The sequence below is a fragment of the Aptenodytes patagonicus genome, chromosome Z (genome assembly GCF_965638725.1).
Source record: "Aptenodytes patagonicus chromosome Z, bAptPat1.pri.cur, whole genome shotgun sequence".
NCBI classification, from domain to species: domain Eukaryota; kingdom Metazoa; phylum Chordata; class Aves; order Sphenisciformes; family Spheniscidae; genus Aptenodytes; species Aptenodytes patagonicus.
Window position 1 is genome coordinate 84635998 of NC_134982.1, and position 144179 is coordinate 84780176.

The 144179-nt window shown below is 39.9% G+C and overlaps 2 protein-coding genes across 3 annotated transcripts; one reads left to right on the plus strand and one right to left on the minus strand.

The window, feature by feature from the left end:
* The first annotated feature begins 37374 nt into the window (after positions 1-37374).
* Positions 37375-106393, plus strand: RASA1 (RAS p21 protein activator 1). Its single transcript, XM_076363054.1, has 25 exons — positions 37375-37826; positions 54314-54463; positions 57817-57952; positions 58808-58878; positions 61540-61657; positions 62656-62687; positions 64335-64387; positions 65088-65238; positions 74641-74719; positions 77674-77794; positions 80067-80223; positions 82591-82678; positions 85350-85427; positions 86688-86845; positions 87142-87218; positions 92069-92241; positions 92446-92605; positions 92801-92943; positions 93704-93819; positions 95078-95164; positions 98011-98078; positions 100956-101044; positions 103295-103372; positions 104668-104802; positions 105523-106393. Exons 1-25 carry the CDS (start codon positions 37375-37377, stop codon positions 105604-105606), a joined length of 3054 nt encoding a protein of 1017 aa, XP_076219169.1. The 3' UTR covers positions 105607-106393.
* Positions 106394-108066: 1673 nt separating this feature from the next.
* CCNH (cyclin H) lies at positions 108067-119206 on the minus strand. 2 transcript variants are annotated; one of them, XM_076363056.1, is made up of 9 exons: positions 119057-119206; positions 118753-118875; positions 117327-117400; positions 116847-117057; positions 116378-116541; positions 114023-114093; positions 112057-112168; positions 111403-111463; positions 108067-108260 (listed from the first exon to the last, which is right to left on the minus strand). In XM_076363056.1, the coding sequence occupies exons 1-9, from the start codon at positions 119171-119173 to the stop codon at positions 108222-108224; spliced, it is 972 nt and encodes a 323-aa protein (XP_076219171.1). In that variant the 5' UTR covers positions 119174-119206; the 3' UTR covers positions 108067-108221. The 2 variants fall into 2 exon arrangements, with proteins under 2 accessions (XP_076219171.1, XP_076219172.1); XM_076363057.1 differs by lacking the exon at positions 108067-108260 and adding an exon at positions 110254-111094.
* Between the last annotated feature and the right edge of the window lie 24973 nt (positions 119207-144179).

The window sequence follows — 144179 nt, forward strand, 5'->3', positions numbered from 1 at the left end:
GGGAAAGGAGTCGGGGTGAATTAATGACTGTTCTTGACTTGACTTCACTTGGCTTTGTCAAGCAGCAGCTCAAACACAGAAAAAGATCTGTCGTTGCACCATTATACTATATAAATTTCCCAGGCCACTGCATTAAATGCAATGACACTTCCACAGGGAAGCCATGGGGAAGCAGTGGGAAGTTCTTTTCAAGACAGTTTATCCTGAAGAAGTATTGAAAAGTCACCTGCAATGGTAGAAGCCTTGGAGCCAAAGCCCCAGGAAAGAAAGGGCAGCCCGTTGCCATTATTTCTATAGAGAATATTTAAAGTAAAAGGAATTTGGATACCAGTAGGTGTGAAGCTGAGAGAATATGAGAGAATATGAGATAATATAGTCTATAAAAATATAGAATAAACCTCCCTTTTGCTTCTGGGAGGTTTAGGGCAGAACCTAAGTGAGAACATCACTTAGTGTAATTCTCAGCGTACATTTTGAAGAGACATCTTCAAAGGCTTGAAAATAATTTCCCATTCAGGAATTTTAAGAGATTTTTTTTTTCTGAAATGAGTTATATAACCTGAAGGATGTATATAAAGCTTTGGCTGGTAATGTATGTAACCCTTCAACCCCATGCTGCACTGATGTAAAATTGGTGCCCATTCAAACTTACAAACTACTTTTAATTTAAATATTATAATTTATCATTCTGTGACCTTCTGTTGCTTTCATGTATGCCCAAATCCAGTTTAGATACACATTCTTTGGGGAAAAAAAAAAAAGAAGTTGTTATTTCAGGCACATTTCCAATGACCACAGTCTGCAGATAAACATTTAAGGGCACCCCAAGCCTCCACCACAATCATCCTAACAAATGATATGCCCACATCAGAATGGCTAGCTATGAACCAAAACCACGCTAACTTTAACAGCTTTTGAATCTTAATGCAAGGGCAGTTGTGCTAACTCCTTATGTAAGTCCAAGACCATCTGCCTCCTCAAATGAAAGTCTGCAAATTGTTACTGCCATCTGATATCTGTATACTAGATGTCCTTCTCCTCGAATATCATGTGTACAGCAGGTGCATTACAGTTGGTGGTGGAATGCACCATACCAGGCACATCAGGTTTGCATTCTTCTAAATCTGAACACTGTGAACACAGAAATTCCCAAAGCAACCTCCAACAATCTGTTCTGAAACATAAGCCACTGAGCCATAAATATTGCAATGTCCCACTAGAGAGTATGTGATATTTAATATAATTAAACAGACAACAACATTGACTTTTACTATCATCAAGGTAAGAGGCTGCTCTGTAATCGTTTCCACCTTTAAATAAGGTCACTGGAAAGAAGGAAGATGGCTACAGGCTAGTTTTAAAACTGCTCCACTTGATGTGTTACAAAGGATCATAGAATCACAGAACAGCCTGGTCTGGGAGGGACCTCAAAGGATCATCTCGTCCAACCTTTCATGGGAAAGGGAGCTTAGATGAGATTATTCAGCACCTTCTCCAATCACACCTTGAAAACCTGCAGGGATGGAGACTCTACCACGTCCCTGGGGAGGTTGTTCCAATGAATGATTGTTCTCGCTGTAAAAAACTGCTTTCTTATGCCGAGATGAAACCTCTCCTGGTGCAACTTGAACCGTTGCCCATTGTCTTCTCCACGTGGCTTTGTGTGAAGAGAGCGCGTCCATCTTCTTTGTAGCCACCCTTTAAGTACTGGAATACTGTGATGAGGTCCCCCCAAACCTTCTCTTCTCCAATGAGAAGAGAGCAAACGCCTTCAGTCTTTCATCATGGAGTAGGTTCTCTAGCACTTTGATACACCATAGCTTCGTTTGTATGCACGAAGAAGTACAGTAACGGCAAGCTTAGCATAATCAGGGTGGATGATCTGCTAGCAACGCAAATGTCATCACTGGATGCAAACCTGGGCATTAAGGTGTCTGTCATCATAGATGTTGCATCAACTGAGATACAAATCTTTGAAAATTAAATGTAAGTAAACTGCTATCTTTCATTGCCTGTAAAATTACTGAGACAAGATGTGTGTACAGCTTCAAAGTTTTTGCTTTTCTCCTAAAAATATGTTTCCAGAATTGTTACCGCATGTCTCTAGGGATTCTATTCAGCGTATGGATGTTCACAGGCTGCAAATCTTCAGTGCAAATTTGTTGAGCAGTAACTTTTAGCAATGTAGGCACATGCTACCTACCAACTGGTAGAGGTTTTAGAACAGCACAAGGGAAAATGAAAGAATGCTGTGTGCAGAAGATAGAACATTCACATCCCATTTTTATAAAACTAAGCAGATATTTGTGCATTCCTTGCAGATTGTTTTGTTAATCCAGCTCTTATCACATGGGTGGATTCAATATTTAGGCTAGTATTGCTGTGTTTGCATAACTTTGAAAGTAAGTCCTACTGCACAGTTGAATTGTAACACTCAATTTAGCACCAGAAACCACATTATTTCCACATCTTATGTAAAGACCAGACCAGAACGAACTCTTTTTCTTTTTTTTTTTTGCATCCTGTGAGGGAATTTGAATTCAAATGTTTCCAAAAAGACTCTGAGTTGTCTATATTGAATTTAGATTTCAATTCTTCATCCCTCTTAAAGACAGCTTTATAGATTGGTATAAGATAAGCTATTTCTGCCCATATGTTTTAAAAAAACCTATTTCTTTCTCAGTGATTGCAATTTGTTGTAACAGCAAGAAATGAGGTTCTGAATATTTACATATACATGTGAATGTATATAACTTGAAAATTCCATGTTATTTGCAATCTACTAGCAGAGCAAACAGCTGTGCTCTTACTGGGGTAACAAACATGGATATACAATGCTGTAATAATCTTTCATAGATGATAGCTTTGTCAGTTCTCAGAGTAAATAAAAAGCAGCTATAACTTCCCTTCTTTTAAAGGCCATATTGACTTCATCCTCAGTATCAGCAAAAAGTAGGATGACAAAAACACGAGGACAGAAAAATCTCTCATTTTTTTCCTGAGGTTTTCACAGGGCTCCAGATAGAAAAAAAGGTTGAGAAATACTACAAATTTAGAACATCCAGCCTCTTCAAGCAAAGAAAACGGTAGGTTCAGATTTGAAAATCTACGGGTTGAATTAATAGTAATTAACAGTATCTGCTGTTTGAGCAGCACTGTTCTGTGGTAATTTGTTCAGATTATTCCACATTAGTATTTCCTCTTCCTGCCTTGAAAATATGTTCAAGATCAACTCTTGTATTCACATAGATTTTTCCCATTAGTATCCTATATGCTTATTTTTCGTCCAACATTCGTGCCAATGGGAAAAGCAAACCCATTTTAGAAAACAGATACTTTCAGGATTTTCTTATGAGATCCATCTATATTAAACTAATGCTGGCATATGAAATACCACATTGTACATGGGGGTTTGAAGTGGCTTTCAGTTCTTAGACCTACGTTTTTCTTTATTCTCTGTCGCCTCGAATCCAATTCTTCAAATCTCTTACGTTCAGCACTCAAATGCGCTTACCTTCTGCTGAGCAGCCATAGTACCGCATGTTCCTTGGGGTACAATCATTTACACCTGCTTCCTACAGTGCTCCTCCTCGGTATCCTAGCTGTGTTAGTTACATGTCTGATGAACAAAGACTGATGCATTCCCTCCAAACCACCCTGGTACTCAGCTCCCAGACAGAAGCAGATCTGGTACAAGCTGTTCAATAAACTTGAGCTCTGCACTTGAACTTCCTACTGATCTTTCACCATCAGTTTCTGTAATTACTAGCTGGAATACACTTAAGTGTGTATATTACATTAGTAAAGCCAAATCAGATGGGTTTTAACAAAAAAATTTGTTATAAATTCTCCCTAGGTCAGCAATCAGGATGTTGTTGCTATAACTTCCTCCAACTCTGACTTCAGCCATGTGCTGACCTTGCACAAAATTTAAATCTGATTACATCATAAAGCTGTGATTTAATGTTACACTGAATAAATTAGACCTTAACCTAAACTTTTCCCCTCTATGCTATTTGTATAGTGCTTGGGATGCATTTTTCTTTAGAGCTGTTCTCTTTAAAAGAATACATTGCTTCTAGCTCACCTTGAATCTATCTAAGACAAGTAATTTTGCAAGTAGCCTCCTGCAAGATTAATGAACTTGCTTTGCAATTTATTTCCACTCAAACAATATTAAAAAAATGACTTCATATTTGAAGAAGTATAGATTTGCTGAGAACATCTTCCACAAAGAAATATTGCTGGCTGTTGCCCAACACAAATTCACTTGATTGAAACATTTTGGTTATTAAAAAAAAAAATCAAATTTTTAAATTGCACATCGCTAAAAAAGGCATTGTATGGCTCTACATAGGCTTTTCTCTTCTCCCCTCATCACAAGTGATTTTTCAGTTATTACTGATTGGACTGGGTCTGGCTGGGGTGGAGATCATTACCTCCACAGCAGCCCGTAAGGTGCTGTGTTTTGGATCTGTGGCTAAAACAGTGCTGATAGCAGACCAGTGTTTTCAGCCGTGCCTGCAGAGCACACAGGCTTTCTCTGTTTCCCACTCTGCCCCCACAGCAAGCGGGCTAGGATGGGACATGGCCAGAACAGCTGACCCAAGCTGACCAGGGATAGCCCCTGCCATATGACATCATGACAGCATTAGAAACTGAGCAAAGGGGGGTTTTGGGGAGGGAGCCATTGCTCGGACACTGTCTGGGCATCAGTCTGCTTGTGGGAGGTGGTGAGTGATTGCCTTTGCGCCACCTGTTTTGCCAGGCTTTTTTCATCTTCTTTCCTTCACTTATTAAACTGTTTGAACTCATGAGTTTTCTTGCTTTTGCTCTCGTATTCTCTCTCCCACCCTGCGTGGGGTGCAGTGAGCAACTGGCTGTGTGGTGCTTAGCTGCTGGCCCACCACACTGATTTAACACACAAGTGGTTTTAGCGCTTGACATGAACTATTGTCATTAGAAGTAATGACAAATTTAATTTCTGATACCATAAGAACAGACAGCAGGCCTTGAATACTGCAACAGATACTTGCATTTTTAGTTCAATTCTGAGCACGAGACATTGAAAAGTGTGGGTGGGATGGACTATTCCAATTGAAAGTTTCAAATCACTACATGTTATAACAGCAGATTCCTCTAATGGGTGCCTCTGGGTACTTTCCAACTAAGCAGCGGCAATATAACAGCTACAGTGCAATAAATTACACTGACATTTTGCTTAGATAAAGGTTTGTGTTGGTTCTGATAATTCATTTCTTTTTCACCTTCACAACAAAATTCTATCTGTGGTTAGTAGAAAAGCTGCTGTAAAACAAAGGTCAATAGATTTTACTTGGGAAAGAAATAATACTTTGTAAGGTGGCTGCATCTCTGAAAAGACTAATGACCAATCCCAACGATCAGTTAGTCCTACTGAATCCCTTGAAGCAAACAGACAGAGGGTTAACAGACATTAGGATCTACCAATTCATTATTCCATTTATTTGTTTTTCTTAATATTCTCATGACTATACTATAAGGAAGAAATATAAAAGGAAGGAAGCTAAAGAAAGACAGGGCTATTACACTGAAAAGTATTAAGATGTGGGGGAAAATGTGCATCAGTCAGCATTGTAGGTTTCTTATTAAGAAGAAGAACACCATGTTAGCTGCAAGAATTCATTTTTAGCTGGTGGCTGTTTGATACCCTCAGGAATGTTTTCAGTGGCATCCCTAGAGGACAAGTGTCACATCAGAGAAACCACTATCAGAGCCAGATATTACCTGAGATTAATAAATAAACAGTTGAAGCCAAAGCCCGAGAGAAAATGATAGCTGAAATATTGAGGAAAGAGAAGAGTGCCTAAAGAAAGAACACTTCATCTCAATAGCTGCTAAATAACACTTAATCTCAACAGTGAAGAAAATGCCCAAAAGGTCAGCCACCGTTGATGAGCTTGTGGAATTTTTTTCCTACCTGATTACAGCAGATAATTCCAGAGGTACGTGTCTTTGAAAGCAAAAAGTATGATATGATAAATCCGTGACTTGTTTTGGCATAGCTGCACTCAGGCAGGGAATTTAAATGCCAAGATGCTACTCGCTGCCAGTCCTTGAAAACCAATGGTATTGTAAATCAATGTCAGGGTCTTGCCTCTACCCTCTGTCTCTTCCTCTTACTGCTTCATTGAACAAGGTGGAAAAATGAAGGCTTGCTGCACAGCTGACAGGAACTAAAGAATATACAGCCACATGAATGTCCATTACATTCCAACTCAAGCCTGCATATATCGTTTTGAAGGCAGAACCCAAACAACAGAAATGTGAGGAGCAATGAGAGCTGCGACTTCCAGCTAACTCCAGCAGCACTGCTGTAATAAGCCCAAAGGGCAACCTCTGCCATAGAAACAGCGGATCAACTGCCACAAAAACAAAGGTCAGGATCTAAACCAACTGCCCCACAGTCCTTAGCCAGATAAATGCCTTTAAAAATTCAGAGTTTGGTTGACAAGCAGGTGGTAAGTGATTGATAAATGAATTTTAGAAGAATAGCATCACAAAGGAGAAAGAAGTTGGGTTTTTTCATTACCACTGTTCTAATAGAGCTGGTCTAGAAAATATTCCTGGTACTTCTACAGAAAACAAAAATAACACCAGGTTTACAGGATTGGCAGATAATTATGAATCAGAAGAGTTATAAGTAACACATGTATTAGGCTAGTATCTGGTTCACCCAGGATGAAGAAGGAAAAGGGTAAACAAGTTAAAGGCATTGTGTATATATGTTACAAACATGCAAGGAACCAAAGTCGGACTCCCAGTAAGTATAAAATAAAAAGAAGTAAAAAGAGCAGATCACAACTCTGCATTGTAGAAGACACTGAATAGGAGAGATGGAAGCTAACAGTATTACTAAAAGTTACCTAAGTCTGCACGTCATTCTTCAGGCAAAGAGAAATACTTCAATTTTAGAAGAAGATTAAACAAATCTGAAGAAAATAGACTGCATTCCCATGGGGATGTTAGCTCCTGCTTCTTGGCTTTGGTTCTCTTTCAAATATAATTATTTCTGCTATCTTTACAGAAACAAATGGGGGAAGGATGACCTGCTTTACATTTACTACTGGTTTCTTTTCTAAATGCGAAGAGCTGACTGTACTGCACCCAGACAGCTCCTCAGTGACTAACACAGACACATGAGTTGATTCACCCTCACCCACAGGAATTTTTTCTCGTTTGTTGGAATATGACTTTCTAATGTTCAAGCAAGCTCACAATCCCCAAAACATAAAGTCTCAAAGACAAGTGGTCTTATGAAATGAAGCTTTCTCCAATCTTATAGAGTGAGAGAATACTAGCACTCTTATAGAGTGCGCTAGTACTTGACACTGGCAATAAATCTATCTAGGTGGTAAGCTATCTCTTGCTAACATCTGAAGGCAAGATCCAAAGCCTACTAAAGTCAATGAACAGCTTTTCAGTAATTTCAACAAGATCTGCATCAGGTTCAGGACGGCTACAGTTGATGTGTGGAGATGACCTATACTGCTTCAACAAACGTTATTTACAAGTCGTGTCAAAACCAGAAGATTTAAATTCAACTACCCAGCTTGGATTATGGCAGAAAACATGTACCTTGAAGCAAAATCTGAAATGCAGATCCTTAATGAGAAGATGAATGTAATACTGATGCCACTTTCTGTGCAGACTAACCACTTTGTTGGCTAAGTTTCACTTACACTAGTATTGCTTCGTGCCCTGCGTTTTGTTGCAGCTATAAAATCCTAATTCATACTTTGTTAAAAAAAAAAAAGTTGCTTTCTCTCTTTTCCTATCATCAAAACATCATGCCAATAGACAGTTCAGTGCCTCTAGAAGAAAAGAAATACAGTTCTTATTAGATCAAATGACAGATTTTATTTTTAACATCACTTCCATGTGGTCTTCAGGGAATGAGATAAAACACGTTTGTCACTACATCAGTGAAAGGGCAATTCTAACATGTAGCTCTATCAGCTGAAAATCTGATTTCTACCAGCATGGTGAGTCTGAATGTGTCAAAAATAACTATGATCTCTCTTAGGAGATTTTGTAAAGCTGGTGCAAATGACACGTCAATTCTAATGTCTCACTATTAGGTACAGGCCCAAAACTTTATCATTAAAATGTATCACAATCTGAGGAAAAACAAGGTAGTTTTTAAACTTACTAAGAAATAGCTAGCACCTCTTGACTAAAAACCTATACTGTATCAGCCAGCTGAAACCCGCTCTCAAGTTTTAGATGCACTTCTTTCTCCATTTAACTGGATTTTGTTCCTTTACCGTGAACTCTGTCTCCTCTGATAATATCCAGGAGGGGGATTCAAGTGTGGCAATCACTGTGGCCATACCCACGTGTCAGGCAACTTCTTCTTCCTTCTGATACAGAAACAGCCCACCCCAACCCTCACGTGAACGCGGGCAAACACCCAGGCACGCTTCCCCAGACTTTCAGCAAAAGCCAAACACATCTTCCTGTATTTGCCACAGAGTGCTGGGTTGTTACCACAGATCTGTGTGGGTGGCAAATAAGGCTACCAGCTGTCACCCCCGTGACCCGACAGCCAGGTTTTACTGCTGTGGGCAGTGGAGCAGCAGCCGTTGTCGGGAGCCACCATCCCCAGACTTCGGCAGCCAGTCTTGCTGGTCATGACAGATAAATAATCCAAAGAGGGGTTTCCAGGATGTTGCTGTAAAATGAAAAACGTGCTGGGTGTTTAAACGTGAGAATATAAACTAGGAAGATTATGGTAACACTGTATTTTTTGGTTGTGGCACTGGTATAGTGCGTGGTATGAAAAAAAGGGGAACTCAAAGAAAAGTCATGGGGCTAATTACAGGACTATAACCCACTTAATTTATCCAAGTGAGACTTTCACCATAATCTGTTGATCTGAACCAAAATTTGGTGGGGGAGACATCTTCCACATAGCACACAATGGTATAACAAGACTCCATGGCTGGAAATTGAAGGCAGAGCCACGGGAAAAAAACATGTATTTTTTTAACAGTGAAGACAGCCTAGCTGGAACTGGGGGGACAGTAGGTGAGAATCACATCACCCCGTTTTAGCTAGCCAGAAGTTGAATGTTTAGTTTAAATTAGGGTGGGTGCCCTGTACTGTCAACAGTTATCCTCCAAAGGGTGATTCACCCCCTGTTTAACATCTATCTCATGACACACTGGAGGTCCTTATGTGCCTCCATTGATTATAAAGAGGTCAGTCAACTGCAGTGGACAGGATACCTATGATAAACAGCTACAGCTAAATAAGATGAATCCTACTCTCTGTGTGTGTATATACATTATATATACATACATTATATATACAAGAATACATACAAGTATACTTACATATATCATGATATATCATCGAGCCCAACCATGTCTAACAGACCTCAAAGGGATGTCCTTTTGTTTGAATCTAGTAATCTATTTTAGCAGCTTTCAGCAATGCAGTTCTTCCTATGGCAGAGCTTGTGTTTCGGTTTCTTGCAGACACATGCAACCTTCAAGCTGGTATCCCATTCAGCTTCTGATTTCCCATACATCAGCCAGTTCAGACAGTCCTAACGGAAGGATGATCTCTGTCCTCACCTGCCTCCAGAGGCATTACTGGGAGACCAGATATGCTGACAGACTCCTTAGATTTGTGCCATTTTCAGCAAAAAGACTGCATTAATTTCTTTGTGTTGCTTCTTCCTATTCATTATGGTGTTAGCACTCACAGATATTTTCTGTGAATAACAGCAACCGGTTACAAGCATGACCATGTATTCATCTGAAATGAGCTTGTTATGATCCACCCGTCTATCACTCATGAATTAAGAAGATGAATTTCTGAGTAAATCGGGTGGTATTATACCAATGCAAGAAAATATGATCAAATGCTTTTGGGAAGAAAATATCTGAAGTCTGAAGCAATATGTGCATGATGTCACTTCCCTTTATTATGAGAATGAGGTAACTTTTCTAGACCATTCATGATTTCTTCTCTTCAAAACCGGGATCATCCTCTTTTAGTTCCCAACTGAATAAACTTTAGTGGAAAGGTGCAGCAGTGCTATGTGACTTTTACTTTTAAGCCGCTATTTAATTCATGACTTTGTTATTACTCTTGTTTACTTGCATTTGTTCAAAGCAATCCATTTCATTAATAATAGAAAAATCCATGTCCTTAGTATACTTCATTTTTATACAGCACAGTTCTCATGGTTGATATTTCTCTGATGTCCTTTATACAGCTGTTTCTATTTCCATATTTTAAGTCACTGAAGCCCAAATGTACAGTGTATGCTGAAGGATTTAAAAGTGTATCATCAGTTTAAAACTTGCAAGAAGACATGCAGAATTATTTGCTTCACAGTTGCCAGAGTAACATTCCCATAAACCACTTGTGGTCAGTGTCCAGCTTTTGTTCATCCCATATGCTACACCAGAATACCCACCTTTCATGCATACCTTACTTCTATAATTTTTGTACAGAGGTATGCTCTCTGAAGCAAAGAGCAAATATTATCATCATATAAATCTAGAAAATGTTAGACTACAGGTACTACTGTAATTGGATGAGAGATAAGAGAAGACTGTTACAAAGTAGAAAAGGTTCAACAACGATAAACAGAGTTTGATTGCAGTTGCCATATCCGTGCCTAACAATGAAGGATGCTTGCACAGCAAACAATTCTCCACAAGGATGAATCACCTTCAAATGACAGAGAAAGTGGCACTATTTTAATCTTGCGTTGTGACAGAACCGAGGTTGATCTGCATTGTGTGAGATATTGCACAAGGACAGCAAGAGGGGCAGTGTCACCCAGAAGAAATTCAGTCCAGATAATCAAGAGATGGAAGGAGTATCAGAGCCTTGAAGAGTTCAAAGAGTCCCAGCAGATGAAGGGACTGAATGAAGGCTACAAAGCAGATAAGCAAGAACACACTCAGGTCTCCTTCCCATCTACAGAGTTAATGCCTTTTTGCTGAGCACGTGACTTCATTTGACTTCAAATGACAGTGCTGTATTGTACTCCTTTTACATTGATTTCTACATAAAAGACAGCAAGAGGGAAAGGAAGACATCGAAGAAATACACCTTTAGGTACAATGCACTGCAGATGCTGTAAGAGCAGTGAAAAAGCAAGTAAACAAACAAAATACAGTGCAGCAGCTCTGATATTCCAGGGAAAAAAAACCTTCTTGGTCCTTTTTTTAGTAGAATCTCTTCAAATAAAACAGTATTTTTAAGTACAGGACTGTCCCAGTCTTTATTCTCTTACAGCCAATATTCTTAGTTATGAATATCCATTTCTCTCAGATCCACCCTGATCCTTACATAGCAATTAAACTCTGGGTACTATTGAGCCATGTATCTAATGGTCTGTGACAGGGTTAATTTCTTACCTTGATTATTAGGCTTAGATAAGAACGCACACATCTTTTTCCACATGGGTGCACTTGCTTGTTTTCCTCTACTCAATTCTGAGTAGCTTTTAGACGACCTAAAAATGAAACGGACAAGTAATATTAATAAGAACTGGGATCTATGTCCTTGGTGCACTTTTAAATAATAACCTGTGCTGCTAGCCTCTTTATGTATATCAGCCTTTCTAGAGCACTGCTGTATCTGAATGCACTACTGATGCAAAACACTATGTCTGTAAATAGGAGAATAATAAAAGCACCTGTTACTGTATTTTTCTCATGTAGCCTGGGGACATATCTAATTACTGTTTTCAGCTATGGACTCAAAACACATGGACTATTGCCCAGGAGATGCTAATGCTTACTGATGTCATGCATTATAAAAGCTTGAAGCTTTGAGTTACTAAAATATTTGTGTTCCATGCGTCAAACCTGAACTGAAGCTCCAAATGAGCTGAGAATAGTTGGTAAAGAGCTCAAGGCATCTGATGGAATCTCAGGTGGTTGCTCAGCTCACTAGGATTTGAATAAAAGCAGCAAAACTTCCTTTTATCTGGGACAAAGAGAGAGCTACCATCACTAAAGTACATGAGAAAAAAGATGGGGTCATGTTAAGCTATGTGACACTACATAGCAGCCCCGGAATAACTAAATACAAAAAGAGCAGAACTTCTAGATTATTTAATACAAAGGAAAAGGGTAAACAATAACTTTGTTTCAGCACAACTGGCAGGAAGAACTTTATTTTCTTTGTTCTTCCTTTATCTTTTCTCAGCTTCAGAAATGCTGATGAAACTGAGATATAGTTCTTCAGGCTTTAAGCTCTAACTCACCAGTTGCAACAAAAAATCTCAGATCAATGGATAATTAAAAAAAAAAAATTAAATACAACAAGGTGCATGTTACTTTTACAAATCTTGACCTGACAGTGGCAAGAAGAGGAACAATTAAACAAACTAAAGAAAAAAGTCTACACAAGAATTATTTTTTCTTTGTGTAGTATATTTGGTCCCATTAATAAAGTAGCTTTGTAGGGAAGGCTAAATATGGATGCCTTAACTTATATTGATATAAAATTTCAGGCTTCCCATTGCACCAATCACTAATTTTGTATTTACTAAAATGTAAAAATAATGTTCCTTTGGCTCAAAAAAAAAAGTACTCCATTAATTTCAGGGAGTTACTGCAGAGATTAATTTTACCCAATGTAATTAAATTCTATGCAAGCTATTTTTTTTCTTCTCTCTGAATGCCATGCATAGAGATTCAAATATGCTTTCATTGTGCAGCAGCTGTATCAGCTCTTTGTCTGTGTTTTCACGGCTTCTTTTGGTCTACTGTTTCTATGCTTGAGGCTTGTAAGTAAAAGCATAACTGAAGAAGTAAACAGAGTTCAATGTTCATAAATGAGTTTCACTCACAAAGAAAGGAGCTGCTCTATTTAACTCTTCTGGATTCTTCCTGGGATCTATTCTGGGGGACATACACCCCTGAAAACTGCTTCCACGGCTTTTCAGCAGAGGGACCATGTCATTTTTAAGTGGTTTAATGATACCTTCAGTGATCCAAACAGTCTTCAGCTGCAAGAAAATAGCAGTGAGATTAACAGTGAAATAAATAGCAGACTGAAAAGAAAAGCTGGTAGGAAATATCCAGTCCTTCCCTTTCACAATTCTGCAGATTTTGAGGCAAGTAAAAAACACACAGACTGTAAGCTTAACTCCTTGCGTTAAGGGATGCGGTACTACGTGTGGAGAAAGTGAGATGAGAAGCAGTGAATGCACCTTCATTGATTGATGAGGCTTTCCCCTGAATGGAGATCTAATACCTTGTTTGTTTCACAATAAAATTACCATTTCGGTGTTTAATGTGTTGTACCACAGGGTGCATTGCCTTCAGAAGTCTTGTAAAAGACAGTTACTTCGGAAACTGGATGTTGCCTCCACTTTTTTTCTCCCTCCTTTGAGTTCAGTTACCAAGGAGCAGATGCATGGTCAGGTAGAATATTTATTTCCATCTGCCAGAAAAAGCTTTTTTGTATGTAAAAAGAAGTTACAAGATTACAGTACAACTATTCCTAAGAACTATGGACTTGAAAACCCCAGAAATCTGGAAAATTATTTTCACATCTAAAAAACTGTATCAGTCCACCTTCTAGATCCTGGCTCAAGTTTCTAGGCTTAGCTGCAGAATACCTGTCCCAAATCTGTAAGCTGAGTGCATGCTCATGGGATAATTACCTCAATGACAGCTGAGTCTCTATTCATACTTCTTATACCTGTAGACTACAACGTTTAAAATAATACTATAATGACCTGCCTTTTTATGCTTTCAAAAATCTCCTCTTATAATGTTATCTTGCACAGAAACTATGGCAATATAATTACATCTACACGAACTCTGAAATAACAAAGGGAAAGGAAGTAACTTTAACACCTTTTGACTGGAAGATGAGCAAATGTTTAAGTAAAAGACAAGATAAGGATCAGAGGTTAAGCAGTTGAGGTAGGTAAGAAAGCGTTAAACACTTTCCTAGAAGAGGAAATTATATATCTAAATGGAAGGTTGGACGGAAGTTATACAAAGACACGATTCAAAGGCTGCATTACTTGTTTGTTTAATTGTATTGGGTCTTTGATATAAAAAGACAGCTAAGACACTGAAAACACTGTAAGAGAAGGGGGAGACAGGACACTGGAGGGAATGAAGTTCGGTACTACTATCACTCCTGTCATTCTCAGTTTCTTTTGCTATTATTATTATTATTAATAGTAGCAGTATTAGTAGTAAAGAAGTTTAACTAGTAGTGCTAGTTAAATCTATTCAACCTGAAATTACCCTACCTGATTTACTCAACCGGTTTCTTGGCTTCTTTAAGATTACTTTTATTATTGCTACAGGCAACAGCCAACCCCTGTCAAACCATTGGACAGAAAGTGCCAATTCCATCACTGACGTAACTCCAGTAAGTCAGGTAACAATACTGGGGGGGGAAAAAGAGAAGAAAAATCTACAATAATTCATAAAATATCACATTTTGCTTCAAAATTTTATCTTTTTTTTTTTTCCCCAGAGATGGCAAGCGCATGAATCGGAAGCAGAAAAAAAGGCTGATGTAGATAACTCACATGGTAAGCAAACCACAAAAACAGCAACATGATGGAAATCACATTCTGAGACAGACCCTTAATGACTCAGATATTCTGAATTACTTTTCAAAAGGAAGTGGTTATTTCTGTATGGGGGGAAAGGGTATCAACTGTCACATGACACTTCACTCTATTTGCACTCAGGCTCTACTGAAGTCACCCGTTATCGTCAAAAAAAATGCACTAGGTACTTTACACATTTCTCACAATTGCCATCGCAGGAGTGGGAGAACAGACCCTACACTTGTACCGCGCAGGCAGAATCTGGTTTTCAGTATTTCCTTTTGGCAATGGGACTACCAGAGTATTGATGGACAAAAGACAGAGCTGCCCAAGGATGAGAATGGAAGTGAGATGCACACTGCCAATAGACATGAACCGTTGTATTCAACCTAAGTCAAGATACACTGGTAACCAGTTTGGTTGTCCAGCATTTAGTGTCTTTGTTAACCCTCAGCAGTTGCATCAACCGGGAATTTGACACAACTGAGGATGTTTCTTTCTTATTCCTACCCAAATCCTCCTAATCCTAAACCCAACCCTAATCTTAGTTCTCCTGCAACAAAAAGTTAGATCTTCCCTTCTTTGTCTGGCATTAGCCCTTAAAGTGAGAAAGTTCGACTAAAGGGGAAGTGCCAGGCTCTTATGATGAGAGATGATTCTTCCTTCTAACTATTCATTTATTTAAAAAGAAACTGGATCAATGGAAAAAGCAATGGGACAGAGTTTACCTTCTTTAGTGGAACCTCCAGCCTTGTGGCTTTCAAGTGTTAGAGCTCATAGCTTTGATATGGATGGAGGACTTGCTGAATTCTCTCTTGCATACAGATTTGGAGAAGGAAAGTCATGCATTCATTCCCCATCATTTAGAGATGCACTGGACTCTGAAGGAAGACCATAGTAAGCTAACATTATTGTAGAATTTTGTACAATACAAACATCTTGCTTTAACCTCAAAGTCAAATGTCAAACCAGCCATTTATTATTGGTCCTGTGAGATTGCATTTTTATACCTGACTTTTTATAAGAACAGGTAATAACTCATTAACTCAGTGCTTGTCCACTCTCAAGTCACATGAATGGAGTTAACATCTTCATAAATGATCTGGATGGTGGTTTGCTGATGGTATCATCATCAGTTTGCTGATGATACCGAACTGGGAGGAGTGGCTGATACTGGGAGGAGTGGCTGATATGCCAGAGGGTTGTGCTGCCATCCAGAGGGAACCTCAACAGGCTGGAGAAATGGGCTGACGGGAAGATCATGCAGTTCAGCAAGTGCAAAGTCCTGCACCTGGGAACAATGACCTGAGGCACCAGCATATGCTGGGGGCCACCCGGCTGGTAAGCAGCTCTTCAGTAAAGGACCTAGGGGTCATGGTGGACTAGAAGTTGAACATCAGCCAGGAACGTGCCCTTGCAGCAAAGAAGGTGAATGGTATCGTGGGCTGCATCAGGAGGAGTGTTGCCAGCAGGTCAAGGGAGGTGATCCTTCCCCCCTCCACTGGTGATGCCACACCTAGAGTCTTTTGTCCAGTTCCGGGCTCCTAAATACAAGAGAGACGTGGACATACTGGAGACAGTCCAGCAAAGGGCCTCTAAGATGGTTAAGGGACTGGAGCATCTCTCCTGAGGAAAGGCTGAGAGCTGGGATGGTTTAGCCTGGAGAAGAGAAGGCGGGGGGGCAGATCTTATCAATGTGTACAAATACCTGTAGGGAGGGTGCAAAGAGGACAGAGCCAGGCTCTTTTCAGCAGTGCCCAGTGACAGGACCAGAGGCAATGGGCACAAACTGAAACACAGGAGGCTCCAACTGGGCATGAGGAAACACTTTTTCACAGTAAGGGTGACTGAGCATTGGCAGAGGTTGCCCAGAGAGGTTGTGGAGTCTCCATCCTTGGAGATATTCAAAAGTCGTCTGGACACGGTCCTGGGCAACTGGGTCTGGGTGGCGCTGCTTGAGCACAGGGCTTGGACAAGATGACCTCCAGAGGTCCCTTCCTCCTTCAGCCATTCTGGATTCCGTGAATGCACGTGACAAAGGACTCTAACACTCTGGATATGCTAATGAAGGATTATGCATGAGATATTTGCACACTGGTGTAGATGAAAAACACCAAAAAATAATTACTGCTGTTCATCTCTTTGTATCACATATGAAACATACAGCAAGAGGACAGTAAGGCAGTTAAAGTAAGCACTCAAGAGTCAAAAAACAGCAGAATTAAGATTAATTCTCCAATTTTTTTTTTTTTTTTTGTGCATATATATTATCAGGCTGGTTATTAAATGACATTATATAGTTTCTTCCTCGCTCCTTCTGGGACTTTATATATGAAAATTACATTGGAGTATTTTGCTTCAACTTGTAAAATCTGCTGGAAAATTTGGAACAAGGAAATGTTTTCAATGAACAATTATAAATACATAGCTTGGAATACAAGAAATTGTAGAATTGGTCTTATAAACAGAATAAATATAACCTCCTTAAATGCTATAGCACTTGTTCATTTTTTATTACCTTGTCAGTTTTTGCCCTTTCAGATTCATTTTCCAAAATAGCCAGAGAAGTGGGTTCTCTCTGTTTTCCACTAGAAACATTAGGTTTTCCCTTACCTTTGTTAAAATCTGGGCATAGTTCACTCTCTGAATGGCTAGACTTGCTCTTCTGTGAAGGAACTGATATTTCAAACTGAAATTATAAAATAAAACCCAAGTTTAAAACACATACTTGGGAAAATAAATGTTATCCACATCATAAAGAACGGAAAGAGGGAAGAGGGGACACTTTCTTCTCCTTCCTTTTTGATTTCCCTTTAAAGAGCAACAAGCTAAACCAAACCAAACCCGTTAAACACAAAGAGTGGAAAGAAAAATCACTATCTTGTTTGATTAGCAATCAAATAATTATTTTAAGAAAGATGTGTCTGAACAAACCTCTCCCTTTTCTATAGTAAAAGATGTTATTGGACGAATGGAACAGTAAGTAATGACAACAATCCAGTACTGTAGTAAACGTGAAGTATAAACAAATGAAAGTGTAAAAGCTACAGTCTTTCACCCTGAAATGTAAAACCTTTACAGTTACCTTTAAAACTGTGTGAATAATACCACATCTGAGCATGAGTGGGAGAGAAAACTTTTAGCATGCCCTGAATACAAAGAACACTAATTCTCTCATCAGCGAGACACAGTGGCATTCTTCTGGAAGATAAGCATAACAAAAAAAGAAATTACTGAGGTTTTCAATGAAAAATGACGCTTTTGTTCAATGGCATAATAGCTGATAAATGAAGGCTATGTATAACATCATCAAGGCTTTGCATTTTTACTGAGAATTACAAAGCTGATTTAAGAGCATTCCCAAATAAAGGAATGAGCTAATACAGTAGCTTCAGCGACAGCTTCCTCTAAAACCACAGATGGACAGCACGGGATAAGGTTCGCCAGCCAAATGTCAGAAGGTCAGAAGAAAAAAAAATATCTTAAAACAAATGCCTTTACACAGGTCTCAGCCGTCTTTTAGTATCAGAGAACCCACCTAAACAAGAAAGCTTCACATGCCTCAGCCATTTTATTCCTGATCCAGTCTCTCTCGGTAAGGTTATACATACTGGGACAGAGGTAGGATCGCGCTAAGTAGACACCAGGATTTGAGCTTGCATTTTCGGACAGCACCTTCTGTACCACAGAAGCAGAAGCAGATTGTTCAGAACTAACTCAGGTTTCTCTGTGTGGCACCTCTGTTTTGCATGGGAGCTAGTTTCCTCAGCAGGGTTTCACTCTAGTAAAAATACAAATACTCTGCAGCCAATGGGGCAGCTATATTGAAACCTGCTCATAGTATAGCCAAGATCTAAAGAGAAACAGATGCAGAATGTTGCTCTTCCTTTGGTGTAGTGCAATTTTTCCTGCGTGAGCATGCTTAAAAATACATGTCAGGTGTCTGTTATAACATATATTAAATAATTTCAGCAACATTTATTAGTTTAAAAAATAATTCCCACTTTTCACAGTGATTAAACATGAAATATTGTTTCTTTTATAAAATCAGAATTAAGGTTTAACTACCAAAACAGAAAATTATTTTGACATTAGTCAGCCAAGATATATAAAATCAAAAATTTTTGTGCTAACAGTAGCATACAGATTTAAAGCAGTTTATCCGGTCTCCTCTTTCTCCCCCTCAGTTATCTCCTTTTTATATACTTTCTCATCCCCTGTGCGCAAAATGTACTCATTGCTTATTCTTGCCAAATTTCTCTCAGCTCACCTGGAATCCCAAAATATTGAATACTTTATTTTTGTAGGCTACTGTTAGAACTCCTGGCATCATTATAAGAAATACTTCATGAATGGATGTTTACTTCTTTTCTTCTGAACTGGATAGTAAGATTCAAAAGGATCTGAATATTCTTCAAAGTAGTTTCTCCAAAACTCCAGGACACTTGGGTTTCTTTCTTTTTCTGATACATCTAAACCCATCATTACTCAAGTCTTCTCACATAATATTAGGGAAACTAACCTGCCCTTAGATGCACATTTGCATAGACTTTAGTGTTATGTTTCACTGCACAGGATTTGAGTGTTTTCACACAAGTTGTTTTGGGTTTTTTTTGTAATTCAGCTATACCTCTATCGAATAAGTGACTACAGATGTATAGGTGTTTTCATGCAAAGAATTCAGTTTTTTGAAGGAAAGACTGTGATATGGTAGTTCAGATAGAACATTTGTACACTCTTTCTTTCAGGCAGTATTTTGGGTTGTTTCAATCCCTGCTCTTACAACCTTCTCTTCTTTTGTTTCTATGTAAATGTCAGCCAATTTGACATGTGTGAAGAAATATTCATGGCTTATTACCAAGCAGTTTGTATTCTTTGAACGAGACACACACTGATCTTCATTTTCAAAAAAAACAACTGCAAAATTATGGATTCAGAGGGCATTAGCAATTGTGTAACACACATTTTCTGTAACAATGAGCCAACTTATATGTGGTTTTCACTATAGCAGACAGAAAAGCATGTAGTGGATCAGACCCCATTTGAACACACAATTTTGAAACCAGCTTGTGCAAGGGTGAGCCTATAATACTATTTTTATCTATATTGAGTGGAAATCTGCAAAGGTTGGAAATGTTTCCTAAAATACATAGAGGCTTTGACATTTGCTTCACTCTAAGTCAGAATGAAAACCTGGCTTTTTCAAATTCTCTGAGAAAGAAAATTCAAGAACAAGTTTGGGACTGATCAAACCCTTTTGTTCTGATAACATATTGTATTTGCTATGCAATATGAAAATCAAAACAGAACCAAACTATTCCAAATGAATACAAACATTTCCCTCCAAAAGCAACAGAATCTTGAGCAGTCAAATCCAGGATGAGTCAGTATCCATTCTCGGTTACAAAGCATAAAGATGGGAAAGTGGTCCCAGAAGCTTTTAAAATGGTTCAGTATTGACCATTTTGCTTAACTGTGGTGTCCACTGAAATGATTCTTAAATTGAATGTCTCTGTACTGGAACACTCTTAGCAGACTTTCTTCCTTGTCTTACCTAAATAGGTGTTAAGGAACGACACATCCCACCTGTATCTCTTAGACAGTCACCCTCATCTTCAATTCCTATGAGTGGAGTGAAACACACAGTTCTAGAAAGAGATTCTAAAAAAGATTGCTTAAAATAGGTCAAAAGAAATAACATCTTAAAATGCTGAGACAGTCTAGAAACTTGTTTAAATGGAAACATCTATGGTTTAATCCCACATGAAGTGTATGATTAGGGTGAGCTGTTTTCTCATAGCTGATTTGGCATTACCCCATATGAGTTTCTTGTACACATTACCATTAATTTTATCTTTTATCTTTGACACTGAATGGCATATATACAAAATGTGGTGACATTTAAAACTGACAGAACTGGGTAAGGCAACCCTGTATACTCTTTACTGGTTTGTATATGTGTAAATAAAGTATTGGTTATATCAGTGAAAAAATAAATAGTATTTTAAATGTAAGACTTGAAAAGTGCAAGTAGCTTTTAAAAGTGATTATTATGCTTATATCATTTTGTATTAGTTCATGTTTAGAATTCACATATTCCAGTTTGCTGTGTATTAACATCTGAAAAATATTATATACAGTATTATAAGAATTATCTTTTGATCATTAAGTAATTTATACACTAAATTCTAAATTAGAGGAACCAAATTATTCTAACTCTAAGAATTGCACTATAGTTCTTTAACAGTGATTGCTTCTCCTGTTGCGGTAGGAGTTATGTGGAATTACATATGACCCAAGAAGATAACTGAAGATTGTTTTTTGTACGTTTTCTGTACTTCTGAGAACTTGGTGAAACAGTTTAGGCTTGTGGTCTGTGCATTATTTGAATCAGTTCCTTTGCACACTGAAAGAGCTTTATTGAATGCATTGTGCGTAAACCTGAAGCATTGCACTGATTTTTAAGCAATTGTGTGAATTCTGCCTACATGTTCAGCATTATACCAGGTAATCCAGGGTGAAGAAATCCCAATAGTCTATGCAACTGCATTACAGGCTGAGTGAAATTACTCTAATTGTCTGTTTTTCTATCTGACAATTGGAGAGAGATTACAGATATATATCAGATAGGTCGTTATAGTCAATTACACTATTAACTGAAGCAAAACTTTTATAGCATTCCTATGCAGTAAAAACTTCGATCTTTTTTTTTCCTTCTCTCTTTTTCTCTCCATTGTTTCTTCAACTGATGGTTTTACCATACTTGGAGGAGTATCTAAAAATGTGGTTATTAACGTCAGCATTTAATCCTAGCTGGCCCAGTCCAAGGAAACGGCTGCTAAGAGTCATTGCTTCCACATGCAGGGTTTTTCCCCTGAAGTACACGTAAATGTCATGAGTGGGTATCTCATGATGATTGCTTCTACTACATGTGTGGGAATCTCTAGCACAATCTAGCCAGCAGTCTATTTATTCTATAACTGCATGTCAAAATCTAAAAACATTATAAAAAGCATCTTCCTCATAAATGTGAGTCCTTTATTGATTCAAAAGTATTAGTGCTCAGTCCCTGATCACTGCTGCTACCCAGTAGGTACTAACCAATTTGACATGGACAGATCTACTTCTGTGACTGTTGTAGTAGAGTTGTGTGCAGCCACTAAAGAGGTAGTTTTCTGTTGTGAGGCTTTTAACAACTTCTATTTGTCAACAATAATTTGCAAATATACAGTCATCCAGTCACATTCATGCAATTAACAGAACCCACACTCTATTTGTAATCTATCCAAATCCTCATATATACTAAGGTGTATTTATTTAGGAGTTTATATAGGAGCTCTTCTATACTAAGGTGCATCTCTTCAATGTCTTCTGAAGTCTGACCACTTTTATAAGTCCTATTAGCATTATTGCAGGTTAGCTTAAAGAAATGGTAATCTGAAACTTCCAGGCATTCTCACCTGTTCATTGTAATGGAAAAAGACTGGCTTGTTAGAGAAAGTTATGCTTTGGAAGTGAATGGTGTTGGCATCCCTCCACTGTTCCATGAGACTTTTGCCTCTCCTCTAGCAGTACGGCTGATGAAACCTTTTATCAGATTTAGAAAAGAATTAACTGTCACAAAGGGGGATGCAGGATGATAGAGGGGTATGCTCTTGGGAAACTGATGGGTAAACAGCAAGTGTAATCAGGAGTCTGGAGGCAGCAAGCAATACCTGCCTAGAATTACAAGCACATGCTCAGTCCCACACGACATCTGAAAAGCAAAGGAGAAAATTTTGCAGAGCTGAGAAGATACATTATATGGCAGTTCTCTCTTGGCCTGCCAGGGGCATGTCTGTGTACCTGCTTTGACAAACGAGCATGTTGTTTCATATGTTTTCACAGAGTTGCACTGTGATGGGCATTTACAACATTTATTTTCTATGAAGTTTTTCCGTAGTTAGCATGCCTAACAGGCTGCTGTGACCAAAGCAGGGTTCCAGTGAGGAAAATGGTGGAAAGTGACCATACGGACCATAAGCACCAATAACTGCATTTCCCTGCTGTGACCGGTACCCCCTGCTCCCGACCCCGGTAATGTGGTTGGCATAACTAACGCCATTTTATGAGGCAGGCAGCCGTTCTCGGTGGCTGAGAGGGTCACGTATTCACTCCCTTCCCCTCATTATCAGGCCCTGAAGGTCCCGTGCACCAAGTAGACAAACCAAACAGATTTCTTCTTCCCCTCCCTGCCAGCCCCAAGGTTCCTGGGCGCCAGGCTGGTTACTCCCTTCCTCACCGGCCTTGAAGGTCCCAGGCACCCGGCCAGCCCGGTGGTGGTGATGGCCCCGGCACAGGAGCGGGGAGCGTAACGGCACAGAGCACTGTCCGTACAATCAGTTTTATTATAAACTCTGTATTACGCCACTTATAAGTTGTGCTACCTTGATTCTGCCTGTAGAAATCCTGTGCCATTCTAATCATAAATTCTGTGCTATACTAATCATAATATTCTGTTAAGAAAATAAAGCTTTAATTGTAACTACCATTTCATGCCGTCATCATTCTGCCAAGGATCCCTACAAGAACCCGTCTGTCCCCTCACTGTTGGGTGACACCTGCTCAATATCTCCATTGACTGCCTCTGTGTCTGATTTTCTTGGCTACGAGGCTCCATTTTGTCACTCTAAATGACATCCCTGCCAGCACTGTGGCCACTGAGTTGCTTTCCTTCACTGTCTTTCTGTGCATTTCTTTCTCCTTTTGCTCTATTCCTTCTCTTACTTCAGAAATGTATTGAATTGCTGAGCCAACTTCTCACATTCTTGTAAGTTTTCAGTAAGTTCTATTAGCCATTTATCTTATGCTGTTGCCTTTTTAAAACAAAGTAAGACAGTGAGCAGCAGTTAAAATCAGTGCTTTTCAGGATCTGGACACTAAGGTGTTAGTCTGCAATATTAGATTTCCATAGCAATAACGACTTAGGAGAATGTTAGTACAAATTCTGTCTTCCCAGAACCTCTTCTGGGTTGTTTGGTTTTATTGGTTGGTTAGTTGGTTGGGTTTTTTTTTTAAACATTGGATGCACATCCCTTCCTACCTCTCTTTCTGTATACTTTAAAAACATGCTGTGGAACCACTTATCTCAGAGAGATTGCCATTAGCAGGGTACAGCCTGTCTGCAGTATAGGACACATTTGATTACAGAAGTGCTGTTCGTCATTTCAAATAAGGAAAACACGAAGATGGCACAGGTCATGGGGGCTACCTTTGAATCAAAAAATAATTAGAGCGTGGCATAGAGTTAAGGGTATTTTTTCTTTTGAGGCCGGTTTAATTCATCATTCTACAGGATTGAGTGGTTAAACACTGGAACAGGCTGCCCAGGGAAGTGGTTGAGTCCCCATCCCTGGAGGTATTTAAAAGATGTGTAGATGAGGCACTGAGGGACATGGTTTAGTGGGCATGGTGGTGTTGGGTTGACGGTTGGACTCGATGATCTTAGAGGTCTTTTCCAACCTTAATGATTCTATGATTCTGTGATTCTATGATTCTTACTGTTGAAAGGTATTTTGCTAATCCATGCAATAAACCAGCAAAGGTTTACTTGGCCCTTCACACGAATTGCTGTCACCCAACAGAACGCTGATATTCTGGGACGCTGGAAGGCATACTCACATATTTAGGAAAGGGAGATGGAGATAGGCAGTTCCTACAGCTCTAATACGGCAATTTTTGCATCTAAAATACGATTTCTTGTATTTTGTGGCTGGCTTAAAGTTTATGTTACCATGATTGCTGCTTTTCAATGAGTTTCAGCAATTTAGGAGCTTAAGCAGTTGGTAACTTGTAAAATACTCCATGTGACACAACACCAACATGAAGTTTTCATATTGCTGCAATAGTTTTTTAGTAAGCTGAAGAAACACAGATGGGAATTTCTGTTGATTAAAATAGCCTAAATTTGATGTTAACAAAAAGTAACTAAGATTTTACTGATTGATAAAATTTTTTTGATAAGTTACGGCAATGAACTGAAGTAATTCCTTCCATGATTAAAAACATGCATGTACTGCATCAGCGAATAATAGTATCTATAGCCTTTGATAAACATAATTTCTAAGGCAATCTTTTTTAGCCTTGCTTTCTAAGAATATGTGATCATGCTGTATGTGTGTGTGAAAATGTCTGACTCCTCCAATAGCTTTTGAACCTAATGGCCCAACGTTGACCCAGTCTTTACCAGGACTCAGAAGTAATTACTCTTCCACAAGTTCTAGGAAAATTAAGGTAAGGTGAAAAGACTCCCAAAAGACCCCTCTCCTCCCCACCGCCCCCGAGAGAAAGGGCTCAAGTCTGCATGTGGCTTTCAATCAAATAATCCATAAGTGGTTCAGAACCAGTTACATCTTACGCTTTCTCTTCCTCAGGCAGTATTTAGAGAAGAAAAGAAGACATGGTGATGATGTGGGAAGATGCAGGAGGCACAGATGCATAGAAATGTACAGCACAGATTCATAAGAAATTGCTGCTTATGGAATCGCTTGGTTGTTTTTAACTTTCTTGCCGGCACCCTGCTTTCACTATAGCACTGCGTAGCAATTCATCTGAGACCTTGCTTCTCCACTGTCACGGTACTACTTTCAAATATGGCATATTTTCTGTACCTGATAAATAGGATTTGTTTTAATTTCTTCCTAGACTCTGATATGATCCATGATCTTAGCTTAGGTGAAGAGGTATAGTAAAGGTCTAACTAAAATAGTGTATTTTCTAGCTATACTGATATCAAAACTGTGGGATAGAAAAAGGCAGAATACGGCCAAAGCCTGGCATTCAGACAAGGAGGTCATGTCAGGCATTCATGTTGCCCAGGTATTCTGTTCCCTGGGAAATAGAGGTGATGCCAATAGGTGGATTGGCTGGTTAGGACGGTAAAGTGGTTGGAAGGGTGAGAAAGCAGAGCAGGAAGGCAAATGCAGAATTGCTAGAAAGTTTGGCACAGATGCAACTAAACAAATTTATGTCAATGCAAATTACTTTTCATTCCCACAAGAATAAATTCTCCAGAGGAAATTCGAGTTACAGAAATGTGAGTTGTACTTAAGTTGTAGGCTGGAACAGTATCATGTACACTGCTGTAAATCTCTCACATACACAAGGCCACAACTTTTTTAATTAGCATCTGCTTTAACTTGAGGCATGGAATCGCCAGAGGTTTAAAGGCAAGACAATTAAAGGTAGGAGGTAACCATAGGAGGTGGTCTGTCCATCCACAATTCCCCTACTCATGAAGCACAAATGTTAAGAAGTACCCTTCGTCAGTGAGAAGGGACACTTTGTTTGCTTGTGCAGACATATCATGAGCTAATTTGTCGCTAAAGAGAGATTTCTTCCTACAGGGAAAAACAGATTTTAAATGATGGAGCAGTAGGCTCAAAATCCTACACAGATATGCACCAGTGAAGACCCACTCCCACTGCCGGCTCTAATTCCATTACAAAGGTAGCTTTAGCCTTGTCTGAAATCTGCCAATCTGACTTTATTCCTCTTGGAATTGCTGACCATCATCTTGCATGAATTTAGCCAGAAGTCATAACCCTTTGTTCCCTAGAGAGAAAACAGCTTCTGATTTACCGCAGCTCTGTTGAAAATAGGCTGGAGCTTGTCTCACAAGTGCCAGAGGAAAACCTCCCATCCCTAACGTTCCGTATCAGAGAGATGGTGAGTGACCACTGCATGCTTTACTGTCCCTCCACTAACCATCAAATGCAGAGGCAGGTACCTTTGGCTCACAGCACTCTTTCAGCTGCAAGCTGCTTTTCTGAGAAAGCAAAGCTTCTCAGAAAAAACAACTGGACTATATCAAGATCTTCTGCTTCCTCTTCTTTCTGAAGTACTGTTGAACTGCTTTCTTGCTTAGTGTTTTTGACAGTGGAACATTCCATCATGTCGCCTCTATGCTCTCCTGGTGCAGGGACCAGACGTGCTTATTCCTTGTGTATGTCAAGGCAGCTCCTTGTTTCACAAACTTCTCACCATTTACACTGCAACTTCTCATCACTTAGAAGGATACTAGTGTTTAGCCTTCCCTAATTTCCTATTTACTGTGCTAGATCCTGTTCCTGTTATAAATTTATGCATATACTGCTGTTTACACGGTAAAATTTTCAGAATAGAGCCAAAGCATTGTGTATCTCTGGTTGACGTACTTCTCTAACAGTGGCACCTTTCACCGTTCTACACATATACAAAACAGAAAAATCAATGTGTAATTGCTGATTATGAGGAAATGGATATCCTTGCAAATTGCACTATGTCAATGAAGGTTGCAAAGATATTCACGGGAGCTGCAAAAGCAGCAAATGAACTAATTATATACCAGCACATCTTGGAAAATCTTAGATTAAATATAAACAGTGTGTAGAAGTTATCATTTAAATGTCAAGTGTAACTAATATTATTTATAACTAACTGCTAGCTGCTGCTACAATAATTGTCCTGTCGCAGATGCCATACATCACATGCACGTTGTGATCAAGAATGCCATGTTGAAGCATATATATCAGACTTCTATACCTTTTAAAAGTAATTAGATTCAGCAGTGATTTCACTATCACCATTAGGTCCTCAGGTATCTCTGACTTAAAATCAAACAGAATAGTGGGATGACAGCTAGTAATTTCTTGTTTAATATCTCTTAGCATTTGATCCACAATTAGTCAAAATCCAGTAGAATAATCACTGTGTGATTACGTTTAGGCTACTCTGGCATGAGTTATACCACACATTAAATCTACGGACTACTTACGTTTCTATTCTTTGTTTTCTTACTGTGGAACTGGTTTCAAAGTCAACAACAGAAATACAACTAGCTTAAACAAATTACTTTCATACAAGTAAACACTATCATAAGCAATAAATAGAATAGTAATGGAAAGAATAGTAAGTGGACTATTTGAAAAACATACATAGAATCATAGAATCATAGAATCATTAAGGTTGGAAAAGACCTCTAAGACCATCGAGTCCAACCGTCGACCCAACACCACCATGCCCACTAAACCATGTCCCTAAGCGCCTCATCTACACGTCTTTTAAATACCTCCAGGGATGGGGACTCAACCACTTCCCTGGGCAGCCTCTTCCAATGTTTAACCACTCTTTCAGGAAAGACATTTTTCCTCACGTCCAATCTAAACCTCTCCTGGCACAACTTGAGGCCATTTCATCTCGTCCTATCGCTTGTTCCTTGGGAGAAGAGACCGACCCCACCTCGGTACAACCTCCTTTCAGGGAGTTGTAGAGAGCGATGAGGTCTCCCCTCAGCCTCCTCTTCTCCAGGCTAAACAACCCCAGTTCCCTCAGCCGCTCCTCATCAGACTTGTTCTCCAGACCCTTCACCAGCCTTGTTGCCCTTCTCTGCACACGCTCCAGCACCTCGACGTCCTTCTTGTAGTGAGGGGCCCAAAACTGAACACAGTATTCGAGGTGCGGCCTCACCAGTGCCGAGTACAGGGGCACAATCACTCCCCTACTCCTGCTGGCCACACCATTTCTGATACAGGCCAGGATGCCCTTGGCCTTCTTGGCCACCTGGGCACACTGCCGGCTCATGGTCAGCCGGCTGTCAACCAGCACCCCCAGGTCCTTTTCCGACAGGCAGCTTTCCAGCCACTCTTCCCCAAGCCTGTAGCGCTGCATGGGGTTGTTGTGACCCAAGTGCAGGACCCGGCACTTGGCCTTGTTGAACCTCATACAGTTGGCCTGGGCCCATCGATCCAGCCTGTCCAGGTCCCTCTGTTAATTTAGATTAACACGTCATAAGGTCAAGAAGTTTAGGAGTCTGGGCAATTACATAAGATAAACCACAGCACTTCACCTATTAATTTTTCCAATTACATTAATACACTGTGTGTTAGTTAAGTCCTTGTATCCTATTACAAAAATAGCTAAGGATTGGTTTTAGCATATTGGATTTTAACATTTTGTTTCTTCATTCTAATTTAGAAACATTTCTTAACTGAAAAATTCATCCTAGGATGGAGGACATATAGGAACTAACCTGTAAGGAGAAGAACAGGACACCTAAACTATCCCAGTGTAATACTTGAAGGAACTCGTTTCATGGGAGTATATACACACACATAAGGAAAGAGGAATCTTCATATACAGAATGGATACTTCAGATGTGTAAATATGACCTCAGACACAGTTACCAGTTTTGCACATATATTTTATATGCCTCACATGCAAAAATTGTTTTTTGTACAGTCAGTAAATATATACCCAAATTTTGCTGGCACCGTGTGAGCAGCCATTTTAAAAAATTACTGGCTTTAGGCAGGTCTGATGTACAGATCTTGCTACTTCTTGGCTAAACTCATGTCTGTTACATGACACAGTATTTCCTTTCCTGATTTTTCAGTTTTCAATGACACCGTTCATGAAGATGTTAATTTAAAAATATAGGTCAAAAAGAGTTGGTTATTATTTTCTGGTAACTGGAAACTTAAGTGAAATTTTAAAATTAAAAAATAAATAATTTCCATTGTTATTATTTTATGAGCTCCACTATACAAATATTCCTTGCAAAGACCAATATATATAGCTATTTGTTACCTATATTACATCTAGAAATACTCTATTTAAATTTTATACTTGAATTGTTCTATTAATCAAGGATATCAATTTCTACTATCAATGCAGAATATGAGCCTGCTGAGTAATATATGCATTAGTCTTTGGTTGATTTTTATAGGTTATGCATATAATTTCATTTACAGGAACACCTGTTAGCTACGCCTGACAGAAATATCCTTTATTTAACTACAATATATAGGTAGGTGACTTACATTAAGTCATTGCAACTAATAACCACAAATTGAGAAATTAATTTTATTGAAACTAACGATATATTCCTCAATAGTGTGATTAAACTGTTCGTTTAAAAGTGTCAGGGTAAACAGCATGAAAAATTTCCTGAGCTTGAAATGAAAGACAGTCCTCCACACAACGGCTGGGATTATCCTGCATAGGTTACATCATGGGTCTCAGAGGAAGTTCTGTAGGTATGACGAGTGTAATCACATTTTCCTGTTTGTTCATTCTTATCAGGCTTTTTTCCTTTCCCTAGCTCCTGTAAAAGCACCTACACAAACATCCAAAGGATACCTAAACAGCTGCAAAAATACAAAGATGTTTGTCAACATGTAAATTTTTGACCATCAACAGCCAGAGATATGCTGCATAAACCTAAGGTCATTCATTACTGAGAACCCTTATGGAAGTTAGCTGTAATTAACTAAGCAGGGAAAATCATTACATGCAAAGTACTTTCAAATTCAAAATGGAAAAAAAATGTTGTTTGTCCTTTGTAACTCAGTTTTTCATCTCTTCCTATGGAAAAAACTCAATAACTAACAAATCAGCTTCCAAAAATGACGATACTTTTAGCGTTGCTTAAAAAATAATTTAACTGTTCGGTATATCTATAAATGGAGTCACTCAATACTTACAGGCTCAGGAGAGAATCCATACATGCTTTATATGAAGGCATAAATTGTAAATATAGATGAGTATAAACAGACATGTTTCTCTCGCATTTAAATATAGGCAATGATACGGAATGTAAATTAAAGGACCACAGTCTTCAAGTAAGACTGACAGAGCATTCGTGTAGCATTTGTTCCTATGCCACTGAAGTATAGTGAAGGGGTGTTTTGCCATGGCCTTTCAGGGACATAAACGTCAGCTCTCAGAAAAAAGGAAAAATGCTGGTGCTGCTTAATTAACTATTATACACTAAAAAAGAGAGCCACTCTGTCAAAAAGGATACAGATAAGGATAAAGACATATATGAAAAAATCACATATGGAAAATTATAAGCAGTTTTTCAAAGCAAATAAATGTTCTTAGGTGTGCTTTTTTTTTTTTTTGCCTCTTTTTTTTCAGTTTGTTGTCACAATTTGACTCTCGCACCATTTCCTTTGGAAAAATCCACCATATGCATGGCTGGTCTATTTTCTGGGCCCCGTGTCCACTTATGCCCTTGCAGTTGCTGCTCCGTCTCAGGTAGCACACGCATCATGGCAGCTACAGCTGCCATGCAGTACTGTATGAAAAGCACACTCCCACTTGCCTCCTGTGTGCTAAGATAATATGTCAGCACCTCTGTGACTGAAACTTACCTCTGTATCATTATTTCATCTATAACACACTTTATAGATGGCAATTATCTAACAATAGCCTTCCTCGGGAATGCCAGATACATGACCTGCAGTTTGGGTTCCACTTACTGATCGGTTTCATCCAGTCTCTAGATGAGCTCTTCAATTTTCAGGTTTGTCTGTAAATTAAAACACAACACTGACAATTCCAAGTTAGTGCCGACTCAGGGCTGTGTAAGACCATACTGCACCGTACAATGCTCTGAGAACAAGCCAGCACAGGTGCACCTGGATTTGAACGGGCTATGCCTGAAATAACAAGCCTGACCTCTGAAACATACTGCTTTGTCAATATATTTTGCCAGATACGAGCTCATAGTTACTGAGAAGTAACAATTACAACTAGAAAATTTAAATGCAAGAACCAGTAAAATTTTATTTTCTGTGCCTATTTTTAAAATATCCACGGCAGAAGGTTTATGTGAAGTGCTAGGACATCAGTCTAAACTTAGCAGGTAAAATGGATCCGAAAGTCAAACCACAGTGGCTTTTCTAAAAAGTAAAATCCTGCAACGTAGTAAAAAGCTGTAGCAAGGGGCATCAGTGAATATGCATTTTCTCAGACACATACAGAAATGATAGAAAAGTATTTGGCCACAGGAACATACAGTAAGTAGAACAATTTGAGTATTCTGATGCACTACTCCATTGGGTTTGCTCCACAGAATTTCATTTTTTTCCACTCTCTTATGCGACGTGTACTTTTAATGGTATTAGCCTTTACAGGCACATTTTCATAGCACTTGGTAAGGATTCAAGGAAAAAAACATTGCCTGCTTCGTTGATGTAGAAGGTCTGAAAGAAAAAAAAAACGGGCACTGACTTACCCGGCAAAGGGCAGCAGCAAACAAACCTTCCGACTCCCTGTTAGTGCAGGCCGAGGTACGGCCAGAAGGCTGTGCAATGCCTCCAGAGTGCTACTGAATGCCGTTACTCTTGCTTAAAATGGTTGTTTCTGAATAATTCACTTGCTGATATACTATATGACCTAAGATGAATATTCCTCCAGATGAACACTGTATGTTTCCGTCAGCATGTCACAAAACACCATGTTAAATGTCAGGAAGACAGCAAATTGTCTAAAACTAGAAATGTACCAAACTGAAAAAATACAGTACAAAATACACAGTATTTTGAAAAGTCATTGGTAATGTGGTAATAATTAGAATAAAATGTATACTGACATCAGTGTATTACACTCAAAAAGAAGATTTTTTTAAAAGTCAACAGTAAAATAATTACTCTTTGATTAAACTAGTAAGCTCTGCACAACACTTAAATGGTATGGCACAGAAACCGTACGCTTTCTAATTCTCAAGAAAACTGCAACGCAACAGGTTCTGAGCAAATCTGTCAGGATGTACAAATCATAAAGGTAGGAAAAGCATTTCCATCAATGTTCACGACTGGAACAACTGGGTTGAAGTATGGCCAGACTCAGATCAGCAAGGAACAAGATTTGCTGGGAAGAAAAGATTTTGAGCCTCAATGTTCTAACTAACATAAAACTTCAGACTTAAAGACGTGCTGAGGCGGAGTATTGAACTGCAACATCAACTTGTTTCTGAAAGGAAGAAGATTTGCTGCGTGCACTGAGGGCTCATGAAAAGGGACTGAAATACCACACGTCTATTTACACCAGCAAAACCATGAAATATGCAAAATTAGAGGGAAAAAAAGAAAGACTTTTGCTGTTGCAGCCTGAAGTGAGACAAGCGAAAACCTATGCCTCTGTGTAATGGTGCTGTTCTAAAATTGAAAAAAGAAAGTGAACAATTGCAGGCAACTATACAAAAGCTTTTTAAGGCATTTGGAAGGCAGACAAAAGAAACCCAAAGAACAGTATCACATACTAATAAAAATGATTACTTCAAGGTAGTTGTTCACACATATTTTTGCATCTGCTTAAGGGACAAAAATAAAGGTAGTGATTCAATAGTAATTTCTTCATGAATTTTAAAGTCATATACATATTGACTCTTAAGTTAGGATATAATTTCTATTAGTATGGTGATTATAGTCTTTTATTTGGGCTTAATTCATCTCCAGCTTAAACATTTATTTGAAAGGATATCAAGCTACATGCGAACAAAATGAGTAGGGACAAAAGGTTATGGAAGACTTTGGAGTTTGAGAGAGATCATTTCTCATGTGACAAAAATGTTCTTGGAAATCAATAATAATCAGGAAGTCGTTAAACAAAAAGAACATTTGAAAACTGTTGATCTTTTAAAATTAAGGGAAAGATTTAAAAAATAGCTTATCATTAATGATCTATTCAGAGATTCAATACAAACAAATACTCAATGCAAACAAAAGTTTCTAATTTGTACCATGAACATGGGAGAATTGACAGCACAGACCCAAAATCAAATATGCAGGCAGTGATGATGGCTGTTCAATGAGTACCTCACGTTAATCATTCTGGGAACACAGTCAGCTTTATTCAATAAAAATAAAAGAAAATATAAACGTGATGAAAGTAAGGAATTTTAAGTTACAGGAAATAAAAATATCAGTACTGAAGTTCTTGCCCAGACTCTGCCCACCCTTCCACCTCCCCAGCAACACACGTGGCCTCCCACGGGGTTGTAACAGCTACGCAGGTAGGAAGAATTAGCACTCACTCTGTAACTGTTTATTAAATAGCTGTGGGAGTACAAGGGGAAGAATTGGAACACTTTGGGAGCATTCCGGGTTCTTCATCACAGGAAGGCTGCTTTCTCATGACTCCATCCTGTGACAGACTGAAAATTCCCCTGTTGCTATTTATTTTTGAGATAGGATAACACCTTTGGAAAAGTGGAAACAAACTGCATTCAGGTAGAGGACAGAAGCAGGTTTTGTGCTGAAATAAGGAGTGAAAGTGAAGGTTACAAGGTGTTTGTATCCATGATCCAAGCAAGACCTTCTCTATAAATAACTGAAATACTGGGCCGTTCGCTTTACATGGCTTTTCATCCTACGGAGCATTAAAGTTTAACAGTTTGCAAATGTTGTAAAAAACCTAATTAATCCTCTGACACATCTGTGAAATAGCTTCCCACTTTACTGATGGAGAAAGTGTAACCTTGTTCAAATGACTTGCCCAAGGCCATGCAAATCAGTGACAAACCCAGCCTGAAAACTCTTGAGTTGTTAATCACGTATTCAGGTGCCTGGAACATCTCACCGCTGTCACCATTCCTACGGTACATATTATCGTATCAGTCCCAACTGTGTACGAGTGGTACGGCACAAGTATCTTTACAAACCAGGGTCTCCGATTTAGTAATGTAGGCCTCAGCGCCACTGTAATTCACCCGCCGTTACACTGGAAGACATAGCTTCGGATCCCAAAATCTTTGCGGTGTGAACTGGATCTACGGAGGACTGTGAACACCCGTCACTATTAATAAAATAACGGCATTTATGGCCGCATCTACTCCACACTAGTGAACTGAGCGTCCTTGTGAACGTGCACGGGCTCTCAATCAAGCCAGCTGGCACAGAGCGGCATGCGACTCCACACGGGAGCTCTCTTGGTCTCCACAGCAGGGCGGCTGCACAGGGACCGCCAGCTGGGAAGGGTGCCTGCTGTACCTCCGCCGCCGAGCAGCACCGAGCTGGTGGCATGCTCGGAGGCACAGCAGGAAAGGTCGCTACGCCCTGGGCTCTGCAGACAATCGTATTCAAGCGCCCGGGAACACTCAGTTTTATTTACAAGCACGGGCACAGACTGTGTTAGTGCTCCACAAGCAGAATCCCGTGCTAAGAATTTTATTTGCCATAAATCAACAAACGAACAGGTAGTTTTAATGGCAGCATTAACAAACATGCAACAATGTACTTTTATGTGTCAGGCATCAGTTTTGACCTTTCTACAGGCTGCTCTTTAAATTAGGTCAGAAAAATCGTCATCTACCTGTGCTCTGACATTTCAATACTAGACCAAGGGTAAGGGATACCAGACCCAAGAGCCAGCAGAGAAGAAAATCGTGTACGTTCCCAGATTCGCCATCCTGCAAACTGACTCTAGGAAAGATGCAAGTAGACTTTTCGGAGAATCTAGCCTGACACCATCCGCACAGCAGGGATGAAGGACTACCTATCCCAGCATCATTTATACCAGCCATTTCAGAAGAAGACGTATTTGCAAATGCACAAAAGCATCAAGAAAAATATTGTTACACTTGTTCCTTCATCCAAATACATTCATGCAAACAAAGCCCCACGACGGCTTGTATAACGGGAGTCAACTTGCAAGCCTTAAGAAAGAGGAAATGCAGGGCGATGCGCGTTATCTGCAGCGCCGAGCGACCTGGGACAGACAGCTTTGCCTGCAAAGTGAAGGGAAACGGTGTGTCAGGGGCAGCGATGCAAGAACTCGGCTAATCTTACTAGAAGCTCTCTTTCTGTGGAGTCCTTGCCGAATTTAAAACTGCTCTCCCCAAAATAAATCTCCTGGAGTGCCGCAGCCCCATTACCCGCTCCTGCAGGGAACTCTTAGCACAGCTGTCGTTCCAGTCCCCACACCCCCATACACATACTCCTGCCCTGGGAGGCACTTAGAAAAGCCTGCCTCATAAAGGGAATCTTATAAATATTTACACCGCATTTCTATATTTAGGCATATCACTTCTGCAACAGCAACAAGGCTGTGTCAAAATCATTTTATTTATAAATCTGTCAGGGAAAGCAAACAGCAGTAAATAGAAACCCACACAGACAGCAGGCTACGACATTGTTTGAAATTACATTTATAATACCGAAACATGGTAATGCAAAATCAAAGTTGTAAGAGACGGCCCTTGGAACTGCAATTTCTTAACCAGAAAAGCGGCAGGGTATGAATGTGTTACGGTGCTGTAAACCGAAGGCTAGAGCCAGCTTCTCCTTTCAGTGACACTGGGCACAAACCCAGCGTAATTCCATCGATCTCAGTGGTGCAACGAGAAGCAAATTTTGCCTTTAGAAGGCAAGATATGAAACTTCATTTCAGCAGATAAAAAGAGGTTGGCTGGAGAGCTGTGAAAGTGGGAGTAGTAGTTTGTTTTAGTGGCCTCAGGAAAAATTCACTTAATACTTTTGGGTAATGCAAAGCTTTGAAAACCTGAATGTTTAGATGCCTTCTGAGAACTCTTGAGAGACATACAAGTGTCAACGTGCTGTTATTTGTCAGCTCTTTTAACACCGGGGGGGGGGGGGGGGGGGGGGATCAAAAGATATCTACTTGTCATATTGCCTGGTCATGTTTGTCACACGATGTCTTCTTAATCACAGAAGCTACTTAGGTGTGAGGTGAACCTGATGTGCCGAGAAAACCCACTTAAGTTGGCAGAATTATTAATGATGAAGATAGACTTGGGGGTGTGAGAGTTTGCAGGCTTGAGTAACAAGAAAAAAAAAAAGTACAATTTCAGGAAAGTGCAGAGTAAATACCTTTTTACTAGGAATGGAGTCGCAACTCGTATTACAAGACAAACAGTATCTTGTAGACTCTAGGATGCATTTTTTTTTATTCTTATGGCTAGAATACCAGGTCTTTGCAATAATACGCAAAGGAAAGGGTCCTTTGCAAGTCGGTTTCTCTGAGAAAACCAACCCCAGTGAACAGCTTGGCCAGCCGGTATGAAGGCAGCCAGGCCCAGAGGCGATGAACCGACGGCGGACCTCTCCACACCCTGCGGGCTTCTGCCCCTAGGCCGGGGTGGTCGGGTCGCGGGACGAACGGAACCGCCTCCACCGCGCCGAGGCGGCCGGACCCGAGCGCGGCCCGCAGCTCCCCCCGACCAAACCCCGCCAGAGCAACGCCTCGCCCCGAACGCCTCCCTCCGGGAAGGCCCCACCGGCGCCTGGGAGCGCACCACCGGCTGAACGACGGCCGCGGCACCGCCAAAGGGCACTCACCCACCCACCCGCCGCCTCAGCCCCCCGCCGCCCCTAACGGCCGGGGCGCGCTACGCCGCCCCCGCGCAGCCCCTCCTCACGGCCGGGCCGGGCCGGGCCGGCCCTCCCGGGCCCCCCGCCCGCGCCGCACCTGCCGCCCGCGCCGTTCGGCCCTTTTCCTTTCTTTTCTCCTCCCGGAGGGGGAGCGGGAGGGGGAGGGGGGGGGTTCCCCGCCCCGGGGTCCCCCCGCACCCCCTGCGGAGCCGCCCCCGCCCCCTCCCAGCTGCCCACCCGCGCACGCGTGTGTGCCCGCCCGTGCCTGTGCGAGGGGGGGGGAAGGGGGGGGGGGGGCGGTGGCGCGCAGGCGCAGTGCGGCGCGGCCCGGCCCGTCTCGCTCCCGCGCGCTCCCCGGCCGGCCGGCGGGAGGCGGGGTGAGAGCGCGGGGCGGCGGGAGCCGCTCCCCTGGCGGCCGCCGGGGGCCGAGGCAGCCGCGCCGGGGTCCTGCGGAGCTGCCCTGCGCGCCCAGCCCCCGCCCAGCCGGGTATTGTTCCCAGCCCGTCTTCGCCGGGGAAGTTTTGCCCTCGTCCCGGCTCCGCTCCCCGCCGGGGCGGGGCGGGGGGGCCGGGGCCCCTTTGTCGCCACCTCCCCGGCGTGCGGCGGCCGGCGGAGGGGGGGCGGAGGGGGGGGGCGAGGCTCAACATGATGGCGGCCGAGGCCGGGGGTGAGGAGGGCGGCTCGGTTACCTTAGCCGGGACGGCGGGAGCCGCCGCCGGCGCGGAGCCGGGGCGCTACCCCGCCGTGTGCCGAGGCAAGGGGCCGGGGCCGCAGGGCCCCTTCCCGGCCGGCTCCGGCTCCGCCGGCGGCGGCAGCAGCCCGGGCGCCGGCCCCCCGGGTGGCCCGGCTTTGTGCTCGGTACTGGGGCTCCTGGAGCTGGGCGCGGGGCCTGCCCCTCCGGCGGCCGGCGGCGCCGCCACAGCGGCCGGCCCGGGGCAGGGACCGGAGGCGGCCGCCGCCTTCCCCCCGCTGCCGCCGCCGCCGCCGCCCCCCTTGGCCGGGGGACTGGGGACTGTGGACGAAGGCGACTCGCTGGACGGGCCGGAGTACGAAGAGGAGGAGGTGGCCATCCCGCTCAACGCGCCCCCCACCAACCAGTGAGTAGCCGCCGCCCCGCCGGGGCCCGCCACGCCCGGCCGCTGTGTGTGTCCCCCCCCCGCTCCGTCCCCCCCCCCCCCCCCCCCGCCGCCGAGGAGCGGGGGCCGCGGCGCCGGGCCCCCGCCTTCGCCCGCTGGAAAGTGTGTGTCGAACTCCCGTGGAAGTCCCGCAGAAGTTTTGCGGCGCCCCCCCCCCCCCCCCCCTTCCCCGCCCCCCCCGGTTCCGCCGCAGCAGGAAGGCTGCTCCGCCGGGACAGTGCCCGGGGACGGGAGTCCCGCTGCGGGCAGACCCGCCGCCCGGCCCGGCGGCTGCTCGGCGGAGGGGGCAGCCCTCCTCCGCCCGCCGCTTGGCAGCCCGGCCTTGTGGGGTGGGCGGGTGGAGGGTGAGCGGCGGCAGCAGGGACGCGAAGCTCCCCTTTGCTTGAAAGGTGGTACTCCGGTAATAACTGGGGTCAGCCCCTGGAAAAAAGGCGCTCTGCTCGAGACGAGTTCGTTTTTTGCAAGTTTTCATAGCGATACTGCGGGCTGCCAGGAAGAGTGAGCTATTCCGGTTGTGGTTTAACTACCTGTTGGGGAGACTTTTCCAACCTCCGCTAGCGCCGTGGTCTTTCTCAGAAGAGCCATAAACTTAATTTATTTATTTTTTTTTTAAATAAAAGCTAACAAAAATGCTGTCCGTGGCGTAAAATAATTCATATACCGTGTCATCATTTTGTATTGCATTGCTTTCTACTAAAAAAAAAGTAATATTTAACTTTCTCATTTCATATACAAACATAGCTAAAGCAATGCGCACGTGTTCGGTCTTTTTTTAAATTCAGGCAGTCTTGAACCGTGGATTTAAAATGAATTGTAGTTAATTCTGTTTTTTAAAGTCTTAGCAGAGAGGCTATTTTTATAAATAATGTCTAACTGCTTTGCTGCTTAACCAATTTAAAACAAAGTTGTTTTTAATTAGGTTGTGTTTGGAGAGAGGAGGCAGTGGAAAAAAAAAAGAAACAGTAAACCTGCAGTTAGGTTTTATTATACTTATCCATCCATTAGGTTAATCGGGATTCCTGCAGTGCTGGTAAGAGAAAGAATCTTTCACTAGAGGCAGACCGGTTCTGTGTTTATATTGTGTAAAATAGAAGATCAGATAATGTTATATAGAGTTCGTGTAATTAGTAAGTACTCTAAACACAACCTTTGGATTTAACTGTAGAAAGTTTGCAGGTTTACATAAAGCGCTTGCAAGGCTTGTATGAGAACAGAAAATAGCCCTGGAGCAGGTACTGTATTCTCCCCAAAATGAAATTGCTTCAAAGGCTTAAATTGCTTTCATCAGCATCTAGAAATACGTCGTTCCTGAACTTACAGTGAGTATAGTCGATAATTTAGGGTTTTGAGGTACAGGGTGGCAGATGTATTCAAGATATAGGTCAGAAAGTTAATCTGAAAACCCATCTGAATTTGGGTTCTGTTTTAAGTTCTCTCATAACGCCACTGTCAGGGAGTTAACTTCTGCACTATTTCACGTGCTTCCAAGATTTCAGGAGCCGTTGCAGTTATAACATTATAGGATTTCTTTTAAGTTAATCTCTCTAACCTTGACAGGCTTCCTAGTAATCCTTTATTCTTTCAATTTCTGGACTTCTTGTTGAAGTGTGTAAACATTAAGGCCTTGTTTTGTGAAGACAGTGTTTGAGCAGTTTTAAACTTGTAGAATTCCCTAACGAGCTAGAGATGGGATTAGGCAGATTTGGCAAAGGATAAGGAGGGAAATAGAATCACATAAAAGCAAAGTTACTTCTTCAGTATTGTGCATCAAGCCGGCAAGATACAGAATTCTGCTCTTCTGGTTTTCGCTCTGTAAGATCAGACTGCTTCTTCTGTTAGACCTGGCTAAGTTCCTCAGAGAACAGAGGAAAAAGCCAAAAAGCAAGCTTTTTTGAAATATTTTTAGAAAGTGGGGTAATTATTTATGAATAATCACCTTTGATACTAAATAATTGTTACCACATCTACAGTTCTGAGTGGATTTTGCAGTCAGAATATTGTCTTGTAAGTCATGTGCAAGCGTGATGGTTAACTTTCATGAAAGAGGATGTTAGATTACTGACAAGGAGTACATGCTAGGGGAAGACTGCAGAGGCCCTCATTTTGTTTTGGTTGACAAGGCTACTTACCTTATTCAGACAAAGGGGACACTGAAGTTTTTGCAGGACCAGAGCATAGCTCTGTAGTTAAACGTTCTTCTCTTGAAGATTCTTTAATACAGAAACATCCAAGAAATAAAATACATTTAAAAAATTGATTCAGAAGTTCATACCTCCATATACTTAACCTTTTTCTTTGTCATTTTATCTGTGGTGTGTGACTTTTCCATAAAAAAAATTAAGTTATCCGATTAAAATAATTAGAAGCCTTTTTCCCTTTCATTCATCTCTTGCTTATTTTGTACAGCATCAGTTTTTACCATTCTCAGTTAAGTCATTTAAATTGGCCATATGTCGATAGTAAATCGTATCCTTTCATTCCTGCTGTTTTATTTTGGAAGTGCTCTTTCTTTGTAGTTATACCATCTGCTTCTGCAGCGTTGAACTCTCAATTTACTACCAAAAAACAAAGATCAATATTATCTTTCATCTTGTATAAGGAAAGGTCCAATATAAGTCTTTAAAAGCAGTAATTGATCTTGCGATTTAAACCTGGATTAAATTTCTCCAGTTGAATGTGATTACAAAACTGCTGTTCCACTTGTTTAAATATGACTGCCAGCTCCACCCTTTCCCACTTCCTCCTAATTCATTCAGTTTTTATAGGAGGCATGCAGGGTTGGCTTGATGGATAATTCCACAATTCTGTCAAATGGTTTTGTTTCTTTGTCTTAATTGCTTACAATATATTATGTGTGTATCAGAAAATTGAGAGTGCTCTTCACTCCTGGCCTCGGTTTATGTGATACAAAAATTACTATTCTCCTGTATAAGAATGAAAAGGCGTTAATTTCTTTCGTAACAGTAACGACTCACTAGGCTGCTTTGCCTTCCCATGGACATGCATTGCATTTCAGGACTTACTGAGTGGTTGGTTACTGACTCCAAACAAAAATATCTGGTAAAAGTTGCTGCTTGATGTTTCGAAGTTCATACTCCGATCTTAGATTATTAGACTTTTAAGTATGAAATGAAATTAAGCTTTCTGTATAAACTTAGACACAATTTTATCCCTTTCTCATCTCCTAACTTGTTTTTTAAAAGAAAAAACACAACAAAAAACCCAAAACCAACCACACACAACAACCAAAATCTGAGTGAGTTCCCAGTTTGCAAGTGTTAGGCCATAAAGGTGTCACAAACTGAATGTTTTTTTTCAATATGAATAAGTTTTTCAATACCGTATAGTTGACAGTCTGGCTTTCACAGTAACTAACCTGAAGGGATGGGAAGTCAAGCAGATGCAAGTTCTGCACTTCCCATCAGGATGCTGTAAATATAGTTTGTTCAGAGCAGTCAGGATGTGTTCGTCTTCACTAGCAAGCACCTAATACACTTAATTTCCTCTTCTCTTTTCCACATACCTAAGGAAAAGGGGAATATGTCTTCTATTAGTGTGTTTTCTTTAATTTTCTAGCGGTGGGTGGAGATTGTCAGCATGTAACAGGTTCTCTTTATTCACAAACTCAAAATCCCCAAGTAGGGTTGATTTTTATCTTCTTTGATCCTGAGTGAAACTGACTTAAGGCTTGTCTGTTCAGTGTGTGTGTGGTTTTTCATTTTTCTGGAGCACAGCAGTAGCATGTTTATACTGTAGCTTAATTCTAGGTGGGAGGCACAGGATGCTAGGGAATAAAGTGGGCAACTCTGTGTTTGTTTTGGTCATTTTTTTCCGCGCTTTCTACCCCATTTGCAAAGCTCACTGGCAGAGGCTGTAATAGTGTAAGGAAATGCTTTCAGATTTAATGAATGAATGCTGTTTTATTTGGTTGTAAACCAATGGTATGTGGAATAGTTCAGTTACTTGTGTATTTGATCAAAAATCTTAGTTGACAAAATTAGTTTAGATCCTAGTGTTGCATTAAGGTGGCAGAAGCAGTTCCAGTGTATTCCAGCAAAACTGACATTTTCGTACGCTGTTTTTTGAGCAGTGGTTATCGGTTTGAAATGGAAATGAGTTGAAATTGAAAGCTATCAACCATACAAAATGAAATAGGCTGTCAAAATACCGTCTGGTTAAAACAAATCTTACCCAAAGCAGATGTATTCCTACAGTCACTGTTGGTGCCTGTTGAGGCAACATCATAGTGAGAAAAAGAGCTGAAGATAGGGAGATGGATAGAGCAATATCAAATAAGCATGGATTGCATGAAAGTAGAACATTTTTCTGCCTGAACATAGTGTGAAGTTCTGGTTTCTTCACATGATTGTCAAAGGTGGCAAGTCCAGAGTTCTGCAGCATTTGTTTATTTCAGTAACTCATGAAAAGGAATTTTTTTCTGAATAATGATTGAAGGCCCTTTTCCATACTGATGAATGAATCTGAAAACTGAGGGGAAATAGTATTGGCATGTTCAGTTAAGTTGTGTATAAACAATAAAAAATGAAATGTGATGTAACTTGATTTTAGTGTATGAGGTTTCTTTCCTGTTTAGCAGTTAATGTGGTTAGCAGGTAAACTTTTCTTTTTTAGGTAATGAATTTCTTTATTAATTCCTGTTCTCTACTGAAGGGAAACACCTTTTCTAAAGTTGATGGGTAGTGTACTGATTTGGCTTAAATAGACAGCCAAATCTAAAAAAATAAAACCTTAATAAATAGACCTGAATATAAGTCTGGTTTTAGTTCTGGCTGAATGTGTGGTGTTAGAAGTGCTGTCTTAAATGAATGGTTAAAAGCAGCAGAGCAAAATCGTACCTAACCATATATAGGAAGTGAAGCAGTCAGTAAGCTGAGTATGTTAGGTACGTATATAAATGAAAGCTTCAGGTGAAGAAAACCAGAAGTAGAACAGTATTTGATGCTGGAAAAAGTTTGAGGAGGTTTTTTCAGTAGTTTAGTCAATATTTCTAGTTAATGTCAGATGATGTCATTTTGTTTAAACAGTGAATAGAGTCTCTTGACCTGCACTTTGTCTAGTTTTTATTTTGTGTTGTATATTGACTCCCAGAACTTCAGTGTGGGACTTAACGCACTTTGTCTACTGGCCTACCCTATTGAGAAGCACAATATTGTGCCATATTTCTTCACCTTTTCTTGTCTTAATGTTTTATGGCTTGGGAGTGGGGAGGAACACAAATTTTACCAGTGGGGGCATGGGTCTCTTCAGTGTAGGACCCCATCTGTTGTTTCAGCCATAAATTCTTAGGACTCCCGTAGTAGTTTTCCAGTTTCCCACATATCTTCCTTTCTCCTTGAACAAAACCAAAAAATCTTGGTATTTGTCTCACCGGTAGGCACAGTAGGAGGGAGAAGGAGGAGGCATCTTGTTTTAACATCGTCTTTGTGCTGCACAGAAGTATGGCAGTGAAACGATTCTGTGTGCCTCCAGAGTATGGTCCGCACCAATAAAATCTTACCAGTGCTTGACAAGTCTTATATACTTGTCCTGTTTCATATACTTTTGTATACTATATAAAGACTTCAGGCAGTCTTTAATATTTTTTATTTTTCTATAAAATATCTGCTTTATCACTCTGGAGCAGAAAAAAGTTTCCGTTCTTACATGAGTCTATCTTTAAGTTATGTTTTGCGTTGAAGGTGATGAGGAGTAGTTAGCCTGGATTTATGAGGGGGAAATCACGCTTAACCAACCTAACAGCCTTCTACAATGAGGTCATTGGCTCGGGTAGAAGGGGGGAGAGTTTACCTCAGCTTTAGTAAGGCTTTTGACACCTCATAGACAAGCTGACGGTGTACAGGTTAGATAAATGGACAGTGAGGTGGATTGAAAACCGGCTGAACGGCTGGGCCCAGAGGCTGGTGGTCAGCGGCACAAAGTCCAGGTGGAGGGGAAGTCACTGGTGGTGTTCCCCGGGGTGTACCCAGGGGCCAATACTGTTTAACATTTTGATTAATGACCTGGATGCTGGGACAGAGTGCACCCTTAGCAAGTTCGCAGGCGATGCAGAACTTAGAGTGGCTCAAACACCAGGTGGGTGTGCTGCCATCCGGAGTGACCTGGGCAGGCTGGAGGATTGGGCCATGAGGGATCCCTGTGAAGTTCAACGAAAGAAATGCAAAGCTCTGGCACTGGGGAGGAATAACCCCAAGCACATGCTGGGGGCTGACCAGCTGGAAAGCAGCTCTACAGAGAAGGACGTGGGCGTCCTGGTGGACAGAGCCAGCAATGCACCCTCATGGCAGAGAAGGCTAACAGTATCTTGGGCTGCACTGGGAGGAACTTCGCCAGCAGCAAGAGGGAGGTGATCCTTCCCCTTTGCTCAGCACTGGTGAGACACATCTGGGGTGCTGTGCCTAGTGCTGGGCTCCCCAGAAGAAGAGGGACATGGACTTACGGAAGCAGGTCCAGTGCAAGGCCACCAAGATGATGAAGGGACTGGATCATCTGTCAGACAGGGAGAGGCTGAGAGAGCTGGGACTGCTCAGCCTGGAGAAGAGGAGGCTCAGGTGGGTCTTATCCATGCATATAAATACCTGATGGGAGGGAATGAAGATGAGGGAGCCAGACTCCTCAGTGCTGCCCAGTGAAAGGGCAAGAGGCAATGGAAACAAATTAAAAAAACTTGAAGTTCCATCTGAATACAAAAAAGCGCCGCTTTTTGTCGTAGGGGTGGTCAAACAGTGGCAGAGGTTGCCCAGAGAGGTTGTGGAGTCTCCATCGTTGGAGATGTTCATTACCCGACTGAACACAGCCCTGAGCAACCTGCTGTAGCTGATGCTGCTTGGGGGGGGGGGGGGTTGGACTAGATCCCCAGCAGTCACTTCCAAGTTAAGTAATTCTGTATATGTATAAATATACTGTTTATAGTTGAGGATCAGTGTTACAGGACCTATTTGCTGAAAATTGTTACTTGAAGTATGAAGGAATCACGTCAGTGGCAGTAGCTAATAGTGAAGACTTTAAAGGAAAGTACAAGAAATCCTTAGGTGGGTAAATAGAATACTTCATTATTTTCTATGTAGGTAGATCTCCTAATTTCTGCTGTAAAAGCTCAAGAATTTGCTTTTTTAAAAAAACAAATCTTTGTAAAGTAGCTAAAAGTGCTGCTTAAATATTTAATAAATTTGCTAGGAATGTGTGCCTTGGTTATTACAGTTATAAATGTGTACAAATTCATTTATACAAACCGATGTTGCTAAATTAACTTCAAAGCTCCAGTCATATTTCAGAGAAGGAGTATCAAGGTTGCCAGGACACTCAGTGTACCCAGTCAGCGTTCTGGTAAGTTAGCAGTCTGATTCTTGTGATGATCAGGCCCTAAAAAAATCATTTTCATCTTCAAATTTCAGTATTTTCAGCTGCTTCTCAGGCCAGCTTCATACCAAATCAATTTTTTTTGTCGTTAGGGTTTCCTTTTTTGTTAAATTGAAATAGTAATAGTTGTTCATTCTCAAGTGCTAATTGGGATTTGTAAGTATACAGTTTCATCAGCGCTGGAATGTATAGAATCATAGAACTGTAAAACAGCCCAGGTTGGGAGGGACCTTGGAAGATCATCTGGCCCAGCCTTTTGTGGGAAAGGGAGCATAGCTGAGATTATTTAGCACGCTGTCCAACCACATCTTGAAAACCTCCGGTGATGGGGGCTCTACCACATCCCTGGGTAGTTTGTTCCAGGAAATGATTGTTGTCACTGTAAAAAAAAAAAAAAAAAAAAAAAAAAAAAAAAAGTACTGGAATACTGTGGTGAGGTCCTCCTGATCCTTCTCTTCTCCAGGGAGAAGAGACCTAACTCCTTCAGTATTTCCTCATGGGGCAGGTTCTCCATACCGTTGATCATCTCATGGCGCTCCTTTGGATCCTCTCCAGTCTGTCCACACCTTTCTTGAATTGCGGGGACCAGAACTGGACGCAGTACTCCACGTGCAGCCTGACAAGCGCTGGGTAGAGTGGGATGATCACGTCTCTTATCTCTGCTAGCAATGCCCCTGTGGATGCAGCCCAAGATCTGATCTGCCTTTGTTGCTGTAGTGGCACGCTGCTGACTCAGGTTCATCTTGTCGTCCACCAGGACCCCCAGGTCCCTCTCAGCGAGGCTGCTCCCCAGCCACACGGATCCCAGACCGTACTGGGCTCTTTGGTTGTGTCATCCCAGGTGCAGGACCTTGCACTTGCCTTTCTTAAACTTCATGCTGTTCTGGCTAGCCCACTCTTCCAGCCTGCCCAGGTCTCTCTGTAAGATGGCTCTCCTTTCTGACATGTCTACCTCACCACCCAATCTGGTGTCATCAACAAACTTGGTGAGGGTGCTTTCAATCCCATCATCCATCTCATTTATGAAGATGATGAACAGCGTGGGGCCCAGTATCGATCCCTGGGGGACCCCACTTGTGACAGGGTGCCAGCCAGAGTACAAACCACTGATCACCACACTCTGAATGTGGCCCGTGAGCCAATTTCCTACCCATCTTGCAGACCACCCATCCAGGCTGTATCGTGCCGGTTTGTTCAGTTAATGTTAGTGTTGAGATGTTAGCTGTATGTAATTATATTTGAAGAAGTTGAGTATGTTAACTACACGGTAATATTTAAAACGTTACAGTTTTCTGTTAAGGATTACTGTCTTTGGCTCAGTAGGGCTGGGTATATGATTTTCTTATTAATAGCTACTTACAGGTATTTGGACAAGGGTTTCTCTATGAACTTCCCCTTGCAGAGTGCACTGCTTTCTTTTCCAGAGTAGTTTCCAGAAACCATCTGGGTTTAGCCAACCTTTGATAATCAGCTCAGGAATAACATGGTAATTCTGTGTAGATTTGTGTAAGAAGCTTTTCTAAAATTTTGGCTCTTTTTTATTGTTATTATTTTAAGTCCACCTCTTGCTTTCTGTAAAATTATGCGTATGTATGCAAATGTTCACCCATATCTAGGACACGCACAAAAGGATATTCTGTCGGTGGCTTACTCATTGGGTTTTGTATGGTTATTTTATAGGTGAATTGCATCATCTTTTTCTATAGATAAAATTTAAGATTAACCATAAATCAATCAATTCCTTTTTTCTGTTGCCAACTGTTAGTAGAGTAACACTGGAGACGTTACAAGATTCAAGCGTGGATACTTGCTTAATCCAGAATATTAAGGAATTGCTTGCATTATACTTGTTCAATCCATACCTTTTCCCCAGATTTTTTTCTTGCATAGATTTTTGTGCTTTCTAAGCATCCGTGGAGAGATTTTTTTTGTTCTTTCCACTCCTTGGCAATAAAAGGGATGCTAGAAAAATGTCTTTATTCCTCCAAAAGCAAAATGTTACCAAGCCTCTGTAGTAATCATCTCGTTCCATATTCAAGTCTAGAAACAGGTTGGTTTTTTTTCTTTTCTTAGTTGTACACACAGTTCTTTTATGTCACGGTGTTGGATTTGTTGTGTATGGATTGTACTCTCTAGGTTATATTCCCCCACTGTTGTTCCTAGTGCATGTGGGAAGCATTGGCCATGTTTTAATTCAGGCATTGTACCTATCTTTGATGTCTACTGTATAACTGTCAGGGTTTCCTCGTTATAGAAGCAGTTATCTATCCATAGGTGTGATGCACCTCTCTAGAGAGGCATTCCAGCTTGCAAGAGGAGGTGAGAGTGGAGCACAAAACAAAAACCTGTGCTTGCTTAGAGAGGGTGAGGTGCGAGGAGGAGGAGGAAGGTGAAGGAGCCTCTGGTACATTTAATGAAGTTAATGGCAGACAACTTGAACAGTATCTCAGAAACTCCTTAATTATTGCTAAAGAGTATCTGCTCATTTGTGTGGCAGTATTAACATTGTTTCTGTAGTAGTTACTCTTAGTTCAAACAGAAAAAGGAATATTTTTGACCTGAGGGCACAAGTAGGAAGCATGTAAAAATGAGAAGCTTCTTGCTAAAAACTTAGAGTTCCAGAATTCACTCTCTAAGCTGATCCTTCAGTAAGAAAATGCAGGCTGTTCCAAGAGCTGTTTTTCAGCCAGGTTAGCTATATTTCACCTGCTTATTGGTGGCTCTTGCAAAAATGAGATAGGCAATCAGTCTTCTTTTCAGTAAGTATATATCAGGTAGGATTGGAAGAAATCTTTTGGCTTTGTTGGCTATTATGCTGTTGTCACATCTCTGTCTCTTGTAAAGCTGATAGCATTGTTTGTTACAGCAGTTGGAACTTTCAGAACCTTTCTTTCCTTAGTGAAGTTACTTAAATGTATTCCTTTTTGACTGTATGCTTATCTTGCTCTTTCATCTTTGCATAGTCTTTTTGCTAAGATGCACTGAGGTTTTTGGTTGATCTGTTTTGTTCTAGCCCAGAGTTGATCTAAACTCTGCTTGAAAGTGTTTTGACGGCTTCTTTTGGAGGTGTGTGCAAGTCCCACGGTTAACAGGTTGGCACAGCTGGTGTACCGAGGACTGCCTAAAGTAGTGACTTTCCATGTTAGTTGGCTGGTTCCTAGTCCTGAAGTGCAGCATGGTTCAGTTTTCCACATGCTGTTTCTAAGGGGTTTTGGAACAGTCAAAGGAGAAAAGCAGAATTACTCTTCATTAGGCTTACATGGGTATGCTTACATGCATTGTACTGCGTCTTAGAAAAATGCATAGGGATACAAAAGGGATAAAAACCCCTCGCTCCCTTTCTTAGAAGAGCATGTAACACTCAGTTTCACGCATACTGGACAAGGAACACTTACTGGGCTTCAAGTTCGTTTCATCTCTTGTTTCATTATCTTAAAGGTGCATCCAGTGTAGTAGTCGATACATATTTGCGGGGCTTTTTCTGGCAGGAAGTTCTTTGTGATGTGGAGAACTGTAAAGGCTTGGTCAAAAATTGGTGACTAATGAATAGTAACTAACAAGACAGAAGGAGGACGTGAATTTAGTAAAGTCTGAGTGAAACTTACCTTAATCTCTACAAATAATGTACATAAAGGAAGTAATGCGGCCTTACAAATCTGACAGAGATGGGGGATAAAGTGTTAAAAGGCGGAGTCTGGATAAAATGGTAAACTAAGAAGGCATTTTAGGCTGAGAGAAATTGTAAGACTGAAATGAAACTTGAGTGAATAGGAGCATCAAGTCTTCAGATGGAAAGCTTGAGAGGGGATGGTTGGTGTTAATGGGGTAAGAAGAAACAAATAACAGGATTTTTTGTTGTGCTTTTTTTTTCTTTCTCCTCTGTCTTCATGAGACCATACTTGAGATTTCTGTGTGCCATTTGAAATTGAGGATTTTCCCGGTTCGAGGTAATCATCTTTGCTCTCTTTTGCTTCTAATGGGAACAGAGCTCACATAATCTTAGGAGGTGATAACAAGTATCTGTAATGTGTGAAAGGTACTAAGGCAGTGGCTGAATTGATAGGAGGGGAGCTCTGGCCATGACTCCCAGAAGTTCTCCATTCTTACAGGTTTTGTTGAAGCAGCAAGGTGTGGCTAAGGAGAGCTTTGACTGAAGTGTATATGGCATTTGATGACTGTTTTTCCTGTGCACCGTAACTTTTTTTTCTAGACGGAAATAGAGAGGTCTGCAGCTATTACCAACATCTACATTTGTACTAAGTTGCTGAAAAACACTTTTACTCCCCTTCAGCACTTTCTCCTCCCCAACCTACTGTGTACCTAAGTAAAAATTGCAGCGTACTGTAACAACAGAATCCTTTAGTGGAACAACAAAGCTTCATAATACTTGCTTGTCCCACATGTAAAAAGGAAATATGTAAATAAAAGGATTTGGTTGAACAATGTGACATGCTTCCACACACAATAGCAGCTGCCTCCTTCCAGATGGTAAATTCACCATCTGCTACCTCTTTGTGAACAGCCTGTGCCTTGCACGGACCTTGTGGTGTGTCCACGTTGGGGGCCAAAAGTCCTGTTACTGTACCGTGAGCTTGCTGAAGGGATGCAGCGTAGCTGCATTCCCACTCAGTAGAAAGTGCTGGCTGGGCCTAATGAGGCCAGAGTGACTGGGTGTCTGGTACTCAGCATCCTCCGTGGAGCGGAGGAAAATTAAGGGGCTCATGTTTGCAGGACAGAAGTAAGAGCTCTAACTGCAGTGCAACTCATTTCACGAGGTTCATGACCTGGCTTGTGGCTGTAGTGTCGGGACCATTCTCCTACGCAGCTGTGTGTTGCTTGTGTTTATATATAAGCTGTTTGTGATGTTGTTGTGTCTGTGTTCTGTCTGTTTGCTGTAATTAAGATTGTGATACATAGGGTTGGAGTTTCGAACCTGCTGCTTTTGATTTAAACTGGCGGATGGGAGTATTTTCTTGCACAGTTTCTGACTGGTTTGTGAAACATGGAAGCCTATTACTGGGATTCTCTTAGAAGCAAAATAAAGGTCGCAATTCAGGTAACAAGTTTACAAGTTTGTTACAGCAGTTAAATGGGTGGTCATGGAAACAACCGCCTAAATTGGGATCTGTAGTTGGTAAGACATTTTATAGTTGAATCACTCCATAACATTGTGTTGCAAGGCTACTTGTGTTTTCTCTTTTAATGCATCTCATGATAGCTATTGTATTGTCAGGGCGCTAGCTGTGATTCAGAATGTCATTTAATTATGTTTGCTCAAAACACTGTGAAAACAGTGGATTGAGAGCATTTAAAGATTTGCAAAGTTAACGTTAGAAATTCAAAAGTGTTCCTAGGTAGCACTAGGCAAGCAAGCAGAGGTGACTGACTAGAAATGATAGGGATCTTGTCTTGGGCAATGATGGAGGATGTACATCTAAGTGGTAGTGAGTTATGGTTTTGAATGCACACATTTGGTAAGTCACAGCCACTGAGGTGACTGTAGATTTACGAACAGCTAGGCAGGTTGTTTATTTGATACCCACCTATCCAAACCTTAATTCCTTTCATGAGACTCGTAGTGCACTGTAGGTGGGACTTTTACATCTGTTCAGAAGCTGTATTTGAGGTGAATGAAGAGATCTGGTTAAGCATTGCTTCTAACTATGAGCACATTAAACTCGAAGCTGTTAAAAATGCTGAAATTGTTCATCTTGACCTATAAAACTCGAAATGGTGCAGAGCCTCCAAAGAGGGAAAGGTAGTTTCTTGTGATGTATTTTTGCAGAAACACTGAACTCAGGCTTCGTTGAGTTACCTGATTGAGGGTTAAAACCAGAGGATCTGGGATTTATTTTATTTCAGAATTTGTGATAGCCTGATCCTATCCTTCAGAGTGTTCTGCACTCTTTATTCTCTGATGAAATTACGAGTAGGGCAGGTTTTGTAGTTTAGTCATTTCTGTTGTACCTTCTTGGATAGCATTGAATATTGGATGGATATTCCTTTACAACTGATAATACAGCTTAAGTTATTTTAATTTTTCACTAGTATGGATTTGTGCTCAGTATATTAGCCAATATTTGCAGAAAAATTGATCTATGGATGTATTTCAAAGCAAAAAAAAAACCCAGAAATATTAAAAACAAGATAATGCTGCTCCTTAATTGAGTACTTGATATCCTTAGATCAAATACTGCAATTTTGTAAAATAGTCTTTACTATTTACTATCAAACTACTTGAAGATAATGATGCAAAGTTGCAGACTGCATCTTCATGTAACACTGAAAACAGGTGATAGCTGGATGAAATATAAGACGTGCACTTCTAAAAATGAAGTCTTTCAACACTCTTATGCTGTATATGGCTTGAATAAAGCGGTTCTGTCTAGTGATGAAACTCTGCTCTCTGGAAAAATGCAGTTATTTCCCAACAAGCATTTTGCATATTTTAATGGTACCTTAGAACGTTGTACTTCAGTGTGTATCTGTTTTTTAAAAATGTGTGCTATCTACAGAGGCTTCCTGAGGATATCAGTTAAGCTGTTTTGTGCTATCATTGCTCAATATTGACTGAACTACTGCCATTTGTATCTTCATATCAGTTGGTAGTTAAACTCAGTGTTAATGCTTATTCCTGTAGCTAGTGGTATAGAGTAATTTGTGCATTCCACTAATGCATAGCAAGCTGTAAAATACAGTGTATTTTGTACCAGCTGTTAATATGTCAAATATGTGCTCAGTGACACTGAATTTAATTGCACTTAGAAGTTAACTAGAATATTTATTTCAGAAAACAAAGCTTTTCTGAAATGGGAGAGCAGTAATTTTTAACCCTGCTTCTACTTTACCTGGTAATAAATGTCTTCTGTTATGCTTGATATAAAACTACTGAATGGGAGAGAATGTATATAGCCTGTTCAGTGTTAGAGTAAGTGATCTCCAATATGTGGGATATACTAGTATATATATATATTGCTGTCACTGGCAAGGAGGGTGTCCTCTTTGTTCAAAGTTTCTGGTCTTAAAATTTGAGCACCCAAGTTTGTGCTATCACTGTAAGAAATCCTGGTCCCTTACAGAAAAGCTGAATATTTTGTTTGCAAGTAATCCTGCCTTTTTGTTTTCCTAGTATATTTTTTTATTAGTAATTTGCATTCTTATTAACGCTCCCACCTTCTCCATTTCGAAAGTATGCCTTTAAGTTCGGCATTGTAACGCAATGTGTCGATAGAGTTAAGATTATTTTTCTCAAGTGGGTGATAAATAGGAACAAATAGAAGCTTAGTGAACCTATTGTTACTTTAAAATAGTCTTCATGGAATGTTGGTTTTAAAGGATTTCTTGATCAGGAAGGTTTCTTTAGTGGAGTTTCATACTTCGTGGAAGTCGGTCTATCCAGAAGAGCGAAGCCGGGTTGTGACATGTACTGGGAAGGAACAAGTTCGGGTTTCAGCCATGCTGTGCACGCCGGCAAGCGGCATGTTTCACCCTAGGTACCTCAAAGTAGAGGGTCTTGATTTTGTTTCCTTTCCTAAAGGACCCTCCTGGTAGGGGTAGTGTGATCCACTTTTTTTTTTTTGCAGACCGTCTTTGAGCGACAGGTTTCTGTCCGTGAGGCTGCGTTGCTCTGGAATGGGATGAGACAGGATCTCGCTAACATAACTCGGGCTGCAGCAGCCTCAAGTGCTGTATGTTGTACAGGCACAACAGGGCTTTTTCTGGTTTAACTTGTTTTGATCAGGGTGAGGAAGAGAAGCAAAGGAGAGCTATACGAGCAAGCACACAGCTTTGCCAGGGTAAACAGTGTCTATGATGGTGCTGCTTCTGCTGGTATACATGATGTTTATCAGTTTAGTCTATCTGATTTTCATTCTGATAAAAGCTCTCAGAACTTTTGCTTCCATTTTGTAGGGGGAAAAAAAAAAGCTTCTGGTCAGATTTTATCAACAGCCCAGCTTTTTTTTTTTTTTTTTTTTTTGGAACTGTAATCTGTGCAATTTTTGGTATTCTTGCATTTATTCGTTCAAAAGGCAATTTACATATGTCTTCCAAAATGCATTTTTGTGACTCTTGCAAGACATATGTGAACTGTTAGAACTAAAAGGCAAGTGGCCTGAAGTGGTAAATGATTTAAATCGTCTAAAACAGTGGCTGTATGGAAGCTGATGTTTTCTTGAGTGTAGAAATTAAAGGCTGAATTAAGCATATTTAGTTGATGGATGCAGAGCTAATAAATTATTACAGTATGTAGCTCCGGAACATGGTGTGGCTTTGTGAAGGTGATGGGAACAATGCTTGGCTTTATATTTGAACGGCACCCTCCATTGCTGCTGCCTTTTTTTTTAAAAAAAAAACTTAATATTTGATCATTTGGATTAGAACAAGTGTTCTGACAAAAGCTGTGTAAATAAACTGAGGTAAGGTGAATGAATGCTTGAATGGTTACAGTCTAACCTTTACTTTAGACTGAAGTGTTCCTTTGTCATGTTTTGCAGTCTGTGATTTGCCACGCATCTGCACTTGCTTTTAGTTGATAGGGTATGCATTGTGATTAGGAAAGACTGTTTTGGGGCCGGATGGCGGTCTGGTGGCTGCTGTCTCTCCAATTCAACGCAGGCTTTGCTACAGCAGTATCTGTGTCAGCTGAGAAACAGGTTGTTACAATTCACTTCTCAATTTATGCTTTTGGAAAACCCAGCCTGAATGGTAGCCCGTGTAGGCTTAAAATGTAACAGTCTTCCAAGTCAGATCAGTCATCTCTGGTTCCGTTTATTTAAAATAAGCAAATTAGGGAGGAGTGAAAAGCTGATGATATGTATAGAGCCTCCGCCCCTTGGGATAGTTCGCTGGGAGAAGCAGGTTATCTGAAGAATTATGCTGTCTTAAAAGTATTGTTTATTGACAATAAGTAAACTGGGAGGTTGAAGATGTAAAGATGTGATAACTTTGAAACAAAGGTTTGGAGTTACATCAGTTTTGACTGAAAGCTTTTGTTAGTTGCATAGGTCTATTCTGTGAGAAAAAACAAAAACCTTAATTTGTAAGGACACCCATTGTTATTCTTTTTTCAGGTGGTATCATGGAAAACTTGACAGAACAATTGCAGAAGAACGTCTTCGACAAGCGGGAAAACCTGGAAGTTACCTTATTCGAGAGAGTGATCGGAGACCAGGTTCATTTGTGCTTTCATTCCTTAGTAAAACAAATGTCAATCATTTTAGGTGAGAATTAAATGTTTTATTTTAAAATACTGTAATCTGTTTATTTTTGGGTTTAGATCACAATAGAGTACAAACAGAAAACAATCACTGTATTATAATTGAGTACTTTTTACTCTATTCTTGCATGGTACAGCTTTTTACTTGTGTTTAATTGTTTTAAAATATGCTGCTTAAAAATTACTTTATAGGCTAAAGAACAAAAATGTGAGGAAACTAACAACATCTGGATAGAGAAGCCTGTCTAAAGTGGTTGTGAATAGACTTAAAGCAACGTGTAGGTTTCATTAGTCAGTCAAGGAGATTGTTTTGAGTCTGTTCCGTAGTAGCCATTGTAGCTCAGAGGACATATTTGAAGTGCTAGCGCATCTGGTTGCTTCCTTAATTTTGAGGGGGAAAAAAACCCAAAAAACCAAAAAGAAAAACCCCAAGAAGAAACAAAGAGATTATGTATTTAATAATCCGAAGGTTTGCTGGAAACAGCTTTCAGTATCTGTTAGAATTGGTTGTTCTAAATACAGGTAGCTCTTTATCCAAAGTTGTAACTAGGATTATTTTACCATTGCCAAACTGTGTACATTAGTAAGTTAATTTATTCTTTAGTGTAAATGAGATGTATTCTGAGAAGAGCTTGAAGGGTAGTCAGCAAGTGGAGTGCTGCAGTGTAATGTTCATCTTTACAAAACAGGAAAGCAAATGTTTCTTCAGCAGTAAAAGAAATCTTTGTCAGTTGTCTTGATAGCCACAAACAAATTCAAAGCATATTCTTCAACTTCTGGAAGTGGGAATTACCCAGAATACCAACATATGAGCCACTATGTGCATGGTTTACAAATGTGGGGAGGTTTTGGTTGCATCTGCTGTGTGATGAAGTGTGCTTCAGAGGTCCTGATCTACCATTGACATGAAGGTGTAATTTTCTTAAGTGCAGACAATATAGTACAGAAATAGCATCTCATGTTTGCGTCCTGCTGTCTGACCTATCAATTTCAGCTTCTCAGCTATACTGATACTCCTTTGGGAACTGGTTACTGTGTAGCAGTAGCAGAAAAGAAAACTGTGCTAATACTTGCTTTCTAGTGTTGTTTTAGGGTCTTGGATTATTTTTAATAACTTCTACTTTCGAAGCCAGTATCAGGCAATTGACTGTTGGTTCATGCCCACCATAAAAGTGTTTCTGGCAACTGAGGTAGAAGATAATCTAACGATTTCAGATTCCCTAAGGAAAGGGTCCTTACAGTATTTTCAAACCTTAAAGAATCTTTCATTCTGAGAGCCATAAAACACACAGAGATAAATATCCAAAGGGAATTAATTTGTTAGTTAATACTGTTCTTCAGAGATTGGACATGTTTTCTGTTTCATTCTTTGACTGCAAGTGTATATTTTTGTTTGTTATTAGATAGGCAAGTGTTACACTCAAGAACATTGTCAACCTCAAGAATAGCAGCCTTAAAGTAATTTCAAGCAAATACAGGGATGGATCTCCTATGTCCCACAGAGACACCTTTTTTTGGTGTCTCTCTTGTTTGGTTTTTTTTTTTGGTTGGTTGGTTTTTTACCTTTTTTTGGTGAGTCAGAGTGATACAAAATATTTTGAAGGAAAATATTTATCTTTTAATCTTGTCCTTCAGAATTTTCTGTGATTACAGCAGTCTTTCTGTATTTGCTAGCTCAGCATTCTGAAGAAAGGTTTCATTTTAAGCTTGATGAAATAATCATCTGAAACACTAAATTTCATTTAGAACCTAATCTCTATTGAATAATTTACCAAGGAATCTTACAAAAAATATGCCAAAAGATCTAGCCTATGTCCTTAAAGTTACATTGTTTTCTGACTTCCCGTGCAGTGCTATATGCTTAAAAACTTCAGATTTCATCTCTGAAGATTCATCTTTGTATACGTGTTACATCACTGTTTGGGAGAAATAATTTAGTTGAAGGAACTGACTGAGAAGGAAGACTTTTGGGCAGGAATGTATCAGAACACTGACCTGCTAAAGAAAAAGAGTAAAAATGGAAGAAACCCATAAATAGCGTACTCATTTGGGATGAAGGATAAGTTTCTAGGCAATTGAATGTTTGGTGGTGTTTTTTTTTCCCCACCTTTTGTTTTTGAGTTGTTCACAAGCTTTGTGAAGAGGTCAAACATGAAGTAGAACACTAAGAAGATTCAAATATGTTTGTTCTTGGTACTGTAATTTATTTTGAAATATCCTTCAGATAATTTGTCTGTCTTCTGGAAACTGGAGAGACAATTAACATGAGCTTTTAAATTTTTTTTTTTAACAGCAAAATTTGCTTAGCTTGGTAATAATTTGTTTCTCAATTTCTTACATTTTTGTAAGAATGCAAGTGAGCTGCTACTCAGGACTCCTGTCTGACCTCTGTGTGCTGGAAAAATTCAGGTCTGCTTGATGCCATCGATTTACATAATGTGGTCAATTCTTCGGATTATCAAAAATTTTTGAAGTTGTTTCAAATTAAGTACTTCTTCAATTTGCAAATGACTCTTGAGTGTAACAGGAATGTTTTAAATACTGTTAACTCTTTTACCTAAAGAAATAATTTCTGACTGCTTTTAGAATTTGTATTGACTAGCAATGTGAACAGACGTGGTACTTCCCATTTTTGATATGACAGCGCACTAACGAATCTCTGTACTTTCAGGAAAAACACAACCCTTAAAGAATAAAATGAACAGTTTTGTAAGAATACTTTGTTGTGTTAAACTACTGAAATGGTTTTGTATGCTTTTTTGCCATTAGTTAGCAAATTTTTAAATTGAGTATAAGGAGATACTTCGATTACTCCAAAGTAATTTCTTAACTTTTAACATGGATGCTAAAAAACTAAGAAAGTGACTAATTTTTGAAGGTGTTTGTTTTCTGCATTATATAATCAAGTGCAGTTATTTGTTGTTAAAATACTTTAATATGTTGTTAAATGTGTATAAGCCTGTCATAAAAAGAGTATGTCCTCTATGATACAAGTAATGATGCTGTTGTCTCTACTAGTGCATTATTTCAGTTTTCCAGGATACCCACAATACATTTTTCTGTTTAACTTCATTTAGTTCCGACAAATGTACTGGCTTTTTTGTGAATCAGCACTTCTGTTAGAGTCTTAAAATACTGGTGTGTCATGCAATATATATCCGCAATTTTTGATGAAGTATTCATTAGCTAAGATTTACTTATGTGTTTATGGAGAGCTTGTAATACTGCATTTTGCTGAATGTAGACACTGCTTTAAAAATTAAATATTATCCTAATATCTTTTTTCTAAAAAAAAAAAAAAAAATTGGTAGCAAAATATTTTCTTATGTCAAGCTTCTTTTTTTTTTTTATCAACAGGATTATTGCCATGTGTGGGGACTATTACATTGGTGGACGTCGTTTTGCTTCACTCTCGGACCTAATCGGTTATTACAGTCACGTCTCCTGTTTGCTGAAAGGGGAAAAGCTCTTATTTCCAGTAGCACCTCCAGAGGCAAGTAGTAAAATTTTTATAGTAAAATTTTTAAGTGTCGCTCACTTAAATGTTAGCAACTTTAATCACCATTCATAGCTTTCTTTTGGAAAAAGCATTGTAGAAAGTTTCCTGTAGTTCTACATAGGCTCAGCATATGTTGAAGTATAAGGACTATAAAAATGCATTCTTACTGATACAAAGTAACAATTAAAAAAAAAAAAATTGCTGTTTAAGGAATATGTGTAATGAGAAAGCTAGATGTCGGGTGTTGCAGTTATCTCCAAATGTAGTAATAGCATTGTAAGTAAACAGAGATAAACAAGAAAATGTGCAGTTCTTGGCTAGTAAGGAGCACCATTGTAATGTAACCTCTACTGTTTTGTGATATTTTGTGTATCTAACCACAGTTTCAAAATATTCATCCTGGAAGTAACCAAGGTTTCTGAAAATGGGGCTTCTTTCACATGCCCATCCTTAAAACAATATAAGTCCTCCCCGCCCCCCCCAACAAAACCCAAAACCTAAATAAAGATGTTTCTGAATGTTAAACTTCTGTAAATTTCCACTCTAAGTGGAAGAAAGTTTAAAAGTATATTTTTATGGAAATTATCTTGCTGGTAATTTATTTTGAACATGATAAACATACATTATGTGTCATGCTAGAAGAGGAAACAAAATGAGAGCTCTCGTAGCTAAGTGTATGAATTACGCTAGCTCTCAGTGGTTTTGAGCTTTGAAAATTTAAAACTGGCAAGGGGGATATAAGTGACTGTTACCAGTCCTTTGCCTCAGAATAGCATAATGCTGGGGAGAAGAATTCTACAGTAGAAAGAGGGAAAAGTATTATCTTTGCTCTCTTCTCTTAAATTGTAGCCTGTGGAGGACAGAAGGAGAGTTCGAGCAATTCTACCTTACACCAAAGTGCCAGAAACTGATGAAATAAGGTACGTTTTAATAATAGTAGCAGTTGTGAAATTCTCAAGAGTATTTATAAATACAAATACTATACTAATATAGTATGTGTTCATATGCAAATACTGTCCAGTTGCATCTTAAACTTAACACAGTTAGGTTAAAGGATGATGCCTTTCTGTTTTTTTGTTGGAAATAGCAATAAGACTTTTTATTCTCAGTATATCTGTTTGTATTAATCGTAAGAGAAGTCACATTAGGTTTATAGAGTAAAATTAGTAATGTTATAGTTTGAAGTGTGTTTTATAAAGCCCTAGATTTTTCTCCAAGAGAGTAAATTTGTCTATGAAAGAATTCTGCGCAGAAATGCCTTGTGAGTGTGTGAAATAAATGAGCTAGGCTTTTTTTCCTGAACTGCCACAGAACTAACTCATAGCAGATAAATAGTTCAAGCCAAATCAATTCTGACTACTAGAAGGAGATTGTTAGCATTGACTACGCATAAATGGAAGAACAGAGTATTTAATGCCTTCTTTGAAATAAGGAAAAAGGAGCAACGTTAAGAAAGCTTTGCCTCTAATGTTCTAGTACTCATTTTCTTACCTGTGCTTAGAAACTTGGTGACTATTTTTTTCTAAGTTCTCTTTACTTCTCTATCCATAAAATGGAGCAAGAATGATTCTCCCTTCCCTTCCCTTCTCATCCCTCCCTCCTTTTGGAAAGAGTCTGTATTGAACAAATGATACTTCTAAATGTGTAATCTCCCATAATTTTAAGATCTTAAAAAATTCCTGAATTGCAGGCCTATATCTCATATTCTCATACTTTTCTGTTAGCTGTTACTCACCTCCTTTCTAACACTGGTACCTCAATAATTTCTTAGGGATTGCCTGTACTCCCCACCTTTCTTGCATTTTCATGAGATGCTCTGTGGAAAGGAAACAAAACCAACAGTCCCATATCCAACAGAAAAGCATGTGCTGGTTACTTGGAATGGATACTGCTTTCTTGAGATGTCAGAATTACTTTTTTCAGACGGAAAAGTAGGAAGATTTGAAAGAGATTTGTAGTGATTTCTCATCTCTCTAATGAGACAGTCTTGGTTTCATAAGTTGATTTAACACACCAATTGAATTGGGAATTAGCTTGTTTTGGGGAGTATTAGCCTAAGATACAGAGAAAGGTATATGAGAGCTTTATATCCTCATTGGGATGGAAATTTATTCCAAGGCTCACAGTCCAGTCCTTTCTGACCTCTTTAAAGAATGCTGGGAGGATATTTGTCTTTGAGATTATGTTTTTCTAAGCGGATGAGAAGAAGGTGGTAAGACAGGGGAGGGACTCTCTAATTGCATATTGCAAGTAAGGCTTCCTACTACGTGTAAGAATAAAAAGATAAATTCAGTCCATTAACTGCCTTATTGCACCTACCAACTTAAGAGGCAAAAGCATTTTATTATTTTGCTATCATAACAAAAATTGTAGAAAATTATACCTTTTCTCCCTCTTTTAGGATACAGCTAAAATGCAAAGTTCTGTGCTTGGGTTTTGAGATCCACATGTTCATGGCATAGCTGGGACCAAAGTTCGCAGTTTGTTCTAGGTGAAATTAATATGCTCTTGAAGACTTTATGCATTTCAGAGAATCTTCACTTACAATTTTAATTATCATAGTTAATATTTAGAAAGTTTGAAGTATTATAGGCTTAATTACAGCCTGTGTTCCATGCAGTAACTTAATATATAGTTCTTGTAATAGAGCTGATGGAGGGTGCTCTTGCTGTCACCCATTCTTAGGATTTAGATTCATTAGCAGCTGAATTTATTCTGTGTTTTCAATAGTGGTTTGCTGTTTTTTGTTCTTTAATTCTTGCTGTTTGCTTTGTGCTCGAGTTAACGCCTTTTCTATTAGCCTACTTCAAATGAGAGAAATGCCATAGAAATTTGCTGTGTACTTTTGGACTGAAATAGTAGTTAATGAGCTTCAATACTTTATTGCTATTTACTGTACCCTGATGCATCATCACACTTGATTGAGAAGTCTTGCTGTGCTACAGTGAAAGGTTTTCACATGACCTGAGTTTGGGATAACACCTAAGGAGTAACTTACACTAACCTTCCAGAAATGAAACTCCCTTAGACATGTTCATGCTTCTTATTTATGCTTTTCTTGTAGCTAACTGCATGGCTTCTCTGGTAACTGTTCTGTACTCTCTTTGTAGCACTTGGCTTCATAGGCGAGAACATAAAGAATAGATATTCCACAGCCTTTTATTATACAAGATTAGCTTTCGATGAAAGGAGTATTATTTTCTTACAGACTATTAAGGGTATCTCTGGTTATTTTAATTGTGTTTAGTATTTGATCTCTCTTGATAAAAGAACAGTATTACTATCTTTTAATATTGTTGTGGCATTATTTTTGTTTTATACATCCTTAGCATGCTTTGAAGTTGACAGGACTGAAGTATGTCTTAGTAAATGTAAATCAAAAGTATAAATACTCATATATAGTATCCACTTAACTGTGAGGAAAAATACACATGATGTGCATGGGGTATCAATTCATGCATTTTTCACAAACATGTTTTCTCAAATATTTTGCAGAAATTATACTCAAGAATTCATTGTGTTCATTAAACTTTATATTATGATTGTATCTCTGATTTAAATCTTGCTGTAACCCTCTTCAGTTTCCTTAAAGGAGACATGTTTATTGTCCATAACGAATTGGAAGATGGCTGGATGTGGGTTACCAACCTACGGACAGATGAGCAAGGTCTTATTGTAGAAGACCTGGTAGAAGAAGTGGTAAGTAACTTTTATACTCAAATTTCTTAAATGAATGAGATTTTTGGTAAAATAATATTGAAATAAACCAAAACTAGTGACATTTAATTGCCTGTTTTCTAGTTATGTACTTTTCTAAACCTAGTAATTGGATCTGCTCGTTTTAATATAATATAACAAACCTTTAAGCCTAATTCAGTATCAAAAAAAAGTGCTTATTCACGTGTTGTCGAAAGAGAGGTACAAGTGAATGGTACTGTAAATTTACAGGCAGTTTCCTAAACTCGACTGTCCTGGTAAACAATCTGCTACTCATTTAATTGCATTCTTTTTTTATATTTGCCATGAAATGTTCACAAACTGTGTAGAATGTGATTTTTGCATTGTGGTAGGCCTTTCTCTTTTTTTAAGGATGAAGTGTGGGTTAAAAATGTATTGATGAGTTAATTATACTTAGAAGGGCTTGTGTGGGCTCAGGAAGCTAACCAGGTGACCTGCAGATAATTCAGTTACTGTAGGGAAACAGATGGTTTAATATACTTCAGAAGGGAAAAAAAAAAAAAAAATTTTAACAAGCTCAGCATTGCTTTGGAGTCAAATATTATCAAATATTTTTGATAATATTTTCCTGCACAGTACATATGTTTTGCTAATAGCAGCGTTACCTGCAGATGCTTCTCACAGATCTGTGTCAGGATGTGAATGGCTAACTTGAAGTGGCAGTACTAGACTATTTATCAGTGATTAAGTTAACCTTAGGAGAACTAAGATTTTAAAAAGTTACCACCTCTAAAGAAGGACTTGAAAGTCCTCTGAAAGAACATATTTTGGCTGAACTTCCACTTAGTGAATGAAGAAGAAAACGTCTTTTCATGGAACTGCAATAAGCCCTTTAGTTCAAAAATGTCTCAGACTTCTTAATGTTTTTTTCTACAGAAGGTCTTAACCTGTGAAGTTTATTTTTTTTTAAACTGAGCTGTACTGTTGTCATGCACTTAATATGTTAATTTTCTCATTAGGGAAGAGAAGAAGATCCCCATGAAGGCAAAATGTAAGGATTTTTGTTTTGTTATTAAAAGCCATCATAACTGTTTGTAAACGTCAGCTATGACATTTCCCAACTTTTGGGAAGGTGAACCGAAGAGATTTATTTTTTTCATCTCAAGACATTTTTCTATACTAGCCGCTGAAGATGAATGGATAATTAACATGAAAGAGTCCTGTAATAGGTATGCTTATTGCTAATGGGTTTTGCAGTGTTAAAATCTTAGATGAGTCCCTGTGGGATCACTTTCAGCCAAAATATGCACAATGGAGTAGGTCTTGAACATAGTGTTTGCCTTAGAGGTAACCTTTTTTCACATCTGCAAACTGTAAATGCTGGAGAGAGAGCAAAGTACCATCAGAAAAATGATAGTGTGATAGTTACAGTTTGTCTCTGTTAGCTTCATGTAATAACACTTATGCATTAAGGAGGAAGCCGGAGGACTATAAGATTTGTTCTATTTGCTTAAATACTTAAATTTTTTTTAAAGATTGAATACAATTTAGAATCAACAATGTATTGCTATGCCAAGCTGTTGATAGATTTTCAGTAGTAAAGATGAGTGGCAAAGGAAAGTTCCAAAAAATTTCTAGTGGCTTGATTATTTCATCTGTCCTCCATTTGCTTGCTGTATTTGCACCTGCTGCTTTTTCTCTGTTGCTCAGTTTGCGATCTCCAAGAGGCTGATGGCTAAAGGAGGCATTTCTCGTTACCTTAATAGGAGAAAGAAAATCACTGGTGTATTTGTTGTTTGTTTACTGTTTGCTGGTGTTCTGCTAGTCAATTTGGCAGTGGGGATGCCTTCAAATGTAGGATTGATTTATTTATTTGCTTGCAAAGTAGTTTGTAGCAGATGCTTGGAGCTTTGATACTGTCTGTCCACAGTTATTTGTGCCACTCAGAGGAATCCTGGGGAGACAGTGATTTCTTCGAACATTCCAGTAGCCAGAAATTATCCTCTAAAGGTAGTATAGAAAGAAAGTTAGAACTAGAGCTCTTTTCTGATACATAAAAAGGCCATATTTTTAGCTTTCCTTTAAAAGACAGAATAACTATTAAGTTGTAGCATGTCAAGCTGTTCTGTATAGTTGTAAGTATCAGGCTGAGACTGGACAGAGGCTGCTGAACTTTTTTGGGACACTGCTCTGATACAGGACTCTGGGAAGGTACAAGGTGTGAGATCAAAGCAGTTTGTATTCAATAGTCTAACAAAGCTAGGTTTTATTTCCACAGCTTCTGGCAAAATCCAGTTTGAGTTTTTCTGTACGGTGTTTATCCTCCTTGTTTGAGCTTTGGATTTCACAGTTCGAGTAAATTGCTGTTTGAGACTGACTTCAAATAATGCCTATCAAATTATCTACCATTTAGACAATTCATTTTCATCTCTAAACACAGTTGGATTTGAACATCAACTACAAGCGTTGGACACTTTTATTGAAATTTATTTATTTATATACCTGTTAATGTTAGTTATTTCATGCTGCTGGTAGAACAGAACCATTAAGTAGCATAATCATTAATTATCTCATCTATATGTATTAGGTCTTTTTAAATAAAGATCAATTCATAGGTGCCAGAGCCTTGGATGTCACCACAGCCAAAAAAGAGAGCTGGTAGTCTTGCTTTCTAATTTTTCTCTTCATCTTTGTTAAGATGGTTCCATGGGAAGATCTCCAAACAAGAGGCTTACAATTTGCTGATGACAGGTACTTGTATTTCGGATTGAAATACAGTGGTACTGAAATGGCACAAAGTGATCCTATTCGTATTAAACTGTGGCAAAAGTTCCTTTTATGTGTGAACATGTATGAGTGTCTTAGTCTGACCAGCCCCTGTAGTTGTTACCTCTGTAGAATACTACACTGGAAGAAAACTGTTGTGGCTATGAGTATTGAGTGTGTTCTCAAGTACAGTTAATTTAGTAATTTTTTATTGAAATAATTTTTAAATTAATATATGTGTAATAAATTATTTCACTTATTGATGTCTTCATCAAAATGCTGTGGAAAATACGCTTTTATATACCTGAAGGAAAATATATTACAGACTTTTTTAGCCCTTTCATAGAGCAAATATTTCTTCATCAAGATTTCCGACCCATATTGTTAAATAGCATACTTTAAATATTAGAACAGAAATTGTTAATTTTTAAAAACATGTTGTCAAACTTTTTTTTTTGGATGCTCTTGCAAAGATGTGGCTAGGTTGCCAGCTACAGCTAAACCATTTTGCATTAATTTTGGCGAGTCTAGTACTAGTTCATCTAGTTTGAGATCACTGTTGGAACTTACCTTATAGACTGTATTTCTTCAAGTGTGCAATTCTTGCTAATTTATGTGGAAATAGATTTGATAAGGGCTCATATATAACACTAAGAAAAGTAACACTATTATGATGTCTTTTCAGTTGGTCAGGTGTGCAGTTTTCTTGTGAGGCCTTCAGATAATACACCTGGTGATTATTCACTTTATTTTCGGACCAGTGAAAATATTCAGCGTTTTAAAATATGTCCAACATCAAACAATCAGTTTATGATGGGAGGCAGATACTATAATAGGTAAGTTTTAATGGTAAAAAGAATTGTGCACATTTTATATTTGTGTAAAGAATTTGTATAACTTGCTCCTGATAATTATTTACTGCTATGATTATAAGACTGTAGTTTTCTTAATAGTATATTAACCATGTTACCTAAGTTGCTTAGTAGTTACTTGTAACTGAGCAAGTTCTTAAAGCTTGCAGAAGCCTAAGCGTAGCTTGTTTCTTTTGAAGTGTTGTCCTTCTTCCGCAGACCAGTTTCTTCACGCTGTAAATCGTGGATTGTATGGATCATATGTGGATCTGTAATTAAGAGCATGCTGTGTTGTCTTGGAAGCTACTATTTGTATTCTTATCTGTTTGAAAAGGGAAAATAAAATTGTTAATTTTATCTGAGACATTCAATAGGGTTTTCAAATAATAGAAATGGGTATTTACAGGAACTAGGAAAAAATACCTTTACTGTTGGAAAAAGTCATTAAATTGCATTGTAATATGTGCATGATACTTGGGTCAGAAGTACAGATCACTTCATTTAGAGTGAGCAAACTTGGGATGCATTTGTTTTGCTATTGGTACAAAAAAAATAATTTGTACAAAAAGAAATAACAAGAGATATGTTCCCCCTTTTGTGGGAGAAGCTATCAATAGAGCTCTATCCTTGATAATCTTGTTTTTAGAGTTGTTGTAGGTGCAAGACTTCTCAGTAGTGAAAACTCGTCTCCCTCTTTTCATGGAGGCCGTTGCCTGCCTCACAAAATCAGCACTTTTCCAGACTTGCTCACCTAGAACCAGGGCATTCTTTACCCCAATAGAGAATTTCTCTCACTTCCAGCTTGGCTTCTGAGTGGGTAGAAACCCAGCGGCTGGTGTGTCTGAGAAAATGTCGAGGTCTCCTAACTAAGAAGTTCAGTGGACTTCTTCATATGACTTCAAATGGAAGATGGTGTGAGGCTAAACAATTGGAACCTTATGAACCTATGCATGTCCCATACCCAGGCTGCTTGGATACCCTCTACATTAATCAGTCTGGCCTCCAGCCATCATTTCCTATTGAAAACCAAGCTAGCTGCAGTGTCAGCCTTGCATGAAGGTAAATGCTCTTTTGCCCATTCTCTAGTTACACGGCTTATTAGGAGGATGATAGGCTACCTGGAGCTCCCACTCTAGGTGATGTCAAACGAACTAGCAAATTAGTGGAACTCTTATTAGTCTCAAATGGGTTTGCAGCGTTAAATAGTACACCTTCAGAAAGTTACTACATTAAGTAAGTTATTACTTTAGAATACAGTGCTGGGTTGGCGTGTATGTAAATTACATTTATCCGAAGAAGATTCTTTCCATGGCGTTGAACGGAAAACAAGATTGTAAAGTTTAACAGCACTAAGTTATGACAAAATGCTTTTAGAATTTTTTTAATGTTTTGGTACCTAGTTTGCAGAGATCTTCATCAGTGTGAAAGAGAATCTGCGTAGCTTTAAAAGGCTTCATTTTTGTTGAATGTTTGGGAGAATTACTGCTATGCTCCTCGGCTCACATTCAGTCCAACTTAGTATGTGCTGCAAGCTGGTAAACTTCCTGGAAGTTCAAACATCTAATGAAGTATGCAATGCAAGATAATAAGGCCACAAAATGAAGATGGTAACTGCCAACATTCTGTAATGTAAGCTCTGCTGCAGGGGGCAATAAATAAGGAGCAGGAAAGAGAATAACTTTGTGGGCTTTTTAATTCTTGTATTAGTTCATTTAATGGGGATACTGTAAGAAAGACATCTTTAAATCTGTGAAGACTAACGTTGTTTTGTTGTATGGAATAATTGGAAGTGGCTAAAAAACAACAAAAGGCATTGAATCCAGAACAGAGGTATACAAAGCATGAATTTATGCAAGATAATGAAACTATTTATAAGCATTTCTTGGTGCAGAGAGTTCTGTCTTTGTGGCTTACCTAAAAATGTAGCGTTTGTCTTCAAGGTGAAAATACCAGATTCAAGAAGTACTGCTTCTTGCCAAGCTGGTGAAGAGGGCTTTAAACTAGAGATGCTGGGGGAGGGGAACCTCAGTCCGTCCCACTCCTACCAGTTTGATGCCAGGGCCAGCAATAGATGCCCAGAGCCTGGAGGAGGAACACAGGTCAGCAGGAGAGCGCCTGAAGAGCAGCATAAAGGAACTCCAGCCAGTAAGACAGCTTCATCGGGGGCACAACTTCAATGCGTCTATGCAAACGCATGTAGCATGGGGAATAAACAAGAGGAGTTAGAGACGTGCACACGTCTGCAGAGCTACGACCTTACTGGCATCATGGAGACATGGTGGGATGGCTCCTATGGTTGGACTGTTGGGATGGAGGGATACAGGCTCTTTACGAAGGATGGGCAGGGGAGACGAGGAGAGGGTGTCGCCCTCTGTGTCAATGACCAGCTGGAGTGCATGGAGCTCTGCCTGGGGATGGATGAACAGTTGACCGAGAGCTTATGGGTCAGGATTAAAGGGAAGGCAGGGACAGGTGACATTGTGGTGCGGATCTCCTACAGGCCACCTGGCCAGGAAGACCGAGCGGATGAGGCCCTCTATAGACAGATAGGAGCAGCCTCATGCTCACACGCCCTGATCGTCATGGGGGACTTCAGCCACCCCGACATCTGTTGGAGGGACAACACGGCAGGGCATAAGCAATCTGATAACTTCCTTCTCCAAGTGGTAGAGGAGCCAACGAGGAGAGGTGCTATGCTGGACCTTGTTCTCACCAACAAGGAGGGGCTGGTGAGGAGTCTGAAGCTCAGGGCAGCCTGGGCTGCAGTGACCACAAAATGGTGGAGTTCAAGATCCTGAGGGCACACAGCAAGCTCACCGCTCTGGACGTCAGGAGAGCAGACTTTGGCCTTTTCAGGGATCTGCTTGGTAGAGTGCCATGGGACAAAGCCCTGGAGGGAAGAGGGGCCCAAGAAAGCTGGGTAATATTCAAGGATCACCTCCTTCAAGCTCAGGAGCAATGCACCCCAACAAAGAGGAGGTCAGGCAAAAACACCAGGAGGCCTGCATGGATGAACAAGGAGCTCCTGGACAAACTCCAACACAAAAAGGAAGCCTGCAGAGGGTGGAAGCAAGGACAGGTAGCCTGGGAGGAATACAGAGAAGTTGTCCGAGCAGCCAGGGATCAGGTTAGGAAAGCTAAAGCCCCGATAGAATTAAATCTGGCCAGGGACATCAAGGGCAACAAGAAAAGTTTCTATAGGTACGACGGGGATAAAAGGAAGATGAGGGAAAATGTGGACAGAGAAGGCGGAGGTACTCAATGACTTTTTTGCCTTGGTCTTCCCCAACAAGTGCCTGAGCCTCACCGCCCAAGTTGCAGAAGGCAAAGGCAGGGACTGGGAGAATGAAGAGCCGCCCACTGTGGGAGAACACCAGGTTCGAGACCATCTAAGGCACCTGAAGGTGCACAAGTCCATGGGACCCGATGAGATCCATCCGTAGGTCCTGATGGAACTGGAGGAAGAAGTTGCTAAGCCACTATCCATCGTATTTGAGAAGTCGTGGCAGTCCGGTGAAGTTTCCACTGACTGGAAAACGGGAAACATAACCCCTATTTTTAAAAAAGGAAAAAAGGAAGACCCGGGGAAATACAGGCCAGTCAGTCTCATCTCTGTGCCTGGGAAGATCATGGAACAGATCCTCCTGGAAACTATGCTGAGGCACCTGGAGGACAGGGAGGTGATTCAAGACAGCCAGCATGGCTTCACCAGGGGCAAGTCCTGCCCGACGAACCTAGTGGCCTTCTATGATGGAGTGACTACATCAGGGGACACGGGAAGGGCTACAGATGTCGTCTATCTGGACCTCTGCAAGGCCTTTGACGTGGTCCCCCACAGCATCCTTCTCTCTAAACTGGAGAGGTATGGATTTGGTGGGTGGACTGTCTGGTGGGTGAGGAATTAATGGTCGCATCCAGAGGGCAGTGGTCAACGGCTCAATGTCCGGATGGAGATCAGTGACGAGTGGTGTCCACAGGGGTCCGTATTGGGACCGGTACAGTTTAATATCTTCATCAATGACATAGACAGTGGGATCGAGTGCACCCTCAGCAAGTTTGCAGATGACACCAAGCTGAGTGGTGTGGTCGACATGCCAGAGGGATGGGATGCCATCCAGAGGGACCTGGACAAGCTGGAGAAGTGGGCCCATGTGAACCTCATGAGGTTTAACAAGGCCAAGTGCAGGGTCCTGCACCTGGGTCAGGGCAACCCCTGCTAACAATACAGGCTGGGGGATGAAGGGATTGAGAGCAGCCCTGCTGAGAAGGACTTGGGGGTACTGGTGGATGAAAAGCTGGACATGAGCCAGCAATGTGTGCTCGCAGCCCAGAAGGCCAATCGTATCCTGGGCTGCATCCAAAGCAGCGTGGCCAGCAGGTCGAGGGAGGTGATTCTGCCCCTCTACTCTGCTCTGGGGAGACCCCACCTGCAGTACTGCGTCCAGCTCTGGAGTCCTCAGCATAAGAAAGACACGGACCTGTTGGAGCGGGTCCAGAGGAGGGCCATGAAAATGACCAGGGGGCTGGAGCACCTCTCCTGTGAAGAAAGGCTGAGAGAGTTGGGGTTGTTTAGCCTGGAGAAGAGAAGGCTTCGGGGAGACCTTCTTGCAGCCTATCAGTACTTAAAGGGGGCTTCTAGAAAAGATGGGGGCAAACTTTTCAGCAGGGCCTGTTGCGGCAGGACAAGGGGGAATGGCTTTAAACTAAAGGGGGGTAGATTTAGACTAGTTATAAGGAAGAAATTTTTTATGCTGAGGGTGGTGAAGCACTGGCCCAGGTTGCCCAGAGTGTTTCCAGGGTGGATGCCCCATCCCTGGAAACATTCCAGGTCAGGTTGGACGGGGGCTCTGAGCAACCTGATCTAGTGGAAGATGTCCCTGCCCACGGCAGGGGGGTTGGACTAGATGACCTTTAGAGGTCCCTTCCAACCCAAACTACTCTGTGATTCTATGATTCTATATGCATCTGTTCGACAGTTTCCATTAACTATAAGCTTTTTTATATTAAGCTGTTTCAAGAAATGCTCTCAAGGTATCTCCTTCAAAATCTGATACCAGTATTAGACTAGATCTTTACAAAATCATCCTTGGTAGTAGAGTATTTTTAATATTCTCTTACAGTTTTTGTGATTGTAATTGGGGTAAAAGATAAAATGAAAGCAATCTGCTCTTTGTCTACAGAGTATTGATGACAGTTATAGTCTCAATAAATTATAGACGAAGATTTTCCATACAAAAGTAAGAAGCTAAAGAATAGTAAGGAAACACAAAATTAAAGAAGTTTGTTTTGTTTCTCGGAAATTTTGCATATCCAGACATGGGACTGGAACCACGATAACCTATATAAGCAACACTATGTCCGTTTGTATTCCGGAGGAAGTTACTCCAGGTGATCATAGGGAAAGAGGTCCTGGGTACATCTCAGGAATCTCATAGTCTGTGCTGCGTAGGAAGACTTATTTTTCCACCAACCTGTTCCTTTTGCATGTGCTCCCAGCACTCTGTATGTAAATTGCTTAAAATTTCTGTTGATGAGTAGGACTGACGGGCTGTGTTTGCGGTCTGTCATACAGACATCTGCTGTCATTATTTCGTTCTCTTGTATCAGCTCTGCAGAACAGCCAACCTGTAGTCTTTTAGCTGTCCACCCGAAGGTCCCAATATATAGCACCTATATTGCGTACGTATTGCGGGAATTATGTTGACTGTGTAACAAAGGAGTATTTTCCCATGGACTTTAGTAAAGCGTTTAACTTTTGTGGATCTTTCTGTTTAATCCATGGATAACAAATTACTCCATTAGCCATCTTTCTACATTTTCATGGAAAAATTGGCAAAGCCGTGTCTTGGTGGTTGTACAGAGTCTGACTGGGGTGGAGTTAATTTTCTTTACAGCAGCCAGCATGGTGCCATGATTCAGAGTTGTGACTAAAATGGTGTTCATAACACACCAGTGTTTCGGTGCTTGCTGAGCAGTGCTTGCACAGCGTTGAGGCTTTCTCTGTTTTCCAGAGACCCAAATTGATCACAGAGATATGCTCATCAATAAAAACCAGAGGGAATGTTTCATCTTCCAAGGTGGGTGTTGCTTAGACTGTCTGAGCATCAGTCGTCTTGTGAGAGGTGGTGAGTGATTGCTTTTGCATCACTGGCCTCCCCTGCCCCCCTCTCCCCTTCACTTATTAAACTGTCTTTATCTTGACCCACGAGTTTTGTCCCATTTGCTTTTCCCGTTTTCTCCCCTGTCCAGAGGGCAGGGAATGAACAAGCACTGCAGGGTGTTTAGCTGCTGGCTGGGGTTGCCCCTCCACAGGTCTTTTAACGTCCCCCTCTTCCTCCTCCCCTTCTTGAGCTTTTATTGCTGAGCGTGACATGTGGCAGGGAATATCCCTTTGGCTGGTTCAGGCCAGCTCCCCTGCTGTGTCCGCTCCCAGCTCCTCGCCCACCCCTGTCCTACTTGCGGGGTGGGCGCAGGGGAGCAGAGTGTGGAAAAAGGAAAGCTTCAACACTGTAAGTATGGCTCAGCAATAGTCAAACACTGGTGTGCTATCAACACAGCATTTCAGTCACACGTCTAAAACGCAGCGCTGCATGGGCTGCTACGAAGAAAATTAACTCCATCCCAGGCAGACCTTGTACAGTCATGATTTAATAACTCTGTCATGAGACCTCAGTCCGAAGATGTGCAATTACTGGTGTATGGCTTTTACTATGAGGGTGATCGAAGACTGGAACAAGTTACTCAGAAAGGTACGGAGTCTCCATCCTTGGAGATGCTCAGGATATGACTGAACAAGGGCCAGAGCAACCTGCCATCGTTGACTCTGCTTTGAGCTGAGGGCTTGGGCTAGGTGGTCTCTAGAACTGCTTTCTGTGCTCAACCCTTCTGTGAATAACTTCCATATGTGTTTCATAGTGTTTTTACGTAGGATTGCATTTATTAATGTTTCAATTCTTATTTTAGAACATGTGGTAGAACATGTGGTAGGAAAAGCATACCAGGCCATTTCTCCTGTCATTTTCTTCTCTCTACCTGCCTTCTTTCCAAAATTCAACCTACATAACAGGTAGCATTCAAGAAAATCTGTAACATTAGGGGTTCTTCTTTATTTCTAGTGATTCTATGTCAAAGGAGAAGATAAGAAACGTTGGCTCAATAGTATATAGACTGAACAAGCTTTCAAGTTATCTTGAATTTGAGAGACAGCACAATTTGAAAACTTAGACGATTGGAAGATAATTTTGTTTCAACTGGTAGATTAATCTGTATTGTGACGGGCTGAACAATATGGGTTTAATAGTAATTCTTTGTCTTTATAATTTAACAGTGTATAGAATGGTGTTGTTTAGTTCTGCTTTCTGGATTCTTTGTCACTTGAAATATCAGCTGTTGGAATAACTCTCAATTCACTCTTTAAGTATTAAAAAAAAAATAACTGCTCATGGCGGTGTAGCCAAGTCCTGGGGTACTTAACAAGCCCTATGCTGAGCGTTTTAAAATTACTAAAGTAACTGTAATGTAGTCTTGAAATCCATCTTTATTTCTGTATATCAAACCAAGTTTAATGTTTGTTGGGTTTTTTTTTAAATCCATGTTTATTTATACCTTCCTTGATGCATTTTGTTAAGTAGGATTTTTGTTGCCGTCAGACATTGAGGAAGACTATGATTCATTTTCCTGTCCCCTAGATAAGTTTTGTGGTCAGTCTGATTTCATGGTTGACGTTTTACATGTTAGATAACTCTGATCACTTGTAATTCACATTCTGTAGTGTACTTGTCTAGAGATAGCTGGTATCTTTGTGTTTGCAGTGTTCAGTTTTTTCAGGCGTTTGAGCTGTCGTAGTGGTAAGGTAATATAAAAAGTGACCATCTGAACCGAGTTCACTTGAGGGAGGAGAGGGCTGCAGAGCCAAGCCCTTAGTTGCTCCATCAAGGCATAAAGTCCTAGTCTATGTGGTACTTTAATTACAAAAGGCGTTTTCAAATATAACTGAGTTTATTCTTCAGCCCATTTTACAAAATTGGAAGAAATTAGGCACCTGCTCCTTATATTGAGGAACTCTTGCTGGCATTTTTAACCAAGGAAGGAGAGGAGGCATTGACAGTCAAGGTATTCTTAAGTGAGTGCGAAAAATTATATAGTTATATAATGCTGTTTTACTTAGCTACTGCCAACATCTCATGGTATTCAACGTACAAAATATAATGACTGAGTCATTATTTTCTGTAGTGGCAAAGCTTAAATTTTTATGCAGAAAATGATGCAGGTTGCATCTCGGTAAAAATTGAAAGGAATTATTTGATTTCAGTAATACTGAAAGAGAAATTCATGCCATTCTACATACCTGAAAAACAAAAATATTTGTGGGAAGATTAGTTATTTTATCAAGCGTGCACTAGTTCATAGCTTTAGAATGTGAGAGAGAAAAGTGAACAAAGTTGTCTTGCTATAGCTTTATTTAAATGTTTTTTGAGATTATTTTTACAGTATCAGATACTGTTCCTGTGTTGGACACAACCATATCCAATTGTAACAGGTCAAAGCTTTCATTGCTGCATGCCTTGTCTATCTTTGCACAGACAGCTAAGTATGCATGAAGTGAGAAGGCACACTCAGTATATTTTGTTTTCTACTTAATTATTTAGTTCTTTTTTTAGGTTGATATTTTGCATACAAATGATTAATTTCTATTGATGTTCATGTTGCTGTTCTTTATTCCAGTGTAAATTTCAGTAACTGCAAAAATAAGTTAGAGCAACTCAGATGCCTTGAATTTCAGCTTGTATCTGTCACTACTTCTCTCCTGAGCCTTCCAAACACAATTGCAATCTGAATCTGGTGATTGTCATGAATGCTACCCTGTAGAGGAGTGGTACTGATTGAGTATTTAATTTAACAGGATAGCTCAGTGATTTCCAAGTGAAATCTGTATAAACCCTGCTACAAACCTTTTCTGTTTCCTATTCCTGTCCTCCTAGAAAGAAATTGCTCTGCACTTGCGGTATTTCCCATTCCCCTTCCCTAGTTACTCTAGGACTGAAAATTATTGCCAATGACATAGCAATTTTTAGCCTGGTTGGAGAGCTGGTAATGCACATGTGCTACTTGAATATGGAAAAAGCAGTGTCCTCATTTGGCATTTTTAAGCAACTAATTAAAATATTTTGCAGAGTTTAGAATTAATACATTCTGAATACAGTTTTGTGAACTTTCTTGACTTCAGTATATTAGTAAATTCGCATTGCTACAAATGAGATTATGATGTTTAACACTTGATTTTATTAAAACTTTGAGTTTTCTGTGGTTGTATGGAAAAGCAAATTCTCAAACAGAGGAAAAACTAACCTGTTTAACATTTGAATCCTCTTTTTCTTAATGGAACAGTATTGCTGACATCATTGAGCACTATAGAAAAGAACAGATTGTTGAAGGATATTACCTTAAAGATCCTGTTCCAATGCAGGTAAGATTTCATCTCTGAGCATTTGTTGTTGAAGAGACAGACCTAATCATCATCAAATCAATTTATGAACTGAATTACAGCAGAGATACCAATGGTAGTTAAACAGCATCACCTCCAATTTTAATGTTTTCAGCTTGCATGTTTCTTTTGTTTTATCCTCAAATGCATTCACTTACCAAAGGTTGGCTTGTAGTCAACAGACAATATGGTAAGCTCTATCTGTCCTCTGAGGTGCTCATCCTCTGCTGTGTGCCCCTAGCTCTGGTCCCTGGCTCAACCGTGCTGTGCCTTAGTCCCATGTTAGGGGGAACCAGGCTCCCCTCCTGTCTTCTGTGTCTGGGACTTTTCTTCTGTCAGAGGAAACCTGTATGCACAGAAAAGCTTTAGGGATGATGATTGCAGGGCTTGTTCTTGAGTGCTCTTGCCCCATAGCAGAAGTTCATCCCAAGAGACCACCAGTAATAAGCACACTACATCATCTAGCTTTTCATAAGCTTATAGCTAGTGATAAAGTATACGTGTATATTTTGTTCCCTCTCTGTTCCCAAACTTTCCTGTTTCAATGGTTAGAAATTTGCCTTTAATTTCCTCCCTAGAGTTACAGTCAATTCATACCCCTTTGTGAGATCTGTCGTATTAATACGAGAACATTTCCTGTACTCTCCCTTAGTCAGCTCACTAAGCTAAGCATACCAAAGCTGATCCTGTCCCTTTGTAATGTTCTTGTAGTTGCCCTGCTGCCACTAATTTTGGTGCGAGCTCACCTTTCTTGAATGTGGTGGACCAGAACAGTTTAGAGTACCATGTCATGGGTAATTCCCTTTCTGTCTGGAAAATACTTAACAGAAATATCTTAGAATAGGTGTCATTTTCTGTGGTAGGTTGACCCTGATGAGCAGCTAAGGACCCACACCTTTGTTTGCACACTCCCCTCTCCTGCAAGATGGGGGCAAAAGCAAAAAACAAACCTCTGGGTTGAGATAAATACAGTTTAATAAGCAAAGGAAGGGATGGTGGGGTTGATGCAAAGGCAATCAGGCAATCACTCACCACCTCCCACAAGCAGACTGATGCCCAGCTGGTCTCTTGAGCAGTGGTTGCCCAGGAAGACAACCCCACACACACACGGTTCTATTGCTGATCATGATGTTACATGGTGTGGAATATCCCTTTGGTCAGTTGGCATCAGCTGTCCCGGCTGCGTCTGTGCCCAGCATCTTGCCCACCCAAGCCACCTCGCTGAGGAGGGGGGCAGTGTGGGAAGTGGAGGAAGTCTTGAGGCTGTGCGAGCACTGATCAGCAAGAGTTGCCAGCACTGTTTTAGTCACAAAACCAAAACACAGTACCAGAGGGGCTGCTGTGACAAAAGTTAACTCCATCCCTGCCAGACCCACTATGTTGTCATAGCCACGTTATATCATAGATCAGTCCTGTGAATGACTCAGCTGTTCCAAGTTTCTCATTTTCTGTGTTCTAGTGGTAAGTATCAACAGGTGTAACTTTTATGTTGTACTAGTAGACTTACACCTGGTTGTTCTGTTCTTTCCTATACTGCTAATTGTGTTGTGTCATCAGTGCTTCCCAGTTGTTTGCTGCTGTTAACTCGCGCTCGGTAATGTGGTTGGGACAAAAAGCAAATACGAATCTTGAGACTGCTCCTTGAGAGGCTTCACTAGTAACTTCCCTCATGCTCCATCATTCCTCTTGAATCATGGCAGTAATTGTCTTAATTTTAACTTTTTGCATATGCACTTACAGTTCCTGCATTAATAATCTTCTCTGCATTGACTAATTTTCCATGTGAGACTACTTCAGATTCTTTTAACCTATTCAGATATATTTGTGACTTTGTTTAACAATTTAGTGGTCAGTGGTGCAATTTGTGTTCAGCTTTGTGTTATCTACCTTCCACATATTACCATGCTCTATGTTTTTGAGGGGAAAAAAAATTCAAAAGTCTTCCATACCTTTAGGGTCAGTCTGATTGACTTCCTGTGTCTAATATGAAATGTACTTAAAAATATTTGTCACTAGATCGGTTGTTTTGTGCACTGTTCCTTGCATAATTATGTTATGGAGATTATCTTGAGCTCATAAACATCTGGATGTTGCTTCCATTGTAGGTCCTGTAATTCGTGTTAGTATTACCAAAGTATTTTTCATCTTGCTTTTGTCATGTTGTTCAAAATCATAATTCTTGTAGATATATGGGCAGGAAGAAAAGCAGAATATTTAGTATGAGCCAGTTCATATGTCGTTTTTCATCTCAATGCTCTTCTCACTGCTTGACAGTCTTGCTTTTCATGTTTTCTTACGGCTAAAGAACTTTTGCTGACCAGCTTACTCAGTAAGGTCAAACTTGGCTTGGCTTTTGGCCATTCTCATTTGTTACTTGTGTTTCCAGATCCTACAGTTTTCTGTGCGAATTTATCTTTTTTTCTGCTTTCTTCTCTTGTCTTGAGTGCTTCTCAGTTAGGACATGTGAGTTCTAATGAGATTAATGAGGGACCGTGCAACTTTGAGTTGGTTTTAATTGTGATCTACACAACTCTTGTTGCCTCAGAGTTTATCCATGATTACTCAGTCCCAAAAGCTTTGGTAGAAGACAGAAGCTAGATAAATCTTTAAAACCTTGCATAAATTTAACAGAAATCACGGTGAAAGATGCTGCTTTTTATTTAATATGAAAAAGACACAATGTTACTTTGTAGAAGTTGGTCTGGATTGAAAACTTTTCTCCTCTGTCATAATTCTGGAAATACGGAAATAGTTATATTACATTTCTAGCAAGGGTATTGTATGAAAAATTATATTGCTTTATTAAAATGTATGAGAGAACAATAGTAGTGAGTTGGTAGCATTCAGTAAGATGATCCTGGTTGCAGTTTAATAGCATGCAATTTTTTAATGGTGATTTCTGAGCTTAAAATATGTTTTTCTTACATATTTACCAGCACCAAGAACAAGTGCTTAACGATACAGTGGATGGAAAAGAAATCTACAATACAATTCGTCGGAAAACAAAGGATGCTTTTTATAAAAATATTGTCAAAAAAGGTTATCTTCTGAAAAAAAGTGAGTTATGTTTACTTCTATGAATTTTTTTCCTAAAAAAATGCAGATATGGATCACAGAATATCTTGAGTTGGAAGGGACCCATAAGGATCATCGAGTCCAACTCCCTGCTCCTCACAGGACTACATAAAACTCAACCATATGACTTAGGGCATCACCCAGATGCTCCTTGAACTCTGACAGGCTTGGTGCCGTGACCACTTCCCTGGGCACCCTGTTCCAGGGACCGCCCGCCCTCTCAGTGAAGAACCTTTTCCTAATGTCCAGCCTGAACTTCCCCTGACGCAGCTTCATTCCATTTCCTCGTGTCCTATCGCTGGTCACCAGAGAGAGGAGATCAGCACCTCTCCCTCCGCTGCCCCCCTTGAGGAAGTTGTAGACTGCAATGAGGTCACCCCTCAGTGACGAGGTCACCCCCTCAGCTTTCTCTTCTCCAAGCTGAACATACATACTTAGTGCATTTAGTGTAGTAGTGGTACTAGAAAGGACAAAACTGAAGTGGCAAGAGGTTCTAGAAAGTGTGTGAAGGGTATGAAAGATCTCTTTCCTTAAGTAGTACATGAATAGAACAACATGATACGTAAAATTACATGCAGTGTGCAAATGCTGATTGGCAGTTGTTCTGAAAAAAATCAGAACACAGCACAAAAACTAGGCATCCTTGTCAAAGGTAGCATTCAAACTCATTAAATGAAGTATATTTTCATAAAAAGTGTTTGTATTTAATATGGAACTCGTTGAATTCTAGCTGATAGACTAGGTTAGAGAGAGCTAGAATAGTATAAATCTGTACATTCGTTGGAGAGCACAGCTGGTTTAATTTTGTTATTCCAAGTTAGGTCATATGTTTTAAATCTTAAATTTAAAATGTATATACTGCTGTACAAGATACATAGCAACGTTTTTAGGGTTCTAACACTGACACAGTCAACATGTAATAAATACATTAAAAGCTGACTGCTTGACTCATCTCAATATAACCCTGAAGAATTGCCATTGAGCAAGTCTTTGAAGTTCTGAGGAAGCTAGTCCCTTACCAAGTGTTACATTTCTACTGTTCTAAAAAATTAACACTAACGGAAGCAGAAAATCTATCAATAATAAAATTTCTGCAAATGACAGAGACCATAACTAGAAGGATAAGTTACAGACAGTAATCTGGATAGTGACCAAAATTTAAAAAGAAGGTATGATTTTAAATATAGACAAATATTAAAAAAAATAAATTACATTTAATTAAAAATGAGACATTTAAAAAAAAAAACAACAAACCACCCCAAACTGTAGACCCTCTGAACAGAACAAGGAAAACATCTCTTCTATTGAGAAGGCTGATTCTGAGAGAAGGTGTAGAGGGATGTCATAGAGTAAGGAATCAAATAAGAATTAATTCAAAACCTTTAGCTAAAAGAGATAATGCGATACTTTAAATGTGCAAACCGGAGTACTGAGTAGGTGTAGAGAGATGCATATAGCTGCATATGGAACAAATTCAATAAAATCACTCTTCCATCTAGGAGACAGTGTAGTAGGTGGATGTTAGATTTGTCTTTTCAAGCAGTGCTAGTACTCATTTATTGAGGTCCATGGTGGATTTATGATGATCAAAATACAAAATTAAGGCTGAAGGTTTTTTCTAAATGGTACTGTGACTTATGCATTAATTAGTTGCAGAAAGTTCCTAATCCATTGTAGTTCAGAGAACGTCTTCTCCGAAACAAGTGGAACCAGCCAGATTCCTATATATGGTTTTGTCTGGGGCATGGTTCTGATTTAAGTTTGCATATAGCATATTCCCATTTCTGTTCTTCAGCTGTACTGTTTTAAGATACTCTAATGCAATCTGTTAAACATTGGTCAGAGTTTCGGAGTAACTTTCTCATGTCAAGAGTCTATTTCTTAATTAAAATTGTAATAAATGGGATCCACGACATCATTATTTGCAAACTGTGTAGATACAGTCTTAACACTGTCAGGAACTCGCTGTCCAGGCAGCTCATATGCACTTGCTTAATCCTGTTGAAATTAGTGAAAATGTTTAAAGAACCTTTTGCAACTCTACCTGCATCTGTGAAGAGGGTCTAGTTTTAGCCACATGTTGCATAAAATTGAGTATGTATACTGATACTATAACTTAAGTGTGATTACCTGTACATTGGTCTTCTGTTTGCAATTTGACAAAAACTTTACTGCCCTCTTTTGTTTTCTTCATTTACAAAATCTACACTTTCTTTTAAACAATATCGTGACTTTTTGCTTGACTCTTCTACAGGTAAAGGAAAGAGGTGGAAAAACTTGTACTTTATATTAGAGGGAAATGATGCCCAACTTATTTATTTTGAAAGTGAAAAGCGAGCCACAAAACCCAAAGGACTAATAGACCTTAGCGTGTGTTCCGTCTACGGAGTACATGACAGTTTGTTTGGCAGGTAGGACACTGGCTTTTAATTCTCGTATGTGCAGCAGGAGAGCTGACTGCTGGTTTGAGGCATGTACAAGATAACGGGCAATATGTCCCTAGTGAACAAGTAGCCCTGACTTGCGCTGTGGCTCTTGGTTCATACCAAGAGTCTAGTTGGTGTGGGTTGCAAGAGCATATGTGGACGGATGTGGCTGATGAGTAGTAGCTTGTTTAGCCATGGCAACTCGATTGCTAGTACTGTGCATAAACAACTTCTAGTTAGAAATTTTAGAATTTAGTATTAAAGTTTTATTCTGAAATAAGATGTGATGATGGTTTGAGCTTTTCTGCATTGTCTTTTTTTTAATATTGAGTGCATTAATTGTTCCATGTTTCATTTACCGTCAGATTATGAACTGAGGGGTTTTAATCCTTTTGAACTGAGAATTGACAAGATCAAGAATTTTGTCAATTCCAAAAGATATACATTCTTTTGATAGGTATTTGAAAGCTAACTTGGTTAGACGGAGTCTGTCAGTGCTTTTCTATTTAAGAACAAGTACTTTTGTTAAATTAGACCAACTTAGCAGTAAACTAGTTCATATAAGTCAATATCCTCAGAAATTGTTTTTGCACAATTACTATATTCAGAGATAATTTTCACATCAAATCTCATTTACCGTAATATTTTGATGTGATGTGATTGGGGATGTGATATCAGCAAAGAAGTTGAGAATCAAAAGTCTTTCAGATATCGTTGGTAATTAACAAGAAAGAGTTTACGTATTTGTTCATTGGTAGTTACAAAAAGAAGTCCACCGTCCTGTATTGTAATGTCATATGGAAGAAATAGGTACACTTACTCCTACAAGTGTTAGACAGAAATTCTGGTTATCCCATGGATCTTAATATTTATTAAAAAATTATATAAAGTCAACCTAGTTATTTTTGTGAAAAAACTTCTAAGACAAATGCTTAAAATTAGTGGCATTTCTTAAGCTGCAAAGACTGGTGCTTTTGTTTGATATGTTTTGGTTTTTTTAAAATCTCTTTAATAATTTTGAAAAATGCATTAAAGTAACAGAATGAGGAATGTAGATACAGATAAAGAGTACCAGAACAGTAATAAAAAAATTACTGAAATGTTCCTTATGTAAGGAGGCAATTATGCAGGAAGCTTTGGTGTATATTGTAAACAAGGAACATTTTGGTTAACAGTGACTGTCTCTCAAACAGCTTTTAAGAAACGCTGTGCTGTGGGTTAAAGTGTGGTTGGGCAGTAAGTGGTACTAAATGTGGGTAGGAGGAGATGCATGGTTGCACCATTTGAGGAAACTGCTAGTGAGGAACTGTAGCTGAGACAAAGTTCCTCCTGCATTTTAAGCAGCTGGTAAAAATGGCCTTTGCTCTTTTCTCAGAAGTACAGTGAAGTCTGTAGCTTTGCATGGTTCTTTGGTGGCAATGATTTAATTAGCCCCAGACCTGGCTATTTCCTGCTCTCCCCCACCCTTCTGCGGCATGGCCACAGAGTGCCGTGTCAGCGTTTCTCCAGGCGTTGAAACGGACGGGGGAACTGAAGGCTGAAACTCCTTTGCAGATGAAGTACGATCCTTCATGTAACACTGGTCTGGGGAGAGCTAAATTTCCTTGAGCACAGTGTGGAAGGTCATGAGTGAAGTGTGCACTTTAAATAGCTTGTAATTTAACAAAACAAAGTATTTTTGATTGACTTTTTGGCAAATAAGTGGAGGTACACAAAATGGCAAAGACACTATAATTGCATTTAAGGTTGTAGAGGTTTTTGTCACATATATTGAATGTGATCCAATGCACATTTTATTGGTCGCGAGAGCCGTGGGACACATTCAGATAGGGGATTCCTTATGTTAATATTGTTTCCTGAACTCCTGCAAGAACAAATCCTTAATGTATGATTAATTGGTTGAGAACTAATGCTGAACCTCTCCTGCTTTTAAAGTCTCTAGGAATATTCCTCGTTGACAAGTCTTTTCCATTACCAGATGGCTATTTTTTGCCTTGACTGTAAGTCAGCACACATGCCTGTTCAGTACAGGCCATTCTAAAAGTTCCTCAGCGTTCCAAAACAAACTAGTTGTACTTAAGTGCGGTTTTCTTAAAATGACATAATACATTCAAAACAAAATGCAGTTTTGAAGCACCTGAGAAATTTTCTAGTTGGAGTTCTTCTTCTTTCCATGTGAGATGATGCTACATGTACACAAACAAAAATTGGTGCAATGTTCAATGCTCCTTACAGACAAACAACAGAAATGTATTAGATCAGTGTAAACTTTGTTTTGGCACAGATCAACAAGTGAAGGTGTCTGTTAATATTGTGAAGATTAATAAAACTTACTTTTTGTTTATTTTTAAGGCCAAACTGTTTTCAGATAGTAGTTCAGCACTTTAGTGAAGAACATTACATCTTTTACTTTGCAGGAGAAACTCCAGAACAAGCACAGGTGAGAGCTTTTTTTTGGTAAATATAATTTAAGAAGTAATTTTTTGTCTTGTGTTTAATGATACTGCCCTTCTGAAACAGGAAGCAAGTGTATCACAAAGAGTTAGTGGCTATGTCTATCTTAGCAGCTGTTATAATGGAGTAGCAGCGGGTCTGTAAGGGGAACGGTTGGTGCTGAGAATCCAGCACCTACATTACCTGCACTTGGGGGGGGTTTACTTTGGACAAGTTCCAGTCGGGTCCCACAGACTGAACTTCAATTATTTTCCATTGTATGTTTGTGGAGAACATTTTTTTTTTTTACATGGTTCAATTCAGAAGAGTAATTTACTCTCCAGGACTTTTCCATGTTATAAACCAGAGCATGGTAAGTGGGAGTTTTCCTTAAAAGGCATATTCCTGATATGAACTAAAATGCTGATGCACATATGTGTACCCAACAACCAAAGTATATTGAACAGCTGCCTCTTGCAGTTATTTGTCCTGTCCATAAATCGGTGGTTGTTCATAGTCTTGGGCCCTGATCGTCCACAAAAAGTAAGGTTTCCTGGATTTAGTTGGTATCCTTTAGTTACTGGCTCTCTAGGGGTTATCTATGCTGATTAAGAATTGTAGGATAGGAGCCTAATTCTCTGACATTCACTCACCAGCAGGAGAGCGTATCTGAGATGAGACAATGTCCTTATTTAAGTTTACAGCTCTGAAATACACCTGTTGCATCAGAAGTTAAGCTTTGCATTTGGTTTTATTTGAATGGAATTAAAGCTGTTTAGAGCGCCCATAATAGACTGCTATCCACCAGAGCGTGAAGGCTGTATAAATTTATTATTCTTCTTGTGCTGTATATAAAGGAAAGCACGAATTTTCCTGTTAAATTAATACAAATTTATGAAAGTCACTGAGATGACATCAGAATGATGTAGTGACATTTGTCACACAACTCTTAATGTACTGGCTTTGAGAAGAAGCAGGCTGTATAGTAATTGAGAGTATATACATTAATTTCCACACACATTACTGAACATTAATCTTTGTCACATCTTCAGTGTCGTTTCTGTTCTAGAAATTAGAAGAATTAAGAATGTGTAGAAGACAGAATATCCTGTCTTGTTCCCTGAACGTTTGGTATAATCTGCTTTTGGTTTTGATCTGCTTAACAGGCTGTTCTCAGCATTTATACAGAATACAGTTGTGGTTTTTTTAATAATATGGCTTCGGCCCAGGAAAGTGTATAGATACTTCTCTTTTGAGGAAGTTCAGCTTTCTTTACTCTGTAACATTTCATAGAAGGATGGTTTTATTTGTATATTCAGGCTGTCTTATAATGTGGTAAACAAATATCAAAGCAGTGCCGTCCTATGGACTGCGTGTTGTCTTTATGGTTTGTACAAAACAAAAGCAAATGTAAAATGTAGCCTTACATGCTAGTGTCATTGTGCTTATTGTGGCACGTTGTTCATTCTCACTGCTGTAAGCTTTGGCATTTAAGGGGGAAGGTTTTCTTGCTGTGAGTGAGTATAGAGGCGTACTGCGCATCCAGGAAATAACTTCTGTTAGAGCGTTTGGGAGGCATTTGTTTCTTCGATTGCTACTCCTGAGAATAAGGACACAAGGTGCTGGAACTTCGTGATGGATAGCTGAAAGCTTTTCCTTCTGTGGAAGGTTTTGAAAGCTGAAACCTGACTCGCAAAGTGGTCTAGCTGAGAATAGCTGCAGTACATGTCCCTGTATTTTTAAAATGTGGAAGATACCGTGAAGGGCAGGATTGAAATAGAGTTGTTGGGTTTTAAACGACATCTTTAATTGTACTTTGAGAATAGATGGCGGATCTTTGACATACAGACTTAAGAAGGCTGTTGGTCAAAACCTAAATTCTGTGCTTTGCAAGAGCTATACAAAATTTGGTGGCTGGGGGACAAAAACTAGAGAACGAGGCTATAATATGTCTTCCACCTTCCTAAGGCCCCTTGCAAAGCTCCTCTGTTAGCAACTTTCTCACGCTGCAGTGACTTTTCCAGAGGTGGCCTGGCGAGTTGGCAGTGCCCCTTAGCAGCTTATTTGTTTAAAAAAAAAAAAAATACGCACAAAGGTTCTACAGTCAGTTTGGTGTTAGACAACCTGCTTATTTCCTTGATCAAAACGGAATCCATCTATCCACTCTGCTATACACATTTGTGAGCAAAGCGGGGAACGTTGGATATATGCTCCATGTTTCTCTGTTAATGTTGGTTTAGTTTTTGTTTGAAGTATACACAGTATTATGACTGCCATACAGAAGTACTGGAGAGAATAATCAGAACAGTTCAGCTTCTTAACTGTAATTTTCTCAGAAGCAAACAAGTTTTGCTTCATTTTACATACCATTTGTAATTTCATGTAATATTACTAGACTGGAAAATTGGTAAAGGTCACACTGTGTATCCATTAGTAATGCTTGATATTTCTAAAAGAGAAAATGGTTCAGATTTGCAAATCCTCTGTTAGGTTTTGCTCAGTAAAGATAAGAATTTTGCTTTAATATTCAAATTTGCATACTGTGGAATTACAGAAAACTTAGGTTTTGCCAAGCTAAAGGGAAAACTTCAGATACTCTTTTTAGACATGTCTGTTCCACTGCAACAAGCTGTGTCTGACTTTGTTTTATTACACTGTTCTGCATCCTTCTCTCTTAGGACTGGATGAAAGCTCTGCAGATGTTTTGCAGTTTAAGAAAAACCAGTCCAGGAACATCAAATAAACGTCTACGTCAGGTGAAGCTGATATTACGGGGTTTGGCGGTGCATATGGAGGAGTGTTTTGTCTCCTCGTTGCAAAACGATACTGATAAATCTCAGAATTTTCCTTTCAACAGTAGTAAATCCTGCATGTACTCACTTTCGTTTTTGGAGTTATGCAGTACCCTCGTGAAACCAACCAGAATGACTTACACTTTGTTATAATATCTACACACATAAAAAGCAAAATGGCTTTAGGCAATCTGCACGTGCTTTGCTGGGTATTATCTGCTGACTACGTTTGAGTAAAAGTGTAAAGAAGTCAGCGTTTGTATCGTCTTAACTTTTAAAATTTTAAAATGGGAAACTTTAAAAATTTGACAGTCTTATGTGACATGTAAACTAAATACTCATTTAACTAATGTTACTCATTTTCAGTAACAAATACATGCTGAACCACGCTTGTGGCTTAATTTCTCTTGGCCTTTTGAAAGTGCTGTGTTTGCCAGAATTTCCTCAGAGGTAGAGGACAGATAGTCATAAATGGCTAAGTCTGTAATGATTGGAGAATAACAGGAAAATACTTCAAGAATCCCCGATATTTTTGAATGTTAGGAACATTTAATGTAGTTGTTTTAACAGTGAAGAAAGGAATATAATAGGATGTTTTTTAGGACGCACAACTATTCTGTAGTTAACATTAAAGATGTTTGGATACTTCTGAATAAATGCACTAAATTAGGTGAATTCACAGATAAAGTGGCGGGTGAAGTTGGGGGCTTCAAGCTGCAAAAGCAAAGCAAAAAGAGTGACAATCTGAAATAATTCTTTACTTCAAAAAGCGAAGAAAATGCTCATCTACATAAAGGAATAGAATGTAATGTGTTACACAAGGGAGTTTTACATAATCTGTTAGGAAAGCACCAAATAAACCATTGTGTTTGGAATCATCCATGGCTCTTATTCAAGGTGCCAGTCTTTGATTTCAGTAGAATTTTCTGTGCATAGAAAAGTTAGCATATGCAAATCCTAATGCCGCAAAGATAATTTTAAGAAGAAAACAAGATGCCTTAAAAACATGGGTGTGGAGATTTGTTTTCAGTAATTATTTGAGTTACTCTTATTTTGTCACTTGCGCCCCTTAAAATTTTGTTCCATTACTTCTGTTCCTTGCTCTTTTTATTAGGAAATTCTAGTTTGTATTCAGTATTCATATATTAACATTAAGCTTCCACAGGGAGGATAAAAAATAATCTATTCATGTGTTTTGTATTTCTGTTTTTGGGGTTTTTTTAGGTCAGCAGTCTTATTTTGCATGTTGAAGAAGCTCATACGCTCCCAGTAAAGCATTTTACTAATCCGTATTGTAACATCTACCTGAACAGTGTCCAGGTAGCAAAAACACACATCAGGGAAGGGCAGAACCCTGTGTGGTCAGAAGAATTTGTCTTTGAGTAAGTCTTAATCTTCTTGAATTACTGAATTTGACTTGTAAGTTGCATTGCATTTAAGATTCTTAACAGTGTACAGTTTTGCATATGCTTTTTAAAAATACTGTATGTGTGGTTATACAGTAGCAACCTTTCAGCCAAATTCTGCATGGGCAGAATTTTCTGTAGGCACCTGAATATCTTTGTTAATGTAAGTGTCTTTGGCTGATAATGAGAACTCAGGATTGAAATGAATTTAGAATAAGCTTAAATGCCAGCCAAGTATAGTATTAATTGAGGCTTTCTGTCTTTTCTCCTAGTGATCTTTCATCTGATATTAATAGATTTGAGATAAGTCTTAGTAACAAAACAAAGAAAAGTAAAGATCCAGATATATGTAAGTATTTTTTTCTGTAAAAGATGCATATATACTGCAGCAATGGATACTTTGTGTGGTTTTCGTTACTTTTGTCAAACATTGTCACAAGAGAATTAAGTATATTTTTATGCTCACCGTACTGCTGTGTTTGTATGTTTTGGATGTCTGGTACTGGCTTTCCATTAATGTTTTTACAATGAGAACCTGCATGTTTTTTAGTAATAAAACGCACAGTAATCCAGTCCTGTGTATCTGCTGGCTTTCCTAACTCTGCTCTAGAGTAGCCATTGTGTTATACAATGGCTGCGCTTACCAAAAAGCAAGAGGAAGAGGAGCTGTCAGTATTAGTCTGCTCCATAAAATGCTAAGTTCCACAGAGTTTTAAGCCTGATTGCATGGAATTCCTTTTCAGGTTTTTTCTTGTTTTCAGTGAGAAAGAGGAAGGGAGGAGAGATGTAGTACTTTCATCATTTTAAAAAACAAACAAACAAAAGTCTTGGCGGTCTCTGAACAAAATTTGCCTTGTTTTCTTTCCATTTTACCTCATCTGTCTACTTGCCTTCTACCACTCTTGGGCTTAAACCTGAAGTTGCCTCAGTATCACTTTGAGTGGGAAAGGTTCCATATTTTCTTCTGCCTTTTACAGAAGTTCCCAAAAATTTATTTTCCCCCTGTTACCCAGACAGCTGCTTCTTCAACTGTGGTTTTGTTTCTGTTCCAGCAAATTAACTGTAAGCTGGTAGGACCTATCAGCTTTCTAGAAAAGAAAGGGGTTTGAAGAATGTGGATTCTGACCTCTTAGAAAAAGATTTTTGTTGTTGTTGTCTGGGTTTTTTTTTGTTTCGTTCCCTTCCCACACAATGTGTTTTTTAGGGTTTTTTTCACTTATTCAAGGTACCTTGTTTCCCACCATGCTTGTTCTGGAGCAACTTCAGCCCCCTGCCTCCTCTTTGATACCTGCAGGGCAGGATGCCCTCCCTGCCCCTTTCAGATTGGTTCCAAGATTTTTTCTTTTCCATTGTGTTCAGACCTGTCTATTCCAAAGCCTGTCAGAGTATTTATAATCTGTTGCAGTTCTTTTTAGTTGGTGTGTATTGTGTTGCTGGCCTGTTATGTATGCCTCAGTGCTAATTTCTTAATTTTCCCCCTTTTTTTTTTTTGAGATTTGAAGGGAAACCTTGACCAAAGTGGAAGAATTGCTACTCATTTTGAATGCTCTTGCAGAACCTAATTCAATTTCAAAACTTTCTCCTTCCTCTGACTAGAAAACTTTCTGCATAGCAGGAGGAAAAAGATACATTCCCTCTGATAGACAAAAGGGCTCTAGTTGCAGTTGTGACCATGTTCTTGCACTGTTCTTTTATTCATTTGAGCTGGAAAACTCGTTATCTATCTACACCAAAGCTCTGGTTAGTAAAAGAACCTTAAAAAGGATAATTCTTGAATGGGATACTTCAGTAACTTCTTTAAAGTGTTTTTGTAGTTTCCTCCTCTCTGTCCAGATTAAGGAGGTTGCGTTGGCTTTGGATGCATCCAGCTGATGGGAGGTGATAGGAGGTTTCCTTATCTAGGTCAGGAGCAGGATTGGCCGAGTTTCTTGATTGCAGTTAGGCGCACTCTTACAGTATAGCCCAACAGTCCTTTCATTTTGGGATAAGGGTTAGACTAAGTCAACTTGAATGAATATCTCTGCTTATGTCCCCAGCCCTATTAACTATGTGAAGTGCAGGGGGGAAAAAATGAGCTAAACCGGACCTTATCTAACATAACTATGTGCTGCGTTGCCTGAATAACCCTTGAACTCCTCAAAAGCAAGAGAATTGGTTCCTTTCCTGAACGTTCTCCTTTTCAGCCACAGCTGTTACATGTGGACTGCTATGACGTGTGAGTCATGTGAAGCTGGTGCTATTCGTCTTCCCAGTTAACTGGGTTAAGTCAGCTTTTCTGCTTGGTTTTCCTGCCATGTAATAGAGATTGAAGGCCCAAAACTCTGTTATTGGTCTCACTGCTTTATTACTTTCATCATAACACACTGAAGTTAAATACCAAAATGATACTAGCATGAAGGCTATTTTTTCAGTATCTTAAAATATTTCCTGAGTTTTCAAGTCTTGACTTTGAAGTTTGCCTATTATGAGTATTCCATAAATATTTTAGTATTTTTGTTTTTAAAAAAGTATTTCAAATAGTCAGAAATTACACTAAACAGTTTAGTATCAATTCTATTTAAATTTTTCTTTGTTTCTCTAACTGTAAATTCCATAAGGATTTATTCAAATAAATACGTATAATGTGGCTTGAAAAAAAACAAAGCCCTAAAATGTGTTAGTAGACTTCACCTGCTGCTACTGCAAATTGGGATGCTCAGGTATGATTAAACAGTTGAATTAGTAAATCTCTCAGGACAATTCCACACAGCGTTGAACTGGAGTGGAAGTTCTGGTTTGGTTTTGCACCATGATAGTTGGTTAATTTCAAATTAGTTCATGTTGAAAAAGAAACGTTTTTATAGTGGAGGCAGTCACCTCATGCAGGCAAATCCACAGAGCAAAGTATTAGCCAATGTCTTTCCTTTCAGGCACAGTTGTTATTTGCAGTAGTGCCAACGCTTGTTTTTGAAACTGATAGCTGAGATTATAGAAGGATGGGCTGTGCCAGCACGGCAGTGACTTGTGGCTGCGAAAGGCAGGATTTAGTATGTCCATGTATTGAGCAATTTCCTCTTTCTCAAGATTTCAAATGGCTTTTATTCTGAACCAGTAATTAGAATTTTTTTAGGGTTATTGGATGGCTCCGTTTTGTTCTGGCAGGGTTAGACAAAGGCTTCACAGTAAACTCAGGTTCATTTCTAGTCTGAGGACTGGAACAAACCTAAGTTGGAAGCACTTTTCACTATGATTCGCAGGTGATAATTACTAACAATCAAAATACAATCTTGTTACTAAATATTATGCCCGAAGTTTCATTAGCAAGTAAAACAGTAAGAAACATCAGTGTTACATTTTTTTTTTGGTACTAGTGTTCATCATGTAAAATATTGTGATTCTTTTTGGATCAAAATCATTGTCAAGAGAATTCTTACCTGTGTCTGGAGAGAAGAGATCGATTATTGTTTGTTTTGATGGTTTTCTGTATATTTGTTTCTCTTTTAAAATGTGCTAGATTGCAAAGTGTAAATATACTGAATTTTTCAACTGCTGTCTCTTACTGAAGGTAGTCTGCTAATGCAGTGTAAGCTGCTAAGTGGGAAAAAGTCTTGTTCCTTTAAAGTTACTGAATATAAATTACAGTAGCAACTGTTCTGCAGTGCCTGTTCGGACATTTCTGTTCTGACCTTTTTTTTTTTTAAAAATCAAAGCAAGATTATAGTATTTGTATTATAGCTCTGAAGTGCTACTATAACCACAGGGAAAAATTAAATCATCAGTTTATTCTAGATCCTGTATTTCATTCAGCATTCCTCTCACTGAGATATATGTGCCTTACACGTGCAACGAAAATAAGAAGAAAAACACATTGCTTAGTTGCGGGTACAGGAGCTTTGATGCTGGGGAGAAATACTCTTAGAAAGTCAATTCATTATCTGGTCTAAAAACATAGTTCCATCCACCCTGGTGATAAGTGGCAGGTGGTGATGAATTGTTTTTCACACTACTTGACTGATTTCAATGCATTAGCTTATATCAGTTTATCAACTCCGAAGAATATGAAATAGGCAGCAGGAATGTCCTGAAGTGAGCATTATAAATGTGCTGTTTTTCTGTTCCAGTACCAAGTGATACCCTGCTGCGTATTGCAGCACTGGTGCAATGTGAAATCTACTGGAACCTTTGACAATTTCTGCAAGGCAGTGTGCTGTATGGGCTTTGCAGAAATGTGGAAAAAAAAAAAAACAAAAACAAAAAACCCAAAACTCTTGGGTTTGGTTTGGTTTTTTTTTCCTTAATCTGAGGAACTTAAAAGCAGATCTCATTGAGAGGCGTGGAAAGAGAGGGTGTTTGCTTGAAAGATCCAGACTGACAGGCTAAGTGTGAAACTTGAACTGTGGAACCCCTCTTGGAGCATGGTGGGCGTTTCACAGGCACGGTGTTGCCTCTGCAAGTGCCTGGGCCCTTTCTGTGCGAAATAACTCCCTTCAGGAGAGCCTGTGCTCCGACTGCTGCAGCTTGCTAGCCAGCTGCTGGGCCAGACTCCAGCTGCCGTCCAGGTCATCATCGCTTGGCGATGTCAAGGTACCAACACAACTGAAAGGTGAATTAATGATTTGGCCGTTCTTGAGTTGACTTTCGTCATTACCTAGGCAGCAAGCTGCTTGGGAACACTTTTTTACATAATTTGCATAACCTGTTACAGCCACAGCCTTAACCTGGGAGTTAGTATAAAAGAAATACATATGGCAGCGTTTGAGAGAGCCATAGCAACACTATGATAATAAATAGTAAGAAGTAACAAAGCGGTCAAGGGGCAGAGCTGATGGTGGCATCAGCCCAAGGCTGGAAAGAGGACAGTGAATTGTGAACACTTGATCTCTTTCTAGTTTCTGACTGCTACCTGGATTTGCAGGGTAGCACTTTTTTACTCACTACTTGGGTGTTACAAAGAAAACTGGTCAATATCCACGCGGCATTTTTGAGTGTATACGTATACATTCTTTACAGAATGCTTTATATTTCTTCTTCAGTTTACAGGAGTCTGTTAAACCCTTGAAGAGAGAATCTCAATATATTGATGGCAAAAATCTTGATTACTCTTATTAATACTCTTTTGCTGAAACAAGATGACGTGCTGAAAATGAGACTGGTTTTTATTCAATAGTAGCACTGTTTTGCTGGAGATAACTCACTTGAACAATGCTTTTTTTCCTTAAGTGTTTATGCGTTGCCAATTAAGCCGATTACAAAAAGGACATGCAACAGATGAGTGGTTTCAACTCAGTTCCCATGTACCATTAAAGGGTATTGAGCCCGGATCTTTGCGTGTTCGAGCACGATATTCTATGGAGAAGATCATGCCAGAAGAGGAGTACAATGAGTTTAAAGAGGTATGTTGTTTAACTTTCCTTGGTTTATCTGTCAAAACTCATTTTGTTGGTTGGTTGAGACGGATCTCAATAGCAGTGGTTGACATCATTAAATAATACTTATAGTGACATCTATCACTACAGATGTACGATATCAGTTTTTCCAAAGCTGTTAACATGTTCGGAGAAGTTTCTGAAGATTTTAAAATTCTGTTTTGCTTTCAGCTTATACTCCAGAAAGAACTTCACGTAGTCTATGCCTTATCACATGTTTGTGGACAGGATAGAACACTGTTGGCTGGCATTTTATTGAAGATTTTTCTTCATGAAAAGCTTGAGTCCTTGTTGTTACGAACACTAAATGACAGGGAGATCAGCATGGAAGGTACTGCACTGAATTACACTAAAGTTTACTGGAACTCTGGGCAAGTGGGGAGGGAAGGGCTCCAGCACCTTCCTTTTTTTTCCTCCTCCTTTAGTTACAACATATATCAAAGTGTAAACAAGCACATTTTTCCTCTGCTTTTTGTTGTCTCCTTTTCTCAACTTTTCTCTTTGTCTTTTCTTTTTTTTTTTCCAGATGAAGCTACTACCTTGTTTCGTGCCACTACTTTAGCAAGCACACTTATGGAGCAGTATATGAAAGCCACAGCAACAAGTTTTGTTCACCACGCACTGAAAGACTCCATATTAAAGATAATGGAGAGCAAGCAGTCCTGTGAGGTGATACCTTGAACTATGTTTTTAAACATTTTGGTTTGTTGACACAATTACCTACTAGTTGTTATGTTTTATGTTTGCGTTAAATATTAGCTTCAGAGACATTTATTAATCTCTCAGAACTAAAATTCATTTAAGTGAGAAATACAGGAACTGAATTCATTAAGAGCATTCCCCCCCCCCCCCCCCGATGTTGGCTTGAACAATATTCACAGTAGAACTTTCTAAGTTTTTTTAATTAAAATTTCTTTAAATTATGTATTTGTTCTGTAGCAATTGTAGGCTGTTCTGTAGCAGTTACTGAATGGCCTAACCTAAGTAATTTCTAGTAAACTCAAGATATCATAGAAGTCAATGTCACACTTCAGTTTTATTTTAAAACTTCCTGATACTAAATGATTGTTATTGATCCTGAAACTGTTGTTTTTAAAATGGCCCTCCTAACTTCTGTGTTTCACTTTAACTTAATTGTGGAAAGGATGGGAGTCCTCAGAAATTTGCATTGAGAGAGATAAAAAGGTCATGCAGATGGATAGTGGTGACTCTCTGAGCTGTTAAAAGCCTCGTGTATTAGAACTTAAAACCGTTGCTTCTTCATATTTCCTGACTAGCCACTGAAACACTTGTGAGTTCTGTAAGGGACCTGTACAGCAGCAGAATATTTAATTTACTTTGAAGTAGTATTCAGCATGTGATATTATGAAACTACATATGTAGTTCTAGTTAGGAGAAGAGACTTAATCTTTTTGTCTTTTTGTTTTAGTTAAATCCCTCAAAGTTAGAAAAAAATGAAGATGTAAACACTAATTTGGCACATCTACTCAGTATCCTTTCAGAATTGGTGGAGAAAATATTCATGGCTGCAGAGATACTGCCTCCGTAAGTTTGCACTTTGCTGTTCAGATTTGTATTTGAAAATTCCTGTTTGTGTGAATTATATTGCACCTTAAAATGATGTTCTTACTGGTTCATCTTCTGCTAATCGGCCATAAGACTAATAATGTCTCGAGGGTTGCTGTATGCACACAGAGGAATATAGACGGGAGGAAAAAAAACACACTTTCAGGAATTAATAGGGCTTTTTGCAAAAGCCTCTGGCTAGCACACGTGCTTTTCTTTTGAAGGAGAAGCTACTAGACCCAGGAGGTCAGGGGAAGAAGGAGAGTAAAAATAATCAATCTCATATTTCCACAAAAAGGTAGAAGACAGTAGTAGCTAGCAGACAATTATATATATTTAAATTGATTACAAATTCTTTCCAGTCCTCCTCCCCTGAGAAAGGGACGGAATTATTAACAGAATATTAAAAATATAAGCAGGTATTAGTAGAACGATACCGTGCTATGATTGCTTCTGTCTGCTAGGGAAATGCAGAGGTTACGGGGGTTTTTTCCCCTTTTTTTTAATTGCTAAAATAACTTGTGTTCATAGTTTAGATTTGAACCATCTAATAAAAAGTGGATAGTACTAACAGTTTTCTTTCACTGTGTCATTAGCTTTTAAAGTAAACAAAATCCTCAATTTTGAGATGGCAGAGCAGCACGGAAGTTTCTTTTGTGTTAGTGCTGGCAGGGTTAGCATTAAAAGTTGCACTCCTTTTAAGTACATGATGGAGCTCTCAACATTTTCTGAAATACACCACAATTTTCCCATTTCTTTATGGGAGAGGACTATTGCTGTGGTTGCATAACTTTCAAACACCTAACCCTCATTTATGGAAAGAATAGTTGTTATGCAGTTAAGAAGAGAAAAATAAAAAAAAAAAAAAAATTCAAACCATCAAAATTGTCTTTTTTAAAAGGAAATACTACTTAAGGACAGGAAACAGTTATAAAACATTTAATGCACATCTGAATAACCACTGAATAGCATATAGAATTGTGTATTAAGGTTTTTCCTTGCCATTTACAAATTTACTTTTTAATATAAATTTATAAATTCAGAAATTGACTTTTATAAATTTATTAACTTATAAACTAATTCCCAGTTAAAGTTAATTTAAAGCTTATGTCTAAATTATAAACATAGAATTGACAGTAGTTCTGCATCAAGTTGGAGGTTGGTCTAGATCCTTTCTGAGCAGCTTTTTTGAGTCTGTACGTTTAATGGAATGAGTAATTAGCTATTATTTTTGCAGGACGTTGAGGTATATTTATGGGTGCCTACAGAAATCTGTTCAAAACAAGTGGCCAGCTAATACCACCATGAGAACTAGAGTTGTTAGGTAAGTCATCACTTTATTCTGAAAGCAATCTTTTCAAGTCTTGTTAAAGACATACTTCAGTGTGCTTATTTATGTTTCTTTCAGTGACAAAACTGTATCGTACTTACAAAGGTTACAGCAGTATTTAAGATATTCATGATGCTGAGGCATGATATCCCAGTGAAGGATTATGAGCTTGCTAGATTCTTAATCATGTTCTTAGAGCCTTGACAGAATAAGATGATGTAGTATAGAGGTCAGTATAGCTGTACTTAATAGTTTTAGCTTCCTATTTTCTTGTGTTTTGTCAAGTTTTACAAACTAATCTAAAATAGCAATTTCCTTTTTCATGCTGGGAAAGAAAAACTTCTCTCAAAGCAATAGTTAACCTTTGTGATACCTGTAGAGAGCAGTGACTTCTGAAGATCGTGTTCCTGTCATACGCCATCTGGGAGGACTGTGCCTTACCCAGGGACTCTTAGGTAGCGTGTGTTAATTGCTGGAGAAATCTTACATGGTTTAAGATCCATGCCCTTTCAAATGCAGACCCAACACGGTGAGGAATCCAATACCTTCTCATACAGACACTTGGACTGTTAGATTTCGCTGAGCTACGTGTCTGCGTTGGGATACGTAGGTTTCTGCAGCAGAGAAGGCTCCCAGGCGCTGGTGTTGGGCTGTTAGTTCTGATCACTCTGAATCAACACTCTGTTGGTTTCCAAAAACACGTAGTTCTGTGTTGCCCCAGTTTGGTTTTATTTTTCTGCTCCAGCCCAATCATGTTGACACATTCCAGAGCTCCTCTAAAAACGTTGCAGGAGGTTACTGAACCTGCCTCCTCTGAACTCGCACCAGCCACAAAAACTCCAATGTACGTTCACAAACCAGTGCATTACGCAAGTTCTTCCTCTAACACTGTCCATTGCCAGTGCAGGTCAAACAAAGATCTTTGACAAAGATGTGGTCTTGACGCTGTTTTTCTAAACGCTACTGGGGGTTTTAAGGGTGTTTCAAGGGTATCAGAGCCACATCTTTCCTTTTTTGCTGTCTCTGGCAGTCATATGATTTGCGAAGGTTAATCTCCCACGGAGGGAGTCTTTCAGAGGATTTGTCTTTGGCTTGTGTTTATCATTTTGACACCAGAAGCCTTATGTCACCCAGGGTACCATGCAGGGGCATTGCCTTCAAATGGAGGCTGCTCACTGCGAGAGCCCCTCTTACTTTGAGGGGCTAACCTACTGGAAGGCTGTAGAGCTCAGCAGTGAATACCGTATTTCTTTCTGTTCCTCCCCTGCTCCAGAGAGAACCAGGTGGCTTTCCTCAGTGGACACAGCTCGCGTTCAGGGTTTTCCAGAGGTCTCCACTGGATGCTATAAATATTGGATCCCTTGCAATGTTAGTCTTCACAAGCGGATACTAGTGATTTCTCTCTAGAGTACAGAGTTTCACACCCTGCAGTGATGATTTTTGTCTTTAATTGCACTATTTTTGGTCCAAGAATGATTAAATATTCAGAGGCAGGTGGACAGTGTTTAGATGTCTGGGTATCTTCCCTACTGTATCAGTCAGAAGGTGCTGCCATTTCTCTCTGGTCATGATGTAGATACTGACTCATTCTTAATTTAGGCAGGGTGACCAGGGTAAGAAGCACCAGATCTTCTGTATCAGCAGGGTCCGTGCCAGATTCATACCTCATTGGCCTTCAACTTTGGGCACTTTAAAAGAGGAATTGGTGTATACGCCATGACTTCAAAATTACTTACTTCCTCATAGCTTTAAATTCACACCATAGAAAATATCTTAGCTTCACATACAGCCAAGAACTGTTGTCTTACCAGCCCATAATTCATGGTTCTTGGAGAAGTAAGAAACATCTATAACAGTATATATTAGGTGTCTTGGACGTACGGAAGGTGCGTTAACCTCACTACTATGTGTGTCATTTTCAAGTAATATGGACATTAACCTTCACTGTGTACTTACCAACAGGCAAGGTAGTGTAAGGTCCCCTTCCTGCTTTTGTAAGTGGTGAGGCTTTGGTATTGCTGTAGTCAAAACCAGTCTGCTGGTAGCGTCCAAGCACTCCGAACAAAATTAAAGATGATTTAGATTGCTTTAGTTGGTCCATATGTCACTTCCTTGTGTAGCAATGAGCTGGAATTGAGGTTAACCTGAGGCGGATGGTTTTCCCTTCTGCTATTAACAGAAAGTTAGATTTTTCTCATGCTACCGAAGGTTATTCGGGTTTCTGTTGAATGAGTTCCTGGTCCTGCAGTCAAAACAGAGCGCTTTTCTTCCCAGCTTTCTAGATGGCAGCAATTACTTCTGGGACGAAAGTAGCAGATCCCCTATTACTCTTCTACTATAGCATACAGTCATCAGGATGTGGATCAGCTGAAGCTGTGACCTAAGGCTGTGCTGCTGCCGAAAGAGAGGTTCCCCTTGCCCACCCGCTCCTGCGCTCCTCCTTACGTTGGCCTGGGGGAGCGGGTGGCCGCGGGATGGATGCCTTGCGGTAGCAGACAATGGAAAACCTTTGGGAGGTCGGAGACCAGGGGCTCCTCCCTTCTGAAGCCAGCAGGGTCTGAGATTGGCTTCAGTATGACTTTACAATTAAGTTCCTCCCACGTGGTTTCAACAGTTCACCTTAACTGGGAAATCAATATGCCTGTTCTTTCAGCTTTTATCATCGTTCACGTCATAGCATGATATTCTTAATTTGTTAACGTATTCAGAGTGCAGGCTGGTTGGTTGGTGTCTGTCTCAAAAAGATTCCATGCTAACTTGACTTAAGACTTACAGACTACACAGTTTTACATTCATTCTTTAATTTTATTGAACAAAATACAATTTTCTTCCCATTTCAGTGGCTTTGTTTTTCTTCGACTGATTTGTCCTGCTATCCTGAACCCAAGGATGTTTAATATCATCTCAGGTGACTATACGCTTCAGACTCAATTCATACTTTATACAGTAGTAGGCATGAAATTACTGTAGTGTCTAATGTAGCAAAATACGAAGTTTTTTTGAACGCTGTGTCCAAAGTCGTATTATCCACGTCACTTGACTGACTTCTCCATAAGGCAGCCAACATATGTTTTTCACCCTTAAAGGCTAGATTGTGGTTAATCCCCAATGTCGTTGTAAAGTCCAGAAAAACATCCATTGTGGTATTTAATAATACAGTTTTGAGTTCAAGTCTAGCAATGCGGAATACATTCTGGCAGTGTGAAAATTGTAAACGTGTGATCTTCAGATGTCACTTTGAATACAATGCAATGCCAAAGTTAATGGCTGAAATTCAATGGTATCTCTTAAATGAGCAAGATTTACGAAGCTGAAAATGTATTCCAAGCTCTGCAGACATTTGTGCACCTAGGAAATTATGCTTGAATAACCTGTTCAAACGTCCTGCTTAGATAGCTTGGAGAAGTCTTCACTTTGACTGATTTAAGTACAGCCAGTCTCAAATATGGAACCTTAAAAGATGAGAGAGAGAGGGGTGGCGTTTAGAAAGGTGAGTTGTGCAGACTTGAGATGGTGATCTTGGTTGACTTAAAGGCCATCTATAGGAGAGTTCCCATGGGCTTGCCAAAGCGAATGTTCTCACCGCGTGAAGTCTTACCCTGTTTTTTGACGCTCTCTTGGTGGAGTGCATCTGTAGTAGTTAACTACAGCAGCGGCAGGGAACGTTCCTGTTCGCAAGACCAGGACTGCGGAACTGCTGTAGCGGCCTGTGGCACAGTGCTGGCCGGTGTCGGAGAGCGTTCTCCAGAACAGCTCGTGGGGGTGATCGGGATGGCGGCGCACATCAGGGACCGCACCCGACACACTGTTGGCCTGGGGCTTTCCTGTTGTGAAGCTTTCATGGTGAGGGCATGGATTATCCCATGGCAGTTGCCTTAAGCACCTAGAAATGTTTGTGGGCGTTTTTAACTTAATTTCTGTGGGAGGAAAAAAGGAAAAGCATAAACTACTGAAAACTCTATTACTAAAGTTAAACTATTTGGACGTCTGAGTTGCTTAGTTTTAAAAGTTTGCTTATGTTATACTTCATCTTTGTTTTCTGGGTTTTTCTTGGCAAAGATCACCCCAAGCTAGGGGGCATTTAGTTTGCACCAGCCATTGCTCTTTCTCCTTCCCTCCCTAGCAGTTTCTTGATTTCTTTACCAGTAAAATGCTGATTTGAAATAGGAGGAAATGAGAGATCTGATTCAGAAAAGCTTTTTTTTCTTTATTCATAGAGTTTCTAAAACAAGGTAGCGTGTTTTGTATAATTTCTCTTTAAGAAATGAGAAGGGCTGTGCCAAACAGAAAGCTCCTTTCTCTCACCCAGTGATCATTTCCATACATGCTCTGGAGAAAGCGTTTGAGAAACATGGCCTGGTACACAGTGGTCCCTTCTTTAGGATTCTGTTATCTTCCGGTAATTTTCAAGTTAGGTACCTCCTAATTTGGGTTGCACTGTGTCTGCAGGTGTAAAAAGTTACCCATAAATTTCAGTAATCCCTTTTAAGCTTGCCTGTCACCGTTAAAGTCCTGCTCATGTACATCCAGCTAATATTCTTGACTACTGCTAAGGTAAACTTACAGACGCCATGTAGGGCTTTTAGAGCTGTTCAAAAAAAGGGATGAGGCAGTCCTTCTTTTGGAGCAAAGCTTCTAACATACTTTTTTCCCCTGTTATGGGAAGAAGATATTCTGAAGGCTGGGTGTACAGGTACGGCTCAGTATCAGCAGCAATCCTATCACCTCAACAACTGTGATTGGAAAAAAAAATCTTTGTTTCAAAAGTTAAATCCTTTTTCTTTTCAAGCGTCTTTGAATTTTTTAAAGTGATTCGCTTCTTTAGATCAGTTTCCTAACCTGAAGTTCCAGATTCCAAGGCTAGTGATGTTTTCCAGCATTGCTGCTTCAAAGGCTTGTATTGCACCAAGCACTAGATATGATGAACAACTGACATCAGTTGTGTAGCTCCAGCTATGCAAGAAAAATGAGAACTTATTTTTCAGTGTACTTTGGAGGGGAAGAAAGAGCAACAAAAGATGCAGGTAGACAGTGAAGAGCATATAGCGTTCTTATGAAGAATTACAAAATTTAGAGCTTATGTAATTACCATGTCAGTTTTGGAGCACTTCAAACCTGGTTTTCAGCCAGGCCATTTACCGTAACTGGAGGGAAAAATAATTTTGTAAGATACTACTGGGCAGTATCACTTGTTGGAAAAGGAAGTTTTAACTGACAAAAGTCGTTAATGTAAAGTGTTAAGTGTAATGCTAAGTACAGCAAGTGACTACAATTTCATGGAAATACAAGCCACAATTGCATGTAATGTTTACTCTGTTTTCCTGATGCCAGTAACTTAAAGTATAATTTGTGTAACTTGTCATAGCCTACTAATGTGGGTATACACAAATAAGGAAAAAGGTAAACTTGCCTTTTTTTTTTTAATTCTAAAGGTAAACGAATTTTTTTTATTCTAACAACAAATAATCCTCCTTTCAACAGAACTTTCATTTTTGTGAAAATGGTTCTTACTTCACCTAACTCTCAACACCACTTTATTTTGCATACCCGTTCTGTATGCAATTACAGAAAATCAGATGTTAGTATTAATATGTTTTTGTGGACACTACTAAGCAACGTAAGTTTCACTTCACCAAGTGACATCTTCCACATGCAGTTTGGTTATAATATTAAAAATACTTTATTCCATGAAAAAATATGAATTGGAGAAGAGCTTTACTTTCACGTGATTGCTGTTAGTTTTAAACAGAATGGCCCATAACTCTCTACTTTGTACTCCTGCCAGATTCTCCTTCCCCCACTGCTGCAAGAACGCTGACGCTGGTCGCCAAGTCTGTGCAGAATTTAGCAAATCTGGTTGAATTTGGAGCTAAGGTGAATATAATTGTATGCACACAGAACAGCCTAGAACTATGTTTCCAATACATTTCAATGTTCCTGTTTGTTGTGGTTTAATCTCAGTCAGCAACTCAGCCCCACCCAGCCGCTCGCTCACTCCCCCCCCCCGGTGGGATGGGGGAGAGAATCGGAGGGGTAAAAGTGAGAAAACTCATGGGTTGAGATAAAGACAGTTTAATAGGGAAAGCAAAAGCTGCGCACGCAAGCAAAGCAAAACAAGAATTCATTCACTGCTTCCCATGGGCAGGCAGGTGTTCAGCCATCCCCAGGAAAGCAGGGCTCCATCACGCCTAATGGTGACTTGGGAAGACAAATGCCATCACTCCGAACATCCCCCCCCTCCTTCTTCTTTCCCCAGTTTATGTACTGAGCATGACGTCCCATGGTATGGAATGTCCCTTTGGCCAGTTTGGGTCAGCTGTCCTGGCTGTGCCCCCTCCCAGCTTCTTGTGCACCTCCAGCCTGCTCAGTCGGTAGAGCATGGGGAGCTGAAAAGTCCTTGACTAGTGTAAGCACTGCTCAGCAACAACTAAAACATGGGTGTGTTATCAACATTGTTCTCATCCTAAACCCAAAACACAGCGCTGTACCAGCTACTAGGAAGGAAATTAACTCTATCCCTGCCGAAACCAGGACACTGTTTAATACATGCAAAAATCTGTTGCCGTTTTCTTGTGCAAAGCCTGATACATCACCTGTTTGTCCTCATCAGCAAGGAGGCCTTGTTGCTGCCATTTCTTCTGTCCTCGTCATTTAGAGCTAAATGGGGTGTTGATCTCGATTAGAGCAGTGGCATAAAGTCTGGTCAAATTGGGAAGAGGAGCCATAATCATTTGAGAGGCAGTGATCTAGAGACTCACATCGATGACTTGGCACATCCCGTGACGATTCTCAGTCTGGCAGTAGGAACACCAGCAATGGCCTGTTAAAATAACAAATGACCGTACCAGTAGGCAGTAGGTTTACGCAGCGTGACGCAACCACGTATTGATGCTATGAGAACACAGATAGACTCGGCAGGCATCTGTTCCAAAGACAGCAGTGGAAGTATGTGGAGCATTCTTTTTTCCGTTTGCGACAGAAAAGGTAGCAGTCATACTCCAGTATTTCCTGCGTTAGAGGGGAGAAGCGGGAGAGGAAAAGCAGGCAGCCATCCCACCGCAACAGAAGTGTCCGTGATGGTAAATGGGCACACTTTCCTTTGGAATATCCGTATCAAAAAGACAACTGGGAATTGCTAGAGCACACATCTGTCGTGGGAAAGAAGCAGAAGGATAAATATTCTGCCCTGAATAGATGATGGGAGCTTTTTTTGCATTTCTGTTGGTTATTTGATGTCAAAGGGGGGGCATCTTCCAGTAATATTGGTGTGCTTCTGTACACAGCCTTGAAATGCATTCCACGCACGTGTTCTATCCATATATAGTAATTAACTTTCAGATTGAGACTAATCGGGCCTGAATTCCCAGCTTGGTGTAGATTATCCAATTCTGAAACAAATGAAGAACTGCCAACCTCTGACTCTTCCCCCTCCCCCGCTTTCACCCTGTGTTTAATTACTCCTTAAATCGGTGTTTTCTGTGGTAGAGCACTTCAAAGCACCCCTTCTATTTGTACTCATTTTCATATTGCTAGACATAATTAATGTTGTAAATCAAGTGCACATATTGCACTGAAAAGCCCCAGCTTTCAGCAAAGTTTCTATTACAACGCTTAGAGAATGCCAGCAACAACTGGTCTGTCTCAGCTCCCAGGCTGAAATATGGTTGAAAAACTGATCTGTTGACTTAAGCATAATGAAAGTGAGTCCAGGCTGGCATTGTAAAGTTATTTCTCTGACACACCTAACTTGGAATGTCAGTGTTAATGAAAGAACAAGAAAGAGGGCGCTTATTCCTGATCACAGCTTTGAAAGTAGAGCACTCGTTCATCGCAGCTAGGTATCGAGAGACATTCGTCTTAATGCACATTCATGTCAGTATGCGTGGATAAGAAAACTTCTGAATCGGAGATTCTGAATCTTCTGAATGTAAGAAAATAACGAATTCTGGAGTCTTTTGACTGGCTGCACACCAGACATGAGAAATTCACTTGGGAAAAATGAAATCCCTCCAGATGACATACTTGTCTTGCAATGTCATTTGTCTGACTGCACTGTATTCACTTCAGGTATGACAATTATCTTGGCATTGATTTGTTCTAATGAATACTTTTAAAAATTACTAGGAGCCATATATGGAAGGGGTAAATCCGTTCATCAAGAGCAACAAACATCGCATGATCATGTTCTTGGATGAACTTGGGGTAAGTGGTTAAAAAAATCTTTACTGGAACTTACATAGCAACATTGTAAATGAAAATTCTTGATGCTTATTAACTAACTCAAAAATGCATCAGCTTCCACATGATGTTGAATGCTTGTAACTGAATAAATTGTGCTTACGCATGTTTAGAAACTGCAGATTGCTGGCCTGTTGTACGGAATTAAAACCGTGACAATTAAAAATGTCATCTTAGACTTTATTCATTTAGTGCCTCTGTAGATGTGAGAAGCTCAAATAGATTTTATAGCTATGAGGATTAGAAACTTTGGCCAAAAATACAAATCTTTAAAAATACTTTTTAAAACAGAAATTCTTATATATAATTTGTCATATGGTTTTGACCAGAGATTGAAATTATTTTTCACTTTAAAAAATATTAGGTTGAATTTCAGTTATGCATTTCCACCTGTGTCACTGCGTGCATTCTAGGTATTGTAGTTTGAAAGTGAGCTGCAGTTACTGTATTCTTTTGAACAGTTACTGTTTTGTGTATGTTAGCTGTAACAGGAGTTAGGACCTCATGTTACAGATGTGTATTTTTAAATGAAGAATTCATTTTAAAAAACATGATGAAAAAAATGTGCCAAGCTTCCTGAATTGATCCCTTAAAAGTGACCTAGAAGACATCTCAGAATATTTTGATAAGATATAAAAATGAGCGTGGCGTTCAGGTAGGTTGCCGTATGTCACATTTTTCTGGTTAAATTGCAACTTCTGCATATTATGATACGCCAGTTTTCTTTACATGACAGATTTTGCATGAGGTCTCTGAAAACTTGTTTTGAAAATAACTGTTGGATCAATCTACTGTTTTAATTACAACGTTATTGTTTTATGACCAGTGTTAATGCGTTACTTGATAGTTACAGATTTTGCTGAATTTTTGTTGCTGCTGCTCTCTCATTTAGATGGGAAAAAAGCACCCGATGGACGGATTCCCCCTCATTTAGGGGAAGGTTGTAAGATGAGTCTCTATATGCAGTAGCTTTCTGGTCAGCTCAATGGTAGCGTAGCAATGCCAGATCTTGCAGTAAGAACCCTTTCTAGCAGGAGTAGAAGTTGCAGTATACTCATAAAACGCATGCTTGCGGAGAGGAGGAAATAGGTAATTCGTGATAGGAGGATGGACTGGAGGCTTAGCTGGGAAGACTAACATCGCAGGACTTGCTTGCAGTATAGAGGAGTTGTGTTGGCAGAGCTGTAGAGCTGTCACTTATCTTCCTGTGCGCCTGGGTACTCGGCACCCTAAATCTGCTCTCATCTTTTTTGTTGAAGAACGTTCCTGAGCTTCCGGACACTACAGAGCACTCTAGAACTGACCTCTCTCGTGATCTGGCGGCCTTGCATGAGATATGTGTGGCACACTCGGATGAACTCCGGACGCTCAGTAATGAGCGAGGTGTAATGCAGGTGAGCAACAAAGGTTAACAGACAAGTCACAGGTAGAGATAGTATGCCTTCAGTTACTCCTTAATATCAGGATGCGTTTGGAGTATTTCTGGCTAGCAGTATGACTGATTTTAAAATACGTGCATTTCGCCAGGAGGTTGTTAGCTCTAAAGGCAAATACTTAGTCCGTAGTTTTGTTTCTTCATGCAACAAAACCAAAGAGGTTTTTTTCGAAGTTTCCAGAGGAAGTTTTAGTTTCTAGAGGAAGCCTAAACCCGCAAAATTACTGCCTCCTGACAGGCTCTCCAGGTTGTTAGTTTTAGGATCTTGGTTTTTTTAAGTTGAGAACTAAATTTACTTTCGTTAGCTTTCTATTGATACCTCATTTCTGCTTCCTAATTTGCCAGTGCATTTGTAAACAAACATGGCAAACTCTCCTAGCAATCCTCAACAGTGTGTCAGCAGTACACTTTCTTAGCCTCCCTGTTAAACCACAAAGCAGCAACAAGATCCATGGCAAAGAGAGGCAAAGTTCATAATGCTGTTTTAGACTTCCCTTTTGAAGTAAAGGGAAGTCTTATTGACTACAGAATCGGCTGTTTCCTTTCCTTTTTTTTGTTTTAATATATTTTAAACTACCTCGTAGCAGGTCTGACAGGCTAATGCTGAAAATGCTTCTCAAGCAAGAAGACTGTTCTGTTTCCAGTTGCTAATGTATGGTTTTACTGACTCTTTCTACAGCATGTTCTTAAGAAGCTTTTGGCTATTACTGAACTGCTTCAACAAAAACAAAATCAGTATTCAGTGTCTAATAACATCAGGTAGCAGCCCTCTACCTGAATTCTGCATGGATCCAGCATGCCCAACATGGCAACTCACACCAGTATCACTTTCTTCTTGCTCTTGCCAAAAATAGCACACCCTGTCACATTCCCAGTGATGTGTGAACTATGCAAAAAGAAAAACAAAGATTCTGTTGGTGAATGATTGTACCAGCAGCTTTTTAAGCTATCTGTGCAGGACGTTTGCACCTTTTTCCACTTGGAAACAGTTTTCACAACCTCTGAGCCTTGGTGTACAGTTCACCTTCCGCAAAGAAAATGCTGTGACTGTGTCTTGAACTTTTGAAAATTATTTTCAGCACCTCTGATTGCCAAAGTTTTGCTGTCTCGTTGGAAAAGAATTATCAACTGACACGAAAAGAAATGTGTTGTTTTGACAGCTACATACAAACTGGATAACATTTCTTACTGTAATTTCTGACTGGTTACAATAATTACGACTTTTGACTGTTTCAACCACTCTAACTTGTATTTACAGTTTCCAGAATTTGATGTTATGGTAGGAACAATCCTTACTGTACACTTTTTATACCATGCTGTTTCTCTTGCTGGAATCATGTTGAAAGAGAATATGCAGAATGGGTCTTGTCAGCTTTATTTTTTGATGTGCCGCTGATTCAGTCTGAATAGTTCTTCCATCAAGAACTGTATATCCAGATAAATCACAATGCTTTTGTAAAATGTTTACAACAGTAAATAATTTGAATTCAGTAAATTTATTGATCATTGTATCAGACATGCATGCATTCATTAAACCATTTTATAAAATATGTATTGGTTGGTCTTTTGTGTACTGTAAGCCTACCATAAATATTATTTTTATAAGTGAAAATTAAGTTTTTAAAATAAATCAAGCTGCAGATAACTCTTTATGGAAACTGCCTAACTTTGGCTGCTGTGGAAAGTTTTTACAGTGTCTGCACACATGATATACTTCGAAACATTTGTGTAGTGTCACTTTTTTAGCATGAATCCTCCATATGCCTTAATTTTGTACGTATCTCTCACGGGGTGAGAAAGTAGATGTTAAAACTGTTAAAAAAACCTGAAAGTAAAATATGCAGTTGATTCAGGGGTATTTCAGCATCACTGTTTGTAGCTTTTCTAGGCAGTGATCTAATAAGGAATAAAAGGATGCTGAGATTGACTGACAAGACTAATGAGATAACCACATAAATAATTGTGTGATATGAACAGGGTTGTTACACCATTAGAACAACTGCACAGTATCTCCTGTCTATTAGAACTGCTTTTTCCATCCACTGTCACACTAAATTGTGCAGACTTTATCTTTGGGGTCTTTGCTGTTGTATTAGTGCACGTCTTCTAGGTTTGCAGTTGGCTCATGCTGTGCTGCCCTGGCCCCTCCAGTTGGGGCAACTTCCTTGAAGGTGGGTGCCCGGTGCTGCAGCTGAGAGCTCCCAGGCATCACGAGTACTACGCTTAGTAGACAGAGGTGATGCTCTTAATACAGCCTAGTAAAGACACACCTGTTTGCAAGACCTCTCTCTGTATACTGTTACATCACATAAGTCACAGTTCCAGTTTGTAACATTTTTTTTGTGTGACGAACTACTGCTGAATGCTCTGCTTACAGCTTCCAACCAGTTCAGAACCTAAGTAAATAACTTAACTGGAACAGGGTTAAGTCAAGTCATGCTTCTTTCACTTGATCATGAAGGTCTTGTGTAAATGGTGTCAGGCTTTCGGAAGTGAAATTGCAATAGCTGCTTTTCTTCCCTGACTAGTCAGCCAATGACCCTGGTGTAGAAGAATTTGTCAAACACAAGAGTGCATAAAGTGGATTACCTTGTAGATTTAGCTGGCTGGGTATAGGCAGCATCACTGGTAAAATGCAGTGATGAAACTAGGAAACTCCCAAAGTTGCATTTAGAACTGCTTATATTCTAAAACAGTATATGAAAAGGAAATAGACTTTGGCCTAGATTTGGAAGATCTCTAACTACTTAGTAAGATTTTTAAATATTCTTCTCAGTTGTCCCCAGTTAAGTTAGTCACAGCAACCTAATCTGAGATGACAGCTGCAGGGTAAGTCACAAAAAGTGTTATTACTTTACATATTGTAAAATATGTTGTGCAGCCTCTTGGTACATTTGGGAAGCTCTTCTCAAATGTACTAAGTGTCATGGGCACGGTTGTACTCTTTTAGCTGCTTCAATGACAAGCTTGGGAAGAGGGGAGGACATTCTGCTCTAAAGCACATACAGGTCTGTTACCAGATCTGTCTCCTGCTTGCATTTATCCAGTTCACTAAATGCCCAGTTTGACCCGAGTGTAGGATGACAGCATGGCAGTAGCTAAAGTCACATCTCAAACTGTTCCTGAACCAAAACTCTTCCCTGAGTGACAAATTCCTTAAAGCACACACTTCTTACTCATGCTTGACCTTGAATGGATGAAGGTTTAATGGAACTACAACTAATTATTTTAGCAAAGTCAAATGCTTTATTGCAAAGATACTAAAAACTGACAGAATAAATACCTCATGACACAGAGTAAGGAACCTGTGGCAGGCAGGTTCACACTTGACACCAAACAGTAGTTTCTGCAGTGGCAGGATTCCATCTTCCTTCAAGGTTAGACTGAGTCCACAAGATCATCATCAGTCCACTCTTCCTAATGGAAGGGAGAAAAGCAATGCCTTGAGCCATGTGTGAATTTGGTGGGTTTTATAGTAAGGTGGGCCAGGCAACAGGTGGTAGGTACATGGTACTACTGCACAGGCTGTCACAGAAACTTCTACTACATAGGCCAGCGAAAGAGAATTAAGTAACACAGATCTAACTTTTCACATCTCTGAACTGTGTCTGCTATCGGTAATAGACTTAAATAGCAAGTTTAAACTGATGTTAAATGTAGTGCTTAGCGGTTTGTCACGTCCATGTTACTTGACAGATACACATTTCTGCCGGGACACTTGACCATGCTTATCTTGCACACTCCATTCTACTTCTGACAACCAGGTAGCAATTTTCAGTCCTGGTTAACTTACAAGGCTAGCTCAAACTGGAAATAAGAATTCATGCAGAGCCTACACAGAAGTTAACTTGATGAAATGCATGTTTGTTAAGTTCCCTTTCAGATTCTCATGACGTGCCTAATCTAAGCTCATGGCCAACAACTGCTGAACAACATGAAAGGGTATTTCCCTTCCTTAGGTTCCCCCGATCTGGATTTCTGCTCAAACTTGCTCCCGTTGCTAAACATGAGCACAGTTAAAGGAGTTTCTTTAAGCGTGCCCTAGTCTGTCGTGAGACTCAATTAAGTTTTGATTCCTGGGTTCATTTAAAATGTTTCTTGCCTGCCCTGCGCCCAAGCAATATTACCCAGTGTGCCCCATTGTCTCATGCAGGGAAGAAAATGGAAATAATCAAGTAAATACCTCACAGGGAAGATTTTCTTTTCAGCTAACAGCAGCTAATCCCAGAACATGGGATTGAAAGCCTCCTGGGACTAAGCCCTACTTCTCACTTCTGCAAGTATGCTATAATGCTCATCAAGAACATCAAAAAACCCCCACATACATACACAAAACCCACACCAAAAAAACCCCTATGCTTTTTATGACCAGGATTTAGTACCTAACAGAAGAATTCCATGAACAGAAGGCTAAAAAATACTTTAAATAGTGGTTACTAAGCCCTTTAACCTTAAAGCTAGTTATCCATGCCTAGTCTTAAAGTCATGGAGGTCCAGTCATTTTAGCAGCCCCTTTTCAGCAGCTGTTTGAGGTTTAGCTCATGCTTCTTCATTATGGACAGCTACGTAGAGATTTCCACAAGAGCTCACATTGCAGCCTTTTACTAATACCTTGTGCTTTTTATGGGTTCATTACTTTGGCAGCTGAGTCATCTGTGCTCAACCAGTACCCTGTGTGTTTCTTCTATCATTTCAAATTGATGAGCTCTCCATACCAGTTCTGGCCTTGCTGTGGGTATTAACATCAGCTATGAAATCAAGAAACAAAATCTTACAAGTAGATTAGAACAGATTGTGCACTTCTATATTACAGCCTAATTACTTACAGCTATAAATATTGTTAATATCAGCTAGCTGTAGGATTAGTGAGGTCTCAAGGTTTGAGCAGTATGCACATACTACAAGCTTTCCAAAAACGAAGCACACTTTTTCCTTTATGTCCTGGCCAGCTCAGGTCTGCTCTTGCATGTGATAATTACTCAGAAATGAGACTATGCAAGTACAAACCCTTGGCAGTTCATATACATCAGTATTTAAAAAGCCTAAGTTTCAAGAGCAGTTAGAACTGTGCAAGAGCTTATTGTGAAATGCTGTACAGTATGTGAATTTATGCAATTAGTTTATTCCTTTGGAAAAAGAATTGTGAATATAAATTAATGAGAAACCCCAAAATCAAAACTGCCTCAGACCATAGTAGCATAACTAAAATAAGACCCCCTTCAAATTAAACTGGGCAGGGAGGAAGAAGTGAGTCTCCAGAGGTTAGGTGGAGCTGTTCTCTAAGTCATTTTGTGAGAAAGTGAAAAGTTATGAAAGTGCTAGTTTTACGGAGTTGCCAGTTTCGATATGCTTTTTAAGACTGGCATTTGGAGTAAACACTAGTCAAAGTTTTTACAGCATTAAATAGTTATCATGAAATATGCTTGAGGTTCCACATTTTATTAGAACATACTTTCAATGCTGATTTTACATAATCTTGTTCAAATAATTTTTTAGGTTCTAGTTTGACATTATAGCATCAACCCACTATGATAATTTATAATAGCAAGACTCCTTGAATTATAAAAACCCACACATCCTGCATTTTATGTTAGATTTTGACAGATGACCCTCTTCAGCTGTTAGCAAGTTTTTCTAAATGCCACACTTAAGGTGTCCTGGACTATCAGGATGTGCAACGTCTTCAGTATCAAGAGAAGTCCAGTTAAAAAGGGTTCTTCACACAGCTATTCCTCCACCAGAACGTATTCTCTACAACTTCCAGACAATGTTACGAGTGAAAGCTCTGAAAGGTGTTCAGATTAGATCTGAAAGATTACCTTAATTCTGTTTTCATTTGTTAAGTCACCCTCCTCAGTCTACCTCCACCTTATTTATACTTGGTCTTATAACCTGAGGTACTAGCTACCCATCTGTAATTTATGCAAGCCTTGCTAGCAAATTGGCTGACATAGAAATTTAGTCCAGCAGCTGACTTCTGCTTTGTGCAAGAAGCCAAATAAAGAAAATGAAAATGCTGGCCAGCACAAAAACCACCACATAAAACTTCCATGAAAAAAGCCTGCTTGAACGTATTTCAGCATATACTCATTTATTTCATCCACATTCTGAGGACTGAGTTTCCACCTGTAGAGCTAGGATTTCTCCTCAAGTGTTCAGTTCCTGGCCTTCCAAAACGTCCTTTCATCACGATACTTCAAATCTCAGTTTCACAGCTATTTCCCCTCACTGTCATCATGGAGTTTCACATGCTGGAATTATAAGTACTAAGCTTTACATTGTTCTGTGGTTGTTCCACAGTTTGTCAAAAGACTTTCAAAGCACAGGAAACAGCAGGATTCTTCCCCCTCCCCACAAAAGATGGGGGTATTTAAGAACACTCCTAAACACAGACTAGTACAGACTGGCTCATTTTTAAAAACAAAGTTGAAAAAGGTTCTGTCTAAGCAACACATAAAAGAATACTAACAGATGCAGAAGTTTGTCTCGGTAGCTGTGTCACTTTTGTCTTGGCAGTTACAAGTGGAAAAACAAGTACTTGTACAATAGGTTTACTGACCTCATCCATTTTAGATTTCTTTGCGACATAGTCATCATCTTCATAACCTTTCCTCTTCTTCCTAACCCCCATCCAGAAAAAAAAGTGAAATGTTTAGTTATTTTTATAAGAGTTTCCTTCTTTGACCACAAGATTAGATTATGGACGTATTTGTGACATAAAAAACTACCGAAGTCTCAACTAACAGCTTGCTGGAAGTTCACACTGGGTACTAAAGTGAAAAGGGCAGAAAATAAAAATCAGGAAGTCCTTTGCCATCCACATAAGTCTTAAGAAAACATTAACACTTTGCACAATTCTTGTTTTAATCACGTGATTTTAAAGCCCTTGATTCTCATTACAAATGACATCAAGTGGCCAGACCTTAGAAGCCACCTGGGATTCCAGTTCTGTGTTACAAAACAATCAGTATTACAGCCTGCAGTGCAAATCAGTGCAGAAGAACGTATTTACGTATTACTGAAAGCACTACTTGGAGTCTTGGTTCTCAGCTTCCAGTAGACACTCACATAGTAAGCATGTGAACAGACATCCTTGTGTGTCCCTTTAGATGTTTACATTTTCAGTCACTCACACAGATCAGAGAAAGTTAATGTTTCTATAGCAATAAAAAAGGCAGAAATTTAACACATCAAAGAGTAAGTATCTACTTACGGGTTTGTATTAAGTGAAAGCTCCGAGCTGTGACACTTCTCTAATTTCTGTTTTAGAGCAGCAACCTCTTCAGGCCTTGGCAGTTCGTATTTCTTTATGAGATTTTTCATGCCTACAGTGGCAACAACACAGCTCTAAGCAAATGAAATAATTTCTGCTCCACCTTGTGAATTACACAAGCTTACCAATCAGTAGTATGGCTAATGTTATCGCTCATCCCTCATACTTAAGCTTGAGCCAACAGTTTACCCTCCCTTCCCTCATAACAGGAGCACAGTATACATTTTCAAGCAGGTTCTACTGGGGAGGGGCGGGGGGGAAAGTACACCAAAAAAATCAGAATGCTACACAAAGAAAAAACAGAATCTAAGAAGTTTTGAAATCCACACCTCTGTAAGGTTTTGAAAGCATCATATCTAGTTCTTAAACAGACTCAAAAGACACTACAAGGCAACATGCAACATATTGCAAACAGTTGAGACAGAAAGCTTACCAAGTAAAGTCCATGTATTTGTCAAAGCAAGCATTAGACATTCAAAGTATTAATTCCTCCCAAACTGCTTGCTTACAAAACTTCCCTTCCCACATAGCACTCAAACTTCAGAGCACTGAAGATTACATATGTAAGACTTAACTACCATCTTACATCCAAGGTTTAATTCTAAATAACATCAAGGTACAGCAGAAGCTGAGCACAAAGAACTACACTGGAAGAAGTCATCAGCATCGCTGATTCTGGATTTCCTCAAGGTAAATTATAACGATGTAGAGTTCACGTTACTCTGCTAACAAGCTTCAAAATACACAGGTATTTTTTGCATTCAGCATCGTACCTCAGTCTTAAAAAAAACATTGGTTTCAGTCTTGTTAAGAATGCAAATTAAATTTACAGTTACCCTGCAAGAAACAAGATTTTTTCCTCTACCATCAGTTCTCTGTAAAACTAGACATTTACAGACGCTTCAAAATTTCCTTCCAGCCATTGTATGTTTACGGAAGAGCTGCCTTTGGGCTAAAGCTACCTTCCAGAATAATGCAAGCAAACAGTAAATGATCCCAGTGTTCCCTTTGCATCTCAGCAATGGAAACCTGAAAACTGGATTTGTTAGCAGGAAGAGAAAGGGAAGTTTTATAAATTGAATTTAAATTGAATTTGTAGACCCTGGTGACTTGTACGGTGCATTCACTACTGAAGTCAGCTTAGTCAAAGGACTGCATTTTTAATGCTACCACTTTCCCATTTTAAATGTATGCATGAGCTGAAGCATTAAATAACTGCCTACTGAAAATGTCATATCCCGGCCTTTTCCTTTAATTAAAAAAAGGTAATAATCAATGTACTACATTCCCCATTATCTTAGCTAAACCCTGCTAGCATTCTGGATATTTTTATATATAGAGAAAGAGATATGTATGTATTTCTCACACTAGCAAATGTAAATATCTTTTGAAACATCTTTATGGCTGCAAAACAGAAGCAAAGTATAAATCCTGGCATATCACTTAACATTAATCATTTAGCTTAGAAAAGGTACCCTCTGGTGGTAGAAGTAGTTATGTGCAGGCTTTTGCCTGAAGCTGTAATTTTTAAGACACCGTGACTGAAAAGACTCATTTCATCCTGACTCACAAACCCATTATCTAGTTCCCAAAACAGATTTCTCACTTTTGAGTCAGTTGCTAGCACTTAATTGACTATAGCACTTATGTTCTGAGAAGCATCAGGCCCTTTGCATTTTAATTTTGTTTGTTCATATCATAGGGAAGTCTCAGTGTTTTCTCCCCCGTGCATCCACATGCTAGGTAGTTCATTCTACTGCCCATGTTTTACTTACCTTAAGAATGCCCTGAGGTAAAGAAAACCACTTAAAGCACACCTTTCTGCTTAAAGCTTTTATTGTTTGGGAAAAGCTGTTTTTCTTCCTTTAGAGATACTGTTTATCATATTTTTCCAATGTTTACTTACATTTCATGCCATCCAGTAGCTTGGCTAAGGATGTTCTGTCTTCTTTCAGCATAAGACTTTCTGATAAATAACTGCAAAGAGACATGGAAGAGTAAGTTCTTAAAATAAAGTGTCATAATTATTTGTGGCAGCTACCATTGGTTAATAAAATGTGTATTATTTATTATTTACATCTGCTAGAGCTTTATGATTAGACTTAGTAAGAGCACTTTGGTTACTTAAGTGCTATAAAGTCATAAAAAAGCAAATCTGTCACTTGCAACATTCTTCTTCTGTAAGAATGTGACAAAAGTATTCCCCAGCCATGAAAAGAACCAAAATTCCAACACTGCAGAATTACACATTTGTAAGTAAGCCTCACTGAGTTAAGTCAACTTATGTCTAAGATTCTATGAAATGTCATACTAACATCACGCTATTGCACAGTATGACTGCTGGAAAAGCAAATACTACAGAAGAGTAGCCTTCAGACAGACCAACAGACAGCAAAGCTTGCAAGATGGGACTGCTTCTTTTGGCAGCCGAAAGCAAATCCTAAATGCTGTCTTCTAAGAGTCTGTGGGTCCTTTCCTCTTCCCTCAGAGATTCAAACTTCCTTTTAGTAAGAACATTAATACATACACACACCACCTGGGTAAAACCCCAACACACATGAGCAACAATCCTCACCAAGATCCACAACAACCAAGTAGTTTTATCCCTTCCCAGGAAGTGCACTTACAGATAAACTACAAAAATCCAAAGACTCCAAAGTATATCAATCTGTTCAGTCTGTGTTAACTTCCAACTTTTACTTCATAGGCACACACAGCTTTATCAGTTGCAGCTCCCAGACTGAGGCACCAACCACCATGAAGATGGCAATTGCTATAAGCTGATAGCTGCTCTGTTAGCATCACTGCTCTTGTAGAGCTCAAATTTAAGAGTATTTAACCTTGTGCTGATACCAGAACTGAAGATTAATTTGGAGCCACCTATTAGCCAGAGCACAGTGGCACCTGTTTTTCCTGAAGCTCTTTCAAGACTGACCTATACACTGACATCGTGGGATCGACAGGTCTTCAAACCTTCCATGTTCCATCCCACCTCTGCAGACGCACCTACTCACAGGTCCACAAGACCCCAGCTGCAGCATTAGCTCCTCTCATGTCCAGCAGATAAAACTCACGTAAAACAATAAACGACAAGGTTACAGCAACTGTACGGCGCAGACAAGCGACAAAGACTTGAGTTCTTCATGAATACGCAAAGATAAAGTTCAGATACCTTGATTCACACTCTATCTACAAATTATTCTAGTTCTTTTTGTAAGCATGCTTTTCTGAATTTTGGCACAAAGAGTACAAAATATAAATTCAGGAATGAGATCAACAAGTTTCAAGTTATAGTAAGCACCTGAATGTTTTTACACTATTCTGAGAGGACAGTAAACCCTGTAGAGGATACTCCCACACTGCCTCGTTCTTCTAGAGCAAGAGAGATTTGAGATTCATTTAGAGCAGGTGGAAGGAAACCACCTTTAAAAAGAACTGTTTGCATTTAGCATCAGCCCTTGTTACACTCTAGATGCAAAATGCTCACACAGAGCATCATGTGATTAAAACACTCCAGATAGCTGCTGTAAGTAGCTGTACCTCAGTTGTTTTTCTGAAGGAAAGAATATGTTTTGTCCTTAAAAAGAACCAAACCAAACAAACCATGCATTTCAGCAACGATATCAAAGTGTTTGATAATGCCTTTGCAAACACTAGTGGCTAAACCACAGAAATGAAAGAAGGGGCTGATTTAAAACAGCACCTTATAGTTAGTCCATTTCCATGGAAATTGAACAGTTGTAACAGCCAAATACAGCACTTAATTTCCGCATGCCTAGTAGCTGCCAGCTCAGTGTAATTTCATTTGACTCTGTAACCTTAGATACCTTAAAATTTTTTTTTTCTTCTTCTTTAAGTGATTCTTTAGATGTTTCATACACTCAGTTTCTACTGTATTTCTACTTTCTTCACTCTAATCCTCAAGATGAGTCTGAAAATCCTATGCTGTTCTAATTAGGGCAAAGTCACCAGTCTGAATTTTTTTTTTTTCCTGCTTCCAAAGAAATATAAAAACCAGAAACCAACTAATTGCATTTACCACCTACTTTTTGAAAATAGAGGGGGGGACAGGGTGGGACGGGACCAAAACCACACAAACCAGTATCGCTTCAGCTTTGAAACATACTTAAAGAACACACCAGAGTGCTAACAATCAGTAAATACACACTTCTAATTGTTAAGAATGTCTAGAACAAAATAATTTTATACAAGAAGCAGTAAACTGTTTAAATCATACCTCTAACGAAAAAGAAAAGACTACCTTTCCATATTAATTCCTGCTCTTGAACCACTAGATAATATGGCAGTGAGAGCTATCTGTGAGGGAGTAAAGAGCAGATACGCATCCGTCAGAGCCACTCGACTGAGGAAGTCATCAGCTGTTTTCCTCAAAACTTCAGGATTCTCCAGCATTGGATAGCGAGTCTAAAAAGTAAGTATTTAGGAAAGTAAGTAGCTGTTCCTTGTCTTCTGGATTGTGAGCTCAGAACACACAATTCAACAATATTCTCTAAAGCGAAAAAGTAGCAGGCCATCTTCTTATTCCAAAAATAATCTAAAGTGCTTAAAGACCACAACTAAACCGACTTCCTTGCAGATACTTGCCTATCACTTTAGAAACTAGGTCTTTTAAGATCACAGGCACAAAAGGAAATAAAGTTTTGTAACAACCCACTACAGATTCATATCACATTAGTATACAGAGTATGTAGCATACAAAACAACACTACCTTCAAATCAATTAGAAATCCCTCAAATGGCCTGTATGGATTGTGGACGATGAGATGGAAGTTCAGTTGCTGAATAAGCAGTAGTTCATATTCCAGTATTTGTTCAAGAGCTTTCTCCTGTCCAAGAGGGCTTTCTCGAAGGTTACCAACAAACTGTGCACTGGACACATTAAATTCATCTACTTTACAGGCCAAAAATGCACATGTTAGCCTTGAGGAAGGGAAAAAAAGCAAACAATTGACATATGCAGCATCCATCTTTTTACCAAGAGTTCTGTTCAGAAAGTTTATCTCTTCAAAACACCATGTTCTGAATGCAGCAAACTTTTCTAAATGGAAACTGAAAGCGACCATACTTTGTCTTTACTCATATTTAAGCTCTCAAATTTTCTTCTCATTTTTTCAGGTCTTTACAGATACAAAGATTATATCTCCAATGTTCCGCTCAATAGAATAACTCAAGATGCATTGATAACTCACATTATTATCCGAGGATGATACTCCATCACCGAGTTATTGAGGTAAAAGCGTTTGAAATACATGCAAGCTGTTCCCTAAATCAAAAAAAGGGAGGGAAAAGTAAGTATAGAAGCAAAAATGGATTAAGAAAAAAGAAAAATTAATAAAAAAAATAAAATCACAAAACAGAACAGGCAAGTTTGAATATATACTATAGACATACAGGATACACTAAGGCACTAAGATGCACACAATGACATGTCATTAAGTATTTCAAAGTCTAATACATTTATGCCTGCAAGAGCCTTACAAAATGGCAACTTGATTATCTTTTCCTCCATTTTTAGACATATTTAGGAAAGCAATGCTCAAAAAGCCTACAATATCTTCATGAGAAAAATCTGCTATTTAAATGAAATTTAAAAACGAAAGACTGAAAATATATCCTGAACATTGTGAGCAATCCCAGCCAAGGCATCCGAGTTTTTAGATCAGTAGATTTCCCAACATGTTTAACATTTATGCTTCTCTGTGTGTCTAGAAATACTTCAGTCTGTCAATGCCAAATTTCCAAGCTGATCTGAACGCTATTGGCATGAAAACAGGTGTTTTCCAAAACCACTTCTTGGGGAGTCTGATGCAGCACACATGCTCTGCAGGGGCCACTGCTGAAATATAAGGCCTGGCTCCACAGAGCATGTAACAGCAGCCTACTGCTATGTTTCAAATGCATCTTCAGACAAGACACTCTTCATCTTTGTTATTCACCACACATACCAGAAAGAAGGAGAACTGACAGGGAACAATACAGGTTATACATCTTAACGGCTAGGTGACAAAAGGACAATTTCATCCCCTGCTTCAGCTGTAAGTCCCCACTCTCTTCTGAAACGCACTCTTCTGCGTTCAAGATAAGTCAGTTCAGAGATTTTTTTTTTTTTTTTTCCCTTTGTAGGTTAGTTTACTGCCAGTACAGGTGCTTGAACCAGCTCGCTTTGTGGCCAGACAAGCACCAATGCTTGAGAAACAACTGGACCAGAGAGCCCAACTTCGGGGCTGCCTCCTTTAGCTACAGTGAGATCATTTTATTGTATCACCAATCCATGTATTGTTAGGTTTGTTTCTACTCTTTGCTTAAGGGAGGGGAAAGAAAATGGTTAAAAGGCATCCACGCAAGTGTAACAGCCGCAAGAAACCAATGAAGTTGAGGAATAACTCTCTGTTTTTGAAACGGCTGCACTGCCCAGAAAACAGAAAGAGCTAAAAAGCAGTCTGAAACACGGACTGCAGCACTGGAAGACAAAAAACTTAAAAGATAGCCGTGCTCTCAAGAGTAAGACAAGCAAGCGAAGGAACAAGAGACATGGAGGGGCGCAAAGCCCGCAGCTCCGCTAGTCATCAGACCGCAAGCGGATCGGAGTCACACCGAGTGGGCACCGCCGCTTACCACCACGGATCTCGGCATGGCAGGCTTGAAGACGGCGCAGAAGTCCAGCAACCGCTTTTCGTAGTACTTGCATATCGCCAGCTCCTCGTGGGGCTCCAGAAGGACAGGGTCGCTCTGCTGAACCTTGAGGGGAGCAAAGCGCAGCCTGACTCGCCGGCTGCGCTCCGGCACGGCCGCCTTACCCGCCCCCCCCCCCCCCCCCCCGGTCCTCCCCTCAGAGGCGAAGGGAGCGCCGGCCGGGAGGAGGCCGCAACGGCCCCGGTCGCCCTCCCCGCCGCCCCCCTCACGGCCCACCGCCCCGCACCTTCCCGCTCGCCACCGCTTTGCCGCGGAACTTGCGGTTGGCGTCGGCCCGGCACCGGGACAGCTCCTCCTCGCCGCGGAAGGTCCAGTGCCGCCACTGCGTGCTGCTGTGGTACATGACGGTGATGGCGGCGGCGACGGCGGCGGCGGCAACAACACCCGCTGCCCGCCGTCCGCGCTTTACGGCAGCGCGCTTTGCGGCGGGCGCGGGGCGTGCCGGGAGTTGTAGTTTGGCGGGGGGGGGGGGGTGGCGAGGTGCTGCCCGGGGGCTCGGGGCAGGCGGGGCGGCAGAGGGGAGGGCTGGCAGGCTTGGGCTGCGGGGGCTCGGAGGGCTGGAGGCAGCTCTGGTGGGGGGGGCTGGAGGTAACGAGCCCAGCGGGAGGGGACGGGAAAGGCCCTGGCCTCCAGTGGGGGCAGGGAACAGCTGGAATGGGCCGGAGTGAGGTGCTGCTCCTTGGAGCTGGGACGCTGCTCTTAGCTGCAAAGCACCACACGAAACCACCGTTGATCTGTCGCTGGATCTTCTCATGGAATAAAAAGCTGGCTTGTACGAGTAAGGGAACTGGGATCGGGCCCAGAGGGAGCGCGTGGTGGAATAGGTCACGGTGTAGGAAACCCTGGAAATGAGAAAAGCTCCTGTTTTTGTCAAAACGGCGCAGCAAGAGGGCTTCTTGCCCGGCATGAAAGCTGTGCGTGGCGTGGGGAGCCAGCAGCCGTAGCACTGTAGCGCCAGCAAAGGCAAGACGCCTGCTCCACTTCCACCGCGCGCCCTTGGCGGTCTTGTGGCCTCCTGTGTCCGCGCGTGGTGCGGAGGTTTTAGCTCGCAGGGGTCCGACTTGCCTCACGTTGCAGTAATGCGTGGCTACAAAATGCAGCTTCACGTTCGTTCAGGCTTTTTAAAAATACCGTGAAGCATGCTGACATCAAAAAAGAAATTCACTGTTCGGTTTCCATCCATGTAGCTATGAAACCGTGTACTTTATGTACATAAAATAATAATACTGTTAGGAAAAAAGAAAGCCGGGAATCCTTTATGTTATACCAAATGAAATCAATCTTGGTGGGTTCTCAGAGAAATACGTGAGAAGTAGTAGTCCTCCAGCAGTTCTTCCAGTCTGTAGTTCTGTCTCATATCGGGGTTGGTTTCGTTACTGTTAATCATATCCAGTAGGTTGATGTATGGTTTCCATAAATATCTCTATGAAGGTGATTTAGCAACTTGTCATGGCAGCTTGTCCCATCGCTTCACCAGTCATATGGCTCTCCCCAGTATTTTGAATATTTTCCCTGTTGCCGCCTTCATTTTTGATAATTATTCAGCTTCTTTTATATAGGCAGGCCAATGTCATTGACATTTAGATGCAGACACCTGAGTTGCTATTCAGTCTCTTTCTCTAGACAGCACATGCCCAGTTGTCAGAACTTTCTTTATGCTGGTCTTACCTTGCAAACTTTTTGCCATTCTTATTTCTTACACGTTTTTTCACCATTGTTTAAAAGAGAAAGTTAAAAAATGAGTTACAAAATTACTACGGTTCTGGCCACGCATTCTGCTCCTGCTACAGTATGGGTTGACCCCAGCTAACAGCCAAATGCCCACACAGCCACTCTCTACCCTCTCTTGCGGGATGGAGAGAAAATAGAAGGAAGGCGAGAAGGCTCATAGATTTAGGTAATGACAGATTAATAGCAAAGGCAAAAGCTGCACATGTGAGCAAAGCAGAAAAATTAATTTATTCACTCTTCCCGCTGGCAGCGTACTCGCTGGGGAGGGAGTATTGGGAGTCTTGCGGAAGATGTTGTATTTGAGGAGTTGGTGATATTGGGCAAGCCACGTCTGCTCCACTGAGTGTTGTACAAAAGGCTTGAGAAGCCCTTGTGTTAGCATGAGCAGCCGCTGCACAGGAGTCTGCTGGAGTGCCCTGTGCTGGCCCACACCGTGCACCGGTGGGTGGTACGACAGAGGTATGACAGAGGCCTCCCAGCCTGTCAGGAGAAGATACGTGACTTTGTTTGTTACACAAAATAAAAGGCACCACGGTATGGGGGGGAGGAGGAACTTCTCCGCGGGTGGGATCTGCACAGTGTGCTGCAGGAGAATCCATCTGGGGTCTGTCCGATGCTGCACGAAGTCGAGGTTCCCAGTGGCTGAAGGAACGTTAAGATTTAATTACTATTTACATACTTCTTTTTATTCTATCTTATAAAAGTAACTATTTTATTAAGCTGTTCATTGTTGTGCCTTTCCTATGGAGATGCAGGAAGAACCCTGCACTGTCTCTCTCTGACCTCCTTCCCCCAGGTACAGAACAGAGTCGAGAGGGAGGACGGGCACTGTGCAAGCGCTGCCCAGCATGAACCAAAACGCTGGTGTCTTACCAACACTGTTTTAGTCACAAACGGAAAATACAGCACCATACGGGCTGCTATGAAGAAAGTTAACTTCATCCCAGCCAGACCCAGTACATACAGGTAGGATGATCTAGAGCTGAGATGAGAGGTTAAAAATTCAAGTCTATCTGAAAAGTTCCTCAATGAATAATAAGAACCCTGGCAAAAAGCACGTGATAAACTTTTGCAGAATAGCAACACTCTCTCTTTCTCTTTCAGTTTTATCCATGTAAACCTGCAGGTTCGTACTACTCCCTTCGGTTTCTTCAATAGTCTCCTGCTCCCCCAAAATAATCATCACATATCAGATCCAACTAAGTTATGGAAGCAGCATTTCATAGCCTCTCTGCTCTAGCAACCAAAATTTAGATACTACTGCACTTGTATTTGAAGTATGTGAGATAAGTATGTTAAGCACATGTGGATATTCGCAGGGTTGGTAGTTAAAATGGTTTCTCACGGCCTGAGATGTCAAAGGTCCTTTTCCTAAACTACATAGGAAATAGTTTTATTGTCTACGTAGTAAGAACCTATAATTTCTTTGCCTTAAATTGCAGCAGTTGAACATCTCTAGTTTGAAATCAGAGCAAATCTGATTTTCAAGAACCATAGATATGAAAAATACCAAAAGAGGTACACGTTTTTGTTGTGCATCTAATCATAACAGTTCCACAGCAAATTAGAGAATCGTAGGAATTGCGTATGTGAATAATCAGCCAATTTACTGAGGGAGCATATGTCATTTCACATCATCACTGTTAGTGTAAAACATATAATAGAATGACAATTTCTGAAAAGGAAAAGCGCAGTAGAGAGGATAAAGAATTTTTTTTTTTAAATCACTGATTTTATACCTTTCATTTTTCAGAATCTGTACTTCAATGGGGTATGGGTTTAAGGATACCCAACAGCTATTGACTGTATTGATTTTAGTCCTACATTGACTTCAGCTGGTGTCCTGCATTATTAATGATTCTAAAATTTAGGCCGAAAGTGGAGAAAGACAGATTTAGATAACACATTTGAAAATGTAACCATAAAATACTCAGCCAAACCTTTGGCAAGTCTGTTACCAAGCCATGTGCAGAACCAAGAATTTACTGTTTCTAGTGCTGTGTTTTGACTATAGCATTTTTCACAACCTTTTTACCTACAACACAGTTTTAATATATTCTCTCGTAATTGAAGAAGTTAATAAAAAGGAGAAATGATGCAGTGTGATTTTTGTGCAAGTAACAATCTACAAAGAATGGTACAGAATACACTAATAAAGTGCAGGGAAGGTATAAAATAATTTGTTACTAAAATCAGAAAGGTAACTACAAGAGCTGAATGTTTTTTGGGAAACTGAAGTCTGAAGCTCTAAAACACAGCAACTTAATTATGAGATGCAGAACCATGTTGGGCAAAGTATCCATAGGCAGCCATGAAATTAGAGGTATGGTCTGAATTTTCATAAGTAGCTATATGTGTTATTAATCAGTTGCTCTGTTCAGTCAAATGTAAACATTTGCAGTCTGTCTTTTATTCTGGTTTTAAACATCACATGTGCAGGGATATTTGCTCAGAATTATGCCAGTCGTGAAATAACAGAGCAAACCTTGTGAGGTAATAAAAGTTACCCGGTTGCGTAGGCATTTGCAAATGTGCTTAGCAGTTCCTCAGAAAAATTACCTGAAAGCGTAAATAATGTCCACCCCCTAAATATTATAAACAGAGCATAATTTACGTGCTTGTATCAACACGCGCCACAGAGGTATTCCTCCTGATGCGGTGTCTGAGCGGAGCTGGAGTGCTCTTTAAGGACAAAGTTTCTCCCATACCCATTTGTTGAAAGGTAGGAGTTTCCTTGAGAACAGTGCTGATGAAAAGTGTGATGTGAGGTAAATGGTCTGAAGCTTGCCTGGGGAGCGCGCTGCGGTTTGATGATAGGGTAGGCTCATCAACGTGGATACAACTTGCTGAGCAAATACGTGTATTTGCTATACATAGTCTATAGGGTAAACCTCCCCTGGTGCTTTCCTCTTGGATGGTCAGGTTTCCCCAAAGGCTTCCAGAACTCGGTTGTATGGCAAGGAGCAGCACTGACTTCTGCGGGAGGAAGTTTAGGAAGGCAACAAACGGTAATCCTCAAGTCAAAATGAGACACATTAGCGTCCCTGAGATGGCATCTCTTCCTCTCTTTCTGTGGCCTCTTCCAGGTTTGCAATTCTCTGCATCCTTGGACTCTTCCTTTGCTTCTGGTTCCTGGGAGCTTTCCCCCTTCAAAGAAGCCGTGGGTTGAGTTCAGTCACGTTCTCATGTGTGAGGTCTTCTTGTGACTCCCTACTCCACCCATTCCCCAGGGAGGTTCACGCTCACCAGCCGAGTGCAGGGAATTTTTGTTTGTCATGTCCTTTTTGCATGAAGGGAGATGGGGTGGAATGGGCCTGTGGCACGGGACTCTCATAGAAAAGTAGCTGATAGCTTTCCAGAATCCCAAAAATGTTCTGCCCCTGCTACATACCAGGAATAAGTGAGTAGCCCACTATTTAAATTCAGAATAAAATTTCCATTGCCAAGTTTTTGGCATTTTCATTTTTCAATTCCAAGTTTTTTTGCACAAAGGAAGTGTCATCAAGGGGTCCAGCCTTGCTCAGCTTAGTCCAAATTGTCCTTCAGACTTGTGCCCCTTCTAGCCTGAGGAAACCTAAGTGCTGCAATGTTTTTATGATGGCCATGGCTGCTGTAAATGTTCGGGGTTTTTTGTGGGGTGCGTCATGGTTTAATCCCAGTCGGCAACTGAGCACCACACAGCCGCTCGCTCACCCTCCCCTGCCGCCCCGGGGGGATGGGGTAGGGAATCGGAAGAGCAAAAGTGAGAAAACTCATGGGATGAGATAAAAAGTTTAATACTTGAAATAATAGAATAATCATATTATAATAACAACAACAACAATAATAATAATTTTTAATGGAAAGTAAAACAATGAGAGAGGGAGAAAAAAACAAAAACCCAGGGGAAGGGGGGGGGGGGAAGGTGATGCAACCTCTCACCACCCGCCGACCGATGCCCAGCCAGTCCCCGAGCAGCGGCCCCCCCGGCCAGCTTTCCCCAGTTTCTGTACTGAGCATGACGTCCCATGGTATGGAATGTCCCTTTGGCCAGTTGGGGTCAGCTGTCCTGGCTGTGCCCCCTCCCAGCTTCTTGTGCACCTCCAGCCTTCTCAGTCGGTAGAGCATGGGAAGCTGAAAAGTCCCTGCCTAGTGTAAGCACTGCTCAGCAACAACTAAACCATCGGTGTGTTATCAACATTGTTCTCACCCTAAATCCAAAACACAGCACTGTACCAGCTACCAGGAAGGAAATTAACTCTATCCCTGCCGAAACCAGGACAGGGTGATACAGAGAACCAGGATCCCTTGGAACAGCTAAAGGTGACTGAGCAGGACTGAGAAGCACTGCACACACCACATAAGAATAGAAAGATACCTAAAGCCCAGTGGCTTGCCCTGTAGAGTTTACTGTTGAAAATAAACATGCATAAAACCTTTCAACTTTGTTGTCAGTAGTGTCCTTTTGAAAAAAAAATGGGAGGAGGGGGATTGTGAACACAGCCCTTCAGTTGAGTTGTAAGTTTTATTTACAAAACACATGCACAAAAATCATTACCAGAAATACAGATGTGAGTCTTCTGAAAAAGTTTGAGTAGCTGTGGCCACGAGGAAAGCTCCGTATTCATTTTTTACAAAATGCATCACCATGTGGATGAGTTTTTAAAACCACCACGAGTTTTTAAAACCACGCCATCCTCATTAGGATGAGTTTTTAAAAGCTGTTCTAAAGGTAGTCCCTTGTTACGGTGAGGTAGGAAAGACACACCGTGTGTATTGGCTTTGCATGGCAAGGTTTTGGTAGCGGTGGAGGCTACAGTGGTGGCTTTTGTGAGAAGGCACCAGAAGCTTCTCCTGTGTCCAGTAGAGCCAATGCCAGCCGGCTCCAAGACGGACCCGCCGCTGGCCAAGGCCGAGCCCATCAGTGACGGTAGTAGCGCCTCTCTGATAACATATTTAAGAAGGGGGGAAAAAAACCTGCTGTGGAACAGCAGCCAAAGGAGAGGAATGAGAATAGGTGAAAGAAACAGCCCTGCAGACACCAAGGTCAGTGAAGGAGGAGGGGGAGGAGGTGCTCCAGGCACCAGAGCAGAGATTCCCCTGCAGCCCGTGGTGAAGACCATGGTGAGGCAGGCTGTCCCCCTGCAGCCCATGGAGGTCCATGGTGGAGCAGTTATCCGCCTGCAGCCCGTGGAGGACCCCATGCCGGAGCAGGTGGATGCCTGAAGGAGGCTGTGACCCCATGGGAATCCCACTGTGGACCCATGGAGAGAGGAGCCCACGCTGGAGCAGGTTTGCTGGCAGGACTTGTGACCCCATGGGGGACCCATGCTGGAGCAGTCTGTTCCTGAAGGACTGCACCCCGTGGGGGACCCACGCTGGAGCAGGTTGTGAAGAACTGCAGCCCGTGGGAAGGACTCATGCTGGAGAAGTTTGTGGAGGACTGTCTCCCATGGGAGGGACCCCACGCTGGAGCAGGGGAGGAGTGTGAGGGGTCCTCCCCCTGAGGAGGAAGGAGCAGCAGAGACAATGTGTGATGAACTGACCACAACCCCCATTCCCCGTCCCCCTGCGCCGCTGGGGGGAAGGTAGAGAAATTGGGAGTGACGTTGAGTCTGGGAAGAAGGGAGGGGTGGGGGGAAGGTGTTTTAAGATTTGGTTTTATTTCTCATTATCCAATCTGATTTTTATCGGCAATAAATTAAACTAATTTCCCCAAGAAGAGTCTGTTTTGCCCATGACAGTAATTGGTGAGTGATCTCTCCCTGTCCTAATCTTGACCCTCGAGCCTTTCATTATATTTCCTCTCCCCCGTCCAGCTGAGGAGGGGGAGCGATAGAGCGGCTTTGGTGGGCACCCAGCATCCAGCCAGGGTCAACCCACCACAGAGTGACATCCAGAAGCCGTGGAGAGGGGATGCTGCAGTTCTCTGTAAAGTGATACCTGTCCTGTTGTCCCCACAAGTCCCCCCACGACTGAGCCTTCAATACAGCCTTATCGGATATATTGTGGGGAGCTAGAAGCAAGGTCAGGCAGATTGTCCATCCATTGGACAGAATCAGTTTAGCCCTGACCAGTGAGTGTGTAGAGGCTTGCCCATTAACACCCATGGTAGAAACTAATTGCCTGCTAAGTGGAGGTGGTCCTTTGAAAGTGTCACCAATCAATAGTTGGGCTCCTGTGACGGTGGGGAAAGTTGTGAAGTAGCAACCCGTTAACTGTGACCTTCATCTCGGTTTCTTTGCCTAAAAATTTAGTTTCTCTGTTCAAAGCATACCTTATATGCAACACCATGAGAAGAGGTGGAAACTAAACCTGAAAAGTTATCCAGAATTATGTTCCTGTCGGCTTCCATGAAGGAAAAATTGAAGTTTCCTGAAGTACTATCGGCTAGACCTGTAATTAGGAATTAGGAATTAGGAGCTGTTTTGCTGACCCACCGTCTTACATGGAACATGACATTTATCTTCAGTTTTTCCATACTCCTGTTAATGTTGATGCTAATTAACCTTGGTTGTTTTTTTTTAACAACTATAAATGAAAAGTCCTGTACAACGGCCTCTGAATGATAAAGGATTATGCTGGTACTCTAAAGGACATACAAACAGTACTTACTGTACAGTGCTTTCACAGTAATAAACCAAAGATGGGATAAATTTGTAAAAATGTATGTCACATGTATTCTAAAACAATGGAGGAGCTCAGAGGAGCTGCATTTCATATAGATACAGAAAAATTTATTTGGGATTATGTATGTGAGTGGTGAAAAAAGAGCAAACCTGTGATTTAATGATAAAATAATTTGCCTAAATTTTTAAAAATATTCTATCTAAATTTTAATAAGGTCAAAGAACTGGAATTTCGTGAAGCTTCTGACAAGGAAAATTGTGTTCAGATACAAATATTTTCAGACTGTTGTCATTGAGTGCGTTTTCCACATCTCAGATTCTTTACAGGTGCCTCATTTTTTTTTATCCAAGGGGCTAATTCTGTTTTCATTCAAATCAATGGCCCAAATCTTAGTAATTTTAGAGAGATATAATTCATTTTCCCCATTATTCAGCTGAGTATAAGGATATTATAATAATAATTATTATTATTAAGCCTAACTGCAGATACTAACTAGCCCAAAAACATGGTGGTGATACATTCAAAGAGTTAGCCTTGTTGATGGTCCTGGAGAGGATTAAAAGCCTTAGAGGGGAAAACACATCAATTTATTACCACATGACTTTAATATTTGCTATATTTAATGCTACTGAGAATTTGTCAGTAGTCCTAAATTTAATTTTTGAAATACTATGTTTTAGTGCTCACTTTGTTGAATATATGAATATAGTATCATAGGGACTTCTACTTGACTTTGCAGTGTTTGACTATCAATTGTCCTAATACTGAAAGTAGTTAAAATCAGATTCTTACCTTTCTTGCTTATGCTAAGTAGTACTTTATTTTTTATTTGGTCTCACTGACATCAGTGATGTTATTTTGTTGAAGGAGCACTAGTCTGTATTAACAAAATGTACCAGTCATTCAAACGAGTACAAAAATGTATACGTATATAGCTATAATTCACTTACATTGAATATGCAATACAGGGACATAAACGTTAGGATTCTCAGCAAAAACACAGACATTAAATAAGCGAAAAAGGACTAGAAACAACAGTTTGGAGTTCCTGACCTTTGCATTTTTTAAATATTAAGGAAAACCTTTTGCATTTAATACTGTACAACTTCATAAGCATATTAAGTGTACTGTCTCAAAGAAATCACAAATCATGGGAGCAAAACTTAAATATGCTGAGGCAGAGATGTTGGTTTATTCTTAAATAAGGGCATCACGTTCATTCAGCAGTGAGGGCTGAATTCCTTCTGGGCAATCAGAATTGTATGCTCCTTTTGATACCGTGCAGGGCATCTGTTGAAGTCAGTGGAAGATTTGCCTAAAGACCAAAAGCCAAAGCTGGCTTTTATGGAAGAGAGTGGTTATTTTTGCCATTCTTCACTGACAAGTCCTGAATCATTCATGGAGAAAGTTCTGTTGCTTCCACCCCTTGTTTCTTGCTTTTCCTTCTCTATTTCTCCCTTCCCCTTCCTGACCTTGCCTTGATGTTCTTGACCTTTCTTTTGAATTTCTTCACAACTCCATTCTTCCCTCCCACTTCACTCCCAATATACCATCTCATATGAATATAATTAAATTATTGATACTGATGCTGAAAAGTCATCACTGGATTTCTGGACTGATAGTATCTTGAAGTTAAGAAGAAACTGAGGTTGAGGACCTCTAAGTCATTCACTGCAACTGTCTTCATACTCAGAAAGTGCTGTTGTGGCGTATTTGCAAAGATTTCTTTGGAACCAAATGTGCTTGAAATGTACTTTAAAAGTGAGAGCACTTAGATACTGCAGAATAAGCAAATATCTCGAAGGCCACATAAATAAGACAAGCAGGCCACTTCCAGCCTAGAAGATGTGTGTTGAACACCTATGGTTTAGATTTTTCAACATTTCAAACGCTTTCTTTAAGGTTTATGGTCACGAAAAGCCAAGATAGCATGTGGATCAGTAATTTTGTGCTTAGTTAGCACAGGCAGATACCACTTTTGTAAATAAATCTGAGCTACAACATGAGATCCAGGTCTGGACCTGAATTGTACCAGAGCGTAGTGCTCAGAGCTGGGGCTTTGGCTCACTTTAACATAAAGGAAAAAGATTGTTGCAAAGGTAAGTCTTGATGCCAACTCCCCTAAATTTCAGGGTTATTTGCTGCTGGAGTTCTTTCCGAGACTTTGCTTCAAATTGCTATGTGATTGCACAGTGATTGGAAAGGATAAAGATAGGTTGCTTTTACTAAAGACCTGTCAGTTGTGTTGACCCTGTAGGTACAGCCTGCAGAGATCCATGAGCTCTCTTTCCTGTCCTAAGGCATAAAAATACTGAAAATTAAAGTTACTTTGTGTGATTACTTTACGTGCTTTTGGCCATGGCATTCTAAGAAGCCTTTACATGTGAGCACCTCGTATATGAAAGTGCAGTGTGCCAATCTCATCCTTTCCCCCGTGCTTCTGCCATGCTGTGATGTTGTCTTCCCGTGACCCAGTGGCAGTGGGAAGCCAGACAGATGTGCTGCACACGAGGATTTCGGAGGATGTAGTTACCCTGGCAACAACGGCCACGTGGAAGCAGACAAAACTATGTCTGCGCTCATCGTGTGAGTTTTTGCCCTCTGGTCTAAACCCTGCAGATAACGGGGTTGGATGCTATGCATCTGATTCTGAATCTTTAGCACCTGACAGAATTACAGCAAGCCACAGGAGCTGGAAGCATCTGAAAATTGACGAGTGGCTCTTAGAGCATAAGATATTAATAAGAAAAGTTCTCTTTTTCCTATGAAGATGTCGCTGCTGTCACTATGTTGTTGAGACAAAGTGGACTGAGAGACAAGGTTGAGAATTCATTGTCTCTTCCAGAGATCGTGGCAGTGACATGAGCAGTAGCAATTGTTACAGAGGAAAGCAATTCTTTGTATCTTTAAATAAATGAAATAAAATTATTTAGAGATGAGAAACTTCTCAATGCTGACAGTGGACCCAGGAGAATCAAAACTCCTTTCTTAAATGCATACAGTTAATACAGTTTGGCAGTTTCTCTTTCATAGTTTGTGATATTTACTCTTTTTACATTGTTCTTTATTACCTATGTCATCTGCATGTTGTGCGGGAATTGCATAATTTCTATTCACTGCTGTGTTCATGAATGAAAATAAACTTCTGAATTAAAATATGTTCCCATATTTGTGGTTTTCTATCTCATCTTACACAGAATCCTTTACTGAGAGACAGACCCTGACCTGTCCTGTATAGTTACTTGAAAGACTGGCTAGTAAATATCCCCATTTTCTCTACTACTTTAGAAATCCTCTGAAGAAAGGGGAATAGAAAATAACAGAAGATTTGTAAAATTAAGGACAAGAATTGAAGAGATTTGCTCACAGCCAGCAGCTCATGGTCCATGAAATACCAGGCATCGAATCATTCCTTCTGTTCTCCACCTTTGCCATAAGCACGTTCTCAGTGGGATGTTCTTCTCCCTGTTCGGCTTGCTCACAGTGCCAGAAGAGAGAATACCATTCTGAGCAACGGATGGTCCCACGTGCTGGTGCACCGTGTCATCTGCATTGCCAAGCCGACGTCTCCCATACACCTCATGCTGTATAACGTTCTGGAAGTTGTTCTGTGCTGGACTTAGGGTTTAGCTGTTTTTTTCTTCCATTTAACTTCTTCATTGCATTAGATTTGGTAAGAAAACATTGCCTTCTTTCCTGTCTGTAGGATATGCTGAAATGAAGGAACTGGATCCCTGTTAAACTGAAGTGCCTGAAATAACTACAACAAAAAGGAATCTGATGAAGGCTAGCAAATGCTTTTATAGCTTCATTGTAAAGATATAAAGAAAATTAATGAGGAATTTGAGAAATAGAGGCACTAAAATTGTCAGGCAAATCGGATGACATGAAACCTCATGTATAAAGTACTGTTCTGACCCGTTAGTCAAAACACACTATTAACTTAAGCCCATCAAGGACCAATTTTCTGAGGGCTATATAACTACTAGCTGTGCATATAAGGTTTCCTGACCTGATAACCACTGACCTGAGAACATAGGAAGTTGCAAGAAATGGTATAGATGTCCCTTCTTGTTACTCAAAAGCAGCTTCCATCATGGAAGAGGGCTTGGGTTGCAGAGATGGGGTGCCTGCCTTGTGGAAATGCTTTTGCAAACCTTGAAATTTCACTGTGCTGCCTCATATTCTCTGGCACCTTTAGTACTGCCAAGCTCTTCTTTGGGGACAAGGAGGAGTAGAGATTTAGGGGGACAAGCAGGGCAGAGGGCTTCAGCAGCTGGGACCCTGACATGCCTTGAGAACACTTGGGTTGCAGTGAGAATTTTGGAGTAGATTCTCCTCAAACTAGACTTTTCATAGGAAAGAAATCCTTACCGTTCCCAACAGACTGATGGAGAAGAAATATTGTTAGAAATATAAATGGTTCTCAAGAAGACTTACAATTTTCTTTTGGCCCTGGAGAAAGAGGTAAGTTGGCTGTGATTCTGCATGTCTGAATGGCCTTGAATTGCTAGCAGGGCATTCTGATGACCATGGACGTTAAGTATTTTCTCTTCTCTTTGACATTAAATAATTAACAGTTTCAGAATTATTTCTACAAAAACACCTAACATATTCCATATGTTCGGAAAAGACGGTGTCAAATTAGTTGTCCCATTTTTTCTTGAACATACGCCCTAATATGTGGGATAGGAATACTTTGTGATGTGTGGAAAGCCAGCCTACTACTTGGAATTGACTATGTTCATTTCCGTTTTATCGTTAAACCAGGAACAATGAAATTATTTTAATTATCACAATAATGATTTGTGGTCAAAAAGGGGAATAATCAATCAGTGGGATTGAGTAGGCCTCCATAACAGTCTGTTCTGTGTCTGGTATGCTCCAGTAGTTCCACCTGGATGACGTTGTATTTGTACAAATACTACATTTACACAAAACTGCAGCCTGGGACACTCTGCAAGTGCATTGGAAAAGAGGATTGGGTTTAAAGTGATTCTGAGAAAATTTTGTGAAAGTGCAAAATACGGTTATGCAGGATAAGCTGCACAAACACAAGATGCGAAGCATCTGGCTAGATAGTTACTCCTTGGTGGGTAGCTGTCCCTTGGAAAAGCTGAATATGAACCAATGTCAGGCTGCTGCAAATGGGTGTGTCATTATTAATATTACTTTTTTGGTCTGCCTAGCACAGGTAAGGCTGGACCTGTTCCCCATTTGGGGCACTTCCAATAAAAAAAGTATGGTCCTCTTTAAGAATCTAAAAGAAAGAAACCAGAAAAGCTGAAAATTCTGACCATTTTGTAAAGATGGGAGTTGTCTGAAGTAAATAGAAGTCTGAGGAGGAAGATTTGTCATAGACAGAAAGATTGCGTGTCTTTGAAGGACAGGCCATTGGGCTGAAACAGAAGAAAGGAGAATACAGTTTAGATGTTAGCAAAAACATAGGATTGCTGTAGAAGAGATGTTCCCTCGCAAGGTGTCTGTCAGAAATGCCACAGATAAGAGGTGATTTTGACTTCGCCATTCGGGCGCATGAACAACTCTTAAAATTTTCTTCAGTCCTATGGTTCTGTTGTCATACTGGTTGCCATGTAACTGAGATCATATGCTAGCATCTCGTGTGTGCAGTAGAAAGGAAATTTTCTGCTAAGATTAGAGTTTAAGAATCTTTTTCTTATCACTTCGCATGAGAGCGTGTGGTGCACGAGTGCAATATTCTTGAGGTTTTTGGTAGTAATTTTGCAAGTTATGAAATGAGATATCTTACATGATTGGAATATACAATACATTGCATTTATAGGTATAACCTTTTCTCCTGATGGTGACAATCACAGTCATTTAAATCTGTGTAATAAATTGGGCTTTGAGTTTTCTGGGTGCTTAATGAAGAACCAAAATACATATTCAAACGTAGCTAAAGCTTGGGTTATGTCAGATCATAATTCAAGGTCCAAGATTTACTCCTGTGATCTCCCCCAAATTCTGAACTAGTCTTGAAATGATGTGTCTGGGAACATCCTTAACATATGCGTTATGCAGGAATTTAAAAGTGAACATGTTTAAAATGACAGTCGGTTTACCAGTGTGCAAAAGAGGAAGGTTGGATCTAAGAAAACTTCTGCAATACTCTGGGCATGAGAGAATTTCCGCTTTCAAAGTTTACCCGTGGAAAATTTAAAACATGGTATCTTTTCCTGTAGATAAACAAGCTGAACTTGAGTACAATATTCCTTTAAAATGTTAAGGGACATGTTGATAGTATTCACAGGCTGTGTGTTGCATGCCCGTGGTCTTCTGGTTCAAAACACCTTATAGAACATGGGCTGACAGATTCTTCCAGTAATGGGAGATAGTCCTAAATTAACTCTAAGCATGTAATGTATAGCTGCTTAGTTATAGGAGGAAAAGTGTCACCTACATGAAAATTTTTCCCAATAAAATCAGGTTTCAGTCCCAGAAAGGCAGCTTCCTTCTGTTCGTTCAAAACCAATACCAGATCTCATCAGTAAGTTCTGGACAGCAGTTACCACTTCTGGCAGGACAAATATTTTGTGCCCGAAGAGACTGATTTATCAGAATACTGTGGTCATGTTTCAAACTCTGTGGGCTGTGGACTCACCAGAAAGTAACTTGAAAGTGATCATAAAAAGGATTCTTGGGGGAAAAATATTACAGGTATCATACTGAAGCCACCCCCAAAACTGTAGGGAATATGACCCATTCTTTATATGAGATAGCTTAATTGGTAGAGCAAGTTGTGCCTCATCTCAGTTATGGTTCAGAACCAGTCCTCATTTTCACTTACAAAAAAAAAAGGTCACGTTGCTGAATCAAAGACTAGAAACGGCAGGAATTTTTTGTAGAGCTATTTACAATGGCACGGCAGTCTCAGTGCCGCTAGTGTAAACTGCTGTGGTACTCGTGCAAAGCAGTAAAGGGAAAATGATGATGACAGAGAACTCTCACAGCTGAAGATCTTTGTATTCTCACAGTAATGTGTTGCTCTTTCCTCTGAAGAAAAATAAACCATATCATTCACAAGATTCTGTCATTTTTCAATCTGCTGATAGGTGTATTATTTTTGACAGATTAAATATAAAACCCTATTGAATTTATTCTTTCTCTGTATTACTTTTAAGGTAATAAATACTCTGAGAGGGGACCAGTGTCATCAAATCCAAAAAGAAAAGATTTGGAGATCAGTTTATGCTTGCAGAAGCCCCTCTGAACCCATTATTCCTTCAGTGCTTTTGGATGTTATCTTCAAGATTCATCTTTCTGAAATATTTTTCAGCTTATTATATACTGTGTTTCAATTAAACCAGCTGTACTTTGTTGACTCTACTGGAAATTACAAGCACAGAGCAAATACAGGTCTCCAAGTTACCTCTCTGGAAGTTCCTTTTCTTCTAAGAAAAAAAAAGGCATTGCTATTTTGGCGTGTGTCCAGTGATATATTTCAAAGTTTATTTTTCCTTCCATCACACAGTGAATTCAATAATTAAAGGAGAGAAATGGCAACCACCTGATTTTTCTTCTCTCGCATCTTCCTGATTTAAATCTTTAAATTCAAGATGGTGACAAAAATGTGACCAAGGCTGCAATATGTGAACCTTTCTGTTAGCTGTACAAACCAGTCGAGCTAGAGTAGTTGAGTTACTTAGGTATTTTCCAAGTGACCATAGTGTAGAAGGATTAGACAGATAAAGAGAGGCAAACAGGGAGGCAGGAACCCTAACCAGTCCATCCTAATTCTTCTTTTTAAATGCTGCTCAGCCATTGCAAATATGTAAAACAGCACTGGAAAGCAGAACAGGATCAGTGCTTGTTATCAGGGGTGACTATAAAATTATGCCAGGAAAATACTTAGTCTCTGAGTGCTGGGAACATCTTCTCTGTCCACAGCTGTCATTTAGCATTCACAACATCCCATTAGGAAGTTATTTTATTAGCCGAAGTACTGTACAGTTCGTGTGTACTGCGTACTGAAAGCACCCAGTGACAAAATGCCTAAGTGTAGCCTGGCAGGCATCTTCCTGTGCTGCTGTAGAGGTTGGAGAAATAAGATTTCTGTAATATAGATCCTATGGAATATCATTATGGAGAGTACCTAAAATCTTTGACTAATTGACTTCTACTACCCATGTCTATCCATGCAGCAATTCTGATTCTTGCAGTGTTATACTATACTCATATTCCTCTTCTTATAACAAAGCTGGAAGTTTGGGGTATTTTTTTAATAATGAAAGAGTAGATAAATTTAATTATAAAGACTTTTTATTGCACATTATGTAACACCTTTTACCTGATGATTTCAGAATGCCTCTCAAAAAACTATTTATGGTTCCGTCGCAGCCCTGAGCCATATCCTGGGAGCTTTATAGTTGCCATTCATAAAGCTCATTCATAAGTTTCTTCATCTTACACTTGGTAGATCGTTTGGACCCAGTATCTCAAGAAGAAGATTGTCCTAGAATATTTTGTCCTAGAAGTCATTAACGTACTTTTCCATCTACTTTTATTCATGGCTATGTTAAGTACATTGGGTTTTGTACCAGCATAGTTCAGTAGCTTAAGCAGCTCTTCTCCCTCGCCCTTAGCCCACAGTTTGTCAGGCTCAACATTTTTAGTGTTCTGTAAGACAAACTTTCTATTTGGCAGGTCATGCAAATATACTTTCTCTTCACTGAGTCCAGTTCGAATTTCCTTTGACCGGAACTGTATGTCCTGGTAAAAATCTTATAATTCCTCTGAGTAATGGCATTAACACTTCCTCCTTGTCTGTGCTAGAAAAAGTGTTCCTGATATGTATTTAGATTATTTTCTTTTTTTTTTTTATTTGGTTTGGTTTGGTTTGGTTTTTTTTGTCATGGCTTCATTAGCTCACAGTCATCCTATGATCAACAAAGGCCTTGTGTTGTTTTTGGACTTTGCTTTTGCCTCTTGTCATTTTCAGTGTGGACTCAAAATTCCTAGCACAATTCTGGTTAACAGCTAAACAGCTAGACTTTGCATTTCAAGCTATTAAATGTCATCTTTTCTCTCTTATTCTCTCCCCCAAGGTCACCTGGTTATTCCTGTATGATATTTTGACCCTCTTCAACCTCAATGATGCAACAACATCCAGCTAAGCTGCTAGGTTAAGAAGCTTCATTTTCTCAAACATATCATGTTCTCCAAGAGATGTTAAAGAACATGTAAGGTGGAATCCCGTTCTGGACCACCTTTTAAAAATAATCTCTGATTCCCTCCATTGTCTGTGAAGGGATGTTAAATCTTTGTGATTTTTATGCCAAATGATGTGAATATTCCTCTTCACACTCTAAACCTCTGTCCTTAGCAAGTGTGCTTGACATGCTCTGATTTTTTTGTGACAAGGTCACTAACGGAAATATTAGAAAATATTAGTCCTAAGGAACTCCACTAATAACTTCCTTTCTGACACCCTTTTGTTACTAAGATGTTGTTCATTAACTTGTTATGAACAATTATCTTGTTATTAATCCTCATCTTTTCCATTTTAAGCTCCCATTTGATATCATATCAAATCCTCTACTGAGAAAGAGATGCTACACTGTGATCCATACTGAAATGAGATCCTCTGCAATTCCTTTGTCTGGGTAATTGGTTATTAAGGAAAGAGGTTAGTTCACCATAATATATATTAGATAATCTCATGTTGCATTTTATCCTATGTCCCACTTACCTTCCCGAGGATATAATAAATGCACAGCTATTTTCATAAGTATTTGTGCTAGCCTTTCTGTCTTCTTGTCAGGAAGTCTCAGGTTTCTGTCCTTGTCCTAAAAGATTCATCCAAAAAAATCCTTGCAACTGAACTTTAAGTTTTACATACCAGTACTTTCGGGAGAGAGATGGATGCGTATTTTAGCATGTAAAGATATTTTAGTTTTACATCTACCGTGTACGTAGGAGCTACTTTCCTGTCTTTGTTCTCATGCTAGACCTCATCAATTTTACTGAAAACTCAAGATTCATTTAGATTTGAGGCCATACTTAAACTGCCTTCAGTTTCTTTCCCATCTCAAACTTGTATTTGCCTTCATGTAGAATGAGGAAATCTTAAGAAATTTCAGTGGGCAGGAAAAATGGTGGATGTGCATCTGCATGAGATCATGCTAGTCATGAGATCTAGGCTGTCAAGATCTGGTTTACTTCCCTGCGAACAGAAAACTTCCTGTAGAGTAATGTCTTTCTAAATCTATGTTACAGTACATGTTTAGCAATTACTTAGAGAAGATAGTGCCACAAGTTGAACTATATTTGTAAGAAATTGTTTTTTTTAGAGGCACATGACATCACTAGCAATGATAATGTCAAGAAGGTAATTGCCAGGTCATTTGCTATTTCATTTGCAATTGCATTTGGTGTTTGCAGTGACTATCCGTATGGATGCCCGGATCAAACAACAGTTGAGAAAGTCACAAGTATTTATGAATTTATCCTCAGAACATTGCAATAAAATTGGGATCTGTTACATCTTTCTGTATTACAGATAGGAACTAAAGCATTGAGAAATGATCACTGAATGACTTATCCAAGATCAGGTAAAAATCTGTAGATGTTTCAAGAATTGACCTTAAACTCAGTCCAGTGCTTTAGCCAATAGATAATACTTGCTCCGTAACGTGAGTAAACAAATAGAACAAGAAGGAATGACACAGACATTTCAGTGTTTGCTAAATAAAAAAAAAGTGACATAAATGATAGGGAAATAAAGTTGTATGTCATAGATAAGGAGCAAAAACTGATGTAAACCTCTAAAAACAAACCAATAATAGCATTCCTTTAGACAGACTAAGTGTAGAAATGGTAAAATGCAATTCTACCCTGATTGTATAAATATTTTGGGGTAAATATCCTTTGGTGAGGGGAGGTATGGAAAAGCAGAAATTCTTATTCCTTATTGTGCCTACAAAGTGGCACCAAATAAAAACTAGTCTGAGAAGAATGGTTAAGTATAATAATATAGATACTTCACAGTATTTTTCTAGCTTGCACAAATGGATCTGAAGTTTTTTAATAAGTAGTCAGTGACTGCAAAATGTGTGCCATTTCAAAACTCCTGACTGAGGAGTTATACAGGAAGCATTACAATTTCTATAACTGAGTTTGATCAGTTTCTGGCTGATATATTTTTCTTGAGGTTTTACATGAGTGACATTCTACAGTATTTTCTTAGCAGCCAGAGCTAAAAGAGACTTTACATCTCATGGCAGAGAGCTTAACAATGAACTATTATTAATAGACATACATTTTTTAATGTATATGACAACAGTGATAATGAGAAACCTTGTATTTCCTACATTTTTGGTTTTGTCTGTTTGTCAGAGCTGATTTTGAATTGCTGCTTAAAATTAGGACCAAGCAACTAAAAATGTATATTATAATGTAGGTCATGTATTACTATGCTGTAGTAATCTACATTTCAGTAGAGTAATGCTGCCATATAAGATGCGCTGAACTATGATAATTCAAGTGTGGCTAACTATAAAAACAATGAGAGATGGTGAGCTATTCAGTATTGCTCTGAACCGTGTTTAGTAACTGTTATTAATAATTTTTAATAAAGGCTGTAGTTGCACTTGATACTGGGCACACAGAATGAAGGCAGTCCCTGCCCAGAAGAGCTCTCATCCTAAAAAGGTGCATTACTACATCACTGGGACTCCCGTTGCTAAAACATAGGGTTGTAAACATCTCACTTTGAGATCCAGCTTTGTGTCTGACAGTTTTTCCTTTCTGAAGGCCAAGTGTGAACGTGAAGGGCATAAAACTAGGATGGTGCAGCTGTGCAAGGACAAAACTACAGGAGAAAAAATACAGTAGGAAAGTAGGGGTTTGTGTCTCAGCAGTTTTACAGACTGTTTGATGAAGTGTACATTTGTTGTGGGGGCAGGAGAGCTGGATGAGGAAGGAAAGGCTGATCCTCTCAAGTCACATCGTGTGGCTGTGGAAATGCAAATGTGTAACCCCATCATTTAGCTGAAGACAACATCTGATCTTGAGAGACATTGTATAGCTAGACAAAAACGGTATGTAAAAGAATGGATTACTCAAAACACCGTACTCTCTAGTTATTTCAAACCCCATCCTTTCCATCTTCAAAAATAGCATGACTTTCCCACTTTGGTTTCCCATAACATGCAAGGAAAAGAATCAATTCAGCTGAGATAATAAATATACATAACTAAGAGAATTAAGTCATGAAAAATTGAATTTGGGCTCTTACTCTTCTGATTTCTTTGTGTACTTTGCATATAGAGGATAATGTTTTTTCTGTTCTCAAAAACACTTTATACAAACCTCCGATACCCCAATTTCTGTCTTTCAAACAGGCAACTAACTGATCCTCATGGCTGACCACCTAGACACTGAGAACATTTTGGGCGCAGCAGGTATCATGACTGCTGTATAGGTATATGCACCGTGATAGGGTTATTTTTTTTCGGTGGTTACGATTTTCTTGGCAATAATCTTCATTACCAAGGGTGTTGGAAGGAAAGAACAATTACTGAATGAAAAAAGTGCTTTTTAAGGATACTAACAACATTTCTGTAAACAGATAGCAAAATTCTAGTGAGAAAAAGCTATTCATTGAGACAAAGGAAAAGCTTTAGTGTAGTGCTGTATCTTTTATTTTCCTAAGATTTTTTGCCATTTTCACATATTTGCCATTGCTTTTTGCCATTTTCACATATTTTCCTAAAGTCACTTATGCTTCTTTAGTATTAGATAGCAATGAAGAATTAGTATGCCTCTGCTGCCACATTTCTTGTTGCCTTGAGCACAAATCCTACCCAGGGAGACACTGTAGAATGGCGACATCAGTATCTCTTCAAAACCCAAACCTGGCAGCTGGGCGGACAGATAGATTTGAAGCTGCAATTTCATTCTTGTGCTTTCTGCTGCTTTTTGGCCACTGAATTCTTGCATTTCGTGCAGGTGCATTTATTTCCCTTCACGTAGTTGCAAGGAATCATGAAGACAGTATTTAGGCTAACCAGAGCACATGCAAACTGTGCTGAAGCAGAGGTAACCCAGCTCTTCCCAGCACTGAATTATTCTTTATGCTTCTGCTGTCCAGGAAAGTGACACACTGTACTCCTCAGGCGCAGGTCTGTCCAGCGCCTCATCCCTGGCAATGCAGGAAATACTGGATGGTCAAGGAAGTAAATCACATTTTCTCATTTAATACATGCACATTAAAACACCAACTTCAAGAATAATTACAGCAAAACCTTTCTACTATTCAGTGTATTTCTCTTTGCCTATTGTTTACAAATGAATATTTGAAAGAGAGATTGTCATGACCTATGTGCAGATTTCGCAAATAAAAGAGTATTTTCCCCATGAAAGCCTAGGAGACAGTTTGACTGTACAGAGGTTAATGCCAGTATGTCATATAAAACTCTCTGCAACCTTGGAACTTCCAGAGGTATTTTTTTTCCTTTTCATTTTATTGAATATCCTACAACTACTCTCTACTATACAGTCTACAACTCAGCAGGCAGAAAAAATGAAAAGCAACAGCTAGTAGTTTTTGCCTTTGAATAGGGAAAGAGGTGGTGCTACTGTGTGTAGAGAGGTGGCACTCATCACTTGTGCCTTAGGAACTTCCTTCTGCAAGTTGTGACCTCTGTCTGGAAAACTTCATTCAAGGTACGGCAATATTGGCAATACAAATAAAGTTAAGAAAAAAAGAATAAAGTAGAATGTTTTAAAATAATTTTGATGGACATTAAGGTTTCTTACCCAAATCTTTATCCCACTTACCTTTCATCCCAGGCAGTTTCTTCTGGAAAGAAGATTTCTGTGTCTGTAAGGACATGTAAGTATAATCTCTTGAGGGCACATGGAAGCCAAGTGGGATTTCATCACTGTCCCACCCTGTCTTCTGAAAAGCAGTTTTCATAAGGACTTAAAAGGCTATCCCTGCCTGTTGCTGTGAGGTCTCTACTCTGTGAGGGGCGCACTAGCTACAGATACGTCTGCTGATGATGCACGCAGATTGGTAAAGCCGAGGTTTAGTATTGTATTCTGGAGCCATGAGAGTGATTTCATAGCCAGGGCTGTTTAATAGTTTCCATTATATCCCTGAGTTCATCTGCCCAGCTGGGTTGGCACAGGGGAGGGGGGAAGAGAAGATCTGAAAGTAGTGGCAGGAAGGGAAACTATTTCTAGCTGAAATTTACTTTTGATTACTTCGGCATTGGGTGTTTTGTTTGCTGTGGTTTTTGTCAGTTGGGCACAAAAATTGTGGTTGAGATACTAAATTTCAGAGAAGATGGGAAGTAGACAAAGTATAGTGGCAAAAATTTGCAGGATACTATTCACAGAGAGCTTTTCTTTCTTCAAAACAGGATCTTTAGAAAGAAATGGAAATCAATAAGAGTTCTGTTGGGATCATACCTACCTTTTAAGATGAGATTTTGAAAGAGGGAAAGATACTACCATTATCTTTTCACTCTGGATTTTTTTTTTTTATGTGGGTCTTCTGTATGGGGGTTTTGGTGGGCATGTTTTGCTTGCCTTTGCACTGATTCTGGCAAGAAGGATTGTTTTGATTTCATTTTCTTTCTCCGTATTCAGCACCTGTTTAACATTCTCTTTTCCAAGCCTTTTTTTGATTCTACCTGTTTGCCCTGGGAACATGGACTTCCCCTCCAAATACCTAGCATGTGATAGCATATAGTACCTGTTAAGACTATGATATTTTTTATGCATTCCTTTCTTTTAATGCTTAAAAATTAATAAAATTGCTTTACAAATATATGATATTCATCTGTCAGGTTTATTCTGGTCTTCTATTAGGTACTGCTCCATATACTGTGTCTTGCCTAATGTGCCCTCTTTACACACTTAAGGAAAGACCTGCAGAAATAATATATGATCTGTAGAAAGAGCGGTCCTTAAAAAGACCACTAACTCACATCTGCTTGTCCACACCATTACCTGAAAGGATGACCTGAAGCTTTTGGGAGGCTTGGATGTAAACTAAATTTGCATATCTTTCTCCCAAGAAGATCCTTGTGTCTCCCCTTCCTCTAGGTTCACTCTGGATTTCTGGTTTCCATCAGGATTACTTTATGACACTGTTATTGTATATGATCTTAAAATAGGCATAATTCATTCTCTTGGTTCTGCAAGAACATTGATTTACAGTCTCCAAGTCCGTGTTTACTGGAGAAAGGAGAAAACTATGAGGCCAGTCTTCTTGTAACACAAGATGTTCCACTGCTACCACACCACCACTCACCCTTACACCATGGCAGCATCACGCTTTGCTATTGTAAGTGAAAATCAGACACACTATTTTTAGGCAGCTGGAGGAACGGAAGTTATTTGGCAGCTGTCTTAATTACCAAAGCAGAAAGAAAGCAGAAAAAAAATGTAGAGAGCCAGGACTGAAGTCGTAAAACTGGTGGTTTTTTTCTGCTTTTAACCAAGTTATATCATCTTGCAAAACCTAGTGATTTGTTTCTTTCCTAATGAAAAGGTGTCTGTGATTTGGGGTGTGGGTTATTGGTAAATTGGCATATAAGTGAGTTTGTCCTTCACTGGAATTTCATAAATTGTGCACTCCTTTTATTGTCTTGGAAAAGCACTTTAGACTGATGATTGCCTTAGGAGTATTCTATCTTCTGCCCTTGCTGCAAAGCTTTTAGTGCATCCACAGAACAGTGAGATAAGATTTTCTCAAAGAGGGAATTGACTTTCCAAAACGGACTTGCTGCAGAAATCTGAGCTGTTAAAGACCTGAGGAGATTCCAGCTGCTGTGTGCTATTGAAAATCAGCAGAAACAGGTTAGGAGGCAGACAGTTACGTCACAAAAGATGTTGGAGCCTATTCACAGATATTCAGAAAATTTCTCTTAACTTTTTCTCATTTGATTTAAATTCTACTGTCTTCCTCTCTTTTTATGATCTTTTCAAAAGAAAAATGTGAAAGAGCTAGTCTGTTTCTTACATACAGATACCTGTCACATGGAGGATTTTAAAAAGCTGTGTTTTGCAATGGTTTTGTTATGGAATTTATATTTTATTGGTCCTGTGAGTAAAGCAAAACTTAATGGAATTTAAGTTCAGTATAACAAAACTATAAGCCTGATCTACTTCTAGAGATCTAGAGATCTAATCTACTTCAAATCAAATGAAAGCTGTGTTTTCTGCTGTCATACTATTATTCTGTATTTTTAAGTGCTTGATATAACTGCTGATATAAATATTCTGGTAATTAAGTATGCTACAAACACTTTATTTTGATACAATGAGCTCAGTTTAGCCATGCCTGAAACCCTTTCCAGGAGCTTTTCTACGACACCACAGACTGCAGTAATTAATCCCAGACTCCCCAAACTACAAAGATTTCAATACTGGATTTTATCCCTGTCTCCCCTTGAAGTGGAGATGTCAGAAGCACGTCTGTCCCATCCAGAGACAAGAAGGATGAAACAGGCTTCCCCAGCCCCTGCGGCCAATTCCCGTCTGCTGGCTTGGGTCCCTGAACCGACTGCTGCACTGGTGTCCAGCCACATTTGGGGTGGCGTTCAGTGGCCAACACCTCCACACAGGACTAGCAGACGGGACACAGCACCTATGGGAGACTTGCACTGTTTCGGGGCATCAAACTGAAGACAGCCAGGATAACCTAGAGCATCTTAAATGGCACTGGACACCAACGTGCAGCAGAGTTCAACCAGATCCCCTCTGTGTTGTCAATTTTTTTGCGGTTGCGTATTTTAACATGCAGTGGCTTCCTTTCACCCCCACCAGTCCATGCTGGTGCCGTCATTTGGAGCGGTTGGGGTCAGGAGTATTGATATCATTAATCAGTGTCACGTGTCTATTAAGATGCTATTTGAAAACAAACAAACAAAACATCCTTCAAAATCCATAAAACAAGAAAAGGGAAGAGCTTATTTCCCCTTAGATAGAAGTGACATTGTCTGAATTTTGTTTATGGCATTAGGGGCTGCTTTTAT

What these genes read in the sequence shown, in the direction of transcription:
- RASA1 (XM_076363054.1), top strand. Translation starts at nt 37,375, where the DNA reads ATGATGGCGGCCGAGGCCGGGGGTGAGGAGGGCGGCTCGGTTACCTTA. An exon ending in AAGATCCTGTTCCAATGCAG is followed by an intron (nt 74,720 to 77,673) that starts GTAAGATTTCAT and finishes CATATTTACCAG; the next exon opens with CACCAAGAACAAGTGCTTAA. An exon ending in CAAATAAACGTCTACGTCAG is followed by an intron (nt 85,428 to 86,687) that starts GTGAAGCTGATA and finishes GGGTTTTTTTAG; the next exon opens with GTCAGCAGTCTTATTTTGCA.
- CCNH (XM_076363056.1), bottom strand. Translation starts at nt 119,173, where the DNA reads ATGTACCACAGCAGCACGCAGTGGCGGCACTGGACCTTCCGCGGCGAG. An exon ending in GATTTCTAATTGATTTGAAG is followed by an intron (nt 116,542 to 116,846) that starts GTAGTGTTGTTT and finishes CTTACTTTTTAG; the next exon opens with ACTCGCTATCCAATGCTGGA. An exon ending in GCAGGAATTAATATGGAAAG is followed by an intron (nt 114,094 to 116,377) that starts GTAGTCTTTTCT and finishes GTCTCTTTGCAG; the next exon opens with TTATTTATCAGAAAGTCTTA.